The following is a 108,134-nucleotide window of genomic DNA, read 5'->3' as shown; positions in this document are numbered from 1 at the left end:
CAAGCGGCGCTTGTGCGACTCCAGTTCCTTGTGCTTGGCTTCCAAGCGGATGCTCTTGTCTACCAGACGTTGGAAATCCGGATAGTCCCCGGAGACTAGACGGACGGACAGCTCAGGGTCCATTCCTGCCAAGAACTTCTCTTGCTTCTCCTCATCTTCCCGCACATCCTCCGGGGCGTAACGGGCCAGGTTGTTGAACTCATGCAAATACTCCGTCACGGAGCGGTTGCCTTGCTTCAACTCCCGGAATTCCCTTTTCTTAAGGGCCATGACTCCGGCGGGCACATGGGTTCTCCGGAAAGCGGCGGTGAAACGGGCCCAAGTAATAGGTTGCCCCTCGGGCTGCGTAGCCTGGAAATGGTCCCACCATAGAGATGCGGGCCCCTGCAGCTGGTGGGCGGCGAAGATGACTTTCTCCTCATCGCTGCACTGCACAGTGTCTAGCTTTTTCCCCACGGCATGCAACCAATCCAATGCATCCACGGGGTTGTTGGAGCTAGAGAAGGTAGGTGGGCGGATGCGGAGGAACTCGGCGAGTTTAGAGTGTTGGGGAGGTGGTGGTGGAGCATTATGTTGTGGCGGATTTTGGAGGTGGTGGAGGAAAGCAGTCATCATGTTGGCCTGCTGGGCGAGGATTTGGGTGAGAATGGCGTTGGTGTCTGGTGGTGGTGGTGGAGGCGGAGGAGGAGGTGGAGGTGGGCTGCCCTGGTTGTGGTGGTTGCTGCCTTCAGGTTGGTTGCCATCACCGGTGGCAGCACTTCTCCTGGTCGTCACCATCTGAAAACCCCACACAGAACCAGCAAACAGAGAGAGCTGACAATTAAAGCTAACCATCCACGACTACCATAATTCTTGAATTTATTACTGCTATTAAATTGGTTCATTAAAGTTCAAGTTGCTTAGGCAAATAAAATAAAGACAGGCTCCGACACAGTTATACCACACACCGGCATAACCATGCCCCACACGACTCCAACAAGAAGACAAACGAGAAAGAACACACGCGCAAGCCTACTAACTGCTCGTCTACCGCTGCGACGGGCCAGGACGGAAGGTGAGCAATAGCGCATCCTCCGTGCTACCAACGCCGGAGGCTTCCTCCTCCTGGGGAACCATGGGCGCGGGCTCGGCACGAGGGGTCTCGACGAAGCAAGTCCACGCCAGGGACTGACGAAAAAGCTCGGGCCTAGAGGTGCTCTTGCGGGCGGTGATCTTCTGGCTGCGGCAGACGCGGCGACGCTTGGGGCGGCAGACCTCTCCCTGGGCGATCTTGAGCTGATGCAGCTGCGCCTCCACCGCGTCTAGGTCCTTCTTGAGCTGCAGGTTCTCTTGACACAGCTCCAGGATCTTCATGTTGTTCTCGACCATCCCAGGGTGCACCATCTGATGGAAGTCGATACGAGCCGCGTCGTACGCCTCCACCATGCGCGCCAGGTGCATGATGGTAGCGTCATCCTCCGAGCTAGCATCCCGGAAGGTGGCGTAGTCGCGGGCTCCTCCACGGCGAGGGTGGTAGCGGTAGGGCGAGTGCTGCAACTCGTCCGGGTAGCGCTGGTGAAGAGTGCCGATGGCGAGGAGAGCGGCGCTCTGGCAAGCGGCGGGGAAAGAATCTCCACCCGCGGTGACTGCCAGCGAAGTCCGCTCGGGAGAGCCAGCGAGGATCACTGCAGTGACCTCCCAAGCAGCGTGGGGCTCTGCATCGTCACCCTCCTGCTCCGGAAGCGGCCTGCCCTGGTAGTCCACTCCATGTGGATACCCCAGGACAACGCACATGCCCCGCAGCTCCAAGACGAAACCAATCATGTCCAAACCACGACGGGTGACGCTGCCGGCCATCTACCAACAAAAACAAAAAGAAAAGCAACATTTAAAAAGGTCAGATTTTGGCGATAAATGAAGCAGCAAGACAGAGAAAGACTAGAGGGTTTTCACAAATAACAGAGGATTTTTATTTCGAAAATACTGCTAAGGCTTGGGATCTACGGCTCGTCCTAGGGTCAAGGGGGTTCTGATACCAACTTGTCACGACCGGAAATAACCCAACGGGCGTTCCTTACGTGCGTGCATTAATCCTTGTCCCAGGAGGCAAGGTACACCAAAAGTTGATACAATTCAGAGTTTAACAAGCGGAAGCGTAAATAGTTAATTTATTACATGGGCAGCGAAGGCCCAGCACACACAAAGATAAACGAGAAACAGCGGAAGACTAGGGCGACGACCACAGGCACTTGACGGCAGGCACGAGCTAGACACCAAAGCCTTCATCCTCCAGGAACTCCTCTTCTGGGTTTGGGAAAAATTGAGCAAGACTGAGTACAACCACCGTACTCAACAAGACACACCCACAAGTGCAGAATAAATGCAAGGGAGTACAAAGGAGTTATACTATAAAGGGTTAGGGTTGCAGTAAACAGCATTTAAAGACATTAGTTGCTCAGGGCTATTTTGCAAACACGATTCTAGTACTATACAATATTATTTATCAAGGCCGTGAACCTACACGAACCTGCCTTAACCCAAGGCCTACGATGATTCAGACCGAACTGGCAACCCGACCCTGGGTCCCAGCTCGTCCCAAGCCAACCCAGGCCAACCATTCCACATTTTAGTTGTTAAGCAGGTTTTAAGAATTAAAACACTAACTTGGGTACATTGCTCGGCTTGCCCATAACCGAGGGCGCGGCTATTCGAATAGATTATACTCTGATCAGAGGTGTACATCTTTACCCACAAGACACATCTTCCTCACGTGTAACCACGTGCCACATACCACCACGGTATACAGACGAAAGACGTGACATAGTTTCCAACCCATCCTAGCCATAGACAAGAGTACCGACCCAATCCCACCTACGGCCGGAACACCCGGGACAGGCAGGCAGGACTGAGCCCCTAGCAGCAGGACACCGGCCCTGTGCCATGACATCTCGACTACCGGGCCGCAGCTCATGTAGCCTTCATTTGTCCTAGAGATGTCCATCGACCCCCGACTTCTTCCATCTCCATCCGTGAACTTTTGTTTATAACTAGACTGAGCCACAAACTAAGCCTTACCCACTAGACATGTGGAAGTACGGTAGTGCTTTGCAACAGAGGCCCGAAGACCGGTCCTTATATGGCCGAGGTGCTACTATCAAAACCATGCACCCCTAGCCCAGCCTAAAACCATTTTTGGGGATTTTGAATAGAAGGAGCGGTGTGAAGCCAATTCCACAATAACCAAACCATTCCATGGTGTCCAGGTGATATGAATATTCCCAAAGTCTAGAGTTGAAAAAAACCCACCTAATGTTACCTAATTAAAAGCGAAGCATCTACCTAAAATCATACTAGTGATACCATGAGTAGAGTGTCCACTAGTTGGGGTTTTGTTTATTCTAGGGTGAACAAGGAAATAATAACAATAACAATAATAATAAGGTCATAACAAAGGTAAATAGGCATGGCTAAATAAAACGGTGATAACGCGGGAATTTAAATAAAGCGATAATGCAATAAGTTAAATCAACATAATTTTACAAACTGGGATTCAATATGTTCAAAGATGATGTGACTTGCCTTGCTCGCTTTCCCAAACGTCGGCTTCAACCTCCACGAAGAGCGGATCTTCCGAAGCTGCAGCGTCTACACGACCAACGGAAAAGAAACGGCTTTTACTCTACTAAACTCCATATAACAAGCAGAAACAAAGCACAAAAATGGGTTCTTGGCTTCTTAAGGAAAAATTAGAGACTTTAACGGTCCAATTCCGAGTTTAAATGGCCAAGTTATGGCCATTTGAAGTTTATATGCTCTTTAAATGGATATTTACGAATTTCTTCATTTAAATTTTAATTTAAAAACATATTTATTGCGTCAGCCGGGAGAGAGGAGCGCACGGACCGGGTCCATGGGAGTGGGGCCCACGCGGCAGCCTCTCGGTCCACGGTGGACCGGGAGCACGCGGCTTACGCCGGCCGGCGCCGTGGGTCCCACGCGTCAGCCGCACCTGAGGGCGCAGGCGGCTGACGGCCGGGCCCCACATGGCAGCCGCGGGGCGCGCCCGAAGGCGGCCTCGCCGGCACAGCCGACGGGAGGCGACGCGCCCGCGCCCCTATGGTCGCCGGCGGCGGCCATAGGCACGGCGGAGCGGCGGCCGAGAGAGGGGAGGGAAGGGGGAAACGAAATGGGCGGTCCACGGCTCACCCCGGGTCGACGACGACGACGGGAACGGCGACCGGAGCAGAAGAAGGCGGCGGCGCGGCACGGGTCGACGGGGACGGCGGCGTTCCGGCGGTCGGCGGGCGAAACGGAGGGGTGGACGAGGTCGGCGAGGACGCGGCGGAGCCGAAGGAGGCGACGCCGAGGCGGGAGAAGGTCCGAGGCGACGACGGCGGCGGACCGGAGCTCGGCGGTGACGGCGGAGAGAGAGAGCGATGGCGCGAGCTCGATTCCGGCGGAGAGAGAGAGCGGCGAGTGGCGGAAACGGTGGAGGGAGGCACGGGGAGCGTTTATATAGTGTTGGGAGTGAGAGAGGGCGGCCGGGGGAGAAGGAAACCGGCGCGGCGCTCTCGGGCTCCATCAATGGCGCCGGCGAGATTTGCGGGGGCAAATCCGCCCGTTTGAACGCGAGAGAGAGAGAGGGAAAAATGGGGGGAAAGGGAGAGGGAATCACGGGGAATGATTTCCCCCTCTTTATTGCGCGCGGGGACGGCGGGAGGCGGCGGGATTCGCGGCGGCGGCGGCGCTAGGGCACGGGCGAGGCGGCGGGAGCGGCGGGAGGTAGGGGATGACGGGTGGGCCCCACCCGTCAGCGAGGGTGGCGGGCGGGCCCGTCCGTCAGCGGCACGCGCGCGGGGAGGAGGCCGATTGGGCCACGGGGGAGAGGAGAGAGAGGGAGGGAGGTGGGCCGAGCCGGCCCAAGAGGGGAAGGGGGAAAAAGGACTTTTTAGGGTTTTTTTTTCTTTTTATAAAACCTTTCTAACTTTGTTTATTTCTTAATAATTATTATTTGTGCTCTGAAAATTCCACTAAAATTTATTTACGCATTTTAGGCTTTTAGGAAATATACAAAAATCCTCCAAGCCTTATTTGACTTTTAACTTTGCACATTTTAATTGTTGGAGGCTTTCACATGGATTTTACTTATTCTATGCATAATTTTGAGGATGTATTTTAGAGTCGTTTTGGGACGCGACACGTTTCCCCTGTGGCGTGGCTTGGAGTAGTCTGATTTGCCCACAACACGGCGGGCAACTCCTCGAGCCATGAATCCCCGTGCTTCTTTAGGACGTTGTACGTCTTGGTCTTGAGGCCTTTGAGGATTTTGGCGTTGGCTCGCTCGACTTGGCCGTTACTCTTAGGGTGGGCGGGCGAGGCAAAGCACAATTTGATGCCCATGTCGTCGCAGTAATCGGCAAACAGCTCACTGGTGAACTAGGTGCCGTTGTCTGTAATGATGCGGTTGGGCACTCCGAATCGAGACGTGATGCCCCTGATGAACTTGAGGGCAGAATGCTTGTCGATTTTGACGACCGGGTAAGCTTCGGGCCACTTGGTGAACTTGTCGATGGCGACGTACAAGTGCTGATACCCGCCTCGAGCCGCCTTGAATGATCCAAGGATGTCTAGCCCCCAGACCGCAAAAGGCCAAGAGAGTGGGATGACCTGCAAGGCTTGGGTCGGCTGGTGGGTCTGTTTGGCATGGAACTGGCATGTCTTGCACCGCCGGACCCATTCCTGGGCATCTTGTAATGCAGTTGGCCAATAAAAGCCTTGCTGGAAGGCTTTTCCGACCAAAGATCGTGAGGCCGAATGGGCCCCGCACTCACCCTAATGGGTGTCGGCTATGAGCTCGATGCCTGCTCCCGAGAAATACACTTCAAGAGTATCCCGTTGGCGGCACGCCGGTAGAGGGTCCCTTCTACGAGGACGTACCACTTAGAGATGCGCGCGAACTTCTCAACTTCTGCGCGATGCTCAGGGAGAGTATTGCCGTCGAGATATGCCCGGATGTCGGTCATCCACACGACCTAACGAGGGGGGTCGGGGTCGACCCCCTCGGGCCCTGAGGGGTGCGGGTCGCCGGGGGTCGGGACGGAAGGCGTGTCGTTGGGGTCCCTCAAGGGGTTCGGTCGCGCCGATGGTTGCGCGAGTCTTTCCTCGAAAGTCCCCAGGGGGAGTGGGGCTCGTGCCGACGCAACACGCGACAACTCGTCAGCGACTGTGTTGTCGCGTTGGGGCACGTGCCGGAGCTTGAGTCCGTCGAAGTGGCGTTCCATGCGCCGCACTTCGCGGACATATGCATCCATTTGTGGGTCGGTGCACTGGTACTCTTTGGATACTTGATTTACGACCAGCTGGGAGTCACCTAGGACCAGGAGACGGTGGATGCCCATTCCGGCTGCCGCCCTCAATCCCGCGAGGAGTCCTTCATATTCTGCCATATTGTTCGTGGCTCGGAAATTGAATCAGACGACGTATTTGAGGACGTCTCCGCTTGGCGACGTCAGCGTGAGTCCGGCACCTGCACCTTGAAGGTTGAGGGAGCCGTCAAAATGCATAATCCAGTGCCCGCCACGAATGTCAGCGTTTGGGTCCTCTTCCTCTCCCGGGGGAGAGGGACATTGGACGAAACAGGTTCATCCACTGGGTCCACTCCACGATGAAGTCAGCCAGGACTTGACTTTTGATCGCGTGCCGTGGTTCGAAGTACAGATCGAACTCAGCTAGCTCGATGGCCCATTTTACAACCCGTCCAGTGCCCTCTCGGTTGTGCAAAATTTGGCCGAGAGGATACGATATCACTACGGAAACCCGATGCGCCTGGAAATAGTGGCGCAACTTCCTTGAGGCCATTAAAACAGCATAAAGCATTTTCTGGGCCTATGGGTACCGGGTTTTCGCATCTCGAAGTGGACGGGCCGCTGCACCTTTCGGCAGGGCCGGTTCGTGTTGTCAGGGGCAGATGACCCGGGGCGCCCCTGCTCGGGAGCCCCGGGGGGATCCCGGGTCACTTCGGGATCGTAGGCCTCAGGGCCACTTACCAAAGCCTCCCCTCTTCCCTCGGGGGCCTCGGGGTCCTCCCGGGGGCTGGGTGCTTTGGGCACTAGGCCTTCGGGGGACGAGGGGCCATCGCGAGCCAAAGGGGCCTCTCGTTCGCTTTCCTCGCGCTCAACTACTAGGGCGGCACTCACCACATAGGGGGTCGCGGCCAAGTAGAGTAGTAATGGTTCCTCTGGCCCCGGGGCCACCAAGATAGGGGGAAGTGAGGTAAGCTTTCAGCTCATTGAGAGCTTGCTCAGCTTCCTCCGTCCATACAAACGGCCCAGAGCGCTTGAGGAGCTTGAATAGGTGCAGCGCCCACTCACCCAGCCTTGATATGAATCGACTCAGGGCGGCCATGCATCCAGTGACGCACTACACATCACTAAGCTTGCTGGGGGGCGCATCCTCTCTATCGCGCGCATTTTCTCGGGATTTGCTTCTACGCCTCGGGAAGAGACTAGAAAACCGAGAAGTTTGCCCGCCGGCACACCGAACACACACTTATCGGGGTTCAGCCTTACGCGTGTGGACCTGAGACTATTGAAAGTTTCGGCCAGGTCCTGCAGCAACGTGTCCTGGTGGCGCATCTTTACCACCAGGTCATCAACATACGCCTCTACATTGCGCCCTATCTGATTACTCAAAGTAATACGAGTCATGCGCTGAAAAGTAGGGCATGCATTTTTCAACCCAAAAGGCATAGTTGTATAACAAAAGGTGCCCACAGGAGTAATGAAGGCAGTTTTTTCCTCATCTTCCCTAGCCATGCGAATCTGGTGGTACCCAGAGTATGCATCTAGAAAACACAAAAGGTCGCACCCCGCAGTGGAGTCGACTATCTGATCTATGTGTGGTAGAGGGAAGGGATCTTTAGGGCATGCCTTGTTGAGGTCTGTGTAGTCGATGCACATCCGCAGCTTGCCGTTGGCCTTCAGGACGACCACCGGGTTCGCCAGCCACTCCGGATGGATCACCTTGCGGATGAAATCAGCCTCCAGGAGCCGTGCCACTTCCTCCCTGATGAAGGCATGTCGCTCCGGGGCTTGACGCCACACTTTTTGCCGGACGGGTCACGCATCTGGTCGTACGGCAAGACGGTGCTCGATCACCTCCCTGGGGACCCCGGGCATGTCCGACGGCTTCCACGCGAAGACGTCAGAATTCGCCCGCAGGAAGGAGACGAGCGCGCTTTCCTATTTGGCGTCCAAGGTTCCACCAATCTTGGCGGTCTTGGACGGATCGTCGCCAAGGGGGATCTCCTTGACGGGCACCTCGTCAGCCGAGGCGAGGCGCTTCTTTGAGGCGCGGGACGCGGAGGCCTCTGGGGCCTGCGGCTCCGTGGCCACCGCCAGGTTGTCGGCGCGCTGCTCCGCATAGGCAAGGGCGACTTTGACATCACCAAAGACGGTGATGGGACCAGCAAGACCCGGCATCTTCATCTGGAGGTAGGCATAGTGGGTAGCAGCCATGAACTTCACCAACGCGGGTCTGCCCAGAACCACGTTGTAGGGCAGATTGAGGTCCGCCACATCGAAGTCGATCCGCTCGGTGCGAAAGTTGGTGGAATCACCGAAGGTTACCGGGAGCTCGACGTGGCCAAGCGGCCACATGTGTCCCGGAGTCACGCCGATGATCGACAGCGACGGCTGGAGCTTCATCCCCGGGGCCTTGAGCGCATCAAAGGATGCCGGGGAGATGATGCTCAGACTGTCCCCCCCGTCCACCAGCACACGCTTCATCTTAACGTTGTGGATGGTCGGGGAGACCACCAGGGCCAACTTCCCTCCCCGAGAGAGCACCGTCGGATGGTCGCTCTGGTCGAAAGTGAGCTTCACCTCTAACCAGCGCGCCTTCCGGGCCGCCTCGTGCGTGGGAACAGCGGCCAGAAGCTCTCGCCTCATGACCTTGAAGCCCCGACGAGAGGTGTGAGCGCAAGCCCCCCCCCCCCCCCCCATCGAGCGTGGCGACGGTCCCCTGAGGTATCTGGAAATCCAGATCCTCACTGTCACCGCCATCATCGGCGGGGGCCTTGTTCTTGGCCTCCTCTCGCCGGTCACCGGTTGAGGTCGCGGGAGCTTTGCTCTCCCGTCGACCCTGCCGCTTATTCTCATCGGCCTTTCGGAACCGCTCGGCCAAATTTTTGACTGAGCGGCAGTCGGCGAGACTGTGGCGGTAACTATTGTGCACCGAGCACCACTTGTCTGCCGACCGGCCCTCGCCGGAGGGAGCGGTGGAGCTCGGCTTATCGCCGGTGGCCTTTCCTTTGCGCGGGGCCAGTGCGGGCCCATCTGCCGCAAGGACATGGCCCTCGTCATTGGAGCGGGCCGGTTTACTTTTGCCTCTCCTATCTCACCGCTTAGAGCGGGGGGCAGACTCGGGGGTAGCCGCGGCCGCTGCACCGGTGTCGGGAGAGTTCTAGGCCCACGCCTCCTCCTTCCGGGCCACCTTGTCCGCCAGCTCAAAGAGCTCAGCGGTGGTCTTGGGCTCCTTGGAGGCGATCTTCTCCAGCATGTGATTGTGCCACACGCCGTTCCGAAATGCATACACAACCGCGTGGGCCGGAATGCACGAAATAGTATTGCGCACTTGACAGAAGCGTTGCATGTACGAGCGGAGGGACTCGTCGTCCTTCCGCCGTACAGCGTGTAGGTCTACCTCTTCTCCCAGGCGGGGATATGTGCCCTGGAAGTTCGTAACGAACTGCTGGCACAGATCCTCCTAGGAGTGAATGGAGTCGGGGGGCTGGGTCATCAACCAGCCACGCGCCTGACCCTTGAGAGCCATGGGAAAGTAATTCACCATAACCCGGTCGTCTCCCCCTGCCGCCACGATAATCGTGGTGTAGATCTGGAGGAACTCCGAGGGATTGATGCTACCATCATACTTCTCCATGAGGTTGGGGCGAAACTTCGGGGGCCACCGGACATTCCGAAGACTCGCCACGAAGGCCCTACAACCTGTCCCCCCAGGGGTGAGCGTGGGGGGAGGGCCGCCTCGTGAGGAGGAGCGTGGCACTCCAGATGAGGAGGCGCCTTCCCCCATGCGGGCAGCTCGGCGCTCATCCCGGCATCGCTCAATGTTGATCCGAGCGTCCTGCTCCTCGTAGAGATCGTCATGACGCCTCCGGCTTCCCGAGGCCCCCAACGATGTTGGAGCTGTGGACCGCCTTGAGGTCGTGGCCGACCGACGAGCCCTCCTCCTTGCTGACGAGGAGAGGGTAACCGGGGTACGCGACGTACCAGTGGCGGCGGATCGGCCACCCGTGGCCAAATGCCGCTGGGCAGCGGTGACCAAGTTGGCCACGTCATCCAACCAGCGCTAAACGGGAGTCTCTGGCTCCGGGTTTACGGGGGGATGCCGCAGAAGGGCGCCCGCCGCCTGAAGCGCGCCTTGGGGCGAACTGCCGTCGCTGTAAACGAGACGGCGCCGTGCCCCGACGCGTCGTGGCCTCCCTCCGCTAGGGGGCGGGGAAAGGGCCGAACCACCCGAACGGGTGGGATCCTCCCTCCGCGAGGGTTCGCGGCGCGGAGGAGTTGGAGAATCACGGCGGTGGTGACGAGGGCCACGGCTTTCGCCGGAATCCCCACTCCCGGACGGGGTGGGGGTAAACGCCACCGCCTCCTCCACCTCCAGGACCTCGACCATGATCGTCTAGGGCCCAGAGAAACTTGGGGCGGAAGAAAACGACTTCTTCTCGAAACGCGCAACTGCCCCCTACCTGGCGCGCCAGCTGTCGAGGGAAGACCCTCGATAGCGGGGAGTCGTGAGACCCCCCTTTCGTGAGTTCGGCCGGGGGCAGAAGCTCGCCTCTTGGGAATCACGCGTTCGCCCTGAAACTGCCGGCTAGCTTGCGCACAATCGGATTATACAGGTTCGGGCTGCTATGGAGCGTAACACCCTACTCCTGCGTTTGGGATTATGTATGAGTTTTACAAGGGTTCCTCTACTCCGGAGAGCGCTATCGCCTTCCTTCTCCTAGAGTTCAGGTTTTCTAAGAGTCGTCCCCTTATCTCGGTGGGCAAGGTCCTCCTTTTATAGCTCAAGGGGATACCACATGCGCCGCCTCTACCTACTCCCCCCAATGGGAGGGGGACCCCACTCCACTTTGACCGAGTCTCGATCCATGCCTTCTCCCGAAAGCTATGCAGCAACCGGTCCTTGAGTGGGACCCGGCGTCGTCCCCCGCCTGACACGGGGGACAGCCCTGTCATTCGCTCATAAATAAGTGAAGACTTGTGGCAGCCTTTCTTCGAGTGATGCTCCGATGTGACGGGTCACACTTACCCCCACTCCGCCGGATACAAAGGTGACGTGGGAGCACGGCCGCCCGTTCAATCGGACGTGACCGGCAACAGGCCAGTCACAGACTGGTCACATCCGATTGATAGGGGTCAGTTAGGCGTGCCGCACGTCTGCCCTCACCGCATTACACATAGTGAGGGACAGTTGGGGCGCCGCGTATTTATGGTTGTCCAGCCTGGGTCCCCCTCTCGCTCTCTCCCCCCACCACGCGGCAGCTGGGCGAGGGCCTCGGGGCGAAGCAGCGGGAGAGCCCGAGGGGGGGATGCCGCACCCCGAGGCCCCCCCCTCCCCCGCCGCTTTCGCGACCCACGAGGTGCGTGAGTGGGGCCAGCTTGCAGTGCCACGTGGCTGGACAGGAAGGTGACTCCTCTTTACCTCACATACCCCCGGGCCCGTATCTCCGGCATCCACCTCTTCTTTCTATTCCTACTTTCTCTTACTCAGTATCAGTCGCCACCGACACTACTATGGCAGAAACGGAAGCAGAAGAGGAAGTTCTCAATCATAGAGTAGTTAGAACTCGAGAGATAAAAGACAGAAACTGTAGCATTTCCCTCTTCGAGGAAAGCCCATAAGTTTGGGTGTTACCAGTATTGAAAGTTAGATGGTGTCAAATACCCAATTTTAGAGTCGAGATGTGTCTTCATGTGTTTTCGACAAAGCAAAGAGTTTAGGGATCAAATGGACTTATCCATGATCGTATACATGTATGCTGGCCGAGGCCTATGCAGCTTGAGATCGGAGGGGGCAAATACATCAAATACTTATTGCTCATATACATCAAATGGACTTATCTATTAGAAGAAAAAATACTTATTGCGTGTTATTAAAAAAAAATTACAGCGAGCAAACCTAAACATCAAATTAGACGAAGGAGATGCAATTGATTGCATTAAAACTAACGGTCATGCAGTCAAAAGTTCACCTCATATATATAATCATCAAGAAAGAATTAAAATTATACCTACAAGTAGGGGTGAAAACGGTACGGAAACGGATGGAAAACATGTTTATCGTTTTCGTTTTCATATCTTTTTCGGAATCGGAAACCCCGGATATGAAAACAGAATTGAATATTATCGAAACCGAGAACGGAGCGAAAACGAATCGGCGAGAATACGGTAACGAAAATTTATCGGAATAAAAAACCCCTCAAACTGATAAATCCAATTCTCAAGTCTCAATGGTTACTAATCAATCATAAAATACAATCATATAAGTCCAATTGTTAAGTATCAACATTATATAACAAAACACAATCTATGGATAAATTATCTATATTTAAGAGAGTAATGATGTTGATAAATTCCAATACAGAAAAAAAAATATTCTTATGTAATTTTAGATTTGCATAACAAATATTTTTTAAAAAATAACAGCCAAATACTATATTATTCACTATTCAGTGATTAAAAAAAGAATCCAAACTATTTCAGTCACAAAATTTCTGGAAATTCCGAGAAAATTTTCGAAAAGTTTCCGACCGATTCCGAGTTCCGGACAGAAAATACCCTTATCATTTTCGATTCCATTTCCGAGAAAATATTTCTGAATTCGTTTCCCGTTCCAAAAAATTCCGACTGATAGATTTCTTTTTCGAAAATAGGTCCGGAATCCAGAAAGTTTCCATACCATTTTCACCCCTACCTACAAGAAAGTGATCGACCAGCCGGTCATATTAGTTTGTGAGAAATTTTACGGTCATTAACAAAAAAGTTTGAGGTAACTAAATTTTACATAAAAAATTAATACCTCAAGATACTTGTATTATAAAATATGGTATCTTTCGATATATTTTTAAGGATGGTAAAATTACCTTAACTTAACTTAGTACGCTAGTCAAGTCAATGTGAACAGATTTATTCTGCGCCGAATAATTTTGATCCTTTGATTAGTATTTAAAGTGGGTTAGAACCACTCCTCCCACAGACAGGAACACAAAACACAAACACTAATATACCGGTCATATGTAGGCCGTGTTTAGTCACCCAAATTCCCAACTTTTCATCACATCACATCACATCGAAAACTTTCCTACACACATAAACTATTAACTTTTTCTCCAAACTATCAACTTTCTCCCAACTTCCTAACTTTTCCACCATCTAAACACAGCCATAGGCATATATCATCTGTATACTAGTATCGTTGATCTATTAGTAATTAATGGGCAACCTGTGGTTCAAGCCAGGAAAACCTACTATCCCTGTTCCTCGTCATCCTTCCGATCTCCATAGCATTCATCAACCTCCAGTTGATGATCCTCCAAGTTTTATGAATGAGCCGAAGCCGCTTCTCCGAGCATTCAATTTCCTAACGAAGGGTGTCAAGAGCTGGTGAAGAAGCAAGAAAGCTGCCTAGGATTATTAATTATTGCCCCAAAATGGAGATCAAAAGAAGGCCCAGGATTATGGACATTGAATTCAAGATATGATCAAGAAGGGCCACCAGGGTTAATAATGAATAAATTTCCCATTTCTCTCTTGTTTCTTCAAGAGCTTTCACTATCCTTGTTTCAGTGATATATACTCACTTGTGATTAGTGGTTAGTTGCTGAGTGATGTCTGATGCACCCATACATCAAGCATATGTGTGTATAATATATATTTCAGTCAAATATAGCCTTTCTAACACAAGCAAATTAAGAAAATTAAGGAAGATCACCAAAAGCTAAACAGGATGTTCCCTATAACAAAACTAACTAGTGTGACACTGATGCCATCTCCACACAGGCAACCTCTAATGTTGCCCCAAAATGGACCAAACAAGTGGAGACTAGAGAGAAGTGCACTTGGTTCAATTGAGAACTGGAACACTACTCAAACGATGGTAGAAACAGAGATCAAACACTTCCTCCATGGAAACAGAGGATTTTTGCAGGAATTTCACGAAAATTGAACTGTTCATGTGAAAATCCTACAAAATTGCTGTGCCTCAAAGGTGCCCTTACACTACAACTATGGAAGGCTCCAAGGAGGCAACCAAACACTGCCTTGGCGAGGAAGGCATAGCGCAGCAGAGGCCTACTTCCTCCGTCAAAAAAAAACTTAATTCAGTATAGGATGGGACATAATCTAGTACAACGAATCTGGTTAGACTTTTATCTAGATTCATTATACTAGATTATGTCTCATCCCATATTAGGTTGAGTTTTTTTGGGACAGAGGGAGTAGACAATAAAGTTTAACTTGGAGGGGATTTTTATGAAGTTCAGTTTGTAAGGTGGAGTGTGGAAATGTAAGTTTGACTTCTAGGGGATATTTTTATCGTCCAAATTTTACTTTTGGAATTTAATGGCAATAATATCAAAGCAAACTAATTGGTGTTTTAATGGCAATAATATCGAAGCCTCTAAAAGATAATCAGCTCTAAATACTATAAGAAAGATATGATATTTGCTGTAAGAAGCAGATTATTGCCATCCAACTAAAAATCTATTATTTGGCATGACAAATTTCATGGTTCACAGGCTAGAACCATAAGTGAGCTAGGTCAATGTGCAAACACAGAGAGGGAGTGTTTGATTCTCAAGATGTGATGATGGCAGTGGTGGCCAACAGAATATATGGATGTGATCAAACTGTGGTCATTGGAATATATGCTTAGGGCATCAATAGTGTTAAGCACTTGCTTGAGAGTTAGCCAGAATTTTCGCAGAGTACAACCACCAATAGCACTCAAGGTTGGACACATAGACATAAACAGATGTGTATGCAAAATGTCCTTTCTCTTTTAATTTTTTTCTCTTTTTCCCACTATGTTCCTTTTGATGCTTTCGACAAGTGGACCAAATGTGGATATTTTATTCGATCTAATCGCTCGTTAGAAGGAGATGTAATCTAGATTTCATAGCCTATGATCAGGAAATTACAAATTAATTTGGTACCTACGAGAAGCTAATAACACTACACCGTGACCTAAAAGTTGCGATAGCTCATCTGCCGTCAAAAGCACTATAGTGTTATCCTATAGTATGTCGTTAAAGGGTTTTTTTTTTCCGACAGACAACGTGTCTCAAGAGAAAGCTTGTCAGCAAATACCTTATAAGGTCGACTGCCTAGTCGAAATCCATACATCAATGCAAACCGTGCAAACATTTTTATTCTGCACCAGCGAATAATATTTTGGCTATTTCCTTGAAAAGGAAGAAGAGGAAAAAAAAGATCCTTTGGCTAGTATTTAAAGGGCTAGCACCACAACTACACCCACAGACAGACAGGTACACAAAATACAAACACTGAGAAAGAAAGAAAAGACAACTGTCGTGCATAGAGAATATCTATTGTCGATCTCTATTAATGGGCAACTTGTTCTTCATCCCCAAACATCCTCCTCCTCCTCCGCCTCCTTCGCATGTCCATAGCATTCATCACCCTCTCTCTAATGCTCCATCTTTCATGAATGGTCCGAATGGATTCATGATGGCACACACATTGTGCACAGAGACGAGGCTACCTCTTGATGAGGAACAGATGCGGGAGCTGATGAAGACGATCGATAAAAAGAAGAGCGAGCAGTGATACTAAGGTAGTGGCTCAGTGTTAAGTGTTACTCCCTCCGTTTCATAATGTAAGTCATTCTAGTATTTCTCATATTCATATTAATATTAATGAATCTAACCATATATATCTAATATCAATATGAATGTGGGAAATACTAGAATGACTTACATTGTGAAACGGAGGAAGTAACGAATAAAGGGAAGACAGGTCGGCCGTACATAATCTGCCGCTAGCTTACCGAAGAATTAATTATAAGATGATCAATCAACTCTGCAGTCTAGCTAGTTGGAGAGAAGAGATTATACTACTTTGTATCGTTAGAAATAAACAAAAGAAAACTACAAATTATATCTTTGACATGATATGGTTTGTCTCTGAGGTTCATAGCTACCACTCGTTGTAAAGTGTCATCTAATTTAAGCTAATTTATGTTTAGCTAGTATACAAACACTGATCCCACTGTCGTTTCCAAACTGACCATGGTATGCTCAATCTTGCGGGTAGCGGAGAAAATCGACCTCAAAATCACATGTGCAGACATCAGCCCGTGGTACTACGTCGGATCAGGTTATTTCTGATGGGTCCAAACCCTCACCTTTGATGAGTTTAGCCCTAGTCAGAGATTTCTGGTCACTGATGATTCCACTCATCTTTATGATTCCACTCATCTTTGACGGGGACAGCCTATCAGAGGTGATAGTCACATCTGACGGGCCAGTATTTTCCGGCCATCAGAGGTGAGGGTCTCCGCAAGCCTAGGGGTGGTTACAACCCATTAGAGGTGAGACGCCTGTGACGGGTCTAAAGGTGACATCCCGTGTACCCATTCTATGACGTATCTACCTTGATGCCCGTCACAGATAACTCACCTATGACGGGTTGAAGTAGCACAGATGAGGTCACCTGTGACGGCCTTTGTTTATAACCCGTCAGTGATGAGGAACCGCATCGTCTTGGAGCTCATCAGAGACACTTCTCTCTTCTCCGATCTCCTTCTGAGTTGCTAGCATCCTCTTGCAGTTGCATTGTGTCTCCATCACTTGGTTCCATTTTTTTGGGTGCAAATCTTCTTCTAATGCAACTACAGGTTCCTATTTTTGTAGGTGCCATATAGATTATTCTCATAAATCTTCTCCTCAATCTGAATTTTCCTGTTCCTATTCGATATTCTGCTCTAATTTGTTTTGAAAAATGATGTCTGAATCTGAATTGACTATTGGTTTATCCAGTTTTGTAGCTTCAGATTGAGATTTGGATCTGAAATTTCCATGTATTATTCAGTGTTCATGCTAACTTTTTTATGAGAAAGAAAGCTTTCACTTCTGCACAGTGCTGGAAAAGTTTTTGTTTCCTCTCCCGAACAGCTCAGCCAGAGGATTTTCCTTTCATACGTATTTTTGGGTAACCAAAGTTACCCATGATTGTGACATCCCAGCAGGCTATAAGCGATACAAACTGTGACATACTAACTTATATGCACTTATAATCGTGGGTCTGATACTATTTGTAACACCTACCATTGTGACATACCAAAGTCTAAGGCTTAAAATAGTCACACACGTGTAACCATACCATACTAGATACAATTAATGCCACCAACGCCTAGGATATAAATTAGTCACACGCATATAACCATGCTATGATACCATTTGAAACACCTAGGGTATAAACCTAAGCCCATATCAATTTATTGGGTCATACCTTTATTGTAAATTTTTACGTTTTTACCCTCGCTTCATGCAAAAGCAGTTCAAACCGGTGTTATTAGAGCTTGGAATTCAAGTCTTGGTAGAAAATTGAGCACGCTTATTGGCGTGCTTATTTTATAGCCCATGCATTTGTTTTCGTGTTATTAAAAAAAGTATTATGTTTGTTAAAAAAATGACTTCCTCAAATTTTGACATCTTAAATTATTAAATTGTAAATATCTTTTTAATAGATTTTTATGAAAACTCTCCTATATAGCTGTATTTTAATTTTTATAGACATATAGTTCGGGAAAACAATGATAAAACATATGCAATGGAGTATGTGTTGATTTTTAAAATGATATTATTTTAAATACAGAGGTAATATAAATTTTGCATAGTTTTATAAGAATTAGTGCAGTTTTATTGAACCTTGAGAAAAAAAAGTACATTCGAATAAAATTTTCAATCGATTTTTAATTTAAAATTTAATGTACCAAATCACATTATTATGAAAATCCTTAAATTTCTTCTTTTATTCTATCCACACTATTTAGGGTTTCTTTGTTTTTGTAAAATTATAGTTGAGTTTTCTATTAAATGATAAAATTAGTCATGATATTTTTGTAAAGGTGTTCTAAAGGAGCTACCATCCTCATCATTTTTTCTAGTACCACATGAAAAATTACACTTGTATAGATTTTGTGCCATAAATTGTACACACTTATTTACCATGATGCAAACGGGAGGTTTGCCTTTTCCATCTTCTTCAGGAGGGCCAGGCAGTATATTGAGTTTTCTATAGATTTCTGATAGGCGTATGTACACAGGAGACATATACTTTCCAACACACATATACTGCACGCTCTTTAGCTTTAAATGGACACATGGCAGTTTTCTAAAGATGCCTTACTAAATGTTTAGTGTGCCACGTGGCCCAATAGGAGGCCAGACCCTGAAATTGGTTATAGAGATAAACTACTCGAGCTTCCCTCAAACTTGCTAGGTGTATTATTATTGCCAGCCATGGAATAAGTCCACTTTCCCTCCCATAACTCATGGCCGCGTGTGAATAGTATCCCTCAACTGCAAAACCAGGGCTATTCCCCCGTGCGCGAACGTCCGGCGAGCTCCTCCCCCGCGCGCGGCCGTCCGGCGATGCCCCAGCGCCCTCCCGCCTCCTCTGCGTGCTCGAGCCGGGCCGCTCCCCCGCGCGCGGCGTGGCCAATCGACGAGCTCGTCCCCCGTGCGCCCGTAGTCGCCGCCTTGCCGATAGAAGGTAAGAGAAGAGGAAGATATGAAAGAGAAAGAGGGGAAGGGATGAGGGAGAATATGAGATGAGGTGGAGAGTGGAGACCGCTGACATGTGGGTCCGCTTGATGACTTAGCAAGTCAACTGCCACGTAGGTCAAAACCGTCTCCAAAACCGTCTAGGGAGTTGATTTGCATCGGTTTTTGGAATTGGGGGATGGGTTATACCTGGTTTTCTGGTTGTGGGATGCTATTCATAAACGGCCATGAGTTGAGGGAGGGAAAGTGGACTTATTCCTATTGCCATTGCTATATGCTTTGCTACCATAGAACACTCGGAAATAGGCCAAGGCCCAAGGCCTCTATCCAAATGGGCCGCTAGCTAGCAAGCCTCTTCATTCCGGGATGACGCCGGATGTCACACTGCATTGTTGCCAGTCATGGTGAAGGGCAGTGTAAAACAGTAAAAGTGCCCTAAATTTTGTGACATAAATTACTTCTGCTGATAATATATATAGTTTCTGTTTGCATATGAACACAACTGTTCTTATTTACAGTGTTTTCTTTTGTAAGTAGTACTTTCGCTATGTAGTAGGAGTATAAAAACTGAGAAATTTGGCACTTCCTGGGCCAATGATATATTTTTAAGTGTGATAGAATTCATGGCCTCAATCCTCCTGCCTCCCATGCCAATTCTTCCATCACCTTCTTGTGCACAAGAATAAGAGAAATCCTCAACGAGCTGAGTTAGCAGGCATCATCTTGGCCGAATCAGGCATTTCATGATTAATTTACCTGTTGATCCTTCCCATCACGATCGCGTTCTTCCCTCAACTTCGCATTTTATTCTGATGCACCTTCTGAACACATACGGATAGAACAGATAGAGAATAAATTTACAGTTCGCTTAGTTTCTGGATTGATATAATGAGAATGCCATATGTATTGCATGGCAAAGGGGAGTTAATTTACTCGTAATGAACAAAACCATGCATGTACCTGGTGGTGTGGAGCTATCTGCTTGTAATGTTTGTCTCCAGGTTGTATGGATCTCTTGTGTAGGACATGTACCATCTCAAGATGCCGTCGCCGTTATCGCTAGCGAATCCCTCCACATGCATGATATGGCTGATCTTCTCCCACTCTGACCTGCTTGCATCATGCTTGGTCGACATCAACCTGAGCAGATTCAAGCTGCAAACAATCTTCAAATGTCGTAACGTCAGATGTCGCAGGTACTCGGGGAGCGTTTCCATCCCGTGGTCCCCAAGTTCCATGATCTGAACTGATGCAACACCATCCAACAACATCAGCTTTGGACAGTTCACAATGGTTAGGTTTTGCAGGCTTGGAAGATCAACAATCCTCTCGAGATTAGGGTTGCCATAGACTTCAAGCTTGATAACCGAGCTGAAACCCTCCACGGAGTTTAGGTTCCGAGCATTTATTACGCATAATCTCTTCAAAGCCCTTGCCTGGTAAGGAAGTCCAGGAGGAAGATGGCTCAAGTTGCAGTCTTTGACATGAAGCACGCTTAGAACAGGCATGGCCTCCACATGCTTCTCCCATGTCCACTCATTCCATTCCATCATCCCCTTAAGATGCAACTCATGTAACTTTGGAAATGCAACATGTCTTGAACTCTTCTTGTTGTCCATATTTCTTTGTCCTTGTTCAAAGAGCAAGCAATGTCCAATTTGCTTGATGCAGGGTGCATCATCGACTACGAAAAAGTCCAAATTGGGGAGCTGACCTAAACCATCTGGGAGTTGAATACAAGAAACCAAGTTTTGTAGGTTTAGCCGTCTCAAATCCTTAAAAATGGCTGCCTCTGGCATCTTAATCCAATCTGGGACCGTGTCACCATAATAGCCTCCAATAGTTAGCTCCTCTAAGCATTCTGCAGGGCGAAGTAGATCAAACAACTCCTTAATTTGTTCCTGCTCAACCGTGACGATGGCATCTTTGGTCTCATCATTTGAGCACCATAACTCCAGGCATGTCAGCCTACTCTTGGTTCCAAGTTCCGCTAGTGCAGCCGATTTAGAAGGTGCATTCTCCAGACCTTTTAATTTAAGCTTCCTAAGCTGCGAAACAGGGCCAACATCTTCCAATGTACAGTAATGCTTTGCAGTGCCCTGAGCAACACCATGAACCGGAAACCCCCATAGCACATCCAAATTTAATAGTCTGCTAAAACCCCTTGGAATAGCTCTTATTTTTGTCTCATCAATACTGAGGTGTCTCAAATTATCTAGCTTTATGATACTGCTGGGAAGTTTTGACAACCGGTGACAGCCACGAACACCAATGTGCTCTAAAAACTTCATCCTACCAATGTTGCGGGGCAGTTCAGATATATCTGTGTACCTTAGCTCCAAGTATCTCAAATGTTTAAGGTGACACAAGGAGTCCTGCAATATAGAAAAATTGGAACTCCTTACATGTATTGTCCGTAGAGATGGAAGAATTCTCAAGGAATCGCCAGGTTTCAACTTGATGTTTCCGAACAATATCAATGTTCTTAGACAATGCTGATTCTGTAAATTGCTCCACTCTATTTGCTCTGCTGATATAGATAACCGACGAAATTTTGATGAAGAGAGAATTCCATTGTTTTGTGGGTCCCGAAGCACCAGTGCTTCATCCCTGGCAACATGCTGAGCAAAGGAGTGTACAACATCATGCATGATACAATGTTCTTCATTGTAGTAGTCATTCTGAGGTTCTAAAAGATTCCTCTTGATTAACTCCTTGTAGTAATCTAGACCAGCTGACTGTGCGGAATATCCATCTTTACCAATGAATCCTTCAGCTATCCACATGGAAACAATTTTGTCAATACCAATGATTTCATCTTTAGGAAATAGTGAGTAATACACAAAGCACTGTTTCAAGTTATGGCTCAGATCTTCATAGCTCAGGTATATTGCCTTGTTTAGTTCTTCAGGAAGTCCCATTTTTGACCATATCTGATTGCGTAAAACCTCTTCCCAAGCATTTTTTGTTGCATTTTTGTTGCATTTTTCTTGCATAAGACAACTCCTATTACTTTAATTGCCAGTGGTAAACCATCACATTTTTCTGCAATTTTCATCCCACATTCTTGTACTATCTCGATCTCTGATACACTCAAGGCAGCCTAGACAAACAAAAACGTATAATATGAGCAAAATAGAACCATAACTTGAAACATTATTGTGTAAAATAATTGTGCTTATTTCCTTGTCTACATTATTGTGTAAAATTTGAGTTACAGAGAGCCTTAATGTGCTTACTCACTTTTCTCATGATGAGAAACAGTTATAGAAGTTCCTTAATTAATCAACAATTCCACATTCTAGAGTAAAATAAAAGGCACAATTTGTTAAAAGAAATATAAGCCAGACTTGTAACAGTGCCGTGGTGACTTTTGATTTTTGATAATTTGCCAAGGGGAAACTACTTTATTTCATAGGTGCTGCTGAAATCACATATCTGAGATGTTCAACAAGCCACCAATCAAGGATATATGCATCGAAGGCACCATTCAGTCAACTATTTTGGCCATCCAAAAGAACACTATATACTTATGTACCTTGTGTAACCATGCCACCACCTATCCTGCCAGCCATGTTGGCGATATGCCCATAGAGGCAGTCAATCTATCACGAATCATATTTATGAATCTCTTCCAATTATTTATACTGATCTGTGAGTATGACTTATTTGTAAACTATTTATATATCAAGATGCTATTTCTAAATCATCTCTGATGATCGTGTTTCATGGAAGATAGATATGGATATATCATATCAATCAGACAATAATATAAGCATGCTTCGAGAACATAAGTTAGATCGATCCACCATGACTCCATGAGATATTTACCGAGATTAATTTAGTTGTAAGTGTTATTAATTTGAATCTAGTTTCTATGGTTAACATTTAGGATAAATTCCAAATTACCTCCAAACTATTGTGGTAGTCCGATTTATTCAGTCCAGCCACACTACAGCAGCTAGATCACAAGTAACCCCTTCTCAGGATGTGTATGGTTTTGGAGACATCAGGTGCAATTTTGGGCTACAACAATAATTGCTATTCATTCGATTCTATACCCTTGGCAAAACTGACTGACATATAGAACTCAATGTTATATCAGAGCTAAAAGGTCAATAGTTCGAATCTAACCTGCAACAGCATTACAGAAAGTGTTGAAGTGCTCATAATATGTTAAGAATTTCAATGGTTACTCTCATTGAGAAGAGGATGGCACTCGAGATGGGGCAATTTTCTGGTTTTCTTCATTCACAAAACACAAAGCCATATCCTCCCAAAGAGGATTGGGTACATATTTATAGCTGCTTGTAGCAGCCATGCTAGGGCAATAGGGTGCTGTCCTAGAGCATCCCAACAAACTGTCCTAGAGCATCCCAACAAAATGTCCTAGAGCATCTCAACAAACTGCTGTCCTAGTTGTCCTAGAGCATCCAAACTGAAAGTAGAGATGCTGTCCTAGAAAGCTAAAAAGCAAGAAAAAGCACCACAAGACCAAGACCAACCAGCCAAGACTTATTCCTACACTCTCCCCCTAAGTCTTGTGCGTCGTCTTGTGGGAAAGTTGAGCCATCCCGATCCGGGAGCAAAGCTCAAGGAACTTGATCCTTCCAAGGGGCTTGGTGAGCAAATCCGCAAGCTGGTCCTTGGTGTTGATATAGCTCGCCTTGATGCTCCCTTCCTCCAAGTAGCTTCGGATGAAGTGGTACCTCACCCGGATGTGCTTGCTCCGTTCGTGAAAAACGGGGTTCTTTGCCAGGGCCAGAGCGGACTTGCCATCCACCCTAAGCTCCACCGCTCCAGTATCTCTGCCGAGGAGATCACTAAGCAGTCGAGCAAGCCAGAGCGCCTAGGTCGAAGCGGCGGAGGCCGCCATGTACTCGGCCTCGCAACTAGACAGGGCCACCACCTGCTGCTTGACTGACTGCCAGCTAACAAGGCACTCGCCAAGGAAGAAGAGAATCCCGCTCGTGCTCTTGCTGGTGTCGATGTCGCCGGCGTGGTCGCTGTACCCGACGAAGTGTGCCTTGCCAGGACACCTTGGGTAGTAGAGACCGTGGTCGAGAGTCCCCGCAACGTAGCAGATGATCCTCTTCACAGCCTGCTGGTGCTCCGTTGTCGGTCGCTGCATGAACCGACTGACGTAGCCGACGGAGAAGGCCAAGTCCGGCCGTGTGTGGGTGAGGTAGCGAAGGCTCCCCACAAGACGCCGGTACTGTGTAGCATCCACTTCCTCCGTCGTGCTATCGCGGCTCAGCTTCAGTCTCTCCATCGGAGTGAGAGCTGGGTTGCAATCGGTGAGCCCAGCCAGCTCAACGACGCGCTTGGCGTATGCGGTCTGTCGAAGCGTGATCCCGGAGTCATCCTGGTACACCTCAATTCCCAGGTAGAAAGAGAGAGGCCCCAGATCACTCATCTGGAAGGTGGCCTTCATCTACTCCTTGAACGCCGCGACCTCCGCATTCTTGGTGCCGGTGATCAAGTCGTCGACGTAGACACCCACCAGCAAGGCATTTCCTCCATTACCCCGCTGGTAGATGGCCGCCTCGTGCGGGCTTTGCTCGAAGCCCATCCCCTTGAGCGTGGAATCCAACTTGGCATTCCACGCCCTCGGTGCCTGCCGCAAGCCGTAGAGGGCCTTGTGCAAGCGTAGCACATTGCCCTCCTTGCCGGGGATCACAAATCCCGGTGGCTGGTGTACGTAGACCTCCTTCAAGTCGCCGTTCAGAAACGCCGATTTGACGTCCATGTGATGGACGCCCCAGCCTTCCTGAGCAGCCAGCGCAAGGAGTCGCACGGACTCCATCCGTGCGACGGGAGCGAAGGCATCGTCGTAGTCGATCCCCTCCTGTTGCACGAAACCGCGTGCCACCAAGCGAGCCTTGTGCTTGACGATGGCTCCGGCTTCATCCCTCTTCAGCTTGAACACCCATTTAAGGGTGATCGCGCGGTGACCACGAGGGAGGTTAGCAAGCTCCCAGGTGCAGTTCTCCTGAACCGCGTCCATCTCCGACTGCATCACGGCAAGCCACGCGGCGTGTTTCTCGGCCTCTGCAAAAGACCGAGGCTCACCGTCGTCGCACGCAAGGTGCAACTGCGCCTCCAGGTCGCGGGGCACCAGTCTCGGCACCGGCTGGTCGCCGAGAAGGTCCTCCATCGTACGGTACCGGAGCTGCTCGCCGTCGTGGTACGCGTCGATGCGCTCCCCGTCGTGGAGAGCGGAGTAGCTAACTCCACCGGGCTGCGCTCAACACGAGCTGGCGTCGGAGTAGACATGCCCAGGGGAGTGGCTGTTGGTGCTGGAGTGCGTGGGGTCGCCGGCTGTGGTGGTGCTGGCGAAGAAGTCGTCGCAGCCGAAGTCGAAGCTCGAGAATGTGTCGCTGCCGGAGTTGGTGGAGGCTCGGGGACTGGGGTAGGCACGCTCGGTGAGGAAGAGCTGCCTACTCCCCCAGCTCCCTCGAAGTGGACGTACTCGACAGTGAAGTCGTACGTCAGAGTCGAACCATCGTCCACCGCCTTGTCCCATACCCACCCTCGCCCTTCGTCGAACACTACGTCGCGCGCCGTGCGCACACGCTGTGTCTCCGGGTCGAGAATGCGGTAGGTCTTCGAGCCCTCCGCGTAGCCGATGAACACCCCTGGGGTGCTCCTATCGTCGAGCTTGCCGATGTGGCCAAGCTCCTTGGCGAACGCGAGGCAGCCGAAGACCCGCAGGTGGGAGACCGCCGGCTTGCGCCCATGCCAGGCCTCATACGGTGTCCTGCCGTCTAGGGCCTTCGTGGGCGAGCGGTTGAGGATGTAGACGGCCGTTACCACCGCCTCTCCCCAGAAGATGGCCGGCATCCCCCTCTACTTGAGGAGAGCCCGAGCCATCCCCACAACCGTCTGGTTGCGCCGCTCGACGACGCCGTTCTGCTGCGAGCTGTACGGCGCGGTGTAGTGGCGCTGAATGCCCTCATCAGCGCAGTACGACACGAATTCAGCCGCCATGAATTCGCCGCCGTTGTCGGTGCGCAGCACGCACAGCTTGCGGCCGCACTCCACCTCTGCAGCAGCCTACGCGCGCCTGATGGCGTCCGCAGCTTCTCCCTTGCTGCCGAGGACCATCACCCACATGTAGCGGGAGAGGTCGTCGACGAGCAGTAGGAAGTAACGTCGTCCTCCTGGTGTGGCCGGTGTCACTAGGCCACACAAGTCCCCGTGCACGAGCTCGAGCCGCTCCTTGGCTCGGAAGCTCGTCTGCTGGGGCAAGGGGAGCCGCCTCTGCTTCGTCACCACGCAAACGTCGCAGAGCTGCTCCACGTGGTCAAGGCATGGCAGGCCTCGCACCATCTCCTTGGCGCTGAGCTGCTTCAGGGCCTCAAAGTGGAGGTGCCCGAAACGCTCGTGCCACTGCCACGCCTCGTCGTCCCGACGAGCGGCGAGCAAACTGGTTGTGCGACCTGCGCGCTGAGGATGTAGAGTCGATTAGTGCTTCTGGTTACCTTGGCAAGAAGGCGACGGCGGCGATCCCAAATCCTCATGACTCCGTGCTTGACCAACACGTGTGAGCCGTTCTCATCCAGCTGCCCCACGCTGATGATAGAGTTCCTTAACGCGGGGATGTAGTAGACTCCGGTGAGCAGCCTGTGCTTACCGGACTTGGCGATGAAGGTGACGGAGCCAACGCCCTTGATCTCCACGCCGGAGGCGTCCCCAAACTTGATGGAGCCTCGGACGCTGGGGTCAAGCTCGGTGAAGAACTCCCGTCGGCCGGTCATGTGATGGGTGGCACCGGTGTCGAGGTACCACCCATCAGCCTTGTCATTGCTGGAGCTGTTGCAGAGGGAGACGAGCACCTTCGGCTCATCAAGGTGGAGGAAAGCCGCTGTGGCCGGTGTCGCTGGGGGTAGCTCGATGCTTGCGTATGCCAGGAGCAGAGCCGGCTCTTCCTCCTCTACCTGTGCGACGTGGGCCTGGCCATGTCGTGGCTGTCGACAGTCTTTGGCCCAATGGCCAAGCTTGCCACAGTTGCGGCAGGTGTCGTCTCGTGCCGGCTTGTGGTTGCCGGCGGCGCCGCCCTGGGCGCCTCTGCGAGCGCCACCCTCGGCGCGTCTTCGCGCCCACCGCAGCTGGACACCTCCACACGCCTTGCGCGGCTTGCGGCCGCCTGTCGAGGGAGAAGACTCCCCCTTCATCCCGTCACCTTGAGAGGCCTCCCACTGCTCCCGAGTGAAATGGAGCTTCCCGCCAATGGTGATAGGCCCCGAGAGGGGCTGTGGCTCATCACCGTCGACGACCTTGAGGCGACCTAACGCCTCCTCGATCGACATCGTGGAGAGGTCCAGCAGAGACTCGATCGAGCGAGCGATCTGCCTGTACTTCTCTGGGACGCAGCGGAAGAGCATCTCGACAGCTCTCTCCTCGTCGTAGGTGTCGTCACCGTACTGCACCATCTTCTGCAAAAGAGTGTTGAGACGGAGGGCAAAGTCATCAACATCCTCACCTGGCTTGAAGGCCAGGTTCTCCCACTCCTTGCGGAGTGCCTGCAGTGTGGACTTGCGGGCGCGGTCGCTGCCGATGCGTGCCGCAACGATGGCGTCCCAGGCCTCCTTGGCAGTCCGCTTCTGGGAAAGCGAGAACTGCATCTCGGGCAAGACTGCAGCGATGAGGGCATCCAGTGCCCGCCGATCCTCGTCGTAGTCGACGTCGCCGTACCGGACTGCCTCCCACATGTGCTGCACCTGGAGCCTCACCCTCATCATCGCGGCCCACTCAATGTAGTTGGTTTTGGTGAGGGTAGGCCACCCACAGCCGGGACCAAAGTCCCTGACCACCGTCTGGACGCCGTGGTGGCCATGGCGTCGGTCAGGGGAGGGAGAGCCGCGCTGCCTGCGAAGCCGCGCGTGGGCTCCGGGCTGCTGCCGGCACGCCCGCGCCCGTCTGGGTTCCCATCGGCGGGCGCGCGGTCCCTTGGGCCGCCGCCGTGGAGGTGGGCTGCTGCCCACCGCTCTGCCCGCTCCCGTACCCTTCCTCTTGCCAGCTCCTCAAGCTCCCTGTCGGCGGTGCTGTCGCCGGTGATGGAACCGTTGATGCTACTGCGCAAGGTTTCAACCTCTACCTCCGCCACACGTGCCGCATCTTCCGCCGCCTCTGCTTCCGCCTCCGCCCTGGCTGCTGCCAACTCCATTGCCGCCAGTCTGGCCGCCCTCGCTGCTGCTGCAGCGGTCTAAGCCGTTGCTCGCCTGCGCTCTTCTACTGCGGCGAGCTCGGCGTCCTGCTGACGCCGAGTGCTCGAGGCGACCGAACGCCGAGACCGAACGTCGGACATGGCGCACCTTCGGGGGGCTGCTGCCTGGAGAGGGGGAAGGGAACGGGGAAGGAGGAGCAGCCAGTGCTGCTGCTGCTGCTGGCTGAGAGCTCAACCGAGCTTGGGAAGGGGTGGAACAAGAGATGTTTAGCCTACAGGAAAGTGTGGCTCTGATACCAGATGTTAGAATTTCAATGGTTACTCTCATTGAGAAGAGGATGGCACTCGAGATGGGGCAATTTTCTGGTTTTCTTCATTCACAAAACACAAAGCCATATCCTCCCAAAGAGGATTGGGTACATATTTATAGCTGCTTGTAGCAGCCATGCTAGGGCAATAGGGTGCTGTCCTAGAGCATCCCAACAAACTGTCCTAGAGCATCTCAACAAACTGCTGTCCTAGCTGTCCTAGAGCATCCAAACTGAAAGTAGAGATGCTGTCCTAGAAAGCTAAAAAGCAAGAAAAAGCACCACAAGACCAAGACCAACCAGCCAAGACTTATTCCTACATAATTGGAAAGCATTCAAGTGTGAGTTTTTTTCCTCGAAAACAGCATTGAAATATGAGGAAAATTGAGTTTTTGGTGAACTGGCTTGTGTATATAATTCAATAAATTTTTTCCTCATGGAAATTGAATCCCAAATTAAGAGAAACCTAAAGAGTGAAACCTGTGCAGTACTATTAATCTGCCCCGTGGTAGTAAATATAGTGTAAGTATTATCTATATATTAATATAGCACAGTAAGAGGCTCTCCTGCTGTTTTAAGTAAAAAAATGGATTACACGATTCTTTCTGTGCGTTGAAGACAAAAATTGGGACGAATTTTTCAGAAGTTCTCATGGAACCACCTTTACCACCTATGTCCGGTAATATCTGTAAAACGTGCAGAGGTAATCTTACTAGTTTTATTGATTACGTACACTGCTTGACTTTGATGAAGCCGGATTGACTACAAAAGGAATGTGACACAGAAACATTTATAAAACAGGAGTCATACTGACCAAGCTTGATTAGAAAAGAAGTACCTAGCTAACCATGATATTCTTTTCTTGTGTGTGCAGAGCTAACCATGATATTGAATGAGCTAGCTATCAAGCAGAGTCATATAATTAATAGATCTGCTGCCCTAACCTGTTTCTGGAGCAATGTCCAGGAATCATCGAGTCTTAGTTTGGTGACTTGGTGCGTGTGAGCAGCTTTCATCACTTTAGCAACATCTTCATTTCTTGTGGTTACAAGGACACAAGTCCCTGGAGCACAGGCTTTGGTGATTGGGACTCTGAGCCCATTGTCCCATGCCTTCTCAGTCCACATGTCGTCCATTACCAGCAACAGCATCTTACCTCTCAGGGCTTCCACCAGGGCATCCTCAAGCAGGGCCATGTCTTCAACGGCAGGGATTTGTTGCTTATCTGACTTTGCCATGGCAATGGCGGTTTTGAGAAGATGAGCCTCATTGAAGTCCTGAGTGACACTCAACCATATCTTTACATCAAAGGTGTCTTGAATCGCCTGATCATGGAAGATCTTCTTGGCAAGGGTGGTCTTGCCGATCCCACCGACGCCTTGGATGGCAACCACCAGATACTTCTTGTCATGGTTGATGAGCCAGTCCACCAGCATCCTCTTATCTTCTTCAATCTTGTCACCGACGATGTCTTCGTGGATGATCCCGGGGGCTGTCCTCCTAGGGTTGCCACTATGAGGGTTGCCAGGGGTTGAGCTGGATTTGAGTCGGTCAGTGTCAGCCTGCTGGTCAGCTTCAGCCTGCTTGAAGAGGCCATCCATCCTCTCATTGAGCTCCTTCACTCGGCTTCCGATCCTGTGGGCGAAGAGGGGATCCTGCAAGCACCAGAGCAAGGAGGAGTTGGAGCAGCTGCCTGGATACGGAGACGCATACCGCTCGCGCCGCTGCTCCGACTTGAGATGAACGTCATCGACGATGTCGGTGGCGTCGTACATGGCATCCTTGAGCTTCCTCACCCACTCATGCACATATTCTCCTTCCTTGGCATCGGTGATGTGCCGCCTCTCCGCGTTGGCCAGGAACTTCTTGAGCCTGCTCAGCATGCCTGTCAGCTTCTCGACCTCGCCAGAAGCGCCAAGCAGCATCCCTGCCTCGTCTTTCACCATCTTGGCGAACTGCTCGCCGAGGTAGGATGCAAGGGCATCCAGGATCATCTCCATGATGTATGTCAGCTTGCTCTTCTCTCAGATTTTTTCTTGCTTTCAGCTTTTCAGGGTGGCTCTGCTGGTAACTAGCAGTGTTTAATGTTGGCTTCTTACATCGGTCAGCTCCGTTGATGTATGTTATGGGATTATCGCAGCAAAAGCAGCCACCGTGCACTTGGAGCGATGTCTTCCTTGAAACTAGAGCATGGAACCGATGCCTGTCCTGCCCAGCTACCTTGCCACAACATCAATCCTCAGGAATATAGGCACACACTCTCTCCGACATGCACTCAACCACTCTTCTTTTGCTTTGGTTATTCTGTACAAAAAGAAAAGGTTATCTTCGTGTGAAAAGCATCAAAAACAAGAATAACATAAAGATTCACTAATCAAAGGGAAAAGGTGGAAAAGGGTTATTGTGCTTATCTTCGTGCGATCACACATCGGTTTCTCGTCTGTAAACGGGTTATACCATAGTAGAAAGTTGTATCTGTAGTATTATTTTCCTTTAGTACACTGATACTAGATTATGGGGATTTCATTTAGAAAAGGAAAGCATCCGGCTTCTACACCAAAGCACACACGACCAAAAAAACAATCACACAGTGGAAGAAGGAAAATGTAGTAGTAGGGTAACTTCTTTTAATTGCACTGGATTAAAACTACTAAATAACTGGCCTGCTTGGGATAAACTGGAAAATTTTAACCCTTAATAAACTTACCACTGCAATTGTTGGTTACCAAAGGTAACAGTGAAATGAAAATCAAACCCCCTTGTATACATGCTGTTTGGGAGAAGAACATCAACAAAGGTCTTAATAACTCTGTGGTTGCATCAAGCCATGAACATTGCATTATCCATCATAAATATGCAGTGCACATTAAGTTGAAACTATACAGCTATAAATAAATATACTAGCATCAAGAATCAGAGGAACAATCTAATAGTTCAAGACCGAAAAAACAAATGGAACAGGACTATTGATTTGGGGGAAGGGGATCATCAGAAGGTGGATCGAATCTGAGCGACGCCAGCGACGAGGGCGAGGTGAGGTGATGCGAGCGAAGCCAAGCCACCACACCGACGGTGAATGGAGGCTGAGAAGACGCGGATCGGGGGCGGGCAACCCGGGAGGATCAGTTCGCCGGAGTTGCGCATCGCGGCCGGCGATGGCGAGGGGGGGAGAAGGCCGGAGAGCGAGGTCGCCGCCGACTCGCCGGTGGCTGCGCACGTGGCAGGGCTGGTCTTGGGCAATGCGGCGAGACGAGGAGGCGAAGAGGCTTTTACGGCCCATCCAAGCGCAGATCTTTTTTAACCGAATAAAGTTTATTTTACCTCCCTCAACTATAACTGGAGTTTGATTTTGCTCTCCCTGACCATAGACCTGTTTAGGGAGCTTTAAATTCTAAGAAGCAGTTGTTTGATAACCAGCTTCTGAGAAACTGGAAAAGCTCTAAAACCCAGCTTCTCCAGCTTCTAGTTTCTTGGTTTATTTTTCAGAATCTGTAACTACAGATTCTCAGAAGCTGTGGACTGTTTGGGGCAACTTCTAGCAGAAACAGCTTTTGGGAAAAGCTGCAGCTGGGAAAAGCTCCCCAAACAGGGCCCATATATGCCTCAGCTATTAAAATCAGCGTAAATCAACTTCTCAAATATTTTCAGAATGGTTTTTGGCTGAAGTGATGCGTTGACCAGGTCCACAGTGTTGGCTTATCGATCTACGTGGCATTTAGCTAGCAAAAGAAAAAAAAACTTGTGGGGCTCACGTGTCATGCACCACCACTTTCTCCCCCAACTGCTTGACTGCTTGCGCACGGTGCTAAATCTAGAGTGAAGTTTGAGGAATTGGTGTGCTCAATCAGAGTTAGGGCATCGCCAGCGCCATAGAAAAGGAGTAGCCTCACTAGAATTGGAGGAGAAGGCCTAGAAACCATATTAGTTCTGACGATCAAAACCTATCAAGATACAAAAGTAAAACCCGTTAGGAAAATTGTTCCTTATATGTCAATGTCATGGAAATTCCATCAGGACTATCTGCAAGGATGGGCTGCAGCTCAAGATCTGGACATAGATCATGTCCATAGGGGCTGCAGCTACAGATCGATGCATGGACGACCTCTAATCCACCATTAAGAGTAATCCCTACTTAGTGGAGGGCTACAGAATATAGGAGATTCGAGGGAAAAGACGATTCGAAGGAATTGTAATATGGGAAAGGGGAAGAGGAAGAAGCTAAAGGGGATGAGAAGAGAAGCTAGCTTGGTGACAGGTTTTGTGTCCATCCATTTTCTCATGATGTTATAAGCTCGTCATGGAAAATTGAATTTTGCTGATAGGAAACTGTGTACATGTAAAATTAATGGTTGTTGGGGTTAGTCCCTTTTTTTTTGTTAATTTTGTTGTTTGCAACGTTATCATTGCTAAATTTCAAGAAAATAATTTTCCTTGAAATCCATCTGATTGACAGAATTAATTAGGAGATGTGGCTTCTTCTCAGCCGTAGAAAAAAATATATAGTAGAGATTTAGCTAAATCTACCGCTTCAACTCCACTGGATCCAAACCCATTACGGTCTTACGGAGCTCTTCTCTCTCTACTTTCCCCCATACTAAAAACTAACTTTTGACAAACTTGAAACAATTTCTTCTGCTAAATTACTTATCCAATCCACCAACCAATTATACCATTATATTCTTTGCATTAAATATCTATAACAAGATCTTACTCGAATATATTTTGCTGAAAAAATATGTCCGTTGTTTCATCAGTTGAAAAAAAATTATTTCAGATCACTACATAATTAAGAGAGAAGTAACATATAAAGTATACTTACTGTAACATCAGCACCATTGTTTCTAACATTGAATCTCAATTGGTGAAACATATGAAAAAATAATACAAATAATACAATATATTTGCAAAAATGTAATATTGTTGAAACATTTTTTATCACATAAAAACTTTAAATTGTAACTGTTGAAACATTATATTCAACATTATAAAATACCTGATGAAACATTCAAAAGAACACCACGTGAAATATTTGCGAATTAAGTAGTGAAACATCATATGAATACTTGTTGAAACATTAAATAACTCCTCTCCTCCTCCCGTTCCCGTCCCCCTCGCGCATTCCGCGGCCACCGTCCGATCCCCTGCCGCCACCGCGCCACAGTCCACCCCCCTCCCCCGGCTGGCCCCCTCCCCCTCCCATTCCTCTTCTTTCCTCAAGTCGATGGCGGCGAGCTGTCCCGGCGCCGCCATCTTCCCCGTCTTGGGTAGCGGGGTGATACTACTGGCCACTTCCTCGGTTTCTCCTAGCATCCTTTCCTCTTAACCCCTGCCGCCTACACCAGCCTACCGCCAGCTTCCGATCCCGCAGCTTCAGCAGCGGCGCCGCCGCCTCGCCACCCGCCCGATCGGTCGCCCACCGCTGGGCTGTCGCCTCCCATATACAACCCTCTAAAGCTGGCGAACTCCCCCCTCTTCCCCCTTCCCCTCCCACCCTATCCCAACCTGAGACCCTAACTCGTAGGGTCCTCTGCGGGAGTCTACGGTGTTACCGGCACCGGAGAAGAAAAGCAGATCATCGAAGTTGGAGAAGACCTGGAGCACGAATCATGAAACTCATCCGGTGGTATAAGATCTGCAAGATTTGAAGATGGTTTTATGTGGGCAGAAGATTAGCTATTCCCTTTTTTATTCCTAAGATTACATATGGATTCGTGCCTAAAAACAACAACTTTATCCTTTCCCTTTCTTCTTCTCATCCTGCGATCTAGACGCGTGAATGAGTTTAGCTGGACCCTGAGATTATTGTCTTAAGAATAACTGTTCACATGTTAACTTTATGTTTACTTTATACTTAGACTAGAAAAAATACCCATGCATTGCAACGGATGAAGGCTATTGTAATCGTATTATTGTTAGATATTTTATATGGGATTTTTATTTTGATAGTATTGATATCTAATTCGGAATCCTTATTGAGATGACGATCATATCTTGTACATTGCTTTCTTATGGCCTGGCGAGAATTCTGAAGTAATTAGGAGTCCGACTATTAAAATAAGTTAGCATGTGAGATTTTTAAGATGATTTCTTATACGACTCCTTATGTATTTTTCAAAAGCGAACGAACTTAAAAACTGACTCAAATACGGATGATGTACCAAAGTAAGTATCAGTGGAAACATCTTTAATTTTTATAATAGTAGAAATAGAGATACCAATACCAAAAGTGAAAAGGAGGCAAAAAGAAAGGAGATTGGAAGGAGAGGGTAAGGATTAGAACGACCGAGAGAAAAGAAAAGGAGAAAAAGAAAATAGAGCAAAAAAATGTCGGGAGAGGCACGTGCGCTTTGAGTGGAGACGCGCACGATGGTGTGAGCCGATTAGGTTGGGTTGGGTTGGGAGGGAGGTGTATAATAGTTATTTTAAACTCATGTCGAATTGGGTACGGGAGACGTAAAACCAACTAAAAACCACTCAAACACATACCAAAATTTCAGCGAAAATATTTTTTATTTTTATAATAGTAGAGATACAAACATTTAAATCCTAATCGAAATCTTAATACGAATCATAATCAAATGCATAAACTTTCGGTGGGTTAAATTAACAGAAAACTAAAAGTGTGTGGTGAAAATAAAAGGAGCACGACGAGCGTGTTACAAATAAAATCCGAAAATCCTTCTATCCAGGCGACCGATCGAGTAAGAAAAAATCGGGTGCTTCTCCTCTCTCTCTCTCTCATCTCTGACGCGCCTCCTCTCCCCGTGCTCTCTCTCGCCCCTCCTCTCTCTCTCTGGTGGAGCGGCGGCAGCCAACAGAGGCCTCTCCTCACCGGCGGTGGTGGCGGCAGCGGTGGAGGGGTTAGGCGGCAGCTTCCGTCTGGCTTCGTCCCCCCGCACGGCGTCCATCTGTTGCAGCTGGCTCCGGAGGCAATAGCCACCTCATCGCTGGCCACTCTAGGGTTTCGAGGAGGCTGTTTCCGCTTCGATTTCGCCCTGCGTGTGACGCCCCTCTGGTGCAGTCGACGGCGAAGGCAGTGGCGGCACCGGCAAACCGAGGAGACTTCGCGCAGCGTCGACGACGGCGACCGAGCTCCGTGCGGCGTCGACGACGGCGGATACGCAAATGTGGCCGAGCTCCGTGGTGTCGACAACAGTGGCTATGTAGATGTGGTGGAGCTCGGCGCGGCGTCGATGCGGATGTGGTTGCTAATCACCAGAGTGGAGGAAGAGGTAGATCTAGGTTTTCCTCTTAATTTTTTTAATGTTTCAGTCCATGTACCGTGATGTTTCATCGGTTAGATTTGAAACGTTGTAGTGGGTTTTCGATGGTGTTTCATCCTTTTCTTGGATATACTTGGATTCTTTTCATATTTTAGTACATTCGGAACCGTTGTTTTATACGTTGTAGTAAAATGTTTCATTGTGTGATTTGATTGTGTTTCACCATTTTCAGCACTAAACATTTTCAATTCGATGGAGTTTCATTCTTTTCCTCAATGTACTCGGATTTGTTTCATGTTTTAATATATTCGAAACTGTTGTTTCATACGTTGTAGCAAAATGTTTCATGATGTGATTTGATTATGTTTCAGCTTTTTAAAAGATTGAAACATTTTTTATCTACTTGGTAAAATATTTTCGATCTACTTAGTGAAATAGTACCCGATTTTTAAAAACAATCGGGCGCCCGATTTATAGGTGCTTCCAATAAAATCAGATAATAATAATCAACTAGCACGTGTTTATTATAGTTGTTCACGGAAAGACGTGTTTTCGTTATATCCTGAATTGTGTTCACGGCATGTTCCCAGATAAACCTGAAAAAGTAGGGATAGAATTAGAATCATGGTTACTATTCAAATTACGGTTCAGAATGTTATTGCCACGTTGGTGTAGAAGCCGGGTTTTATAAATTCTCATTATTTTAAAAAAATAAAAAATAGCCTAATTAAGTTCTCCGATATATACGTGGATTCGTGAAATTCGTTAAACTATAGAGCTTTCTAAAATTACCTCAACCACGCGTCAGCCCAACAGGAGCATACGTCACTTGCTTTGATGCCAGACACTACAAAAATAGTAGTAATGTTTAGATGCAAGACACTTCATAGTTCACACTGGTTGGGTTTGCTTAAGAATAGGGAAAAAGTTAACTTTAGATCCCTCATTAACAGGTCGAGTTTCATTCGTGTCCTTCGCAAATTCGGGTATAGAACTTTCCCCAACTATAAAAATTATAAAAATTAGTGTAAATCCCCCTAGCAATTTTGCTGGCAATTTTGTCACATTGACTTGGTCTACTGGTGTTGACATGTCTTTTGCTTGGCAATTTTATTAGAAGATTTTTTTTTTAAGAAATTATGAGGCTCAAATGTCAGTGAGGGTAATTCCTTACCCTTCATCTCTCGAGCAACTCCTCGCCACAGCATTTGAACGATGACGGTGACAACCTCCTTAGTGTATGTGGCGCCGTCACACTGGCTCCCGTGAGCGCACGGCGGCACCGTGCGCTCGCGGAAGCTAGGGTAGACTCTAAAAAAGGGGGGGAGGGGGGAGGTGAAGGAGGTAAAGCACGATGGCAAGCACAGCTGCCTCCTCCAGTCTGTGGCGTTGGACGACGAGGGAAGGAGGCAGAAGAGAAGGATTCCGCGAAGTCCAACTGTCGAGAGCAACTACAGGGAAATGGAGGGAGAGGAGGATGCCGCATTCACCCACTTTGGTGAGCTTGAGTTGCCCAGTAAAGGCGGCAGTGAGGAGGCAGAGGGAGAGGAGATGATGAAGAGGACAAAGCTGAGGCTAGGGCCTCTATCTGTCCCCCCGCCATCCTAGCGTTGGACCCCTCTTCATCCCCTGTGGCCAAGTGCTCATAAAGAGCATGAAGGATGCAAGAATGCGATGATGTGGTGGGCCAGCGGACAAGACTACTCCCTGCCTCCTAAGCTCCTCCTTCTCCTCCCCGACGCGGATGTATGACCTCTTGGTCCCCGGGGGCAGCAATTGACCTTCTGCTGCTCTGTCAGCGATGGAGAAGGACATGGTTGCTCTGGCCTTTCGACACGGTGGCGGCAAGCACCAGGCCAACTCCATCTCCTCGCCTGAGCTCCATGTCAACCTCATCCGGGAGCTCGAGGAGCGGCTCGAGGTCGTCCCGTGAGGGTAGAAGGGCTAAGCGCTTTGGGAGCCTATATCGCGTGGATAACTACTGTGAGCACCACACCACCGCCTTCCGCCTTAGCCGGCACTCCCGCCCTCGATGCTACCATGGTGGTTAGATCCTAATGGAGAACCACCGCACTTCCCGTGTGTTCCATACCACGCTGCCCTCCCCACCATCCCTCATTGCCAACCCCCGCGGCTGCAAGCTTTAGCAAGGTGCTGGTGGTGGGCACCTTCAAATCGAACCCCCTCCATCTTGCCGCTAGCCACCAGATGAGATGAAGAGGGTTGATCGGCCTGCATCTTGCCACCAGCCATCTAACAAGAGACTAAAAGTAGAGGGGAAGAGAGGAAGAAAAGAGTGAACACTTATACATGGGTCCCATCGTTTTTTTTTTCTGATTGTTATGCCATGTAGATGCTACATCAGATGAAGACCAAGTCAAACAAGTCACTTAGGCTCAACATCATCTGAAACCATTTCTAATACTACCGAAGAACTCGATTTGCACCGGTTTTAGAAATTGGACTAGCCATACCCGATTTTGCGGTCAAGTAACCTGAATAAAACTCAACCCCTGGATGAGGGACCTAAAAAGTGAACCTTTTCCTTTTATTAGCAGGTGGCCTTGGTTTCATGCTTGGAATAAGTTCACTTTGACTCCCTTAAAAGTGACCCGAATCTAATCCGTAACCCTCAACCGTAAAACAGATATCTTGACCCCTAAACTGTTAAAACCGGTGCAATTTCACTCCCGTGGCGGTTTTGAAGGGCGATTTCGCTGACGTGGCAACTACGTGGCAGTGTTGACCTAGCCTTCATCCTATGTGGCGCTTTTGAATCCACGTAAGACCAGGTCAACACCGCCACGTAGTCGCCACGTTAGTGAAACCGCCCTTCATTACCGCCAAGAGAGTAAAATTGCACCAGTTTTAACAGTTTAAGGGTCAAGATATCTGGTTTTGCGGTTGAGGGATACGAATTAGATTTGGGTCACTTTGAAGGGAGTGAAAGTGAACTTATTCTTTTCATGCTTCGGCTGCACTGGGCCAAAACTTGGGCCAGTCTCTCGTGGGTGTTATGTAAAGTCCTCCAGTACTACCCTACTACTAGTAAACACTAAACAGGCAGGGCGACCAATCATGTACACAGGCGCCAGCGCGTGAAAGCGAACGCGCGTGCGTTACGGATGCACACGCACGGTCGGCGGAAAGAATTCAGATCATTTGATTTCTTTTTGGCCATCACTTTACAGTTCATTGTCTGTGAGACTCAGCTTCACCAGATCCCTGAACTGATCTCTGTTCCCCTTTCCTTTCCTGCTGAAATTGGTTCCTACTTATGCACAAAGCTAAAATTTCTGGATACATGTAAAAGAAGAGAACACATTGCCAATGAAACAGCCATTTCAATTCTTCAGTTAACTCAGGAGGATCAGAATCAGAACATTGATAAAACAATAGCTGATGTGAGCTGATCATTGCCATAAAACAACCGATTCATTTCAGGGTTATTTCATGTCTGAGAACATGAAACTAGAGAAAGAAAAAGAAAAGGAAATCTCACATGTTAATAGCACATAAGTTTCTTGACGGGCAACCGCACTGACAACTACAAGGGGGGAAAAAGAAGTTCGGCGAGTAACCGACACTGCGAAGAAAGAACTCCAGGTTTGCAGTAGAGAGAGCTTCACGCCGATTCTCTTTGTGAAGCAATCAGCAAACTACATCATCAAGCTATCTATCTTTCATCTGCTCCAGGGAATAATTCAACATCTCCAATATAATTTACTTACTGTCCTCACCCCTCAGATCTTCCATGTATACGCGATCGGACTCCGAACAACATGCTGGCTGCTCATCCAGGATATCCAACCGAAATCTGGTTTCGCATTGCTTGCGTCAACCGTAGACGCGAATATGACATAGTATCTCTGCTTCTGCCCTACCTTGTTGAACACAAGCTTTGCTGGTGTCACCTTCACACTGACTGATGCAGGGCCACTGACCTTCACATTGTAAACAGACATTGCTGGGCCGACATTGGTTACCTCCCTTCTGAACCTCATAACATGCTTTGATTTCTTCTTGAACACAACCGAAAACGAGGGATAGTTGAGGTCGCCGGGCCGGAATTTTCTTGGGCAGGTGATGTTGGACATCTTAGTGATCACTTGGATATGTGGTGTGGTGTAGTTCAGGGAGCAGAGGAAGGAAACATAGTCCTTAGTCGAGATGTCGTATAGAAGGCCTGGAGATAGCGCCTTCTGCGGGTCGACATGGCCTGCGCCGAAGGCGAATGGGGTTGCAAGCAAGCCTCCAGCAGCATCTCGGAGAGAAGAGTTTGTGTTGTCGACGGTGTAAGCAGTGGTCATCAGAGCAGACTTGATCGCGGCAGGGCTCCATTCGGGGTGTGCGGCCTTCAGGAGTGCCGCAACTCCACTGATGTGAGGGCACGACATCGATGTACCTGAATGGATCAAATAGAAGTCAGCATTGTTACGTGCAAAACATTGAGAAAAATGTAGCATTTCATCTTGGCTGATGAAAACATGCAAATCAACAATATTACATGCTTACTTATCTCATAGCCATAGGACACAACCACTATTTAAGCATTGAAAGGCACAAACAAGATAAGCCTCATATATCAAAATGTTCCCATTTGCTGTCTACTGAAATTTATCCCCACAGAGCTCAACAGTGTATTCCTGATTTGCTAGCAATAATATATATAAGCAAACATTAGGACTAACAAACATGCACAAGAATTGCAATGGTATATGGTACTATGCAACACTCTCGTTTCAAGCTAGTAATGAAAATGCAACTATACATCTTTAATAAGATCCAGCTTAGTATAAAGTTAGAAACCAGTGATGTACTATTGTCTCCCCATCTCATGCTAGTTTATCACTTTCAGAACGGGCAATCAAAAGAAACAAAAGTAAAAGGGTAACTTGTCTCAGCTGCTGTTCCCTTGTTTCACATCTGCAAGAGCATCACATGTGCATCCCCTGACAAAGGGAGGCAGTGAATGAAAGCAAATGCCATTTCATCCAACCAACAAGAAAGTTGAAATGAAAATTGCCTTTCTGCAAACAGGGTCCATCCATGGCTGAATCTAAATCCAAAGAGGCTCTGTTTGCTTGCTCTTTTTCTTTTGTCCCACTGGATTGTCTATACTGTGATGGCAGTAAATGAGTAAAATAACTCCAAAAACTTGATAGCAACATGACATGGTGGTCAGAACCATTTGAATCTGAGCAGTGTGAGAGAGCTACTCCTAGCTTGGCATGGAGTGTGGAATGGAATGGAATGGAATGCTCACCGGAGATGATGTTGAAGTGTGTCCGGCGGCCGTCTTTGACGAGCCCCGTCGGCCCGGCGACGCCGGACCAGCCGGCGAGGATGTTCACCCCGGGGCCAATCATGTCCGGCTTCAAGATCTCCGGCACGACGGTGTTCGGGCCGCGCGAGCTGAACGCCGCCACGACGGGAGATGGCCGGACGCCAAGAACCGTGCCGCCGAAGCTCAGAATTGCCATCGGCGCGCCGGCGCCGCCGGCGGCGCGGCGCGAGGCGTACTCGCGTATCTTGTCGCCGGCGAGCTTCCCCACCGCGACGGCGGGGAGGAGGTGGCTGTCCGCCACGAGCTCCTCCCCGCTGGCGGCGGTGTTGGCCAGCACCATCCCGGCGCCGCCCGCGGCCTTGACGACGGCGCCCTTCTCCACGCGCGCGTTAACGCCGCGGTCGCAGAGCACGATCTTACCGCGCACGGCGGCCGGGTCGAGCGTTCCGGGCAGGCAGAGCCTGCTGGCGTTGTCGCCGCCGCCGCCGTAGACGAGGGGGAGCATGGCGGGGCGGGGAGACGGTGAGGGCCCAGCGTAGAGGGACACGCCGGCGAGGCGCGCCCCGGTGGGGAGCGTGACGTAGGCTGGGAAGTCGCGGTCGAGCGTGCCGGCGCCAACGGTGGCGACCCACGGCGCGGAGTTCGCGACCGTGGCGCCCGACGGGCCGGAGTTGCCGGCCGAGCACGCGACGAACACGCCGGCCGCCGCGGCGCCGAACGCACCCACCGCGACGGTGTCCCGGAAGTACGGCGCCGAGCCGCCGCCGAGGGACAGGGAGAGCACGCCGACCCCGTCGGCCACGGCAGCGTCAATGCCGGCGAGAATGTCGGAGCCGAGGCACCCCTCCGGCCAGCACACCTTGTACGCGGCGACGCGCGCCCCGGGCGCCATCCCGCGCGCCGTGCCAGTGGCATACCCGAGCAAGCTCGCGTTCGCCACCACCGCGCCCGCCGCCGTCGTCGCCGTGTGCGTCCCGTGCCCATCCCTATCCCGCGCCGAGACGAACCCCTTCCTCCCCACGCCGCCCCTTGCACCACCACCACCACCGCCGTTCGCCGCACGGAGCCCGCGCGAGAAGCTCCGCGCGCCGACGAGCTTCCTCCCGCACACGCTCGGCGAGAAATCGACGCCCGCCTCACACACCCCCTTCCACCTCGCGGGAGGCGGCGGCAGGTCGCCACCGGCAAAGCTCGGCGACTCGGGCCAAACACCAGTATCAAGAACCCCAATGACCACGTCATGCGTGGCGGCCTCGAAGCCATGGATGGCAGGCTGGTACGCCGGGGAGAGCAGCCCCAAGAACTCCGGGGTGCGGGTGGTGTGCAGGTCGAACACCTCGTCGGGCACCACCTGGAGCACGCCGGGGCTGGCCCGGAGCAGCGGCAGGTGGTGCGGGAGCAGCGCCGCCGCGAAGCCGTGCGCGGCGGCGGAGTAGGAGTAGAGCAGGTGCCTGTCCGGGTCGATGGCGAGCGACTGGAGGTGCGCCGCGTGCCCCGCCGCCGGCAAGCGCGCCGGGTCCATGAACACGATGTAGGTGGTCGTCGTCGCATTGCCGGCTGCTCCCGCGTCGGCGAAGGCGATTGGGTGCGCCGCCGCGGCGAGGAGGAGGACGAGGACGAGGACGAGGTGGAGCTCCATTGGAGAGGAAGCTAGTGAGGAGTGGGGGGAGTGAGGTGGTGGTGGTAGTGATAAATGGTGGGAATGGAAAGGGCGCGCACTAGTCGGGATTGGGATTCGGATTGGGAATGGGAGGTGGGGTCCACTCACAGGGGGCTTTGGAAGAGGGTTTTGGGGCTTTTTTGGGTGGAGATGGGATGAGAATGTTTCCGGGGTTATTTTATTTTTTATTATATATGGGCTTTTTGTCCCATCATTTTAGGCTTTTTTTAATATATGATTAGTGGGTAATGCAGCATCATCTCCAGGATCAGTGGATTATTAGCGAGAGATAAATCATTTATTACTCACTAACCGTCAACCGTCCCGTTGGGCCCACCCGCAGTGACACGAGGTGCAAGAGGATTGGCAAGGTGGGGCCACGCAGAGGGCAGTGCAAGAATTTGAATTTTGTATCTGTACAGTATACACACACCCGGTCTGTCTCTGTGGCTGGCTCTGCTCCCAAGTCAGCGAGTCCCAACGGCCGGGTAGAGAGAGAGAGACGAGAAGAGCAGGGCAGGGAGCAGGGTGAGGCGGCCCATGGAGACGTTGGTGGATTCATGTCGCGTGCACACTGCACAAATGCACAAGATCTATCGGGGACAGAGCTCGCGCCTGGGGATATGGTTGCGTTTTTGCCTGCGCACGCTCTCTATCAGCGGGAAATTTAACTGTTTGTCACTACACCTCTGTTAGAGCAAGTTCAATAGTATAACTCACTGCTAGCTCTAATTTATCTATAGCCGATCTAATGGTCTCATCTGTCATACACACATTGCGTCTTGTAGTCCGTGTTGCAGCTGGCTACAAATCTGTAGCCCGCTGTTGTTATCTCTCATCTTTTATCTCATTAAAATATGTTTATAGCTGTCTAGTAGCCCGCTATTGTACCTGCTCTTAGGGTTGTGTTTAGTTCCACACTAAAATTGAAAGTTTGAATAAATTGGAACAATGTGACAAAAAAGTTAGAAGTTTGTGTGTGTAAGAAAGTTTGATGTGACAGAAAAAATGAAAGTTTGAAAAAAAAATTGGAATCTAAACAGGGCCTAGATTTGCCTCTCTTTTTTTTCCTTCTAAAGTGGTGGCTTCTTTTAACTATTTGAGTTTGCAACTTTTGCCCACACGGCATGCTGACGTGGTAACCCAGTGTAAAAATCGATGCGGACCTACCTATCAGTCTCACAACTCTCCCCTTCCTCTTTTCCTCTAGTTCGACCAGCCTCGCTAACTGTCGGCACTGCTCCTCGAGATGGAGGCAGGCGCGGAGGACGCCCTCAATCCCCTTGGCACCAAAGATGCATGAGCTGGCGGAGAGCTTGTGGAGGCTGGTGCCGAGCGCGGCAACGAGACAGAGGGAGCAAAGCTTGAGTCGTCGAAGGGCCGAGCCGAGGGGGTCGGCGATGCTCTCGGGATGGCGGTCGCACTTGAGGATGAGCTTGGAGACGGCCGGGAAGCAGGCGAGGATCCCTGAGAGTGCAGTGTGGAGCGGGGCCCTCCAAGCATCCCCGTCGCTATCCCACGGTCCTGTAGTTCAACAGCTGTTAACCGTCGAGGATTGATGAAGGGGAGGATAGCGGGGCAGGCTGGAGTAGTGCAGACAGTTGGTGAGGTTGGCTGGACCGGAGGGAGAGAGGAAAAGGAGAGGTTTTAGACTAATAGGTGGGTCCTACATCAATTTTTACGCTGGATACCCACATTGGTAAAAGTGGCAAATAGTTAAGAAGCCACCACCTTAGAAGGGAAAAAAATTAAGGCAAATCTAATAGGGGTATTTGAATAATTGATAAACCTAATAGTATGAAATAGTTAAATTTCCCATTATCAGCGGGTAATGCTTTTTTTTAAGCAAGGATAATAGTAGGTTATACTATAAAGGTTCTATATATGTACAAACCCCAAAGTATCATATATGTTTATACGATGATATGGAGGATAGAAGAGAGAGAAGAGAAGAGAGAGGAAGAGGAGTCACCCATCGTGCAAGAGGTAACCTCCACACGAACTCTAAGAAACAAGAGAAAAAGTGAGGGGTTGATTAGTGGTAAGTGTATTGGGATTAGTGTATTAGATTCAATGCATTATATAAGTTAATTTTAATTTTATGGACGTATAATGTGGATAAAATTGGAGGTGGCCATCACCTCTATTATAAACATGCTTTAAGCCAACTATGACCCTATTTGGGGGAGCTTGTTCCAGCTGCAGCTTTTCTTAAAAGCTGCTTCTGTTAGAAGCTGTCCCAAACAGTACACAGCTTCTGAGAATCTGTTGTTACAGATTTTGAAGAATGAACTAAGAAGCTAGAAGCTGGAGAAGCTAGGTTTCAGAGCTTTTCCAGATTCTCAGAAGCTGGCTACCAAACAACTGCTTCTCAGAATCTAAAGCTCCCCCAAACGGGCCCTATAAATTCATGTGGAGGAGAAGATAACAAAAATGAAGGGCATTGGCTCTTTCTTATGCAAGAGTTAGCTCTACACATGCTACAAGACAAATACATTAAATACATAAGTTAGAAAAAGAGAGAGGAGAAGAGAAATTAAAGGTAATCTTATAGTTAATCTATTATATATGTTATGATAAGATGGACTAATAGCAGGTAATAAGCTCTACTATTAAACTTGCTCTTAGAGTGTAATACATCTCAGTGCTTGAGCACGGGTTCGTGTAAACTTAAAAATTACACATTTAGATTTACAATCTTGGTTTAGTGAACCATATTAGTATAGAATTACACTTAGCCTGTTCTAGCTACAATTCTATTCCAAAATCACCCAAATCCATCCTCACTAACATTTCTAACCCCTAACATTTGATAACTGACTAGTTTCAATATCCCTTACCTTATCATTTCAATATCATACTAGTACTTTTATATTATTGACTAGTTTCTTATTAACAAATGGCACTTTTGCCCCCTTTTTTTCCCTCCATACTAATTTGAATCACAAGTCCTCTGTTTCTAAATATAATTAACTTTAGGATTAAATTTTGTACGTACAATATAAATATTTATAGTACACCGGTATCAATACACTGAAATCTAAGCATCGCCAGCCAATCATGTGCTTAAGAGGGGATCCAATGAATTTAAAATACAAAATTTGATCAATGAGATGACTTAAAATAAATATTTTGCCTTAACTTTAATCTTTACTTAAAAAAAACATCTCATTACTTAAAAAAAAGATTGGCTCAAATATAATAACATGATCAGTTTCAAACCCAAGCATCTGCATGTCCAAAACGGTCTTTGCGTGAGCAGTGATATTTCGATGGGGTCACACACACACAACTCACAACATTTGGCGATGCTAATCATAGATCTCTCTCATGCCTTGTCCGGGCTTTGCTGCCGTGGTTGATCCGTACGCCCCCAAAAGCGCGGCGATCGCGGGGAACTGAACGCGGGAATCGATCTCAAGACTCTGATGGAATCTTGGAGGGATGCAATATTGCAACCGGTAATGGTTCCGGTCGTGGCGGACCGGCCGCGGGCCACGCCCAAACGGGCGCTCCCTTTTGTCTTTATATCGTCTCCTCTCCTTTTGCAAAGTGATGAGATGGGCATTAGCACTGCCGTTTCTTTTATGCTCATAATTATTCGTACAACTTACTTACTATATTTTTATTTCAAAATTATTGTATTTCTATCATTTAAAATTCCATCTTAAAAAGTTACATTTTTATTAAGTTATGAGACCTAACAAATTAATGAGACGAAGATATATATAGTCTCAAATCCTTTCATCCCCATCTCATAACCTTTCTTTTAATCAAGGCTACAAATCAATGTGTTCATGCCGTGTGATCGTTAACTAAAGTTATTATGATTATTTGTGTATGCTGACAACATGTCTTTAATCTTCTATAATTATAATTTTATTATGGGACAAAGGTAGTACTAATTAAAAACTAATTTGTAAGAAAAAAATTTATACATATCATAAGTGATTCTAAAGAAAATGTAAAATAAATTATAATGAAAAAAATAAAATTAACTTCAAAATTAAGTTTTAAAGTTTAAATTTGGGTGAATAGCTCATATGGTTCTTGAGTTTCGTTTCGGGCTCAGCTTGGTCATTGAGGTTTCAAATCATCCAAACAAGTCCCCCAAATTAATCATTTGGGTTAATATAGTCCTTGGACCCATAAAAATACCACGTGAGCATGCTAAGTCATCCTCGCATGCAGCAGTATGAATGAAATGACAATTTTACCCTTATATACCATCTAGAAAAGAAACAAAAAACACAAACAAAAAAATAACAGGCCAACCCAGACCCAACATTGTTGCGGAGGGTGGCCGACAAAGGAATTTATGCGATCAGTGCTTGGCTGCAGCAATTGTAAGCGATAATTTCTAAAACGATCATACATATGTGAAATATTTGTTTTCTTTTTTATATGGTATATAAGGGCAGAATGGTCATTTCATTTATACCGCTGCATGCAATGATGACTTGACATGCTCACCTGGCACTTTTTGTTGGTCCAAGGACTATATTAACCCAAATAATTAATTTGAAGGACTTATTTGGATGATTTAAAATCTTAAGGACTAAACTGAGCCTGAAGCGAAACTTCAAGGACCATATTAGCTATTCACCCTTTAAGAGCCCCTTTAAATCATAGGAATGAAAAAAACGGAGGAATAGGAAAAATATAGGATTCTGACAGAAATGCAAGTGTAAAATAGAGGATTAAAAAAACAGAAAAAACATATGAATGACTGTTTGATTGGGCCACAGGAAAAACACAGGAATTTAAAGAGAGATAAAGACTCAAATGATTCTTTCCATGAGGTTCTACCTCATGTTAAATTTTCTCCAAAACTTACATGGGAAGAGTCATTCTATAGGAATTTCATTGGATTCAATAGGATTCATTCATTTGATTCAAAGGGCTATATAGAAAAAATTTCTATAGGAATGAAATCCTCTAAAATTTCTACGAATTTTCTTTAAATCAAAGGGCCCTAAATTTTGATTTGTGAGCATAGATATAAATTTAAATTAGCTGTAGCAACATCAGGTCAACCGGATCGACGTGGTCCGCGTAAGCATGCATGTTGCTTAGAAACAAAAATCCAAAAATTACGTGCTCACATTCCCAATTAAGGTAATCCGATCTTACCTAACTGCAACCCAGCTAGGCTCCTGCTAATCACCCACGTATCCGTGATAGTCAACGGCGCCATGCATTGCAGGCACTAGTGATTAGTGAAGCGATGCTCCACTCCACAGTAGCTAGCTGGCCTGTTAAGCCAAAGCGTACGTAGGATCCCATTTGCACAGCCGATTCGATCGATCGATGGATAGCCCATTTCGCATGCGTGCATGGACCTAACTGAACAAGCACACCTACCAATGATTACACAACTTTGTTAGAGAAGTTCATTTCTTTCTCTACTATTTAAAAGAAATAATTGCTATGCATCCGACCCAAATATACAACCTGCATAAGACTAAGTATGCACGGTCACAGCTGTTGTTTGTCGAGCCAGCATAATTAAAAAAAAAAACACGGTGGGTCGGTGAATGTGGCAGAGTTGGATGCGGATTGTATGCTTCAGTGCTTCACTGGTATGTATAGAAGTATTTGTTTTTAAAAGCACAATCGTTCTTCTTTCGTGCCGGCCTTCTCACAGTAAATTGGAGGTCGACATCCGCTTCTTCGTATGTGCCTGTAATATTTATTAATTTATTTTCATTCCATACATATCAATTTTTAATTATACGAGCCTAACATGTTACTACTACTAAGCATGGATATATATTATTAGTCACATGGAAGTCCCCTATTTCTGGTCTTCTCCGAGACGGGTGATTGCGTCATGGTGACCGACGCGACACGCAAGTGGCGTACATCATTATGGGCCGGGCCGGGCCTGATTTGGGCCGGTAACACCGCCGTTTTCTAGGCCGGCCCTTCTCCTATCGTACGTGGCTGGGTGGCACACGGCGCCGCGAAACTCCATCCACAAAACGGTTAGCTGAGAGGAAAAAGTACACCGAAGGTACCTCAGCTTGTCATTGAGATAAAAAAAACGTGCTTGAACCGTAAAACCAGATATACGAGGTCACATAACTATACAAGACCCCGCTTTTGGTCACTCGAGGTCCTTCGGTGTACTTTTTCCGGGCCTGATTTGGGCCGGTAACACCGTCGTTTCTGGGCCGGCCCTTCTCCTATCGTACGTGGCTGGGCGGCACGGCGCCGCGAAACTCCATCCACAAAACGGTTGGCTGAGACGCCGCCCCCGCGCGCTCGAGACTCGAGGCTCGACCCTTTCACTGCCTCCACTCCAGTTACAGCGTGGTTTCACCACCACGTCTCGTAGAGGATTAGACGAGTAAAACAGCGGGCGTACGGACGGCCAGCGATGGCGGTGCTCCCGCCGCCGGTGAGGGTTGCGGCTGCGGCTGCCGCCACCACGTTCGGGCTCTCGACGTCGCCGGCGGCGGCGACGCCAGCTGGTTGCCGTCGTTGTGGTCCTAGAGGCCGCGCTGCCGTGCACGTGGCCATCAGCGCGAGCGGGCGGGCTTCTTTCTCGCGCGGTGCGGCTGGTGATGGCGGCGGCGGCCGACCGGCCATCACCGTCGCCGGTGACCCGCCCACGTTCGTCACCGCGCCCGGCCGCCGCATCGTCGCCGGTATGCTATATATACGTGCTCGCCGAACACTTGTTCCGGTATAGATAAAAACTAGTTTATTGTCCATGTTTATACGTGCTACATCAGTTCATTTTTCTATTTGCATTGGGAATCATCTTTAGAAAAAAAATACTCTCTCCATTTCAGGTTACAAGACGTTTTGACTTTGTCAAAAGTCGAACTACTTCAACTTTAATTAAGCTTATAGACAAATATAGTAATATTTATAATATCAAATTAGTTTCATTAAATCAATAATTAAATATATTTTTATAATAAATTTGTCTTGGGTTAAAAATGTTATTATTTGTTTTTCTTCAAATTTAGTCAAACTTAAAGCATTTTGACTTTGACCAAAGTCAAAATGTCTTATAACCTGAAACGAAGGAAGTAGAAACTAATTGTTTGTAAGTTCATTTCCAAACTATTTGGGAGGAAAAGGTGTTCATAGGGGTATGGTAGGGTGTGCGCGCTTGTGTTCATAGAGGCGTACGTTGTGAGTGTCTGCGTTTGTACTGTGTTTCTAAAAAACACATGAATTTATTTACTGACAAAAAATACATTAAACAAAAAAAAACAGAATTTGATGTTAGTGCTAAGTACACATTACCAAATTTATTTGCTACGTCTAGGTAAACTGAATAATAGAAATTAATAAACCTGTGTGTGCACCCCCCATAATTCCAAGTTAAGCTTATTTTCACAAAATTTGGAGATTTTAACAGCATGCGATTTCTGCCTTGAAAAGGTACTACCTTCATCTCAAAGTCTTTTTTTTTTGGGACGAAGGTAGTAACATTTGAACTCCGATGGTAGTTTAATTGCTTCATAATAGTGAGTCAACTTGAAATTCGCAGTCGGTGACCTCCACGGTGATCTAAACCAAACGAGGGCGGCGCTAGTGATGGCTGGTCTCCTGAGCTCGGAATCGGATGGCCATGTATGGACAGGAGGGCAGACGGTATAGAACCATTTCCTGTCCTATGTTTGTTGCATTTAGTTCATTGAATTTTGTTTAAAAGTTCTTTTTCACAGAAATATACTCAAATTTATAACAAAATTAGTAATTGCATTTGCATGCCAGCCAAAACTCAAAATGTGTAAGTTTGTACTATACTTAATTTGCATGGATCACACACAGTACATTGTGCTTCCTTCCTTTTAGCATAGATGTAACTGTGGTATCTTCTGCTAGATCTCAGGTGCAGCTACTCTTCTGTTCTGCAGTATCCTCATCTCTCCACAGAGAAGAAGAATGTGAAATGTTTTCATTTTTGTACAGGTGCTGGTTCAAGTTGGAGATATCCTTGACCGTGGCGAAGATGAAATCGCGATACTATCTCTCTTAAGTTCACTGAATATGCAGGCGAAATCTCAAGGGGGTGCTGTGTTTCAGGTATTACCTTTACTTACTGTACCTTTAAATGCTCTATGGTTTTGTTGTTACTTATTCATGTCCTGGTTTGGAACTTAATCCCATCCGGTAGGTTAATGGAAATCACGAAACCATAAATGTGGAAGGCGATTATCGGTATGTAGATCCAGGAGCATTTGACGAGTGCATACGCTTCATGGAGTATTTGGATGAATGTGATGGCAACTGGGATGATGCTTTTCTCAACTGGGTTAATGTTTGTGAAAGATGGAAGGAAGAATATCCAATGTCACCTAATGGTGACTGGCGTCCTTGGAACTTTGTCAAGGTAAGAAAGCCATTGAATGGTTTCTGCCTCAAGTACTGTCCAACATGTTCAGTTAGTCAGTTTTGGACAAAATTACCTTTTGGATTATCTATAATAAAATGAAACCAAAATCAAAACTCAAGGTCAATAAAATTTCCTTTAACAAATAACCTTGGAAAAGATGGTATTATCATAATTTCTGATGCTTCAGAAATATTTTCCTTGAAATGTGTTGAGGCAGAAGCAGAAAGGTATTGCTGCTAGATCATCACTTTTCAAGCGAGGTGGCCCGTTAGCTTGTGAATTGGCGCGACATCCTGTTGTGCTAAGTGTTAATGACTGGATCTTTTGCCACGGCGGCCTTCTTCCTCATCATGGTGAGCCCTCTCATCTTGTAGTCACCCAGGCATGTGCATTTTGCTGATTTGATATTCCTCTGAAGTCTGAACCCTTCTGCTCAATATAATGCCAAGCAAAATGCCATGATATTTCGATATTACTGTGAACTTTAGTCACTCTAGCATGTATCTCTTCTGCTATAGGTCTTACTATATTACACTCTGTACTGACCAGAATACTAGGTACACAAAAAATTAAATTCCAGAACATACTATAGTTTGAGATCAGCATGAACTAGCGCGGTTCCTGTACTCTAACCAAATTTCACACATAATATCCTATTTGATCACAAGGATTGCATCAAGTGATTCATAATATTTTCAGTTCATCTTCATTCTACCTGCAGTCGAATATGGTATCGAGCGTATGAACAGAGAAGTTTCGGTTTGGATGAAAAGTTCAAGTGGAGACAGTGATGATGAATTAGATATCCCCTTCATAGCAACTAGAGGTTATGACAGTGTAGTATGGAGTCGTTTGTACTCACAAGGCCCTACGGAAATGACGCGTCATTCCTGGAAGGTGAGAAAATTTTATCGATAAAACATATGCTTATTTTGCACTATGGTCTATGGAAAATATATCAATAGCACTATTGATAAGATTATCACAGACTTGTCAAATTATTTTTGTTGGTTTCAGCTATCTTCTGTGGTTGCTGAACGAACACTGAAATCTGTGGGAGCAAAAGGGATGGTTGTAGGGCACACACCCCAGACTCGTGGAGTGAATTGGTATCTGTTGTTCTCACTTGGGTAATTTACAACTGAAAAAACATCAAGAGAAGTAATAGGTGATTATTTCTTTTTCCCAGCAAATGCGATGGCAAGGTTTGGTGTGTTGATGTGGGCATGTCTTATGGTGTTCTCTATTCAAGGCCAGAGGTAAACTTTCGTTTTGCCTGGAAATTTGGTATGCCTTGGTTCTTCATAGACATTTAGCAGTTCATTTTCTATCTCTGTTAATAGCTGTGTTGTCATGAAACAGTTACTGATTTGGTTGGTAGTGTGTTGTTCAGTTTTTCTGATCCTCTGCGCAACATGTATACTAACTTATTTGCAGTAACCTACATATTAAAGCCATGAAATTTTTCTAGGAATATTAATGCAGACATATTAATTGGGTATATGCTGAATCTCTTGTTTGAAATTCTATCCTCCTTGGCATATTTATCAAGTAGCAGCATAGCAGGCAATATGTTGATGCCCATAATTTTTTTCCCCGGAGTTTGATGTGCAACTCTATTGAATTAGGTCCTAGAAATAATCAATGACAGACCAAGGGTTTTGAAGAATCGGAGGGACTCATACGACGAGATGGAAGTTTTAGACTTCATATAAAACCTTAAGAAACCTGCGTAAGCACTCTAAATTCATCTCAATCTCTTGTTCATCTCTGAAAAGTGAAGACAGTTAAATTATGTTAACTTTTTACCTGGCGAAGTTGCATTATTTTTACCCTGATGGCTGATAGCCATTTTGTTATCAGTAAACCACCAATGTAATTTCTTCATACATATTGATGACTTGCTGTTCATTGGAAAATCATAGATGTGCAGGCATGTATAGGAAAAATTCTTTTTCTGGAAAGCTACTGTACTGGACAATTTTGGATGGACATACAGGAGTGGAAGTACTAGAGGGACAGATGACTTGTATACACAAATGGGAATTGATCTGCCTTCCTCCATGGTATGTACATTCGTTTTATTTTATTAAGGAAACTGTATTCACTAACTGTTGTTTGAACAAAATTGCATAGCCATCAATCTTGTATTTGGAGATCATGAACAGTTTGAAAGATATAGATAAATCACTTCACTCAATAATATAAGCATTCATAACCTTCCAAATAAAAATAATCTAAGCGTACATGTTTTACCATATTCACTAATTTGTATGTATAAATTTTTAACTGAAGCTTCATTAAATTTGATTGTTTGTTCTACCAATTAAGGGATTATTATTTAAGTAAAAGAAATAAGGGATTATTATGTTAGGATATAATTGTGAATGGCATATCTTAAAGCGCAGTGAAGACATGCTAAAACCTCAAGTACTCAAGAGTATGTCTGCTGCACATAAGAGTATGCTTGTACTTGATTGAATCAAATCACAGATTTTAGATTATGTTAAAAGTTTTAGACCACTAAACCTCCTGAACCGTATAACATTTTGATAAGTAATTGTGCTACAGTTATTTTCTGACAGAACATCCAGAAAGAAATACCCATGCTAGCTTCTGTAGACTGTAGAAAACTGCCATTGAGTACTTGCACGCAAGGAAGCTGAAGGTCAGAAGCTTATCTCAACAAATTGGTGGTGCTTGTCTATACCAGCATACAAATTTCCCCATGAGGAATTTCTCATGGCCCTCGTCAAGTCTAACTCAAGAGTCCAGACATGGCAGGAATTATTAAAGCAGTGTAATTAACTGGGGAAGGCATGTATAACTGATTAATTGTATATTCATAGCATTCTCATACATCTGTAGAAAACATGTGCTATTTCCTTTATGGTGGCCATAGCACACCCAGACTTGTAGCATTCAAACAAACAGACCTTGTGAAGCATCGGTAGCATTATTTCATCTCTAGCATACAGCACAAAAATTCAACAGAGATACATTTGACAAATGAATACACTTTGAAACCACCTTTGTCTCTGTCAGTGCTTTTTTAATGCCGGCTTTGACCATGCGGATCAAGAGATTCTCCCTGAGAAACTTCCGATGGCACTATCATAACTACAACTACACAAGACTGCGCACGAATTATTTAAAAGCTGTACAATTAACTGGACAAGGCATGCAATTATTGTAGGAGTACATCAAAACCTTGAGACAACAAGCAAACTGGTGCTGCATTCTTTATTGTGGTTATGGTTGGTCTGTTGCTTGCATATTTTTTTTTCAATTGTCCATTCGGAACAGAGTGACTAAGAGAACAGAGTAAATGCTGCCCCTTCGTTTCATATTACAAGTCATTTCGAGTTTATTTTAAATCAAACTTTTAACTACACCTACAACACCAAATTAGTTTCATTAAATCCATTATTGAATATAATACTATCTTTTTTTTATATAAACTTGATTAAACCTTAAATAATCTGACAAACCCATCCAAAATCTATTATATACTAAAAATCTATTAAACTCCCTACAAACGCTCCAAAGCCACCATGTGGCACTCCTACAAACGCTCTCAAGCCGCCACATGGCACTGTAAAATCAAAGGTGTTTTTGATTATTATTATGTGATGAACAATTGGCATTGGAGATTATTGGTTTTGTTATTTGGAATTTATTCACGAAGTGGTTTTGGAGATGATTGAATTTACAGGTGAATCGCAGGTACTTTTATTTCATGTGACCGGTCAGACCGGGCAGGTGTTGCCGGTCAGACCGGCAGTATGCGTGCGGTCAGACCGGCCAGCCTGCGGTCTGACCGGCCGACTCTGTGTCGGTTTCAGTTTCGGGTTGTTTGTTTGGATATCCGTATGTAATACTGTTGTTTGCTACTAATGAGTCAAGTTGGAGATAACTTAGTCTCGGAATATGGTTTCTTTGTTTATTTCATGTGTAGGTGACTCGATGCCTCAGGAGAGTATTTGCGGTGATGGACCAAGAGTCGGCTTGGGGATAAGACGACGTCCGTGGTGGTCAGAGATCATGCGGGATACTTAGGCTAGAGTTGATGCATGTGGTTGATGGAGATTCCATATGGCATACGATGGAGGTATTGTGTGCGTATGGGATGCTGAGTCGAATTTGGAAGGAGTCCAAATTTGGTATGATTGGTTATGTAAAGTTTGTTTCTTGTACTAGAGGGTTTCCTAAGGTGTTTAGGACTCCTAGTATGAGTTTGGTTCGTGGCTTTAGGCTGCCTACCTCGGGTATAAATAGAGGGGGAGCGTGAGGCTTCCCAGTATCGCTTTTGAGAGCAATTGAGTTGAGTTTTGAGTTAGGGTTTCGAGTTTAGTCGAAATTTTTGCAAGGAGTGCTGTTGGTGCACTTTGTAAACACAGAGAGAATCAATAAAGTCGTCATCTACTTTAAGAGTTCTTCGATTTGTGTTTACTGGATTTCGGCGGTCTAACCGGTGATATACCGGCGGTCAGACTGGTGGCAAGCGGCGGTTAGACCGACGACATACGGCCGGTCAGACCGGCGGCGGCGACAGGCACGACAGGCGACTTCGGCGGTTCGACCGATCGATCTACATCGGTCAGACCGACGTTCATCAGGCGGTTAGACCGGCGCAACACCTTCAGTCAGACCGCGATCCGTCGATTTCGAGGGTAACTTTTATTTCCGCTAAAAGTTTTAGGTTTTAGGTTTTTGGGTATACCAACCATTCACCCCCTCTGTTGGCTTAGTTATTGTGATTCGATCCTACAGGCACAGTTAAATCTCACCGTCGATTTTCACTTAAATTGGTGGACCCGTTATTTTACATCATTAGATTAGATTTATTATTAAAATAATAGCTTCCTCCTGCATATACAATATAAACAGTACTACCGTTACCGTTCGTACTTACGATTGATTTACCGGAAGGAAAGCACTATGCGTCTATGGTACCGTAGGGAAAAAAATGACGGTTTTTAGAATAGCTTTTTCTACAAAATATAAAGATCTGTATTACTTGCTCCGTCCCATAAGAGTAGTTGTGGGTTTTAGTGTTTAACTTTGACAATCCGTCTTATTTGAAATATTTTTATGATTAGTATTTTTGTTGTTATTAGATAATAAAATATGAATAGTACTTTACGTGTGACTTAACTTTTAAAATTTTTTCATAAATTTTTAAATAAGACGGACGGTCAAACATTAGGCACGGAAACTTTAGCTGCACTTATAATGGGATAGAGGGAGTACTTCACAAATATAAATATGTAGTTAACCTATGATCTATAATAAAAATGTATAATATCCAATCAACATTCTTTAAACCATCTTTTAAATTACTTTTAGATTTAAAAAACATGCGACCATGAAACCATCGGGGAAAAAATTGACGGTCTTTAAAATATTGTTTTCCTACAATATAATATAATGACCTTACCTACTGTTGACGGAAGGGAAGAAAAGCACGTAGATAAAAAAGGACAAAGCCAAAAAAAACATACGTATGTGATACTGTTGGGAAAAAAATTAACCTTCTTTAAAATAGGATTTTTTCTACAATATAAAGATAAAATATATTACTTCAGAAATATAAAATATGTAGTTAAACTAAGATCTATAATAAAATATAAAAAATATCCAATCAACGTTCTTTAAACTGTATTTTAAATTATTTTAGATCAGATATCTAATTTGTGATCCTGATGTATTATTTAAACTAAATTATAAAATTTATATTGTGATCTTAAATACATCACGACACATTGGACCGACATATAATAGTTAGTTGTATGATAATTTTTCAAAACAAATTCACATCATATTTTAGGGTGTGAAATATCACTACACAAATATACAATCTAATTTAAATCTACATATTAAAAAAAATGAAAACATCACAATTTAGTTATGTTTTTTAAAGTATGTCTGAGATTTAATTGTAATTTGTTTGAGATTAAGATTCTCAAAGTATTTTTTTTTGGATATTTTCAGAACTATTTAATTGGTATTTGAGAAGTGGGTAGCATACATGCTGCATAGATATAAAAAAAACTATCAACAATATTTCCTGCCAAAGATCTTGCTATAATCCATTATGAGACCTATGGGCACATATTTTTTTTGCCAAATATTTTTAACACAAATGAAGAGTGAAACAACATGTATAATAAACTACTCATAATATATTTTCTTATACTTAAGAAATTTCAATATTTCAGGCATAATTAATGGATATATGCCATAAACTTCACTGACGTGACTATGAGGTTAAAACATAGACACTAAACTATAGATATTTGTTAAAATATAATCAATAATATGGTGCTCTGGATATTATCGTGGTGTTATGCATATTTAATTTTAATTTTTTAAAATATCATCGAATGATTAACCTCACTCGTTTTCAATAGTGAGTATTTTATCTATATGATAAAAATTTGTGTAATAATGATGAATACCAAAAACAAACTGTGTCTACACTAAACCACAAATACACTGAAAACAATAAAAAGAACTATCTTGATCACCTCCATCTTCTCTTTGTCCTTTCCTAAAGGGCACCAAGCATGAACAACAGAGTTCGCTATATAGGTATATAGCATGGAACATACGACTAAGTTAAGGTGGCCGCGATAGCTAATAGTGCTCAGCTTCGTACTTATCGATGTAATAATTTATGAGCATGCAATCATGAATTAGATATTAAAATTGTGATCCAAGCTGATCTTGAGGAACACAACTATATTGATGCAGGACCATATTTCAAGGCAATAAAGAAAGAAAGTCTTGGCGGCTACGATCGGTTTTATCTATTAGAGTAGCATTCATGTTTAACTTTAATGGTGCTATCCCATTAATGGGTAGAAGTAACGGTATTTTTACCATATTTATGTATTGATTTACAAATAAGTGAGACATGAAAACCAAGTAGTGGATATTTGTAATTTATTAATGATGTATTGTGATTATTTTATTGGCGCATATGCAACTTCATCTTTCTCAGCTTTAAAAACAAAATAAGTAGTACTACCTTTGTCCCATGATAATTGTATTTTTAGGATTTGAATTTGTCCCAAAATAATTGTCACAGTAGAGTACTAATGATACCCATTAACACATCTCATCCAAATTTATTCTTATTTTACTCTCAACTACTATTTCATTCTTACATATGAACCGTTTAATAAGGGGTACTATAGTTTTTATTCTCAAACCTTAATATATGCTAAATAACTTAGAATTACAATTAATTTGGGACGGAGATAGTAGTGATTTATATGTTACTCGGTAAAAGTGTTTTTATTTCAATTTGAGAAATATTCCTATCATTTAATATCAATATGATTTTTTTTCACATTCTTTTTATAAAAACAATCAACAAGATTCCCGCGCATCCGCGCGGGTTGCCTTCCTAGTTACTTATAATACGGAAGGAGGGAGTACATTTTATACAAAGGAAACAAAAACATTGCCATCAGCCCATCACACAACAATGTTCTTTTCCCCTTTGCATTGACATCATCATCACACACATAATTGACTAATGGATGCACAATCATTAATTATTCCCTTAGAGCCGTACGCTCGTACCTTCGTGGCACTTTTTTAAAAAACCCGTAAAATCCCTCCAAATTTCGGGCATGTTTTTTTCAATCGCTCGAAGATACGGACAAGGATATCGGTGGCACGGTGTACCGCCCTTCCACGATGCCACGCGCGATCACCCTGTTGGCCGCCTCCGTGTAGTGTATCCCGTCCCACGAAACGTACTCCGACGGCTCGCCGCACGCCGCCGTCCCCTCGTCGCCGCACCTCGCCGCCAGCCTCACGTTGTACGGCCCCCGCCGCCGCCGCAGCACGCGAACAGCGGCTCGCCGCCGAACCCTGCAGCATACGCCGCCATGAACACGAAGCAAGAAGGAGACTCTACTAGAAAAATGATTTTAGCATACGAGACTCATTTCACTTTATAGGCGGATCGAATTTTGGCCTCCAAATTACCGTATGCATTGTCGTAGGTTGTATGCATTGTCGTGGTGGGGGATGGGGTGTCCCTTTTTAGTAGACAAACAGCTTAAGACATTACTTACGAAGATATGTACCCCCTCCATCCCAAAAAGAATTTAATCCTAGCTATGAACTTGGACATATGCGTGTCCAGATTCGTAGTTAGGATTTGCTTTTTTACGAGACAGAGTAGAAGATGCAGTGGCGAACCTACATAGTGTTTACCGGGTCCTTGACCCCGGGTAAATTACTCAATGCTAGCTAATTTATAATTAGTATATATTAACTAATAATTAGATAATTGATATGTATAGAATCCCTGGTAATTTTTGCTCCAAGTTCGCCACTGCGAAGTTGTATGTAGCTGTGGGAGGAGATCGAGGAATCAATGCACGTTACCGTATCTGCGCGGCGAGACGGCGATGTCGGTGACGGCGCGGTAGAGGTCGGCGTAGACGATGGCGGTGCCAGGGTGGGCGCGGCGGAGCTCGTCCAGGGCGGCGGTGAGCGCGCGGTTGTGCTGCTCGGCGAGCTCGTTGAAGCTCTTCAGGCAGCCGGTCGCGGCGTCGTAGTCGCTGTCGTCGCCGGCGGTGGAGCGGCCGTGCTTGAGCTTGAAGAGCTCGAGCACCCGCGGCTCACAGCCGATCGGCAGCATCCCCTGGACCAACACCGTCTTTGCTCCAACCCCGATCAACTCCTGCATATATAATCATCACGATTTAAATGGTAATCAAGGTGAATTGCATTGGTGATCGATCATGGCGTGCCACGGCGTACGGCGAGAGATGAACGGATGGCATCGATGATGCCGGGAACGAAGGTCTTGGCCTCGTCGAGAGTCCGGTTCTGGAAGATGGCGTTGAGGTAGTCGTTGCCGCCCATCTCGCCGACGAAGAACAGCGAGCTCGCCGTGATCTTCCTTTGCTCTACGTGGGAGAAAGATCAGGTAATATTGCATTGCTGATGCATTAGTAAAATTCAGTAATATTCAGTGTTCGTCGTCGAACACCTTGAGGACAGGAGGAGGCAAGAAGCGGCAGGAGTTCCTTGAACCAGCCCATCTCGGTGGCGAGGGAGACCGGCACGGACCTGAGCCCCCGGCGCTGGAAGAACCCGGCGTCCCGCGCCGTCGCGCCGCCCACGGCGAAGTTCGCGCCGTGGCGGAAGCCGTCGGCGCCCTCGCCGGCGAGGTACGGCTTCAGGCGCGGCAGCTCCAGCGCCTCCGCTGCACAGTTACGTTAGTTTATCAAATGATTGACCGAGTTGCAAGAAGAAACAGTAGAGAGAGAGAGAGAGATTGGCGGGCGGCACCGATGAAGTCGATGGCGATCCTGCCGTCGGAGGCGCGGCCGGTGGCGCGGTGGAAGAAGGTCTGGCCGTACGGGAGGCGGCGCTCCGGGACATCGCGGCCGGCGGGGAGGAGCACCAGGTTGCCGGTGTCGGTGAGCGAGTCCCCGAAGCTGAACAGGCGGGAGAACCTTGCCGCGGTCGCCGTCGCCGTCGCGGCGCCGGCGACGAGGAGGATGAAGCGGAGAAGCGCCGTCACTCGGAGAATGGCCCCAGGCGCCATGCTAGTGTGTTTGCGGGCCTTTGGGTGACTTGTCATGGTAGTACACTATCGGCGGCCATCGAGTCATCGACCAACGCGTTTAGTTAATTTGTCACTTGTCAACCACTCCTGTGATGTCCTGGGATAGCTACTTTGAGGCGCTCTTTGACTCAAAGGAAACTTATGGAATTTTAGATGGTTTCATTCCTATATGAATTTTTCTAATATACTCTCTCTTTTCCTAAATGTTTGACGCCGTTGACTTTTTTAAACATATTTGACCGTTCCTCTTATTCAAAAACTTTTGTGAAATGTGTAAAACTATATGTATACATAAAAGTATATTTAACAATAAATCAAATGATAGAAACAGAATTAATGATTACTTAAATTTTTAAATAAGACAAATGGTCAAACATTTTTAAAAAAGTCAACAGCGTCAAACATTTTGGGATGGAGAGATTAGCTCTTTGAATCAAAGGAATGAATGCTACAAAATTTCTATGAAATGTATTTTTCCATGCAAGTTTTGAAGGAAATTTAACATGAGATAGAACTTCATGGAAAGAATCCTTTGAGTCTTTATCTCTTTTTAAATTCATATATTTTTCCTGCGGTTCAATTAAATATCCATTCCTATGGTTTTCCAGTGTTTTATAATCCTATGTTTTATACTCGTATTTCTATCGGAATCTTATGTTTTTTCTATTCCTTTGGTTTTTCATTTCTATGATTCAAAGGAATCTTGAAGTTTTCTTTTTCCCGTATGACAACACACTGCACAACTTCTGCTTTCTCTTTTTTCACGCACATGCTACTAGAACAATTAACAGTATATTTTTATATATATATATATATATATATATATATATATATATATATATATATATATATATTAATTTATTTAAAAACTTTTAAGCTAACATTTAATTAAATATGAGCTAATAAATCGTTTTGTTTTACGTGCTGACATGAAAAGGTTCCTAACAATTACCTTTGTCATGTTCATATCTTGCAAACTACTCACAGTGTGTCCTGGAAAATGCCGCGCTTGGGCTTCTAACTGGGCTAAAGAACCATATTAGCTACATACTTCACAATGCATGTTGCTTGGAGTGGATCCCACCTATCTCTCTCCACTCACTTTTATCTCTCCCTCTCTCTCCTCTCACACTTTCCCCACCACTCACTCTCTCGGGCAGACGAAGCAAAGCGGCAGCGACGCCGAGCTCCATGCCTCCATCTCTCCTCATCGGGGCCGAAGGCAGCGACGTCATCGTCCGAGCGCCAGCGGCACCGAACTCCACGCCTCCATCTCTCCTCGTCGGGGCCAGAGGCGGCGGCACGGCCCAAGCTTCGACCACACCGGGCGGAGCTCCCCGTCTGGCGCACCGCCGCTTCCTCTCCCCGTCCGGCCTCCTCCCTCGGCGGCAGGCATGGATCGGGGGGCATCGCGGCCGGCGCAGATTTGGGGGGGAGGGGGGGCTGACGCAGATCGGGGAGGACGATGGCATCGGCGCTTCTCCCCTCCCCTCCCTTCTTCATCTATTCTCTTGTGGCCCAAAAGCTGCGATTCTGGCGAATAATAGGGAGCAAAAATTGGCTCCCTGTTCTTGGCGAGGCTCCGAGCTATGCCTAGGTGGAGGAGAATCTTTGAGCTGGCTGTATAAGGGAGAATGACACCTAGGTGCCTGTGAATGGCCTTAGGGTATTTAGTACAGTAGACTCGTATGGCCAAAGTGTGCTATAATTACCAAAGGCCACAGGCATCTTTGCATTTCTAGCCTTTACAAATTTTCGCTTTAGCCCTTGTATTATCCTCTATTACCAAAGTTGATTACAACTTTTACATGAGGAACCCTCTTGAACAAAATTGAATCACACATATACCCCTTTTAGACCTGTGCCCCATTTGTCATTGGCATAACACCTTTTTTTTCTCTTTCCACCCTTCCCTTCCTCTCTCTACACTCCGAACCCATCTTTCTCGCACACACTACCTTGCGTCTCGACTCCCTGCACTGCGACACAAACTAGAAAATCACTGGTACTGGCCACGAGCTAAACAGATCATGCCAGATCCATTCGTTCTCTCGCAGGTCATCGGAGTTGTTAACGCAGGTCGTTGGAGTCGTCTTTGTAGGTGGCGCAGGTGGTGGATCTTCGCCCTCGGCTTCCCTTCTTCCTCCATTTATTGGCTTGCCAATCGCTCTTCCCGTGCAGATGACTAAGGTGCACACCTTATTCCTCCCCTTTCACTGGGAGGACCACACTTCTTTCAGTAAGCCACCATACCTTCTGCGAGGCCATTCCGGCTCAGAGCCTGCATGGTCAGTGAGACCACTCGGCGAACCACTGCACTGTAAATGTTCTCATTGGGTAAAGTAGTATTAGTGACAAACCAAACCGCTGAAAAAACTGGAATGATGCCCGATGTGATTTGGCAAATACGGGGCAGCCCATGCAGCTTTGCCAACAGCACAGACCAGCGACCGGCCCAGTACAATACAACGCACAGGGCTCAGCCTACAACGTGTTGATATATCCAGCGAGGAATAAGTTTACTTTAGGTTTCTCGTCTTGATATCGAGTTCAAATTTCATTGTCAAACCGTAATATCATATATAAAGAGTCTCTCAACTTGCACCGATATACTTGAGATCCCAAGCAGTATAGCGTCCAGCTTTGGCTGACGTGATGACTGGGCTTTGCATGTTAGACATATTTCTCTCTCCTCCATTCTCCATCGACAGACAGTGGGGGAGGGGCGAAGGTGGGGGAATAGGAGATGAAAAGAGATGGTAAGTTGGAGGAAGAAGAAAATAGGCCTCACTTGTGGGATCCACGTGGGTCTCACCCGCCACGTTAGCTAAAACCAGGTACTATACTATTTGGGATCTTGGGTACACTGGTTTTAAAAGTTGAGAAAAACGTAATATCGAAATTCGAACTTGATGAGGGACCTAAAATGAACGTGTTTCCAACAACAACTTTGCAAACCTTTCAACATTCAAACCGTCCAATTCGGCCCAGAGCAAGACCGCCGCGGTGGGCACACGACCTCGGCCGCCTGCCCAACCGAGCCGGGGAAAATCGAGCGATCCATCCGGCCCGCCCGCGCCCGATCGAGCAAGCGTGGTATGGTTGTGGGTTGCTCACCCGCGCGCACCACGCAGGCGCAGCAGCGGGCGATCGAGCCGGCGGCCAAATTAACCAATCGAGTCGTCATCAGTCGCCAGTCGGCAAGCGTCCGCGCGTCTCGCCTCGCCGCCGTTGCCGCGTGCGTTGTATGTGTGCACCGGCCGGCTGTTTAATTTGCTTTTCCGCCCTAGCAAAGCAGCACAAACTTTCCAGCCGCCCCGGCCACGCATGCGTTGCCTTTAATTCTCGGCGTGTATAGTCTTGTGCGGTGCTACCAGACGACTACACGAGAGAAAAGGGGACGGCGGCATCGATCGGCATATATCACAATCAACCAGCACCGTCCATCGCTGATGCGCCGATGCATCTGCCGTCTGCCGTGCATTAACGTCTCCATGCATCGTTCCCTCTGTACAAAATCAGCCGATATATATGCATGCTAAAATTTAAAACTTAAAACCTAGTTTTTTTAGTTTTTCATCCAAGTTTACTTTTTATATCGACATTAATTTAAATCGCTGAGAAGTTTATTTATATGTATAAATTATTATTGTTTTATTCAATATGTCATATCAGCATTTAGCTAAAAGATGGGAGCCTAATCCCTATCTTTTCTCCGGGCAGCCCATGCTGCCATGCTTTAGTTTCCTTCTCCGGTTCTCAACCGGGGCACGCACGTTTCACTGTCAAAACTGAACATCGTGCTACAAAAAAAGATTGCTGTCAAAACTGAACATCGTGCTACAAGAGAAGTACCGATTTTCCGCTCGAGATTGCTGTCAAAACCACATCGTGCTACTCCCTCCGTCCTAAAAAAAGACAAACCCTAGATTTGCGTGTCCAATTTTAACTGTCCGTCTTATATGAAATTTTTTTATAAATCGTATTTTTATTGTTGTTAGATGATAAAACATGATTAATACTTTGTGCGTGACTTGTCTTTTTAATTTTTTTCATAATTTTTTCAAATAAGACGGATGGTCAAACATTAGACACGGAAACCATGGTTTGTCTTTTTTTTTTTTAGACGGAGGGAGTACAAGAGAAGTACAGTGCCGATTTTCCGCCGGACATTAATTCGCAGCGTGTTGTGCGTCAGTTTTGTTGGCAAGACCTGTTTGTTTTCCTCTGATTGGGAACATGACATATATCTACTGCATTCCAACTCGTTAGGTGACCCCAAGAATCGAATCATTTCCCCCCCTCCGTACAAAAACCACTGGGCTTATTAAATAGAGATATGATGTTACACACTCTACAAACACAGGTGTACAAGAGGCAGCAATCATGGAAATCTCAAGCGTTCAGTACTGAAAAAAATCTCAAGCATTCAGACTGAAAAGAAGTGTAGCGTTGAAGAAAAGTTTATGTGTATTTAGCTTTGGTCAGTTTTCCCTGCAATAGCTCATGTTATGTCATTTCCCTATCATTTGAGTTCCAATCGAGAACGCTTTGCTTTACAATTGCGTGTTTAGATAGTGCTTGGTTCCCTAAGGATATGATGGATATCGGCTAATTCGCGAGCACGTAGTACTCCTTAGTGCCTAGAACGTAGCACATCCCTAATTAATCTAACTAAATAAATTAAATTTATTCCCTAAAATTTTCTGCAAAATAGATGGGCAAAGAGAGCTAGCATCTCCAGCAAGGATTCTAAATGTAGAGCCCCTAAACAACTTTCGAGGGTTGAGCGTAGAAAACAAATTCCAGCAGAGTCCTTATTACAACCTCTAGAATAGTAAGGCACCAAAATCTCACCTCCAAGCCTCTAGTTTTGGAGACTCTAGCCACAATCCCCATCTATTTTTTCTACACGAGATGACAATTTCCTTTTCGTGTTGTGTCACCTCCATCCAGGGGACGTTGCGACAATGCCATTGTTTCCAACCTCACCGCTCCTGGTGATCTCCTGCGTAGGCGCTGGTATCGTCCTCACCTGACAGGCTGCATGCCGCCGGGCACATGAACACCAGCTGTGTGCTCCATGGCCGCCGCCCTTTGAACCATCCCTGCCCATGCCATCTTTTGCATGTCCTTGGCAGTGTTACATGGCTTTGCTTTTAATTTTTGATCGAACTTCATGTTGTGTCTAAAACTTTGTTCAGTGTTTTGATCTGTTATTAATTAGAATAAACCTGATTATGATTAATATGTCGAGACTTTCATGGTATGATATGTCATTTTCATTTCCATTTGAAATTTTGATTTTGAATATGGTTGAATATAAATTGTGAACATGGTGTTTACAATTGTGAATTTAAATATGGTTGAATTCTATGTGTTAGAAATATTTATGTTTGAATTATTGTAGTGTTAAACTAGTCATAAAGATAGAGTGTATATTGAAATGAAAGAGAAAACTAAAAAAATAAGGATTGAGAAATGGAGACTACTACTAGATTGGAGGCATCTTTTAGATCTTGAATAAATGGGGCAGCCTCCATTTAAACTATAGGGGCTATTGTTGAATATGCTCAGGTTGGCTTCTGCCGGCCGCCAATTTTTTTTTATACAAAAGCAAGGGATTTACTTAGCTTGGACCTCTAATTCATATGAATTCATTAGAAAGCTATATAAAAATGAATCGTGTTGTGGAACAAAATCTTTTTACTTTAATTCCTGAATTCATGTACTGATTGCCACATTATGGGTCCATACTATCTTCAGAATGTCCATGGTAATATAGCCCCTTTTTTTCAGCTTCTTCATTATATCACTACCGTAGATTATTTGCTCCATGCTTCTAAAAATATGATTTCTCAAAAATAAAGATCTTATTGTGCATTACTTAGGCCACTTGTTCTAATATGTTTTGTATGTTTACTTTTAAATATTAATTCAACCTTACAATAAGAAAACGTACTGAAGCACAATTCCAGCAATAAGAACAGCTGAATGTTTTCAACAACTTATGTTTTGTCTTTCAACTTTTTTTTTGTTATTCCAACGCATGATTTAGATTGTCATATCCTAATTGTGTTCTTTTCATGTGCTGTCGTTTTGTCTGCTCTAACTTTTTAAGCTCATATGGTGTACATAATCTTTTCATATGTTGAGTTGCAATATAGCTGTTACATTTCCCCACATGTTTTGTGTATGCTACTTGACTACTTCATGGATGAAAAAGGATAAGAGGAATGCTTTTAACTTTTGACGTGATCATGGCTTTTACATGGGTTTAGAATTTTCCTTTTCTGCTAAGAAAAAGCCATTCACTTTCTCACTACATTTATTTTTCATCCCACATTTCCAATTCTATAATATTCATATGTACTAGATGGTCAAGAGAATAATGCTCATACAGCACACGACGCAAATTAAACAACTTCATCCATGCTTACACAGCACAAGCAAACAACTTCATCCATCGCAATAAATAATAACTTTTGTACATCCAATTGCATTTTATATCCTCACTGTCACGTGTTGCTTGCCCTATAAGGCAAATGTTGTTTCATGCATATATATCTGCCGAATTTTTTTGTTGTAAAGAAACATTGCACCGATAAGGTAGGGAGTTGGCCCTAAACATTCTTTTTGGTTGTGAAAGTTGTTTGTGCCATGGTCGTCGTGATGTAAACTTTCTGCAAAACACGATTTTAAAGAGCTCGTGTGATCCAAAAGTTCCTCAAGATCAGTGATATGATCCACATAGAGGTTGCACTTTAACCTATACTCTAAGATGCCTAAATGCGTTTTCTTCCACTAATTAAGCTGGATGCATGCACATGTGCATAAAAAGCAACATGCCGAACTCATCGCTTAATTAATTGGTGATAGAATTCTTCTCCAAGTTAGTATGGAGATATATGTAGTGTGCACTTTTGGTCGATCAATATTTATTGGCATGTGTAGCTTTATGTTTTATCATGAGGTTGGTAGCTAGCCTAGGTTGATTTAGACACGATACTCATGCAAACTGATTAACTGAACGTCACAAATCAAGAAAAGAAAATGAGGTTACTTTTCTCTTTTTGACCGCAGCGTAGTGCCCGTGTGCTTTTTATACAGAGGCCAAATAAACGAAATATATTTTTAAACGTGTACTAAATGTTAAAAAACAATGTTAATAAATTGCATAAATACAAAAAAATAGATCTCAAGGTCTCTAATGATTACCACGTGAAATAATAATAAAAAAAGAACATATGCCCTATACGATTGTGGTGGATTTAGATTATAACGGTGTACATTGCTCGATATGGTTGTATACAAACTACAATTGCATTTATAAAAACATAAATTGGTCAGTATAATTGTGTACAAGGTATGGTTCGATCTGTTTATAAAAGTGAAAACAAGAATTGGATGTCAAATCCAATTATACTTTTCAAATCCAGATTTGCACAAAACTACACACACACACACATTTGGACCTAACAGGCTAGATAGTTGTCGTAACACTGCCAAAAAACCGATTTCAAAGCATGTAGTAAACTGCTGTCATTTTAGTTTTTCTACATATAACAATACATTGTTGATAATTTTTTTAATTAACTTGGTACGTACACCCATGGTTAAAGTACTGGTCCCGGCCATGTCCCAACAAGAAGAGAAGACCTTTGATTGTGCCATAAGACACATTGAACCAAAAAATGTTTCCAAGAAGACTAAACGTTCGCTGGTTTTCATTTGGAATTTGACTATAGAAATGCTATGGAAAAGTTTCAATCTTTTTCCCGTGAATTAAAGTGGTCTATATGAAAAAAGTCCATAGAAAATTGAATCTTCCAAACATTCTTTGTCAATTCTCCATTTTCTACATTGCTTAAAAAAGAAAAACACAAAACTTCAAAAAAGGTGTTTGAAGTAAGAAAAAGGAAAGAAACCGTTAGTTATGACCTCATGGAAAACTTCCTCTAAAGTCATAGGATTATCATTCTATAGAAATTTCAATGAGAAATATAGAATTGAATTATCCTTAATTTTCCTTATGAATTCACCGAGCCAAAGGGGTCTAGGCTCGTTTAGTTTATAGGATTTTGAAACATAGAAATAGTATGAAAATACATGTGCAAGTCTGAGAATTAAAAATGGATGAATAGGTAACATAGTCACGGAAGTTTCGCTTCGGGCTCAATTTAGTCCTTGAGGTTTCAAATCGTCCAAACAAGTCCTCCAAATTAATCATTTTGGTTAATATAGTCCTTGGACCAACAAAAAGTGCCACGTTAGCATGACAAGTCATCCTCGCATGCAGCGGTATGAATGAAATGACCATTCTACCCTTATATACCATATAGAAAAGAAAGAAAAAAAAGAAGATAAATGTTTCACACGTGTATGATTGTTTTAGAATCGTCATTTACGATTGCTGTAGCCAGCACTGATAGTGTAAATTCCTTTGTTGGCCACCCTCCACAATTCTTTTTGTTTGTGTCTTTTCTTTCTTTTGTATATGATATATAAGGGTAGAATGATCATTTTATTCATACCACTGCATGTAAGGATGACTTGGCATGCTTACGTTACATTTTTTGTGGGTCTGAGTACTATATTAACCCAAATAATAAATTTGGAGGACTTGTTTGGACGATTTGAAACATCGAGGACTAAATTAAGCCCGAAGCGAAACTTCAGGGACCGTATTAGCTATTCACCCATTAAAAACATAGAAAACTTATCTTTGATTATTTAGCAAGCCAACCAAAGGATATTGAAAACATTGTCTTGAAGTGGATTATTTTTTTTCGTGTGTTTTCCCCCAAAAAGTGGAGAAATAGAAAATTTTTTCTTTGCTGGATTCCTTTGAAACGAATGGATATTCTTATATGTTTCCTTTATTGAAATGAATGAGCCCTAAACGTTTATGTAAGGTTTGCTATACGTCGGTCAAATCACTTTAATTCAGAGTAGTTCTTTCTTAGACAATTAAAATGTTTTACCCAGCTGGCTATCTACCATAGGGCACAACTAATGTTTTTTTAATTAATTTCGAGGGAGTCTTTATCAGTTGATTTTGTAACATTGTGACAAAGTAATTTCCAATATATCAGTATGACATCACTGAATACATCTTTTGCCCAAATGTCTGACGGCAACAGCCAACAGTAGTCTGCTTCACTGGTCAACAAAACAGAAAGGTGATGGATCAATTCATCCACATGTTCAGCAAGAGGGCGTAGGGCCACGGGCTCACCGTGGGCCTCCACGTGGAAGCTATCCCAGCCATCCACGTATACTCAGTCTAAGAGCACCCTATCCTACTACGTCCAGCCTCCGCCGCCGCCGACCACGTCGCCAGCGGCGTTGCCACGGCCGGCGGTGCGCCGCCGCCGGCCTCCAGCACGGCGCAGGCGATGTGCCTGTTGGCCGCCTCGGTGAAGTGCACGCCGTCCCACGACACGTACGCCGACGGGTCCGCGCACGCCGTCGACCCCGCCGCGCCGCAGAATGCCGCCATGTCGAAGTTGTACGCGCCGGCGCCGGCGCCGCAGCACGCGGCGAGCGGCGCGCCCCCGAACCCGTGCCTCCCCGGCGAGGCGACGATGTCGGCGACGGCGCGGTAGAGGTCGGCGTAGGCCACGACGACGGACGCGCCTGGGTGCGCGCCGCGGAGCTCGGCGACGGCGCGGCGCAGCTCGCGGTTGTGGTGCTCGGCGAGGCCGTTCAGCCGCGTCATGCAGCCGGACTCCGGGTCGTAGTCGTCGCCGGCGACGCCGCCGCCGCCCTGGTAGAGCGCGAGCAGCTGCGGCTCGCAGCCGAGAGGTATCATCCCCGGCACCACCACCGTCGTCGCTCCGGCGGCGATCACCTCCTGCAACACACACACACACACACATGAGATCGATCGAAAACCTACGTGTCGTGACACTGGTCGATGTGTCATTACTGATCAAGATGATCTGCTCTTTTTTGTGAACGCGCAAAAAGATTACACGTCAGAGAGTTGATGTTACACAACGCAACGATCGTACCAATTAAACTTACGTACGTTCACGGTGGAGCGGATGGCAGCGACGATGTGCGGCACGACGGAGGTCTCGACCTCGCCGACGGTGAGGTTGCCGACGAGGGAGACGAGGTAGTCGTTCACGCCGATCTCCCCGACGATGAACAGCGAGCTCGCCATGATCTTCCTCCTCCCTATCAAAAGTGAACCAACACGCATTTTTCCGGCACGTGCGTTTATTAATGATGTCAGAGAAAAATAAAAAAGCACTCGATGATACACTGATCGAACATTTCGGCCGGTAGATGGCACGTCGCGATCCACGTTAATTATTTCTAATGTTTTTTTTTTGATTTTTTTACCGTGATCTGAAGATCCAAGAATCTGCAAGACTTTGTAGAACCAGGCGGTCTGGTTCGCGAGAGAGACCGGCACGAACGGCTTGAGACCACGGCCCTCGTAGAACTCCGGCGGCAGCGCCGTCGACCCGCCGACGGCGAAGTTCACGCCGTGCCGGAACTCCGCCGCCGTCTCGCCGCCGGCGGCGAGGTACGGCGCCGGGTGCCGCAGCCGCAGCGCCTCCACTGCACGTCGTCACGTCGTGATCAGAAGTTTGCCATTTTGGTTTTGAGAATGAATGTGTGGTGGTGGTGGTTGGCTACCGATGAAGTCGACGGCGAGGCGGCCGTCGGAGGCGCGGCCGGTGGGGCGGCGGAAGAAGGTCTCGCCGTAGGGAGGGCGGCTGGCCGGGCCGCCGCCGCCGCCGGTGGACGGGAGGTGCAGCGCATTGCCGGTGTCGGTGAGCGAGTCGCCGAAGCTGAACACGCGGGTGTAGGCGCCCGTCCCGCCTCCGGCGACGGCGGTGGCGAGGACGCCGAGGAGCGCGGCGGCGGCGGCGACGAGATGCGGGGAAAATGGCGTCATCGATATGCTTCCCGTGGTTACCGGCTCGGCGAGGGTTCTATCTATTTGTAATTGGCGTCCAGTAGGAAAGTCTTTTTTTTCTCTCTCTTTTATGTATATATTTTAGCTGTCCATTCTAAGTCATAATTTTTTTGACAAATTCAGAATCGAAAAACAAATGAGATTGTCTATACTCTATAGTTCATGCCCAACCATATTTTGTTATTCTTGTTGTTTAAGTTGAATTTAAAATTACATGATTGTAAAGCAACACATCACACATATTGATCTATCTCACCATGGTTTTTTAAAGTTTTGAATAAATTTTACAAAACTACAAGACTTTGATTAGCCTATCAATTTAAAAATGTGTATCACAAAATTATAGATTTAACATTATATTTTCAGTAAACTACATATTTAAAGGTATCGTATTATAAAACTACAAATTTAACATCAGTTTTGTAAAGAAAACTAAAACTTTTGTAATCTTAATAGTTACTTGAATATCGCTAAGTCTAATTTTATAATACAATTTCTAGGTCTAATTTTATAATACGATTTCTAGAATATGTAGTTTTGGAAATAATTTACCGCTAAATTATAGTTTAGGATACAATTATTTAAATCTGTAATTTTACAATAGTTTCATCAAAATTCATGTAGTGTTATAAAAACATACTCTAAAATGTTCAATCGTGTTTAAGCGAGGGGTACAAAATGAGGTAACGTTCATTCAAAGGGAAAAAAAATTCAAAACAAAACGAAACACCTCCGGCGTGGTGTGGACACCGATGGGATTGCGACGAGAGACGTGACGGATACCGACTAACTGACCGAGATCTCAATGAATTGACGATTTCACACTTCCAAAATTAAAATGGCACACGTCCAACACAAGAATGCAAGACGCAGGATCAACGACGTCGTCGACGACAAGGAGGAAGAGTCATGTAATAATCGTGTTTATTTCGCGAACACTGCAAACCAAATTTAATTTCCCTGACATTTTGCTCCCTTTGATGCCGTGTTAGAATTAATGAAGCTAGGAGGGTTGGGCTAGCCTGGGTTTGGCCCACAACCAATAAAGCCGACGCGGTCCAGAAGGGACACGGCCATGACTTTTTTTTTTTTAACGGTACGACCATGTGACCTTATTTTTATTTTAGCAAAAGTACGAATTACCCCCTAACTATCGCGGTCGACCTAATTACCCCTGAACTAAAAAAAACCAGACATTGCTCATCCTAAACTTTTAATACCAGACGAATTACCCCTCTTAACCCAATTCAGAGCGGTTTTGTTCTACGTGGCGTACGCGTGACAATCCAGTTAGCATTTTATTTATTAAAAAAAGGTGGGACCCACATATCATACTCATCTTCCCTACTTCCTCTCTTTCTACTCTCTCGCACGACTCTTCTCCTCTCTCTCTCGTATGGCGGCACAACGGCGCGGGGATGGGTGGTGGGCGGGGACGGTCGGCGCGGGCGCAGGTGGGTGGGGGCAGTCGGCACGGGTGCAGGTACGCACGGCGGCGTGGAGGGGCGGGCGGCGGACTGTGGCGCGCTGGGGCGAACGACGGACGGCGGTGAGGGACGCGGAAGCGAGAGTGGCGGACACTCGAGTGGGAGCGCCTCCGACACGACTGCCTTCCTTACCTCATGGGGGTGACGCGGCGCCCGTGACGCCGGCGGTAGGCTCGGGCGGGATGGGAGGGGGAACCGGTCAACCGGGCGGCAGTCGGCTATGTGGATCCAGTCGGCGGCGGCAGCCAGCGCCACGACGCTGAGTGCCGTCCCTGCAGAGACGTTGCTTCCTGCCGCCGCCTTCATGTCCCGCATCGCCACCCACCGTGTCCTGCGCTGCCGCCGCCGCCTGCCGAACGCCTGCCGCGGTGCCGCCAGGGAAGGGCGCGCAGCGAGATCGGGGAGGGCGCAACGCCATCCGCTGTCTCCAACACCCTCCTCGGCGCCACCCGCCGCGCCCTCCCCGCATTTCACTGCCGCCCCCACGCACCGACCACCCATCTGCCATCGTGCGCCGCTGCCTACCGCCCGTCCGCCCCTGCGCGCCGCCCGCCGCTCGCGGTGCCGCCCACATCTCGCCGCGCCCGCCGCTGCCGCTTGCGCCGCCGCCCACCTCTCGCCCTTGCACTGCCCGTGACAGTGAGAGAGAGAAGAGTGAAGATAGAGAGAGGAAGAGAGGAAGGAGAGGTATGACAGGTGGGTCCCACAACTTTTTAATAAAGCAAATGCTGACCGGATTGCCATGCGTACGCCACGTAGGACAAAACCGTTCTGGATTAGGTCGAGGAGGGTAATTCGTCCGGTATTGAAAGTTCAGGATGAGTAATGTCTGGTTTTCGGGTTCGGAGGTAATTCGGTTAACCGTGATAGTTCAGGGGGTAATTCGTACTTTTTCCTTTTATTTTTTATTTAAACGCTATATACTCACTACGCACGTAAAATCATCCTTATAAACTTTATTTACGAGAGCTTATTATACATAAGACTCTCAGAATCTAAATTTCGAAAATATGTAGCTGTAAAATCTGAAACGTGAACTTTAAAGCCAGAAGCTAAAAAAGACTAACCTTTTTCAAATTCTCACCGACTCTTTCTTATGATATGATTTTCAGCTACCCAAATAAGGCATGTATATACTTGTTTTGTTGACTTCATTCAAGAAAACAAACTCCCTCGTTTCATATTATAAATTGCTTGACTTTTTCTTAGTCAAACTTATTTAAATGTGATCAAGTTCGTAGAAAAATATAGTAATATTTTTAATAAAAGAACATATAATCAAAATATATTCAATGCTAATTTGGTGTTGTAAATGTTGCTAATTTTTTCTATTAACTTAATTAAAACTAAAGAACTTTTTTTAAAAAAAGTCAAATGACTTAAAAGAGAGAGTAGCTTTTAGCTAAATCCTGACATTAATATAGATGTGGAAAGACAAATATGCCGTTAGGACTATGTGATTTTCCTCCTATTATATTGTATTTTTTCTAGACTTTTAGCATGCCCAAACTTTAATAAATGATTGTTTACATCTGACGATTAGAGCACCCGCAATGGTAAAGTAAGGTGCTATCTATAAAACATGTAAATCTCAGCAATAGACTAGATTAATAGTAAATCACTTCAATGGTATGTCTACATGGATATCTATAGCTCTCTAATCCATTGCCTCGTTTTTCTCTATAGACTATCTCCAGGTTAGTAGATAGCTTTGCTCTTTCTCTCTTCATTTAATCTCTTCCAAGTAGGAAAATATGCTGACATGGATCTCTTGTAGAGAGCCTATAGATAACCATTGCGGTGCCCTTAGAGGCTGGGTGGTGGTCTCCAACCAACCAAGGAAGGAAAAAAATGAGGATAATAAAAAGTTCCAATAAATCCTGAATTTAAAAATTATGTATTTATGCTATAAATACTTCAGTAATAAATAAGGTTTTTATGGAGCGAGATAATACGTGACAACAACATAATAAGATCTATATTCATCCTTAAAAAAGTATAGTTTTAGCTTTAAAAAAATGTCGCATAAATAGTGTCTTTTTAGAGTGGAATCATTAGACCTCCTTATTATCCCTTGGTCTTTCTCATCTCATTCCAACTGTATTCTTTCCTTCTCATTCTTTTTCCTTCTTATTTCCTCTCTTCATATTAATGCAGAGCATATTAACAAAATGCATGTTTAATATGTCTGGACTCAGGGGCGGATCCAACATGGGTGCAGGGGGACTCGAGTCCCCCCTACACCCACAAGACCTATGGATACCCCTCGGAGCACCCCTTTGATTTTTTTCACCGTAAATGCTAAATTAAAGGTTTTTAGATGGCTAGAGGTCGAAGAAACCATGTAACCGAGGCCCCCCAATTTTCTGTTTCTGGATCCGTCCCTGCCTGGACTAACTAAAACGATGGTCTTTTTAGGACGGAGGGAGTATATAGTTGATGATTTCACGGTCGTGTCAGGATGGCACGGGCGACGAGCTTGTTGGTGGCCTCCGTGTAGTGGATTCCGTCCCATGACACCGACGATGATGGGCCGTCCGCGCACACCGTCGACCCTGGTGTGGCGCAGAATCCCGTGAAGTTGGCGTTGAAGTTGTACGGCTCACCGCCGCTGCCGCAGCATGCCGCCAACGGCGAGCTCCCAAACCCTGCCGAAAACAACATCCACCCATATCAGCAGCGAGACGACGATGATGATGGATTCGTCTCGCGTGCGGAGATTGTTCTGTCGCCGATTGAAAAAGAAATTGAAAATATATATCTTTTTCTACCGGTTTTATAGAAATATACACGTCTGGAAAAAGGATAAAAAGATATCGTTGTCACTTGTAATATAAAACGGGGAGAGTACCGTATTCTTTGGGCGAAGCGACAGCTGCGGCGACTGGACCGTAAAGGTCGGCATAGCGGACGGCGGTGGCGCCGGGGTGGGCTCGGCGGAGCTCGTGGAGCGCCCGCTGCAGCTCACGGTTGTGCAGCTCGGCGAGGTCGTTGAACCGCGTGATGCAGCCGGACGCCGGGTCGTAGTAGTTGCCTGCGCCACCGGGGAAGAGGGCAAGCATCTCCGGCTCGCATCCAATTGGTATCATGCCGGCGACCACCACCGTCCTTGCTCCGGCGGCGATCACGGCCTGCATATATACACACACACACACAACTCAATTGCAAGACATGTAAGCAAAGCAACCGGCCACGAATCAAATCGAGCGGGCCACTACTACAAAAACATATTTTTTTCAAACTGTCGAAATAGTTTTTTGCGTGCGGTTGTACCAACTGCCTGCCCAATAGGGCATATAAAAATGATAATATTTCCATGCGGGTGGTGCACCGCATGCGGAATGCAAGCGCTTAAGCCGTGTGCAAGCGAAAAATGAAAAATCGCAAAAAAAAAAATCCAAAACACAAAAACCTAACCCTAACCCTAGCTAATCGCCACCGCTGCCATCGCTGGCGGATCCGCCTCTCCCATCTCCACCGCCGGCGGATCCGTAGCTCCCGTTGTCGCCGACAGTGGATCCGCGCCTGCCGCCGGAGCCCGCACATGCCACCACCGTGCCGCCCAACTCTGGATCCGCGCGGGGGAGGGCGGGGGAGAGCCGCCACCGGCCTCCTGCTCGAGTCTGTCGCCGGATCTGCACGGGGGAGGGCCAAGGGGGCCGCTGCCGTCGTTGCAGTCACCGGATCCACCACCCTCGCCACCAGACCTCGCAATCGCTGTCCTCGTCGCATTAGCTGCTCCCGAGGGTGGCGCCGTCGAATCCGGCGCCCACCGTCGCCGCGCAGCCATAGCCGCTCCCGAGTGCTGCGGATCCTGTGCTCCCGAGGATGGTACCGCTGAATCGGCTGCCGTTGCTGGCGCCGCAGCCGCTCCTTGCCCGCCGACGCTCGCTTCCGCTCGAAGAGGAAGAGAGAAAGACGAGAGAGAGGGGAGAGTTGAGGAGAGGAAGAGAGAGATAGTTGGAAAAATTTTGATGTGGTGAGAAGGAAAAGAAAGTGGAGGGAGAAAAATATTGTGAAGAAGGGAGGGAATTTTTTCCTGCAGAGCATTTAAGAGGTCCACATGCGAAAATAGATTTTTGTATGCTGCCTCTTAAGAGAACCACATGCGAAAATATGATCATTTTCACAAACGGCCCCTTAAGAGGTCCGCCTATGAAAATAGATTTTTTTTTGTATGCGCTCCTATTATAAAGTCATCTGTGAAAATGGAAGTCCATTTTTTAGACGAGACAGTTACAGTCCGTTATACCGTCTATAACCTACAGGGTCCTTGTACAGAAAAAATATTTTTATGGTAGTATGCGCTGCTCTTACAGTGACGGCCGAACGGATGACGGCGATGATGTCGGGCACCAAGCTCGCCGCAACGTCGACGGTGCCGTTGCCGGCGGAGAGGGCGAAAGAGTAGTCGTTGAATCCGATCTCGCCGAAATAGAAGATTGAGCTTGCCGCGATTGTGTGCTTCTCTGAAGTAGTAGAAAATATTGGTGGTAAAAACATGTTATGGTGGGGACGTACGGTGCGATCAAATTAAGTTACGCCGCTTAAAAAATTATTCAAGCAAGACATTTGTATTTCTTCGTGTTAAACTTCACTCAAAACTGTACAATTTGACAACCCAAATCGATCAGAAGCCACATGTGAATTAATTCACCGACCCAATTGTTCAGTCAAAATTCAAAACTGTGTTTTCCATTGGTTCAAATAGACAACCCAATTGTTCATTTTGTGTTTAGATACACTCCCTCCTTTTCTTTCCGTACTGTAAAATGTAAAATGTTTTGTTCTCTCCATCGCCTTATCTAAATTTATTAATATTCATTTAAATTTGGGCACATATATAAAGCGCATATACATAGATCAATTAATGTATGAATCTATTCAACACCCAAAAAATCTTACAGTGTGTGAAATAGAGAAAGTATTAAACTTTCGTGATTAACAGTGAGAGTTTCCAAAAGTCTTTAAATGGCAGAGCTCCTATCCGATCTCTCAAAAAAGAAAGACTTTCCAAAAAAAGTCTCTCTCTATCAGGGAATAACCTACCAAAGCCTGATTGAGTAATTTTGTTAAGGCCTGTTTAGTTTCCATCTTTTTTCTTCAAATTTTCAACTTTTTCGTCACATCATTCCAATTTTTTCAAACTTTTAATTTTAGCGTGGAACTAAACACGGCCTAATTACTTTCACTCTATCAATCAACTAGGTAACTATTAACATCAGAAGCATGAAATTAATGTTGTGCAATGCTAGCTTAATTACCGTGCGCTGATGCGCCGAGCAGCTGCAGGACATCCTGGAACCACCTCGTCTCGTTGCTGAGAGACACTGGCACGGAGGAGGTCATTCCCCTGCTCTTCAAGAACGCCGGGTCAAGCGCCGTCGCGCCGCCCACCGCGAAGTTCACCCCTCGCCGGAAGTCCGCCGCCGTCTTTCCGGCGAGGTACGGCGTCGGCTCCGGCAGCCCCAGCGCCTTCACTGTATGCATGCGCTCCACAGTCCACACAAACAAGCGATCGATGAAGACGACGTCACATGAATTACATACATGATAACAATTAACTAATTAATCCATGGTTTTGTTTAAGTAAAACTGCATGCACGTTCAATCAGAAAACTAAGATTGCGGGGCTAGCTATATATTTGTTAACTAAAAAATTTGACAGATGTAAATGTAGTATAATCGTGATGTGAATATATTATAGTTTGCAAGTAACTATAGTATAACTTGTATATAATTTTTAAAAATCTCTAGGTGACATGCTATTTCTGTGAAAACAGAGGTAACGGTACCGAATCCTCCCACATGTGTGTGGGTTGTGATTTTTTCCTACCGTCCTTGCACGAATTTTAAAGCAAATATAACGGTTTAAAATTATATCGTAGTTAAATGGTAGTTACATGCAAATTACTGTATTTAGGTGGTGTTTGGATCGGGGACTAAATTTTAGTCTATGTCAAATCGGATGTTTGGACACTAATTAGACGTATTAAACGTAGACTAATAATAAAACTAATTGCATAAATGAGAGCTGATTCGCTAACAAATTTTTTAAGTCTAATTAATACATAATTAGCACATGTTTACTGTAGCATCACATAGGCTAATCATGGATTAATTAGGGTCAATAGATTTGTCTCGCGAATTAGTTAAGGGTTATGGAATGAGTTTTATCATTAGTCTACGTTTAATACTTATAATTAGTGTCCAAATATCAGATGTGATAGGGATTAAAATTTAGTTCATGTATCCAAACATCACCTTAGTTACACTGAGATTGTACTATATTTACATATGTTAAATTTTAAGGAAAAAATTTATGGATAAGTATATAGCAAAATCGACGAGGAAAAGCAGACAATTCACTTATTCTCCATCATAGATGATTGGGACCTTTCTTTTTTTTTTCTTTTTAAGAAAAAAATAATCGGGATCATATCGTTGATGTTTACCGAGGAAGTCGATGACGAGGCGGCCGTCGGAGGCGCGGCCGGTGGGGTGGTGGTAGAAGGTCATCCCGTACGGAGGCCGCGTGAAGGGCCCGCCGGCGGTGGCCGGGAGGATGGCCGCGTTGCCGGTGTCGGTGAGCGAGTCGCCGAAGCTGAACACGCGGGAGTAGCGCGTCCGCCGCGGCGAATGCCGGCGGCCACCGCCGCCGCCGGCCGACGACTCGACGTCGGCCGCCGCGACGACGGCGACGACGAGCACGCCGAGGAGGAGCGAGAGTAGAAGACGACGTGGAAATGGCGCCGCCGGCGCCATGGAAATCATGTATGCTCGCTCTTGCGTAGGCAATGCAATGTTGGTTAATTTGCAAATTAAGCTCCACTGATCAATCTTGTTTATAGAGACTAGAGAGAGAGAGAGAGAAATTCGAATGTGGTTAATTTGCAAATTAAGCTCCACTGATCGATATTGTATATAGAGACTAGAGAGAGAGAAAGTCGATTATTTGCAGCAGTGTGGTGATCGATCGAGTGGTGGCATTATGGGTTTGGGAAGATCAATGCCGTGAGAGAGCCGTGACAGCGAAATTTCTTGAGCCGCCGCTGCACGCGCGCTGACTTTCCATAATTTATTTGATCTACACAAATATACTACTGTACTAACATGAAGATGCTGTGGAGAATTAGAGAAAATCAGAAAAAAGTTATTTTAAAAATTCATATTAATCTAATTTTTAAGTTTTTAGCCAGATAAATTATACTGAGAGGTAAGAAAAATTTTACCATAAATTTCCATACCTCCTAACCCTGGAGGTACCAGATTTCACTGTAGAAAATATGGTGCCTCTGATACCTTCTCAAGAACCAATAAAATTACTCTTTTAGCTAATACATAATTAATTATATGAAAATGAGTTAACTCTTTTCCGTTCTGAAAGTTACTAGCAGGCAGTGCCGAACACATCTCGGCGTCCTTCCCGTTGATTAATGGGTAAATTGGAACCATGCCATTATAATTTTGCAATGTTTGAGATATGCCATCGGTATTTCAATGATATGAGGACCCATATGAGTCAATGACATGTGGGTCAGGATATCATATCTTAAATTTTATAAAATTATAATGACATGGTTCCAATTTTCACTTGATTAATTGTCTTTTCAACTGGACTACGGAGTCAGAGAGGAGTGGGGTGCATGAGTTTTGGCTGATATTGTGATATGTGTGGTGCACTAGCTTGGGATAGAGATGGACCTACTGTCCTATCATATAATAGGAATCTGGGGATCACATAAACAGTTCTTGATTTGCTTGCGTACATGACTTTCCGATTCGAATCCGTATTTCTATGCGCATATCTATATTATGTTATCAAATAAAACCAAATCAGTTCTCATAGGTGTGGCATTTATTTTATTTTAAGTAAATTTTAGAGGATGACAAGTTTAAGAGTGAATTGCACTTCGTACCATGTTTTATCGTCGAAGTTTAACTCATGATCATTCTATATCCAATCTTTTCACTTTGAATTATGTAACTTTATATTTGTTGCATAATTAATGGACCATTCTAGCTCTCTTCGCAAACCATGTCTAACGTCTCCTTGATAAAGGTATGACATGCATATAAGTATGAAAATTCGCCGGCATGTCATTAATGTTTTGCTCAAAGTCATTGAAGTGCTAAAGATGTGGTTTGAGGTAGTCTATTGTACAACAAATTAAGATAAAGTTACCTAGCCTAAAGTAAAAAAATGGACAAAGGGTGGTCCAAACTAAAACTTTTACGATAAAACATAGCCCAAAGTGATATTAACTCAACGACTACCGATGGAGGCCTCTATTAATTGTTTGCTCTATATGGAACCAACCAAAGCAAAAAAAAATTAAATTTAAAACCACCACCGGCATCGTCGCCTGATGGAGAGGAGAGGTCATCGCCGGATCCGGCCGCCGCCTCGCCCTCTACCGTCGGTCTTCTTCACCGGCGGTGGATCTGGAGGAGGAGAAGGCGGGGGAGGGGGGAGGCGGATGCAGCAGAGAATGGCCGCCCGCGCTGGTCTTCTCTATCGCTGCCGCTGGATGTAGCCTTCCGCAGGCGGCCGCCGCAGTCCTCCTTCGCCTCCGCCAAGGGAGTGGGGGCCGGAGGGGAGGGCAGCAGACATGGAGGCAACACCGCAACCACCTCCACCGACTCCGGCCACCACCTCGCAACAGAGGTGAGGAGGAGGGAGGGAAGAATGAAGGAGTGGAGTATGGCCAGATGGATAAGGACTAAGAGTGGAGTATAGGCGCTCGGTTCAGCTCGGCTCGGGTGCCCGTTCCCATAGTTTATTATAGGTGCCCTTTTTTAAAAAAAAATAAGTACAAATACTATAGGTCCCGATTTAATTTTATATAGATCCAGCACCTGTAATATAAGTATAGATCCTAGTTTTTCTAAAGTATAAGTGCCGGTTTTAAATAAACCAACACCTATAAGCCGGTACCTATTATTCTGCTAATATCAGTGGCGAATATAGAAAATCGATTCGTTGGTGTCATAACGTGTCTATCGGTGTCATAGTATATTAATTATACTTAGATCATAGTGTAATAACATATGGATAAACAGTTTTGCTATAGGTTTTGCCGAAAGTCATCAGTGTCGCCTGACACCGGCCCTTTACTGTAGCTCCGCCCCTGGCTGGCTAATATGCCGTATAATGTATTATGCGCACATATGCCCAATTGATGGGGCCGAAATTATTGTAAAATTATAGCCCTGTTATAACTCTCACCTTAATGATGCATCGAGTCCACATGTCATACAATGTTCTCACTTCTCAGTGTGGCAAAATGGCGAGTCTTACAACCACTCCACATCATTGTATATAGGAAAAAGTACGAATTACCCGCCTGAAGTATTGCGGTCGTCCGATTTACCCCCCTAAACTATAAAACCGGACATTTAACACCCTTAATTCTTCAAACTGGACAAACAACCCCCCTATCTTAATATCATCTGTTTTTGATCCTACTTGGCGTCCAACGTGGCAATGAAATTTTGTTTTAATCCTACCTGGCAGTAGGGCCCACCTGACACCCTCTATGGCCCTATCTTCTCCTTCCTCTCTTCTTCTCTACAACACACCCGCCATAACCAGAGAGAGAAAGAGAGAGAGAGGTAGTAGAGGGTGGGGGTGGGGCTAGGAGCAGGAGGGAGGGGCAACCTCGCTGCCTATCCATGCCCATCGGCGCCCTCTATGAGTTCTCCTCGCCACCGGCCGACCTCGCAGGAAGGGGACCAGCAAGTCAACGATGATGGCAGTGAGGAGAAGGATGCGGCGACTTGGCTACACCGATGGCTCTGGTGACGGCGCCCTCCCCGTCGCACCCGCCGGCCGTCGATTGCTCTCTCGCCATGCCCGGCCGTCGGCCGCCCTCTAGCCATGCCCGGGCCCGGGGTAGCCGACCAACTCCTCCACTCCGGTCAAGGACAGCTGCCCGAGTTCCGCCGGCATGGCCCCGTCTCCACCACCGCCACCCCGCCCTGCTTCGCTGTCGTCGGAGGACAGATGCCACTTCATCGCCTCGATCTACTCCGCCGACCCAGTTGTCAGGAGGCCAACACTGGCCGTCGTCCCATCGTGGGATCCCCCATCGGCTGGCCCTGGCCTCTGGCGCGTCAGCGTCGCTCCAGTGGAACATGTCTCTGCCGCCGGACTTCCCGGCTCCGGTTGGCACCTTCTCCTGCGACCACCGCCGACCGGTTCCTCCTCCCCGCCGCTCCCGTCGCGACCTGGAGAGCACTCCTAGCCGCGCCCCCTCCCTGCCGCTCCAGCCGTTGCCTGGTGCGCCCTCCCATCCGCCGACCGGTTCCCCTTCCCCGCCGCGCCTACTGCCGGCCGGAACCGTGCCCGCCGTTGCTCGCCCAGCCGGGCTCGTAGCCGCTCGCCTCCAACGATAAGAGCACACACAGAAAAAGTATTAATATGACATGTGGGCCCTACATTATTTTATTTTATTTTTTGTTGATGGGATTTCGACGTCGGCGCCACGTGTATGCCACGTAGGACTAAAACCGCTCCGGATTGAGTCGGGGGGGGGTAATTCGTCCGGTTTCAATAGTTTGAGGTTTAATATGTTTGGTTTTGTAGTTTCAGGGGTAATTCGTACTGTCGCAATAGTTTAGGGGGTAATTCATATTTTTTCCTTGTATATACTAAAGCGGACCCATGGAAATGCCATGTCATCTGCCATCGGTCCGGTTGCACCACACGACGCGGTTACTGCACCCAGGAAGAATAAATCGAGTACCATTACTAGGGAAAAATTTACCTACTTTCAACATATACCCTATTTTAGAGAAAACTATGCAGTGGAGACCATATATTTGGTGACAACTTAAAAACGATTGCATAAAAGTTGTCAAAAGATCTAAAAGAAATTCACACATACAGGTAAGATGATTCGAGAGAACCATACGAAATTGCACAACCTAATTCAACCTAGTTCGTGAGATACAAAATTAACAAATGGCTATGGAAAAACAATATTGCTGATTTGCATCTTTTTCTTTACTAGTAATTGTAATTTTTTTTATCTCACGGACGAAGTCAAGTTTGGTCATACCGGTAGTTCTCTAATATCACCTTTTTTGACATTTTTTAAAAGAACTTTTAGGATGTTGTTTGCATGGCCTCCATCAAAGTTGTGGCTTCCGACATATAGTTACCACTGTTTTGATGAATTAAAAATTAAAAATTTAATCTAAAATGAAATAAGATAATTTATCCGAATGTTATTAACATAATCATATATATATATATATATATATATATATATATATATATATATATATATATATATATATATATATATATATATATATATATATATATATATATATATATATATATATATATATATATATATATATATATATATATATATATATATATCTATATATATAAAGATCATGGATTTGTAGATTTAGGAATACCCAGCTTAAAAAAATTTGGATCTAGAGTTGTGCCAAAAAGACCTAACATGTCTCTTCTGTACTACTTGATATGTGAAACTTGACTCCATCATCCGTTAATCCGATCACAAGATGTGCCTCGCTTCACGTACGTGAGCCTCTTTGACCGTTTGCAGCCTAAACTTGTGTTGCATCCTAGGCCCATGACTATCATATCTTCTATCGTCACGCCACTCAGATCATTCCTCTCTTGATCGATTTCTCGCAAAATTGAGCACACCGCCGAGCCCTAGCCTCCATGATGATAACCGTTGATACTTCCCCACTGCTTGCACTACTAAAATCTTCTATTACCAGTGAGGTTTTATGTTATGTAATTATTTAGATGGGTAATGTAAATGAACCATAATAACCATGTAAACATATTCCTAATAGATTGATACCAAAGAGTTTCCCTCTGCTTCTTCTCCATGAATATAGCAACGCACCACCGACACCGAGCTCTTGTGTGCCTCACTGTCTCCATGGCCGACGCCATCATCAGCACATCCAACACATTTCCTTTCAATGGCTAAAAAAGGGAATCCCCATGCCTGAGAATGTGCTTTGTTCTCATCCGTTTCCATACCGTAGTCATCAATCTCATGTTTGATGACATTGTGGTTCTACATCCGGGATCCACGTTCCAACCAAAGCAAATGTCCTTTTTGGATACTAACAATACCATCATATTCGTAACTCTCGGTTCCCTAAAAAATATATATATTCATGACTCTCGGAAATGTGTTTCACTACTCAAGGTGTTCTCGTCTATATCCCACCACAACCCACACCATATCTCTTCATCTCCTCTCTCTCTCTCTCTCTCTCTCTCTCAGCTCCCTCTCTTCCTCTCTCTCCCCGTATTCGTACTCCATGATAAGAATAAGATAAGTAACATCTGGTATGGTACAATCGTGGTTGAGTCAAACCTACTCAATTAAGCCAAGGTCACACCGGATTATTGAACCTAACCTTGTATAAGAACGTAACCCATGCGCGAGCCTAAGCAGAATCAACTTGTTTGAGTGGTTCAGCAGGTCCGTTAGGACCAATTCCATTAGAGTTTACATTGGTTTACCATTTTCTTTTGTTCATAAAAATTGATGGGTCATCTGCTTTCTTTCATTCCTGTTATTTTACCATTTATTTATTTTCTTACTTGATGTTGTTGTCCTGCACTAGGTTGTGATTAAGGCCCCTTCGGACCCATAGAGCTAATTTTGGATTTCATTATAAAAATTAAACCGTGATCAAATCATATAGCACTCTAATTTATATCACCACCTTTTGTTTTTTCAATTGCTATATTGGTAAACTTGGAACCAGGCTTCCCATCACTGGCTGCTTGGGGAACCCAATGAACAACATCGGATCAGGCAGCCCACACAACTATCAACTAGCCCATGCAATGGTCGATATGCACTTGAGGAGAAACACAACAAGAACCTAGGACCGCCCCTGGTAGGGGTGACCTCGTGTTCATCCCTATGGCCGCTAGCTGGAACCCGAGCTTGGGACCTCGCCTCTCGGGGCATGGTTGCTGCTTGCCCTCGAGATTGGCCCTTGCAAGGCTGAGCTTGGGGTAGCGCCAGCGCATTAACCGTGATAGGACGCGGGGTGCTATAGCTATCATCAACAAAGTAAGCCTTGCATAAAATGCTAGGCGATGCTTACCAACTTAGGGTGCAACCGAGGCGACATGTGATGGGATGGTGCCTGTACAACAGTCACGTGCACCATCATCACCCCTGCGGGGAAAGAGTGTGGGCTATTAGGCAGCATGGTTATTTGCCGATGCCACTCTATCGGGCACAACCTTTTCACACTTTCTTCTACCTGAGACTAATTAACAGAAGGTTCCTGCTGGCGTCAACAATGCTCTAGGCTTCTACTCCAAACCTTGCATGCACACTCAGAACGCGCAGCCAGGTGGCAAGGCCTATACCCTAGTTGGGCACAACAGCCAGGCCCATTTGTCAATAAGTAACATGACCTTCAATAGCTAACCCCTATACTAGGGTCCACTAGTGATGGACCAACCACTATGCTGTTCTTGCGTGGACTATAAGGAGAGAGCTAGGGCTGCTTAGAGAGGACAAACACACATAAAAAAAAGGATATTACGCTCCACGTAGTTTTAGCTAGCAATAGCTAGCAAAGTTTCACCCCTTGTAATTAAGAGTTGGAATAAGAGATCCAAAGAAGAATGAAACTAGAGTAGGGTATTACATTTTCACCACTCTGCTTCCCACTGTCTCACATGTCTCGGACTTAGCAACTGCACACATGTTCCCTAACTGAATCTAAAATGGAGTTCCACTAGTTTTCGTTATTAGAGCTTGGGCTCCGACAGCAACGCATAGGAAATGGTACTCCCTCTGTCCAAAAATAGCTGCAGGGATGAAGGAAGTAATTCTATACCTAATAAAAAATACATAAGGATTTTGTATTTCTTTTCTTTGTACATCGTCCGTACGTCGCTCGATAGGCACATGCCTTCAGTCTCCGCCGCCGCCACCATATCGATCTGTCTCCGCATGTGTTTTCTCTTCTAATTGATTGCAAAAATTGATTTCCCACTCCTCCGTCATCATTTTCCCCTTTTAATTTGACTTTAATTCACCGGATTTAATCTCTAGCCGCCGCCCAGGCCGAACCCTAGCGCCGCCGCCACATCGATCTACCTACGCATGCGTTTCCTCCTCCAATTGATTGCAAAAATTGATTTCCTTATCCTCCCTCGTCATTTTCCCCATGATTTCTCCTTTAAATTCGGCTTTAATTCGCCAAATTTAATGTCTGTTGAACGGTCACCAATGATGGCCGGTCGACGAGCTTCTCCTGGCCCTTTTTATCTGAGTTTTGTGGATTCGCTCCGATTTTGGGGAAACCAGAAAGAGGAGATCGAGTGGATCAAAAGTCCTCAATCAATTTTAGGTGATTGAGAAAGACTTGCCGGATTTGATGAGGGAGAACTGGCTCCAGCATCGTGCAGGCACATGGGATTATCTTCCAGAGGTTGAAGACGCTACAGAAGCGCGTGGGCAGCCGACTGTGCTAGCTGGGCCCACGGCTCCACTTGTGGGCTAGGCCGAAGAAAAGAGAGGTAGGTCGAGTGGAGAAAGGTAGGAGAGAACTGACAGTGTTAGAGCTGAAAAGGAAAAAAAAATAATGAGCTTTTGCTCAAAGCTAAGAAAAGATTTTGATTAACTTTTTTTAATTATACTGTACAGCAATACTAATGTTTCAAGTTATTTCCCAACTCCCAATAACACACGGACATTTTTTTTTCTGAGTATAATACAAAAAATTACTTGAAAAAAGAAATAAAAATCAATACCAAAAAGTTAGGAAAGATACCAAATATCTCATACTCCCGGGCATCCCTACGTAAATTGTGCCAAACAAGGCAGAGGAAAGCGTCGTGCGGCTGGAGGATACTTCCCTTTCCCCTCGGCCGCCTGCGCCGATCCCCATCCCTCCCGCGGCCGCGAGCGACCAGGGGAGGGCCGCAGCCGCCGCCCCCGGCGCCGTTCGTCCCGCTTCTTCCGCCGCATCGCATACTGGTGAGAGCATCCACCCATCCTCTCTCTCATCCTCTCGAATTTCACGGGCGTAAACCCTAGCTTCAGTTCTAGATCTAGAAGCTATGTTCTCTCAATTTACCTTAAACCTTGATACTAATAGCAGTTCGTTCGTTCACCCAGAAAAAAAAATTGTGCCATGTTATAGAGACTGCTAAAAACATCACATGGAATCGCTGTGGAAGCTGAGCTACTTGCTCGAGCCAGCGTCGCTTGCCCTCATCTTGACCGCCGTCTCCGTCGCCTACGCGTCGGCGTCGCGCGCGCTGGACCATGGCAGGGAGATGGAGAGGAACCTCGACTTCTCCGAGGCCTCCATCACGCTCGACCGGTCGCAGGCGCTCATGATCCCGCTCGCGAGCTCCTGCAGCCTGCTGCTGATGTTCTACCTGTTCTCGTCGGTGTCGCACCTGGTCACCGCCTTCACCGCCGTGGCGTCGGCGATGGCGCTCTTCTTCTGCCTGTCGCCGTACGTAAACTGCGTCAGGTCGCGCCTCGGCGTTGGGGACCCGTTCGTGTCGAGGTGCTGCTCGAAGCCGTTTACCCGGTTGCAGGGGTTGCTGGTTGCGATCTGCGTCGGCACGGTGGTTGCCTGGTTGGTATCGGGGCACTGGTTGTTGAATAACCTGCTGGGGATATCCATATGCATAGCGTTCGTCAGCCATGTGAGGCTTCCCAACATAAAGATCTGCGCGTTGCTGCTCGTCTGCCTGTTTGTGTACGACGTTTTCTGGGTATTCTTCTCGGAGAGGTTTTTCGGAGCAAATGTTATGGTGTCCGTTGCCACTCAGAAGGCATCTAACCCGGTTCACACGGTAGCGAACAAGCTCAGTCTGCCTGGATTGCAGCTGATTACAAAGAAGCTAGAACTTCCAGTCAAGCTTGTCTTCCCCAGGAGTTTGATGGGTGGGCTTGCTCCAGGAAGCAGTCCTGGGGACTATATGATGCTCGGCCTTGGAGACATGGTAAGTTAATTTATATTTCAGTTTTTATTTATGTACTGCATTGGTAAGAATGAGATCGAGGTCACTCAATGTTTAAGACAAAAAGATCCTTGTAATAATTTTTTCACTGTAATTTGAGATTACTCTTTTTTTTATTTGACAGCAAGCTATGTCTGCCATTTCAGCTACTTCTGTTAGCATATATGCACCGTTCACATCCTATAACTACCAGGAAAACCTGCTCTGCAACAAAATGTTTGTTTACTCTGTTAAAAACCAGGCAGATCAACTTTTTTGAATTCTTCAGATGTTGCACGATTAGGTAAACAATGATTGTTCAAACAGATTGAAGTCTTGAAATGTCTGGAAACTCTTCACTGTGGCACTAAAAACTAATGTATGTCACTGCATTGTTGTTGGTTTGCTTTATCACACACTGTTTTGTAGACATAATATTCACTGATATTATTGATCTATTTGCATATCAACCTTGGTATTTGACATGAAGTAGTTGCATGACTTGAATTATACAACGACATGACTTTCAAGGAACAATGCACAATACTGTGTATGAATTACTGCATCGCTCATCTGACTTTGCTCATGCTTTTACTGTGTCAACAGTCAACTGTAATCAGTTCTTCACTTGTGTGTGTAGGCCATTCCAGGGATGCTTCTAGCTCTTGTACTCTCATTTGATCACCGGAAGATCAAAGACATGAGTGTTTCACAAGACATGCCTCCCTCGAAACAGCGGAAATATGTATGGTATGCGCTGACAGGTTATGGTGTTGGCTTGGTAACGGCTTTGGCTGCTGGGATCTTATCCCAGTCTCCCCAGCCTGCTTTACTGTACCTGGTAGGTGTTCTCTTGTGATAGAATCAACTTTTCAAACATCATTTCTGTATGATCCTTGTACTACTGAGTTATATTTTCTTGACTTTGCACATTGGTGTGGTTTGATCAGCTTTTATAAAGCTATGACGCCACGCTTATGGTGTTGACTATATGTGTTTCTGACAAGAGTTTGTGACTTCAGGTACCATCAACGCTTGGGCCTGTTATGTATATGTCATGGTTGAGGAACGAGCTATGGGAGCTATGGGAAGGATCCAGGCCAATTATAAACGACAAAGCTCATTTGTTGGAGGTTTAAAATTCAACAGGACGTGAAAAAAGGTCTCGACGTCCTTGATGTAATCTGATTACAATTTATTTCAGCCATAGTCTAAAGGAGAATATTTATAAGGTAGAATGCAGTGATGTAAGGTTATACCCTATTGTTCTCGCAAGAGGGAACAAGATGTATCACTTATTAGCAATAATATAAAGGTGTCTTTCATCTCATGGCTTCGATGTTTCAGTTCAGTCATGGTCAATTACTTGAATGCTGAGGCACTGCAATAGCTCATGCCACCAGTAATTGACTTAGTGTTCATGTGCTAGACCCTGCAACTGATTTATTTTTTACATATCTGAGTTATTTTACAGAGCTTATTTTACAAATGCATCCTTGGGAAATCTTATTCTAGTAATGAACCCTTTGGATTAGTCTTCTTCTGAAGACTACAATAAACTGACGAAGCTCAATTGGTTTGATTTGTATAGCTACATCAAGAGTTCAGAAGGGCTTCTTATGATTTCATTTTGTTAACTGAAAAGAATAGTTAAATTTTCTTAAGGAAAGAGTGTAATAAAGATCAATCTGCTTTAAGTATCCTGCCTTCAGCGTTACTCCCTCGTCTATAAAAAATTAACCTAATACTATATGTGACTAATCTGAACATACCTCTCTTCAAATTCGTTATTCTAAAATATGTTATATTCAGTTTCAGGTTTATTTTTTTAGGATGGAGAGGAACATATTTGTATGCTGATGCTAATTTGTCTGTCCATTCACCATCACAGTATACTCTGAACAAATTGATCGTACCGATACATCACCGTTCTTTTCACCTTGCATTGTCATCCATGCTTTGTTCTCTTATATTAAAAAAAATAAAAATTCTAGTGGTTTCCACATGTTACATTCCAATATTTCACGTGGTAACCCAAAGGAATAAGTTCACCGGAGGTCCCTCAACTTAACAGCGAGATTTTTTGAGGTCCCTTAACCACAAAATCAGAAATGTCTACCCCTAAACTTACTCAAACCGTTCACCGGAGGTCCCTCGGCAGTATTTTTGTCCCGTTTTGCTGACGTGGCATCCTAGTCAGCAAAAAAAATTAAAAAGGTACATGGGGCCCACATGTCAGCTGCACATATTTTTTTCTTTTCTTTTCTTCTCCTTCTCCTTCTCTTTTCTCTTCTCTCCTCTCTCTTCTCCTTCAAGCTGGCGGCGAGCGCAGCCGCAATGGCCAAGCGCGGCAGCAGAGCAGTGGCGGGCTGTGGGCGGAGCGGACGGCGGGCGAGCCCGGCGGCGGAGCGGAGGCAGCGGAGCGCAGTGGTGGAGCGGAGGCTACGGGCGGCGCAGCCGCACGCCGTGGCCGCCGTCGTCGTCGGCTCTCCACCGTCGTCGTCGTCGTGGGCGAGGCTGCACGGCGCGGCCGTTCGGCGGCATCGGCCAGGCGTCGCAGTGGCCATGCATAGGTGGCTCGAAGTGCCGGCTGACGATGCACCCTAGTCGCTCACGCTCCTCCTGTGCCGCGGCAGCGGCAGTGGTGGTGGCGGCAGCGTCGCCGACCTGATCGCATGGTCCTCCCGGACGCCCAGCTCGCGCAGCTGCAGCAGGAGCGTGTCCACGCTCGGCGTGCCATCGGCGTCGTGGACGGTGGTCGGCACGGGCGCGGTGACCCTCGTCGTCTTCGCCGACATCGTGGTAGCACTTGACGTCGTAGCTCATACTCATATACGTCGGGTACAGATGGCCGCATGTACATGTGTCTTCGTACAAGCATATATATGCATGCATGGAGACGACCAGCTATAGCCTAGCTAGCTTCTTGTTGGTTTGCCGCCAGATAACATGCAGACGTATATATTAGCCAAGCATGTGTATATGGCTGAGCACACTCACATGTATATATGCCATTATGTGCAGCGGAGGAGCGCGGATGCAGGGGGTGCAGCGGAAGGCGAGCGCGGCGGAGGAGCGGCGACGGGCGAGCGCAGCGGTGGGCAAAGCAGCGGAGGGCAAGCTAGGCGAAGCGGAAGACAGTGGATGGGACGAGGAGCTCCCCCGTGCTCGGCCGCCACCACCGCCGTGCCCCCGGGGGTGGCCGACGATGCTAGGAGAGGCACCACCGGCAGGAGAAGGGGAAGAGGCAGAGGAAGCGATTGTTTCTTGGTCGCCGGCCGCCTCCCCCTCCCTCCCAAACTCGCTGGCCGCCGCGCTCGCGCTCCGCTCCTCTCTCCGCGGCCTGCTCGCGCTCCACTGCTCGGCCCGCCGCCGCGCTCGCGCCTTCCGCTGCTCTGTTGCCGCGCTCGCCCTCCGCTGCGCCGCCCGCATCCGTGCTCGCCGCTCCGCCCGCTGCCTCCGCTCCGCCGCCAGACGGCCGCACCGCATAGCCTCGCCCACGGCGACGACGACGGTGGAGAGCCGACGACGACGGTGGAGAGCCGGCGACGACGGCGGCCACGGCGCGCGGCTGCTCTGCCCGCAACCTGAAGGAGAAGAGAATAGAGAGAAAAGAAAAGAGAAGAGGAGAGAAGGAGAAGAAAAGAGGAGAAAAAAGATGTGAAGCTGACATGTGGGCCTCACGTGTTTTTTTAATTTTTTTTTGCTGACTAGGATGCCACGTCAGCAAAATCGGACAAAAATACTGCTGAGGACCTCTGGTGAACGGTTTGAGTGAGTTTAGGGGTACACATTTCTGGTTTTGTGGTTAAGGGACCTAAAAAATCTCGCTGTTAAGTTGAGGGACCTCAGGTGAACTTATTCCTAACCCAAATCAGCACAGCCCATGAATAAGACGAACAAACTCCCACGTGTCCAAAAGAGGGTGACAACAAGCCCAAGTTAGCCCAGTCCTGATACAAGTTGGGCCGCACCAAATTCAAATTCTTGGAAGAGTTTCAAGTAAAAAAAGAGGGATTTTCAAGACGGTTTGAAAGTTTAGAAAAGTATATTTTTCCGTTTAATATTATAAGACGCTTTGTTTTCTCTTTTAAAATCAAACTTCTTTAAGTTTAGCTAAATTTATAGAAAAACATAACAATATTTTCAACACAAAACAAACGTACCATCAAAATATTTAATGAAATTAATTTGGTAGATGTTGCTATGTTTTTATAAATTTGATCAAATTTAAATTTTTGTTTTAGCAGCTTATAATTAATATGAAACTTTATTTAAATCAAACTTCTTTAAGTTCAGCTAAATTTACAGAAAAAAAGTAACAATATTTTCAATATAAAACAAACATACTATCAAAATATTTAATGAAATTAATTTGGTATTGTAGATGTTGCTATGTTTCTATAAACTTGATCGAATTTAAAAATTTTGAGTTAGAAAGTTAAAGTGACTCATAATATGAAACGAATTAGAGAGAGATGTTCAAAATCATCGTTTCATCAACTTCTGTCCGAAAATATCAAGCAAGATTCCAAACCGGCCGGCATTGCAAGATTCAAGAAACTGTGCTCACCATGCATGCTCCATATGGGACCATATTGCAATCCCATTTGCCTTGGCGAGTTTATTTTAGGCGCCATGCATATGGCGTGTGTATTAATTTTGTCGATTAAGTGACTAGTGAGGGTGGTTGGATGGAGAGTAGTAATGTACGAAAACTATTTCAACTACTAGTGACAGACACTATTGATGACATATGGAGTTATAGTACAGAACTAATTACTATAATTATAGTCATTTACACCGAGTTACAAACTAATTATAATTACAATATGTAGAACTGTAAAAACTTACATGCAAAATCTGTATATATATATATATATATATTATGAAATCATGGAAGATCGATCCGTACTACTACGGATGTTTGTATGCCATATGGAGTTAGTACAAAACTAATAATAATTATAGCCATTTACACCGAGTTACAAACTAATTTAATTATCCACTCAATACAATATGTACAGAACTGTAAAAACTTACATGCAAAATCTGTATATATCTTATACAACCAATTTTATACTATTAGATAATAACAGCATTTACTCCCTCCTTTGCTTTAAAGAAACTAAAGCTAATTCTCTCTATGTCCCTAAATATTTGACGTTGTTGGTTTTTTTAAATATGTTTGACCGTTTGTATTATTCAAAAAATTTAAGTAATTATTAATTGGTTTCCTTTCATTTGATTTATTGTTAAATATACTTTTATGCATACATATAGTTTTACATATTTTACAAAATTTTTTAAATAAGATGAACGGTCAAACATGTTTAAAAAAGTCAACGACGTCAAATATTTAGGGACAGAGAGAGTACTATACAATTTGTTGTTCAATGACTATGAATTACAAATGGTAACTTGATGGATAATAAGAAATTTAAGTGGAATACAGGCCTAAAGACAGTTATAACATTATCGTACCACACATGCCCATAAATCTTGTATGATAATTTGTACGCAGTGTCTATATATATAGAGAGAGAGTTTCGTGAATATTTACTCTCTTTATTATCAAAGCATGGAAAATCTGTGCTACACATGTTTGTATGCCATACAAATAGTTCATTATGTAGCGAGCTCCCGGCTGGTTTCTTGTCCTGTATGTTCGCGTGAACTTGATAACGGCATAGACAAGGACGGATTGGGTTTGGGCATCGGTATTAGGGCTCTCCTTAGCATGGAACGAGCCACGAACTTGTTCACCGCTTCCGTGTAATGGATCCCGTCCCAGGAGACGTACTTGGATGGATCGGCGCACAGCGTCGACGCCCGCAAGGTGCAGAACGCCGCGAAGTCGAAGTTGTAGGGGTTGCCGCCGCCGCCACAGCACGCCGCCAACGGCGTGTCGCCGAAACCTGCATGCATATAAGCCACCGTACCACATGATTATATGTCAATAGTATAGAGATATCCAAATAGATTACGTCTTATATGTATCGGTTCTTAATTATAAACTCGACCCATAAGATATTTTTGGCCCACCCAACCTTTCACTACACCATGACACAAAATCTCTAACAGATGATCTCGGTTGGTAAAGACCACATTTAGAGGCATGCGGTTGATCGACAAAAAAAATTGTTGACCAACTTGAACGGTCCAAAGAAGTCTGGTCGGTAAAGAGATTTCCTGACTAACATATTTAGAGCCGGCGGCACGTATAAAACATCATATATGCCCGTTCTATAACACCTCATGTGTGCATGAGTCAACAGCGTGACAGCGTGCATCTATGCAGGGACGGATCTAGTGTTGGGTACTAGGAGAATTCACGAGTTCCCCCTACCCCGTTGGATCCCATTGATAAAAGGAGAGAAGGAAGGAAGAAGAGAAGGGAGAAGAGGAATAAAAGGGGGTTGAAATCCGCCCCTACATCCATTGACCGTACCGTATTTGGCCGGAGAGGCGATGATGGCGGTGACGGGGCGGTAGAAGTCGGCGTAGTGGACGGCGGCGGCGGGGAACGCGCGCCGGAGCTGCCGGAGCATCCGGGTCAGCTCGCGGTTGTGCACCTCGGCGAGCTTGTTGAACCGCGCATTGCAGCCGGTGTCCGGGTCGTAGTCGGCGGCGGAGCCCGCGGGGAACAGGGCGAGCAGCTGCGGCTCGCAGCCCAGCGGTATCATCCCGGTGATCACCACCGTTCTTGCTCCGGCGACGATGGCGTCCTACGAGCGATTAGATATATAGTCAACTGACGATTTCCGGCGATCTTAGGATGCAAGTTAGGGAGAAGAGTGTGTTTCAATCTTACGATCACGGCTGATCGAATGACGCCGACGATGTCTGGGACCAAGGTCGCCGCCGCCTGTTCGACGGTGTGGTTGCTAGCCAAGGCGAGGAAGTAGTCGTTGACTCCGATCTCTCCGAAGAAGAAGAGCGACGTCTCGGCGATCCTGCGCCTCGCTGTAGGGTGCATATGCATCACAATTATTTTTGAGAGGAATATGCATCACAATTATTGACAAGATCGATCAGGCAGTTACAAAAGAATGGATTACAAAGGATTCAGAAATATTTTAGCTGTCTAGGGGTTTAGTTTATTTGTGATTTACCCTCTAAATTGTTAATTTTTACAGAGCATATTCATTTCGGTTGCGAAACAAGGTAGGCTATACTTATCCGCGAAAATGGTTTTTCGCAAACGGTTATGGCGCCCGCACTTGAAATGCCGATTTTTGCATACCTAACTCCAAGCGGGTGCTCCACCCAAATGCAAAAACTAGTTTTGGCCTCGTGTGAAGATCATTTTTATAGTAGCACGTTGTTGTTGTGTGCTAAATACATTTTTTTTCTAAAGTAAAGGTAAATTTTGTAAAACTAATATATTTTTAAATTTTTGGTCAATCCCAAAACTTTTGTTTGGTAATGATTTTACAAATCTTTCCCAAATTAAATGAGGCAATGTGCCGTTTTAGAATAAGTATTCCCTCCATCTAATTTTGATAGTTATATTTCATTTTGGCACAATGACCAAGGATAAGTAATTCTACTTATCATCCATTTAAATATGCTATTAGTTATTCCTCGTAAACAAACAATTCATTAATATTTACGTTTTTCGATGCCCATGTAACCAATCTTGTGTGGAAGAATGGAGAGTCACGCATTAAATCCGAGAAAATCATTAAGAGGATATGCGGTTGGATTAAAATATGTCTATTAAAGTATTTTTTTTCAGATTTAGAAATATGCCTATCAAAAATAGATGGAGGGAGTATTATTTTAACAGATGCGAATCTATAGTGTAAGGACTGATGTCAAACAACACCAACAACTTTTGGCAAAATCTATAGCGAAACTGTTTATTTATATATTATAACACCATAATTTAAGTATAGTTAGCATACTATGACACTCATAAACACGTTATGACAGTAACAAATTGATTTTTTGATTCATGTATGGTTTTACCGTTCGTTAAAATAGGTGTGTCATAATGAGTCATGCCTCTTTGTTACGGTACCGTGGTAAAGTTGTGGGGTACGTACGGCCGTACGGTACACTATTACATCCATCAATTCAAATCTTCACTCTTTGATATGTACTTGCTTGCTTTTCTGCTCGTTGACTTGTAAGCCGTAGACAAATTTGATTTTTACTACTACATACCTTAAGAGTTGATTTGGGTTTTCTTTAATTAATTGGTTTAAAATTTTCGACCGGCATACCTTTTGGTCGGTTAATATAGGAGCATAAAATTTTTACCTTAAATTTGTTTAGCTAGGTCACCTATAACAGCAAGAAGAAAAGTCACTGCCAAGCAAACACATCATCTTTTTTTTTTAAAAAAAAGAACAGCTTCTTCTTCCGTCGCTCTTACCGTTGATGGAGGAAGCAAGAAGCTGCAAGGCATCCTGGAACCAGCGCGTCTCGTTGCTGAGAGACACCGGCACCGCCGACACGATGCCCATTCTCGCGAGCACCGCCGGCTCGAGCGCCGTCGCGCCGCCCACCGCGAAGTTCGTCCCGGCCAGCAAATCCGCCGCCGTCTTGCCGGCGAGGTACGGCGTCGGCTGCGGCGCCCTCAGCGCCTTCACTGAAAAACAACCAGCGACGCCATGGATCACACATAACATACTCCCTCTCTCCTAAACTACTATATTTTTTTACATGTTCTAAGTGACATGTTTCGACCATTAATTTATTACGTGTTATGTTCTTAACAAATATAAAATTAGCATTATATGAATGTACTTTAAAATATAAAACTAGCGATATATCATAAATAATACTTAGTATAGATATGATTAGTATAATTATTACTTGAAGGTTATCTAGTTCGATTTTCTTTATAAAGAGTACATATTTAGGACGAAGGGGGTATATAGCTAGATTTAGATTACATCCTGTGATTTAGGACGAAGGGGTATATAGCTAGATTTAGATTATATGTATGCTTTGCTAGCTAGCTGGTTTGATTTCTTTGATGAAACGATACCGATGAAGTCGATGAGGAGGCGGCCGTCGGAGGAGCGGCCGGTGGGGCGGTGGAAGAAGGTCATCCCGTACGGCGGGCTGGTGGACGGCCCGCCGGCGGTGGCCGGGAGGAGGGGGTTGTTGCCGGTGTCGGTGAGCGAGTTGCCGAAGCAGAACACGCGCGCGTACCGCGCTTCAACGTTAACGGCGGCGCCACCGCCGCCGGACGCCGGCGACGGCATGGCGTCGCCGGCGGCGTGCTCTCCGGCGACGAGGACGCGGAGGAGCGCGACGAGGAGGCGTTGGAGCAGCGCCATGGCCGGAGATATTGCCCCGTATACGTGTGCAAAGCTCCGGTGCGCGCGTTGGTACGTATTTGTAGAGCTTTGAGCGGGGCCAGGAGGATGATACTACATCAGTCTGATCAGTCTACTATCGCACTCACAAAAGATATCATCCGATTTGCATTAATCACGTGCAAGGTTAATTTAGAAGGGCAGGTGCATGATGCATCGCGACTGTTGCAGGGATGGCGAGTTTCCAGTGAATAGTCTACTCTGTTCTAACATAGCGACGTGTAAAGCTTTTACGTGTTTTTTAAAAAATTATGGATACACTACGTCAGGTTAGAGCTTTTGTAAGGGTGTGTTTGGTTCCCGGTCAAGCTTGGATGGGATATGGTGGTCTTTTTTTTTTTGATTGTGTGAATATGGCGATCTATTTTTTTGAAGTTGTCGGGACAAAGGTGGATTTGGCGGTCCAACTTTTTATTTGATTGGAGGAAGTATGGTGGATTTGTAGGTGTGGTCACCTCTCACTTGAGATGGTGAATATACCTCCATCAAATTAATACATAATACAATTTTACACCACTACCTCCATTATAAATACACATAGAAAAAAGAAAAAAAGAAAAAAAAGAAAAAAAAAACAGGGCCAGATCTGGGCTCGCCACCGCCGCCGGCCGCCTCCTCCCACCGCCGCTTCCTCCCGCCGGCTGCCTTTCTCTCTCGTCACCCACGCCGGCTGCCGAGCTCGCCCCCTCTCTCGCCGGCCGCCCTATCTGCCGCCTCACTCGCATCGTTGTGGTGAGGGGTGATGCGAGTCACGCGACTCGCTCGCCCGGCTCGCCCGAGCCTCGGGCGGTTGCATCCGGCCAAATCGGCTGGATCCCTCTATCCAGCATCTGGGGTGGGACATTCTCCTTTGGGCCGCCCTATCCCAGTTTTGCCCAGCAAGCAAACACCCTCCAAAAAGCGGCGGCCATGTCCTATCCAGGTATATCCCACCAACCAAACACACCCTAACACAGCTATGTGCTACACCAAAAAACGTGTTACTAAGTGTGGAGATTATGAGTACTACATACCCACACGGCTGGGCTATCCGATTGGTTACAGGGGATAAATCATGTATATAGAATATGTATAAGACTAGGATCTATGTATTACATTTACTTGTGTATTAAGGAATGGCATGTAGTTCTAATCTATTAAGATTGTAGATTAGATATATGAAACTTAAATCGTATGGGGATAAGTTTCTATCTTGTAAACCCTGCCCCAACCTATATAAGGTGGGCAGGGAGCCCCCTCTAAGGGGCATGAGCATATAGAATTACAACTCAGATCGTTAGATCAATACACAACCCGGCGGATTCAAATCCTCAAACAAGATTAGGGTATTGTCTCTCATTGAGAGGGTCTGAACTGTCTAAAATTTATTGTCTCCGCATCCATCCACTTTTAAATCTCGTGCGCTACCCCGTTTATATTATCGAAATTCTAGTTTTGACAGTTGGCGCGTTAGGTAGGGTTGCGTCGAATTACCCGCCAAGAAGTGCGATGGAATCAATTTGTGAAGATGCCCTGAGATCGATCTCAATGAGTTGGACAGTTTCAATCTTCTACTCGGGTTTTTCGTTCCAATCTAATATGTTACTGACGGATTGTAGAGGATCTACGATCACGATTAATTCCCTGTTGTTTTCTTGTTTTGATCTACTGTGCTTTGCATGTATCGTAGTTTGACTGGTTTGCCGGATACCGTCGCCCGTCATCCAGAAAACATCTATATACAGAATATTTATTTCTCACATGCGCGCAGAGCAGCAGCTAGTCCTGCCGGTCGATCGCCAGAACCGACGCCCGGCGAAGCTGCAGCCTAGACTATCCAATCTTCGCCATTCATGCTGCACAACCGACGCATGCATGCCAGGAAACATGAGCATGACGTGGTTAATCCAATCGGCAGGCCTGAATTAACTAACAATCATGCCATGCGTCTTTTGCCCATCAGAATATTTATTTCTCTGTTTATTACTAACAAATTGGTCGAGCTTTATTATTCTTTACTTTGCATGCTGACACCAAATATTAGTGCCGTATGCATATGCATGTCAAGCACAAACCAACGTGCATGCAGAAGCATCATCTGTATATGAATGTCTATACGCCTTGTTGCAACTAATCACATTATTTTATGTGTTCACATGCATGTAACGCCGGAACTACCACGTGACGAGTTGGCATGTCGCCGTCCAGGAGATGTCATCATTTTTGTGCTACTGCCGATGACGACCTCGTCTTCACCGTCGGCCTTCTTCATCGCTGTCAACTGGTCCTCACTTCTACGGTTGGCCTATTATATTACTGTTGTTGGACGTGTACGTCTTCACCACCGGTTTGCTTTCATCTGCAAATGACTGGTGTCTTTGCCATAGTTGTTGGCCGCCTTATCTGACGCCGATTGGTTTCTTCGTCTCCACAGTTGGTGTACTCTGCCACCGTTGCTGATGGCGACATCGTCTTCACCACCGGCCGCCTCCGCCGCTGCCAACTAGTGTTTTCGCCTATACAGTTGGTGACTCCGCCGCCGTTGATGGACATATTCCCTTTCACCGTCGACCGCCGTCGTCGCCATCGGCTGGTATTTTTGTCTATACGGTTGGGGTCTACGCCGCCACCGCTGATGGGCCTTGTCATCTTCACTACTGGCTTGCTTCCGTCGCCGCCGATTGATATCTTTGTTGCTATTGATGAATGATTTTGTTCCCACATCGGCCACCTCTGCTATCACCAAGGGAAATACAAAAAAGTTAAGTCATCATTAATTTTCTTCCTTATATGATATTTTTCTTTTCCACTGCCTCACTACATCAATCGGTTCTCCATTGAGTAGTGAGTCGGGGGCTACAAATGTTATATCATATTTTTTAAACAATTTTCATAATATTTATCTATATTGCTTGTGAAATAATTCGAGTACAAAAGCGTTGATCGAGTTATGGAGCTTATTTCCCTATGCTTGCCGTTGGTTTGTCGATGGATAGTTGCCTTTGGGCCAATTCTTAGCACCGGGGCTCGCTGGATGGAGTTAATGACCCAAGGTGCTAAGTATTACTCGGAAGAAATTAAAAGCATAGATATAAGTAATTTATTTTCTACTCTTAACAATTGTAAAAGTACCCGAGTAGTAAATTCTGATCCGTGAAACTTTGTTTTATTAATGACAAACTCATGTCACTCATATGCATGTTTGGAAAGTGCATTGACCGACTCCTGGTGTTTGTGTGCTTTTACTACTCGAGCAGAGTGTTTAAACGTAAGGAGTCATCTGCTCGGGGAAACTGAAATCGAGAAGAGTAGAAATACATATTTATAAACATTTTAAAATACTTGAATTTTTTTCAAGTACTGTATTTACGTTAGATACTACTCATCCTACATGTTTGTTCTACAGGATCCAAATCCAGATATACATAGTAGGGATTCATGGCTATAAGCTTATCTCCTACGATTCGGGAATGGATAAGTCAGAACATCGCCACCGGCTTGCCTTCGCCGCCGCCGACTGGTGTCTCCTCGCCTTCATGGTTGGTTGGTCACACCACCGTTGTTGGGTGTCTACGTCTTCACCGCCGGCTAACTTCGTCTGCCACCGACTGGTGTCCTCGTCTACACGGTTGGTTGGTCACACCACCATTGATGGGCGTCCACGTCTTCACCACCGGCCGCCTTGTCTGCCGCCGACTGGTTTCATCACCACTACGACCTTCTCGTCTGTCGCTGACTGGTATCTTCGCGCATCGGTTTGCCTCTGTGCCGCCAACTCGTGTTAACGTCATCATGGCTATGCAACTCTGTCACCATTGTGAGGTGACTTCATCTTCATTGTCTTCGGCACCAGCAAACTCTATTGCCTATATTTCACCAACCACGACATCTCGGCATGTGCCACCATATTCGACGCCGCACTAAACTACTACAAGTGGTGCTCCAATATTCAAGATTTTTACTCGGACATCTTCAACACATATCTTCACTCAAGCAATGACTACTCGACGACAAGAAGCTACAGTTCTCAACTCTATGTTCAGTTGTTTCCCAACTAACGAAAGAGTCGGGGGCTACACAAATACAAGGCTAAAAAATCGACAAGCTTCATGTCAAGATGAAACAATCATTTAATTAGCCAACGAGTCAACTCCGGGAGTCATTATCTTCGTTCTTCGCTTCAGAACAAGCATTTTACTTCAACAACTCCAATTATTTCACTGGCAATTTTGGCTTCCAGATGCTGCCATAATCTACTTCAAATTTCTCAAATATCATATTCAAGATTTAATCTACATGTCCTGGTCAGACTCAGCTTTGCACCTGGATATGGCTTTGTGCTTCCCAAGTTCGGGCGTAAGGAGTTTGGAGTTATCAAACAATCAATACAGATTCGACTATTAGTTATGAATTTCAGAATTATGAAATCATGAAAAGGCTATGTTAAGACTCCAACCAAGTACAACTCAATACTTATTAATTACAAAATCTAAAAATATGACTAAAAAGTTATTGTCAAGAATCCAAACCTACTTCAATAATATGTATTAATTTCTAATTTCTCTGTTAAATCATTGCAAATAATAAATTGTGACTCCAACACAAGTAAGAATTGGTAAGTAGGATGTGTTACATATAAACTTTGGATTGTTTTCATTTTTGAACCAAACAATTTTGGTTGTTTGAAATAAAATAAGTAGTTTTCTCTAGAACTTTAAAGCAAAGTTTACATATGCATTTCAGCAAAATCTTATATGATTTAAATTTTAATATTTATAATACAAAATATTGGAGAAAATGGAAATTGGAGATCAGTTTCTCTGTTTATAATGCTCTCTGTTTCTAAAAAAAAAAGTATCACTTCTCTGCCTATAAAAATAAAAGAAAATCACGTGCATGATTGCTGACAGCTCCATGGATGCATGCTCAGACCAGTGGGTAGCCATACCCATCAGCCTGGTGAGATATGAAATTGATTGCTACAAATATATGTAGGTCTGGCACCTGCAAGATCAAACGGTTGCCATGCCGGTTTGTATCCAAATAAATAAGCCTGAACAAAATTATCAAAGCTTCCATCGGATCGGGCACCCGATCAAAGACCAAATATGGGACACGGGGGTTCGCGTGCGCGCCCGCTGCTTAACTAGTGCAGCCGCGCACCGGCGCGCGTCCCACTGACGACTTGTCCCCACGTGCTGCCACCGCTAATTATGGCAATTAGTGTTAATTACTGTCATTAGCATTATTTTTAAAACAGTAACAATATAAATAATTCAGTTACCATTTTTTTTAGAAAAGTAATTGAATGTTTTAAATTTGTAGTCAAAAGATTTTGAAATTTGAGTTGAAAGTTTTAAATTTTCATTTCAACTTTTTAAATTTTGACATAGAAGTTTTCAAGTTGAGTTGAAAGTTTTCGAAATTGAAGTTGAAAGTTTTCAAATTTGAGTCGAAAGCTTAAAAAATTGAGTTGAAAGTTTTTAAATTTTGACTTCAAATTTTGTAATTTGATTTGAAAGTTTCGAATTTTTAGTTGAAAGTTTTTGAATTTTGAGATGAAAATTGTAAAATTGTGAGTTGAAAAAGTTTTCAAATGCTGAGTGGAAAGTTTTCAAATTCTGAGTTGAAAGTTTTTAAAACTTTCAATTTTAAAATTAAATCTTCTGTTAAATAGTTTAGTTAAATGTTCTAATCACTGCATGCATGTATGTACATGGGTTGTCTAATTACAATTAGGAGATACTACTACTAATTGAGTGTATATGACTGAATCATCGTTAATCATCGTTGAAAAGTCACTAGGCCCAGCAGGCCCATGTCAGACGCGAAGATGAGGCGCTGCCGTCGCGAAATGCTCGCGACTTGTTGATCTCGCGCATGCGCGCGAATTAGCAATCTCGATGGGACACTCCCCTAGGCATGTCTATTATAATATATATACCTATAATAAAGCTAATAAAAAAACTACATCAAAGTTTCTGGTTTTTCTTTGGTCCGTCTCCGTCCAGTTTTTTGTTTTGTCGCCTTTTTTAAATAATTTTATTTTCACGCGGAAGGGTTTTTTAAGACCGCCTTAGGGCATCCATCTTTTTCTTTTTTACCATTCAACAATTTTTTTAGCTGGTTTTTTCTTCAATCTCTAGCGGCCACGTTGATTTGCCTCTCCATGTGTTTCCTCCAATTAATTACAAAAATCTATTCCGAATTCTTTCCTTGTTACTTTCGCCATGATTTTCCCTATCAATCCGGCTTTGATAGCCGAATTCAATCACTATTTAACAGCCCCGCTGGGCCCAACCCTAGTCGCCACGTCGATCTACCTCCTCGTGCATTTCCTCCAACAATTAATTGCAAAAATCGATTTCTTGCTCATTTCTCCTTGCTGATGATGGCCGGCAGGCGAGCTTCCTAGCCGTTTTTATCCCAAGTTTTACGGATTCACTTCTCCAAGTACTTTGATTTTAGAAAAAAGGAAAAAAGGAGATCGAGTGGATCAATAACCGTCAACCAATTTTGAGAGATCGAGGAGTAGGTTTGAGAATGCTAAGTGTAGTTGATATTCTTTTCATTTCTATTATATAAACGAATGATTAAACATGTGTCGAAAAGTGAACAAAGTCATTAATAAGTTATATCTCCTTAGTTATCATTTTTAGATTTTGGATAACTGATTTTATTGGTGCAAATTATTTCATTTCTCTTGCGTAAAGTCAAGTTGCCTCAATTATTTCTAGGGTTATTTTTGTTTCTGCCCCTGCTTTAACAATCAATATTTGATTTTATCCTAACTTTTGAGGGCTTTCGTTTTTTAACCCACTTCCTTGAACCGAATGAGACATTTACTCCTGTTTTTAGCGGAAGTGGGTGGGACCGGACCTATTGCGGTAAAAAAATAGAGGAAAAAAAAGAAACAATGATTTTTCAAATTATTGATGGACTCTTTTACTCTGGAGAAATATCCCCATCACAAAGAGCGGCAGCGGCAACGATCGTGGGCTGGTCAGGCTTTGGGGAGCTGCAACCAGCCGGTCGACGGGGGCGACCCGGCCGAGCACAAGCCACCCGACCCCAGCTGCGGCGGCGAGTAGAAGGCCTACGCAGTACGTGGGAGGACGTGGCGGGTGACGGCAATGGCCCAGCCAAGCAGCGGCGGCACGGCGCGGAGAGGGGGAAACTGCAGCGACGGTTGAAATCTAAAGGAATAATACGAGGTTTCTTAACTTGTCGAGGAATCTGATTTTCCTCTCTCAACTAGAAAATCAGATATAATAGGTCTCTTAACTGTTAAAATTGGTGCAAAATAAGTCCCAAAATAGTTTGAACGGCGGATTCAGCTGACGTGACATCTACATGACTAATTTGACTCGACCCTCGTATGACGTGTCGCTTATGTGGTAAATTGATTTGGAAAATAATAAAAACTATGGACCCATATGTCAGTTAAAAAAATAATTAAAAAATGGTGGCCCATGTGAGCCCAACATGTCATTCTCACCCCCTCTTTTCTTCTTCCTCTCTCTCCCCTTCTCCCCTCTCCTCTCTCTTCTCTCTACAGATACCATCGCCACCGATTAATTACTTTTTTTATAACTGACATGTGGGTCCACAATTTTTATTATTTTCCAAATCAATTTGTCACGTAAGCACCACATCAATGCCACATCAATTAGATCGAGTCAAATTAGCCACGTAGGTGTCAAGTTAGCTGAAATCGTTGTCCAAACCATCTTGGGACTTATTTTGAATCGGTTTGAACAGTTAAGAAACCCGTTGTATCTGGTTTTTCGGTTGAAGGATGAAAAATCGGATTCATTGATAAGTTAAGAGACCTCATATAATAATGGAAGGATACAAATTGGACTTTTTCTTTCCCTTTACTACTCAAAACTGCTCGGGACTTCCAGGGCCTATTGGGCTTCGCCAGAGATCAGTGTCATCCTTTCTTCATTTTCCTCTCTCTCTTTCTAGAAAAAAAAAGAGAGAGAATTGCGAATATGCGATGCAGCAGCAGAGGACCAAATTGTAAAATTTCCGCACTGTTGTAGACAGCATATCTCTCTCGTTCCCCTTTTGCTCTCCGAAAACCCTAACCCCTCGCCGCCGATCCGGCCCTCCTCCGCCGCTGGCCGCCATGCCGGACGTGCAGCCGCTCGTCAGCGAGTTCGTCCTCAAGCTCAAGCGCCGGTAAGCAGAGCTCCCCCCCTGTCTCTCCCTCCGTTTTTCGTTTGCCTCGATTGGCCTTTTCGCATGTTGACGCGCTCGTGGGGGTGTGGGGGTGGTGCGGGGCAGCAAGGTGGAGGGGTCCCATGCCGTGGCGCGGCAGACGGCGGAGCTGCTGCGGTCGGTGGTGTCGCAGCACCGGATGGGCAGCACCAACCAGGCGGCGGCGCTTGCGGACGCCGTCCGCGGCGTCGGGGAGCAGCTCATCGCCGCCAACCCCATCGGTGCGCCCCAAAGAAAATTCCACCCTGTTTGAGGACTTGTGATTGACTCCTGTGCTTATTATGATATTTCTGTTTCTGATATATCTGTTGGCGTGGTTTACCTTAATTCTGTAGAATTATTGATGCTTGTTTTTGCTAGATAATGTATGGTTCTAGTTAACTGAGGGCTTGCAGAATAGATGAATTTCCTCGGAAATAGAGTGCTTGAGCTTGAATTTGAGAGGTTTTGTTTTATTGTCTATGTTTGGTCTCTCAAACAGAAGTGGCAGTCAAAATACTACTAGACAAGAACCATGTATTGGAATTGTACAACATTTATCTTGCAATATATCTTAAATTTTTAGTTTACTAGCGCACTGTATTTCTTTTCTACATGTGAAATGTCTAGTCTGTCACTACCAATACCATGCACTGACTGTATCTGAATGTTATAGAATATAAATTTGATCAAACATGTGTTCAGTTTTATGACTATCACATTAGATATATGAGATACAAATGGAGAGATCCTAGACCTAGCATTCCTGGGAAATTTCAAGTCCTTCCACGGGAGCATGTATATTCATAAGCTCCACCTGGCTTTTTTTTTCCAGAAGAGAGAATATTAGTTCTTGGTATGTCAGTCTCATGAATCTAACTTATTCATTTTAATGACATGTTAATGAAATCCATATCTCCTCTTTATCTGTCAATACGTAGGTCTAGTACTGTAATACGTTGGATTTTTGTCAGCTAATACAGTTAAATGTTCCTTGCTATAAAATCATCTATAGATAGAAAATTATTTATAGATGGATGTCAGCCATCAAGATTTATGAGTTATCCAGTTGCTTAATGGATCTTTGGATGTCAGAAATAATGTCTTTTCCCAGACCATACTGTATAGTGACTAATGAGTACAGGGTGATAACTCCTATTCCGTTTCAATTTAGTGTATAGCAGATTAGCAGGCACTATGCAAGTGGCTAATAGCTAGATCTACTGCTTAAACTTTTGGTAACATAAGATACACCACTCATCCTTTTAATCCTAAGCCCAATGCAAGCTGTTAATCAATCGGGATAAACTCCCTTTTGCAGAACTTGCTGTTGGAAACATTGTGAGACGTGTTTTGCATATAATAAAAGAAGAGGATATATCTTCTACAGCAGTTGGTATTGAAGGCCTTTCTGTCACCGCTGAGAGCGATGATGAATATGACAGTGGAAATGATGATCACCCTACCTTATCTGCTGCTGTCCTTGCTGCCCATGCTAGAAATGCCCTTCGGGCACCTTCATTGCAGACACTTCTGGAAGATATTCCTGTGAGCACTGCGCTTTCACGTTCCGCATCGTCGGCTGGGGACTCTGATGGAAAATGTAATTTTTTTTCTCACAAATTCTCTTTCACTATTCATGTTGAACCTGAACAAGTGATTCATGACTTTCTAAAATTATTTTTGAGTCATGTAGTCTTTAAGAAAAAAAAATAAATTTCCAATTTATTGTTCAGTTTGTGTTTCCTTGTTAGGGCCTGTGCATTCATTTATGTTA

General features: G+C 45.8%; 8 protein-coding genes, 1 long non-coding RNA gene and 1 pseudogene across 19 annotated transcripts in view; 4 read left to right on the top strand and 6 right to left on the bottom strand.

Annotated features, from left to right (window-relative positions):
• Window positions 1-15,425: 15,425 nt before the first annotated feature.
• LOC9266805 (uncharacterized) lies at window positions 15,426-20,287 on the top strand. Its single transcript, XR_010737228.1, has 2 exons — window positions 15,426-16,397; window positions 16,514-20,287. It is a non-coding gene; the product is annotated as an uncharacterized lncRNA (long non-coding RNA).
• On the bottom strand, window positions 19,240-31,528 carry LOC4348544 (putative disease resistance protein RGA3). Of its 5 annotated transcripts, none has more exons than XM_066305029.1 (4): window positions 29,230-31,528; window positions 19,769-21,911; window positions 19,565-19,629; window positions 19,240-19,474 (listed from the first exon to the last, which is right to left on the bottom strand). In XM_066305029.1, exons 1-2 carry the CDS (start codon window positions 30,283-30,285, stop codon window positions 21,708-21,710), a joined length of 1,260 nt encoding a protein of 419 aa, XP_066161126.1. In that variant the 5' UTR covers window positions 30,286-31,528; the 3' UTR covers window positions 19,240-19,474; window positions 19,565-19,629; window positions 19,769-21,707. The 5 variants fall into 5 exon arrangements, with proteins under 5 accessions (XP_066161126.1, XP_066161124.1, XP_066161125.1 ...); XM_066305027.1 differs by having other exon boundaries at window positions 19,565-19,626; XM_066305028.1 differs by having other exon boundaries at window positions 19,240-19,629; window positions 29,230-30,589; window positions 30,993-31,528.
• A 7,396-nt stretch (window positions 31,529-38,924) lies between these two features.
• LOC4348543 (subtilisin-like protease SBT1.8) lies at window positions 38,925-42,493 on the bottom strand. The gene is made up of 2 exons (XM_015757725.3): window positions 40,775-42,493; window positions 38,925-39,913 (listed from the first exon to the last, which is right to left on the bottom strand). Exons 1-2 carry the CDS (start codon window positions 42,432-42,434, stop codon window positions 39,252-39,254), a joined length of 2,322 nt encoding a protein of 773 aa, XP_015613211.1. The 5' UTR covers window positions 42,435-42,493; the 3' UTR covers window positions 38,925-39,251.
• A 6,263-nt stretch (window positions 42,494-48,756) lies between these two features.
• On the top strand, window positions 48,757-55,250 carry LOC4348542 (shewanella-like protein phosphatase 1). 5 transcript variants are annotated; one of them, XM_066304992.1, is made up of 11 exons: window positions 48,757-49,108; window positions 49,966-50,069; window positions 50,391-50,504; window positions 50,596-50,811; window positions 51,032-51,167; window positions 51,536-51,711; window positions 51,832-51,923; window positions 52,004-52,073; window positions 52,443-52,546; window positions 52,740-52,880; window positions 54,773-55,250. In XM_066304992.1, the coding sequence occupies exons 1-9, from the start codon at window positions 48,838-48,840 to the stop codon at window positions 52,527-52,529; spliced, it is 1,266 nt and encodes a 421-aa protein (XP_066161089.1). In that variant the 5' UTR covers window positions 48,757-48,837; the 3' UTR covers window positions 52,530-52,546; window positions 52,740-52,880; window positions 54,773-55,250. The 5 variants fall into 5 exon arrangements, with proteins under 5 accessions (XP_066161089.1, XP_066161090.1, XP_015613067.1 ...); XM_066304993.1 differs by lacking the exon at window positions 54,773-55,250 and adding an exon at window positions 53,400-53,843 and having other exon boundaries at window positions 52,748-52,880; XM_015757581.3 differs by lacking the exon at window positions 54,773-55,250 and adding an exon at window positions 53,386-53,843 and having other exon boundaries at window positions 52,748-52,880.
• A 2,895-nt stretch (window positions 55,251-58,145) lies between these two features.
• LOC9267593 (GDSL esterase/lipase At1g28570-like) lies at window positions 58,146-60,406 on the bottom strand (annotated as a pseudogene).
• A 9,061-nt stretch (window positions 60,407-69,467) lies between these two features.
• On the bottom strand, window positions 69,468-71,387 carry LOC4348540 (GDSL esterase/lipase At5g45910). 2 transcript variants are annotated; one of them, XM_015757757.3, is made up of 4 exons: window positions 71,069-71,387; window positions 70,769-70,990; window positions 70,449-70,600; window positions 69,468-70,271 (listed from the first exon to the last, which is right to left on the bottom strand). In XM_015757757.3, the coding sequence occupies exons 1-4, from the start codon at window positions 71,328-71,330 to the stop codon at window positions 69,702-69,704; spliced, it is 1,206 nt and encodes a 401-aa protein (XP_015613243.1). In that variant the 5' UTR covers window positions 71,331-71,387; the 3' UTR covers window positions 69,468-69,701. The 2 variants fall into 2 exon arrangements, with proteins under 2 accessions (XP_015613243.1, XP_015613244.1); XM_015757758.3 differs by having other exon boundaries at window positions 70,445-70,600; window positions 71,069-71,384.
• Window positions 71,388-74,792: 3,405 nt separating this feature from the next.
• On the bottom strand, window positions 74,793-79,715 carry LOC4348539 (GDSL esterase/lipase At1g28590). The gene is made up of 5 exons (XM_015758473.3): window positions 79,294-79,715; window positions 78,103-78,318; window positions 77,156-77,307; window positions 75,690-75,969; window positions 74,793-75,486 (listed from the first exon to the last, which is right to left on the bottom strand). The coding sequence occupies exons 1-5, from the start codon at window positions 79,610-79,612 to the stop codon at window positions 75,284-75,286; spliced, it is 1,170 nt and encodes a 389-aa protein (XP_015613959.1). The 5' UTR covers window positions 79,613-79,715; the 3' UTR covers window positions 74,793-75,283.
• Window positions 79,716-87,684: 7,969 nt separating this feature from the next.
• LOC4348538 (signal peptide peptidase-like 1) lies at window positions 87,685-90,168 on the top strand. The gene is made up of 4 exons (NM_001423021.1): window positions 87,685-87,858; window positions 88,000-88,841; window positions 89,479-89,679; window positions 89,861-90,168. The coding sequence occupies exons 2-4, from the start codon at window positions 88,044-88,046 to the stop codon at window positions 89,975-89,977; spliced, it is 1,116 nt and encodes a 371-aa protein (NP_001409950.1). The 5' UTR covers window positions 87,685-87,858; window positions 88,000-88,043; the 3' UTR covers window positions 89,978-90,168.
• A 4,028-nt stretch (window positions 90,169-94,196) lies between these two features.
• LOC4348537 (GDSL esterase/lipase At2g27360) lies at window positions 94,197-98,184 on the bottom strand. The gene is made up of 5 exons (XM_015758150.3): window positions 97,840-98,184; window positions 97,222-97,437; window positions 95,653-95,804; window positions 95,290-95,566; window positions 94,197-94,756 (listed from the first exon to the last, which is right to left on the bottom strand). Exons 1-5 carry the CDS (start codon window positions 98,132-98,134, stop codon window positions 94,467-94,469), a joined length of 1,230 nt encoding a protein of 409 aa, XP_015613636.2. The 5' UTR covers window positions 98,135-98,184; the 3' UTR covers window positions 94,197-94,466.
• Window positions 98,185-106,177: 7,993 nt separating this feature from the next.
• The window catches only part of LOC4348536 (translation initiation factor eIF-2B subunit beta), a 5,738-nt gene continuing 3,781 nt past the window's right edge, over window positions 106,178-108,134 (top strand). For both annotated transcript variants that reach the window (NM_001423020.1, XM_015759421.3), the window contains exons 1-3: window positions 106,178-106,339; window positions 106,445-106,599; window positions 107,679-107,960. In NM_001423020.1, the coding sequence (NP_001409949.1) occupies window positions 106,287-106,339; window positions 106,445-106,599; window positions 107,679-107,960 (490 nt within the window). In that variant the 5' untranslated portion in view covers window positions 106,178-106,286. The remainder of the gene's footprint in view (window positions 106,340-106,444; window positions 106,600-107,678; window positions 107,961-108,134) is intronic.

The sequence above is a fragment of the Oryza sativa genome, chromosome 10 (assembly GCF_034140825.1).
Source record: "Oryza sativa Japonica Group chromosome 10, ASM3414082v1".
Lineage (NCBI taxonomy): Eukaryota > Viridiplantae > Streptophyta > Magnoliopsida > Poales > Poaceae > Oryza > Oryza sativa.
Note: the sequence above shows the minus strand (reverse complement) of the source record. Positions and strands in the feature narration are given on the sequence as shown.

What these genes read in the sequence shown, in the direction of transcription:
- LOC4348537 (XM_015758150.3), bottom strand. Translation starts at nt 98,134, where the DNA reads ATGGCGCTGCTCCAACGCCTCCTCGTCGCGCTCCTCCGCGTCCTCGTC. An exon ending in CCTCCTCATCGACTTCATCG is followed by an intron (nt 97,438 to 97,839) that starts GTATCGTTTCAT and finishes GTTGTTTTTCAG; the next exon opens with TGAAGGCGCTGAGGGCGCCG. An exon ending in TCATTCGATCAGCCGTGATC is followed by an intron (nt 95,567 to 95,652) that starts GTAAGATTGAAA and finishes AATCGCTCGTAG; the next exon opens with GACGCCATCGTCGCCGGAGC.
- LOC4348543 (XM_015757725.3), bottom strand. Translation starts at nt 42,434, where the DNA reads ATGGAGCTCCACCTCGTCCTCGTCCTCGTCCTCCTCCTCGCCGCGGCG. An exon ending in ACACTTCAACATCATCTCCG is followed by an intron (nt 39,914 to 40,774) that starts GTGAGCATTCCA and finishes TGATCCATTCAG; the next exon opens with GTACATCGATGTCGTGCCCT.
- LOC4348544 (XM_066305027.1), bottom strand. Translation starts at nt 21,804, where the DNA reads ATGCAAGAAAAATGCAACAAAAATGCAACAAAAAATGCTTGGGAAGAG.
- LOC4348538 (NM_001423021.1), top strand. Translation starts at nt 88,044, where the DNA reads ATGGAATCGCTGTGGAAGCTGAGCTACTTGCTCGAGCCAGCGTCGCTT. An exon ending in TGCTCGGCCTTGGAGACATG is followed by an intron (nt 88,842 to 89,478) that starts GTAAGTTAATTT and finishes TTGTGTGTGTAG; the next exon opens with GCCATTCCAGGGATGCTTCT. An exon ending in AGCCTGCTTTACTGTACCTG is followed by an intron (nt 89,680 to 89,860) that starts GTAGGTGTTCTC and finishes TTGTGACTTCAG; the next exon opens with GTACCATCAACGCTTGGGCC.
- LOC4348539 (XM_015758473.3), bottom strand. Translation starts at nt 79,612, where the DNA reads ATGATTTCCATGGCGCCGGCGGCGCCATTTCCACGTCGTCTTCTACTC. An exon ending in GCTCGGCGCATCAGCGCACG is followed by an intron (nt 77,308 to 78,102) that starts GTAATTAAGCTA and finishes CTACTACTTCAG; the next exon opens with AGAAGCACACAATCGCGGCA. An exon ending in TCATCCGTTCGGCCGTCACT is followed by an intron (nt 75,970 to 77,155) that starts GTAAGAGCAGCG and finishes GTATATATGCAG; the next exon opens with GCCGTGATCGCCGCCGGAGC.
- LOC4348542 (XM_066304992.1), top strand. Translation starts at nt 48,838, where the DNA reads ATGGCGGTGCTCCCGCCGCCGGTGAGGGTTGCGGCTGCGGCTGCCGCC. An exon ending in CGGCCGCCGCATCGTCGCCG is followed by an intron (nt 49,109 to 49,965) that starts GTATGCTATATA and finishes TGAAATTCGCAG; the next exon opens with TCGGTGACCTCCACGGTGAT. An exon ending in CGGCCTTCTTCCTCATCATG is followed by an intron (nt 51,168 to 51,535) that starts GTGAGCCCTCTC and finishes TTCTACCTGCAG; the next exon opens with TCGAATATGGTATCGAGCGT.
- LOC4348540 (XM_015757757.3), bottom strand. Translation starts at nt 71,330, where the DNA reads ATGACGCCATTTTCCCCGCATCTCGTCGCCGCCGCCGCCGCGCTCCTC. An exon ending in CCTCGCCGTCGACTTCATCG is followed by an intron (nt 70,991 to 71,068) that starts GTAGCCAACCAC and finishes GACGACGTGCAG; the next exon opens with TGGAGGCGCTGCGGCTGCGG. An exon ending in CCATCCGCTCCACCGTGAAC is followed by an intron (nt 70,272 to 70,448) that starts GTACGTAAGTTT and finishes TGTGTGTTGCAG; the next exon opens with GAGGTGATCGCCGCCGGAGC.